This window comes from Oreochromis aureus, linkage group 7 (assembly GCF_013358895.1).
Source record: "Oreochromis aureus strain Israel breed Guangdong linkage group 7, ZZ_aureus, whole genome shotgun sequence".
NCBI lineage: Eukaryota > Metazoa > Chordata > Actinopteri > Cichliformes > Cichlidae > Oreochromis > Oreochromis aureus.
In genome coordinates this window covers 60,119,888-60,248,962 of record NC_052948.1, presented here as the reverse complement: position 1 = coordinate 60,248,962, position 129,075 = coordinate 60,119,888, and the positions used below count along the sequence as shown (strand labels likewise).

General features: G+C 39.0%; 3 protein-coding genes across 5 annotated transcripts; 1 reads left to right on the top strand and 2 right to left on the bottom strand.

The window, feature by feature from the left end:
• The first annotated feature begins 916 nt into the window (after positions 1-916).
• rassf10a (Ras association domain family member 10a) lies at positions 917-5,356 on the top strand. Of its 3 annotated transcripts, none has more exons than XM_039615807.1 (2): positions 917-1,098; positions 1,360-5,356. In XM_039615807.1, the coding sequence occupies exons 1-2, from the start codon at positions 1,060-1,062 to the stop codon at positions 2,806-2,808; spliced, it is 1,488 nt and encodes a 495-aa protein (XP_039471741.1). In that variant the 5' UTR covers positions 917-1,059; the 3' UTR covers positions 2,809-5,356. The 3 variants fall into 3 exon arrangements, with proteins under 3 accessions (XP_039471741.1, XP_031594202.1, XP_031594203.1); XM_031738342.2 differs by having other exon boundaries at positions 918-1,098; positions 1,297-5,356; XM_031738343.2 differs by having other exon boundaries at positions 918-1,098; positions 1,291-5,356.
• Positions 5,357-29,538: 24,182 nt separating this feature from the next.
• On the bottom strand, positions 29,539-91,072 carry si:ch211-266k8.4 (TBC1 domain family member 10B). The gene is made up of 15 exons (XM_031738373.2): positions 90,796-91,072; positions 90,053-90,140; positions 89,837-89,944; positions 83,934-84,126; positions 83,473-83,598; positions 82,156-82,279; positions 81,824-81,893; positions 77,042-77,156; positions 76,763-76,880; positions 69,239-69,351; positions 53,413-53,514; positions 51,458-51,648; positions 49,030-49,142; positions 44,522-44,794; positions 29,539-31,150 (listed from the first exon to the last, which is right to left on the bottom strand). The coding sequence occupies exons 1-15, from the start codon at positions 90,936-90,938 to the stop codon at positions 31,084-31,086; spliced, it is 1,944 nt and encodes a 647-aa protein (XP_031594233.1). The 5' UTR covers positions 90,939-91,072; the 3' UTR covers positions 29,539-31,083.
• Positions 91,073-92,675: 1,603 nt separating this feature from the next.
• Positions 92,676-101,236, bottom strand: olfml1 (olfactomedin-like 1). The gene is made up of 8 exons (XM_031738365.2): positions 100,734-101,236; positions 98,777-98,880; positions 98,452-98,642; positions 98,247-98,350; positions 96,781-96,969; positions 95,026-95,206; positions 93,769-93,928; positions 92,676-93,663 (listed from the first exon to the last, which is right to left on the bottom strand). Exons 1-8 carry the CDS (start codon positions 100,857-100,859, stop codon positions 93,507-93,509), a joined length of 1,212 nt encoding a protein of 403 aa, XP_031594225.1. The 5' UTR covers positions 100,860-101,236; the 3' UTR covers positions 92,676-93,506.
• Between the last annotated feature and the right edge of the window lie 27,839 nt (positions 101,237-129,075).

Here is a 129,075-nt window from a genome sequence, read left to right as displayed (position 1 = left end):
GATAATCTCCTGAGCTCAACCTGCACAGGTGTGCTGCATGGCTGAGCAGGTCAGCTCCACCCACCCACCACGAAGAAAGAGAAGACAAGAGGCCCACTCTGTGCTGCCCTCCCACTCCTGAGACATAAATAGAGCACATCAGTCTATTTACATTGTGAAAAAACAGGACAATATGGAATTATGTTAAAATATTTTGCATGTGCCTGACCTGACACCCCCTTCCAAACACTCCAGCGTCTGTGAACAGATTCACAGTGAAAAGTGAAGAGGGCTGCATAATCTGACGTGTTTCTCGTCAGTTGTTGTTAAGACTTTGAAATATTATAGCGCATTTTGGCAACTACACCCCTTTCACCGCCTTTTGCTGACCTGAGAGATGTTTTACGCACTAAAGTGAAAAAAATAAATCTGTGCCTTATTACGTATGACAGAGTCCAACATGACGGCTCTATTTCCAACCGAACTTAATAACTGTTGATTATTTGACATCCCAGATATCAAGTTTGACTCCACTGCAGTTCTCATGTAGACCAGACTGAGCTCAAGAATAAAACCCGTGACATTAATAAAAAATACTACAGAGCTCTAAGCAAACGTGGATAACAGCGGTGACTTTTAACCTTGTAAACACACCGGCCCATAGGTTATTAAGTCACGCACGGAATTAGTTTGATAAGTGTGTTTCAGACAGTTATCAGGAGGGAACTTTGTCTTAACCCTCAGTACCGACTTTCTACTTTACAAAGGCTGGCATATCAGTCCAGATTACCTTTGTTATCAAGAGTTAGAAAGAGTGTGTGTGTGTGTGTGTGTGTGTGTGTGTGTGTGTGTGTGTGTGTGTGTGTGTGTGTGTGTGTGTGTGTGAATGTGTGTGTGTGTAAGTGAGAGAGAGGGGGCAAGAGAGAGAGAGAGAGGAGGCAGGAGGCGTGTCCCAGCGTTACAGCACCCTCCTGTTTTGTCCTACACACCAGAGCAGCTTGCCCCGACGCAAGGACGCACTCCTCATCTCCTCTCCGGAGCAGCGTGCAGGGCTCAGATCGATATGCCGGGGAGAGAGCCATGAGGTCCCAGCAGACTGCCCCAAAACAGACCACGGAGGTAAATAAATATATGTCATTTTTTTTCTTTTTAGAAATAAGGGAGATATTTTTAAGCGTAATGAGGTTACATGTCCGGACTTCTGAGCGCATTTCAAGTGAGAGCTGATTAACACAGACGAGTGCGCAGAGAATTCCTGATGAATGTTTTGCATCATTAATAAAAATATTTTTGTCTCCTTTATTTTTTGAGTTGCAGCAGACAAAGGCAACAGAGAGGATTCAGTGAGGGAACTTTTTTTCTTTCTTTCTTGGAGTTCAGCCGGAGATGGAGCCGGAGGAGGGAAAGATCTCGGTATGGGTCTGCCGAGAGGAGAAGCTGGTCTCTGGGCTGACGAAGCGAACCACCTGCGCCGACGTGGTCAAAGTACTGCTGGAAGATCAGAACCTGCAGCAGGGCGCCTCGGCAGCGATGCTGTCCGGCTCTCCTCAGTCCTACTGCGTGGTGGAGAAATGGAGAGGCTTCGAGAGGATTTTACCCAACAAGACCAAAATCCTCCGGCTGTGGAGCGCCTGGGGAGACGAGCAAGAGAATGTTCGCTTTGTCCTGGTGAAAAACGAGGCTTCGCTCCCCAATAACGGGCCCCGCAGCGCCGAGGCCCGGGTCGTCCAGAGCCGGGAGAGTGGTGGTCCGGGCGGCTTGCTCAAGGGTACCGCCCGGACCTGCTGGACCGCCGCGGCCGCTGCGGCCAACCTGTCCCAGGAGAAACAGCGGCGCATCGTCAGGAAGGCCTTCAGAAAGTTGGACAAAATGAACAAAAAGAAGGAGCAGACTGTTTCTAAAGATAAAAGCTCGGTGGAAAAGATGGAGACGCTGGTCCACTTGGTGATTTCTCAGGACCACACCATCCGCCAGCAGATCCAGAGGATCAAGGACCTGGACCGGGAGATCGAGCGCTACGAGGCCAAAGTGCACTTCGACCGCATTAAGAGACACGGGGTGAACTACGTGCAGGACACTTACCTCGTAGATTCCACCTCAGGGGCTCCTGCTCTTTCTGATTGTAAGCGCAAAGCGGAGCATCAGGACGCGCGGTGCACGTCGGAGACGCTTGCGCAGTTTGAGGAATACGCGCGCCGGTGCGAGGAGGTGGTGAGGCTGCAAGAGGAGCTGACGGAACGCGAGGCGCTCATGGAGAGCATCACCGGGGAGATCCAGGAGGAGCTGAATCGGCGGTGGATGAAGCGTCGGCGGGAGGAGAGAGGCGCAGAAGCAGCACAGGACGCTGACAGTGTTTCGGAGGAGATGTGTCTCACTGTGTCCGCTCCTCCAGCTGTGGAACCAGATGTTGAGAGTTTGTCTGAAAATGAGCTCGCACTGGAAGAGGAAAGGATCAAAACGCAGCTGGACACCAGCCTTTACATCGGCCTGAGACTGAAGACAGATCTGGACGCCATCAGGGGGGACTTGGACCTGAGTCTGGCACTCTGGGAAACCAAGGAGAGTGAACTGCTGGACCTGCTGGCCAAAGTGGAAACCATGGAGATAGAGCAAGCGAACAACACACTGACCGATGATGGAAAGGGGGAGCTGGGCGCAGTGAGCGCTGATGCAGAGCCAGCATCAGGGGAGAAGAGCGGCGGCTGGGTGGAACAGGCCCGAGGTCTGTCCAAAGCCTGCAACACAAACGATGAGGACTCGGACACGGGGCTGAGCTCCATGCACAGCCAGGACTCTGACAACACACCTGTGTGCGAGTCACTCGTATAGACTCACTTTGCTTGGAAGCACGTTGGACTTTTTTTATGCAATGCCATAAACTCAGGGGCAGAGAAATCAGTGTTGGCAATACTGGGAGATGTTCTCCCCTACCCAAAATGCACCTCTGTATGGATGATGTAGTTCTATAGCAATAATTCTGACATGTAGTCATGCACAATAAGCTAGAAAGGACAGCATGCTTATAGAGAGAGATGCCATGCTGCTCTATAGCTGACCTTTGACCTGTAAGAGGAAGGTCAACAAAGCACCACTTGTTAGGAGAAATAACCTAGAAGAGTATTATAACAAGCCTCTTAAAATCTGTAGTCCTCAAATTAACTTTAAGGCGTCATTGATGGAAGGATGGCTCAGAGGTAACAGCTCGCTTTTGTCAGGGAGTCCGATAACTCGCTGAAGCGACTGAAAGACACGACTAAGTGTTGTTATGCTGAAAGTGGGTCTAATGGCCATGCAAAGTTTCCTTTAAAAGGCCAACGTGAAATGTATCTTAATGCACAGTAAAGACTAGTCAGCTATCCACTACTATACAGATAGATGAGTCAGCTAAGAACATGTTAAAGCTCTTTCAGTCCCCAACAAAGTAATTGTGGGATCAGTTCATTGCTTCCTTTTCAAAATAAGACTGGAAACTATAAGCGCTGACTATTATTACCCAGAACTGCCTAATATTCTGAATGATATCAGGGTTTGGACCAATAATACCGTAGAGTTTATGAACTTATACTGATCCCTGATCCAGTCGGCTAAGCAGAGCTGATAGATCGCTCGATATTGTCCTGTCATACAGTATAGCGTGTCTCTTAAGCACAAGAAGTCATATGTATTTAACCATACTGCTGAACTCTCACATTCTAGATTTAAAAAGAAAAAATGAACTATTTGATTCTTGTGGTTTTTGATTGCTGTGAGCTTGTGACCCTTTAAACCGATACAAAGTCAACATCATGCATTATATATTTCCATGAGCTCTTAGCGTTTCAAGTAAGCAAAGCCAGAGAAGGCCAAGTGTTATGTCATGAAGAGCCCTGAACAAGCACCAGGTTTCCAAACCTATTTTTTTTTTAAGTTGATTTATCTATTTGATTATTAGGTTGGGTTAACAGCAAGAAAAAAGTGCCATCTTTCTAACGAAACAGCTATGGAAAAAAGGGGAACTCCAGCAATGTAGTAATAGATTAGGGGAATCACAGGAAATGGATTGGAAAACAAACAGAAACAGCAGAGGCTCCTGTTTCTCAAACAGATCCCAAACCTCTGAATCTTCTGGATTTCCTAAAATGCAACTGGATATGATCTCTAATTAGACCCTCCTGCCCCCTCAATGCCCACAGCTTTTAAATCACAGACCAGACCATATGTTAGATAAACATGAGATAAGCTAGGTGTTGTCATGAGGAGTGACAGAAACAGAAAACATCAGCAATTTATTTACATCAGCTGGGGATTGCGTCTCCTGATGAGTACTTTGAATTTGGTTAGCGAAATTGACGGAGTGCCCCTTAAATCTGAGTCTGGATTATTGTAGTGGAACATTGGTTTGCTGCTCTGAGCAGTGTTGTTAGCATGAAAAGCTTCTTACTGAAGCATAATCAATGTGAACAGACAAGAAAAGCCAGATGTTTATATCAAAGTTTAAGTCGAGGAATTACTTTCTCTATCAGACGCCACACGCATTTGTGTAACAAACTGAAACAGCAGGTTTACATGTGTGAACGTGCACGTTAGTTATTTACATTATGGTAGATATGTTTTTTGCCCAATCAGCAAAATAAATCCCAACACAAGGGACCCCCCCACGCCCCCCACAAAAAAACCCACAAGGGAAATATAGGCCACAATCCACACATTTCCATAAGTGAGATTTAATCTTGAACTTGTTTTTATTTCCAGTTTAAATAGGTACAACAACATCACTGAAAATAGATACATGAAAACCACGTAAGATTTTGACATCCATAATAATCTGTTTAAAGCTGGAATAAATAACAAGTTAATGTTTTAAGTTATTTTGGGGTTGTCTTCCTCTCACTTGTGCTCATGTTTATTAGAATTATTACCAACATAGGACAGTCTTGCCAGGGGTGCCACTGTGGAGGCCCCCTTGGTGGCGCCCCTGCTGCAAGGGGAGGGGTCAGAAGCAGAAGCTAATATATATATATCATTATTTTAAGATCGTCCTTCAAATAAATCATTTACCCTGTGTTATGTCAGCATTGTGTGATTTCAGATCGTGACTCTGTCTACCTGTAAATGGTGAGAAGTAACACTTTATGACACATAGCTGATAATACTGTGTCTGTGGAGTTCACTGTGATGTCTCCTCGCACCAAAATGACCTGCGTGTAGCTCATTTATGTCGCTTGATCAGGAACAGTTTGGGTATCTTAGTTTGGGACATTCAGCCCGCTTTTTCTAGATAGATGGCTCTAGATTAGCAACTGTGAGGCTACAGCAACAGAAGTCACGCCATGACGCCAGTCAGCACAATATTACAGACGACTGTTAGTGATGAAATAAATGGGGGAAAAAACCTGAATCAGTGTGTGGCTTTATTCGGTATGACTGACAGGGCTGAATGTATTTTGATCTCAAGCACATCAGTGTTTTCACACCTCGATTAAAAGATGACTTCCTCCCTCTGCTAAACACCTTTTCCACACACAAGTTTGGGTTTAGCCTGCATGTAGGGGTTAGGGATAGGAAGATACTTTGCATACCTCTAGGCCACAGAGCTTGACAGCGAAAGATGTGTGTGTGTGTTGGTAGATTGTGGACTACCTCTCCTGTTATCCTTTCGTACTCGTCATGCATAGTTGTGTTTAATCGCTGCCTCTTGATCACTCTTGCATGAACTCCTGCATTAATTATGACAGGATGAAACGGAGATCTGAACATACAGAGCACAGCTGTACAGCTCAGGTTACTGGTTAGTAACACTTCCCTTCACATGGTCCTCAGGGGGTGTCTTAAAGGGTCAATTCACCACTTTATTAAAAACATACATTCTCACTTAGTCCTATCATCTTACTCCGTATCATCTCACTTTTTGTGGCACTCACACTGATGATAAATAGCTTTTTAAAAATATTCATAAGTACAATGCTATTTTAGAAACACTGTCCTGCGTATCTGGATCATCCACAGACTTTAGTGTGGATAGTTTTGGATAGAATAATTTTCTTAGATGAAACAGGAGTGCTCTATTCACGTCTTCTGTGCTGGTTCTACAAATCCAAGAACAAGGCAAACTTAATTCAGTCAAAAGCTTCAAAAACTTTAGAGTGATACTATTTTTCCAACTCCTGTTTCCAAAGTCAAGAATGAGTTTTCAGAACCGAGCAGAGAAAATGATTCATATCTAAGGGTAGACTAGCTGTAGTCTAAATATCTTATAGTGTGTACTTTTCCTTAACGCATTAACTCGCGCTCCTTTCTTCAGGCCTCGCAGACAAGTCAGCGCTACTGTCAGCTTAACCAAAAGAATTCGAGATATTTCCTTGAACATAGGTTGTAATTTGGTACAAGTTTTCCTTGTTTGGCGATGTGTCGCTCTGATCAGTTTTCCCCTCCCTGCCGTTGGCATGATTAGTATTATCTGGAGAGCCCGTGTCTACAGAATAAGCCTTGTTTCTACAACCTAACCTTCAACGGGGGAAATGGTCTTAAGTGTAGAGAGAAAACGTGTTTACCAAACAGGCACAGAGTATTAGCATCTTTGTGGGAATTCCAGAAAAGTGTGTGAGTAGGAAAACGCAGACAATTGTTCCCCAGAGAGATGTGGAAAGAACCAGGAACTACAAATTTATGCTTACTTCTACTGATCATTTGATCTGGAGGCACTGAAAGAAGCTGAGGCTAAAACTGGGTGATAACACTAAGTTTAAATTTTATAGAAATTTAGCCTTGAGTGAAGCTTTCAGTAGAACCATTCAGCTGAAGTCAATGAGCATAAAAGAGTGATTTTGATTTACAGAAGCATCGTTAAAGTTAAGTCCTGAGAGAAAGAATGTCATTGAAAGTATACAAATTAAAAGATTACATCAGAAATCAGTAAAAACACACAGTGTATGAAGAGAGGAGTGGGAGTGGTGCTGAAGACCTTAACCAATGAAAGCAGCTGAACTGGTAGCCATTGAAGCAAATTTAAATGTGTTGAACTGACGTTAAAATAATACAGTTTTTCAATGAAATACCAGGTGAAATAATAGACTGTATATAAGTGATGGACACTGCAATTTGAAGCCTTAATGTGAGATTTGGCTGCCATATCAGCCAAACAGTTATCTTGTTTACCATCAGCTGTAAGCGTGCAACGCAAATGAACAGCAGACTTCTGGGAGACACTCTGTATGTCACAATACTTCCAACGTCAAATATTAAATAAAATCCTCTAAAATGCACCAACAGCACAAACATGGAGGAGTGGTCTAGTTTAGTGACTCCAACTGTAACCGAAGACACTGATTGGCTACAGCGACCTTCACTAGGACACCTGTCAATCAAAACAGCCGCTCCCCCAGAATCCAGAAAGAGCTCACTTCCTGTGGTGGCTTTTCTGCTCTCTGTGACAGTAAACATGCTTTTTAATGCTGCAAAGTTGAACATTTTATCACAGGAGTCAGGGAAGGACTCACTTTTGGAGTCACCCTCAAGCAGCCATAAGAGGAAGTCAAGTTTTTGGTATTTCCTCGTGTCCTTCATTCTTCATCACCAAGGTTACAAGTGATAAATCAGGTTTCCTTGGAAGAAGTTAATGGTAATGAAACTTTACAACTGGGGTCTAAACTGGGGGGACGTTAGCCTCACGGTGCATGCACGAGGCGAGGGCATGCTACACCTACACTTTAGAATTGGTAACCCTTAAGGATGAAACAGATTTGACAGTTTCTGCATGTGTATTAATTCTGTGACAGCGTGATTCTCTTTGAATGTCTGCATCAGCATCGCTGCGAACGCCACAGAGTCTACGTGCTGCGAAACATATTTCAAACTTCAGTACTGTCATGTGTAGATAAGACATTTTCCCAGAGGGGTCGTCTCACATCAGTCACATCAGCCAACTGTGAGCCTGCTGATCTGGGTCTCATCTAAACGTGTCACTCAGGATGCCTGCAGTCATCTGATACCATCTGTTTTATTCCTGCTCTGACGGGTTAAATCCATCTGGGTTCTCATTCACTGCTTAAATCCACCAGTGGTGGTGGAGTCCATCCATGCTGGATTGACGTAAGACGCTGGAGTGATCCAAGCTGGCAAACGACACCCACTTTCTCCTGTGTCTTCAGGAACAGAGTTTCAGTTACACCAGCAGCTCTTCTTTTTCCTCTTTACTTTCTTTCCTTCTGCTTTCTTTGACACTCTTTTCCCATTATTGTTCGTTTAAGGTTATTTTTTGCCCCTTAATATGATAACAGATAAATATTTTTTACACATGAATGTCTGCATAAAAGGAGCATCTTGCTGCTTTTTTTTTTTTTTTTTTAAAAAGAGAGAATATGATTTGCTTACCTGTGCATAAATTCAGAGACAGTATAACTATACTATATATGAAGTAATTTATGAAATGATTCCTTAATGGCAAAGATGACAGCTGTCCTACAACACCCCACAAAACAGCCTTGAAATAGCTCATCTAGGAAACATATGAGCGACTCATATTGTTGCACTGACACAAGCTCAGTTGAGTTTTACGGCAGCTTCCCTGTGGTTGGAGGCATATCGACTGGCTGTCGTAATAGAGATGTATGAGGTCTAAATAAAAAGTTCTAAGAACAGGTCCACGAGACTCAAAACCCTTACCCCATTTAAAAGCGGCTGATCTCACATTCAGAGTATTCTTCGCGTTCACCTCTGGATCATTTTCAGCATTTAAAGTCTTTCTGTGTTTTGTTTTGTGATCTTAATCCGATTTGAGGTTCACTGGTGATTTTATACATGCAGTTTATATTCCAGTGATGACTGAAATCAAACTAATGGATCTCCTTGCATTCACTTATTTAGTTTCTTAAAATAATTGCCTGGTGGTGTTAGCAAAATTACCGAAAAGTAGTAAAAATTGCTTCTAAAAGGGCTTTGCTAAAGTCTTATTCTATTCAACGTTTATGGCTCAGCTCAAAAAGTGAGACAGAGCGAAATCAACTTTTCGTTTTTTTTTTTTTTTTTTTTTTAATCTTTCAGAAAGATGAATTTTATTTAAATGACTATATCAAAAATGCTGATCGACGGCCAACAGAGCACGATGAGGTCCAGTAAAAAGTGGCAGGCCTGCTGAGCCTCCTATGTACTTTTATACACACTTCATAAGCAATTAAGCCAAATCTCCACCCATCTCATGTTTTATTCTAGAGTGAGACTTTTTTTGGGAATGCAGAAGGATTGTCTGTTTTCTCTTTCCAGCAATGACAGCTGCACAGAACGCGTCAATTTTAATAAACATGCACAATTTTAAGAAAACTTACATTTTCTGTAAAACAAAAAGTACTGAAATATATTGAAAACTGATACTGTGAATTGTTATAACTCTGCTACATCAAAACAAAGACTTACTGATTGCATCAAAAAACAAAAGCTGAAAAATCAGAAAACCATGTAACTCCATGTAAAACCAGATCTGTCGTCCAACTGTTTGGTTTAGAATTGGTTTAAAGAAATTAAATACACTGAGTGAGAGTTCAGTTTTCGAGAGATTGGGAGGTGTATTAGTTAACTTTAGACGTAACAAGGCCAGCTGTTCACCTGCACTTCTAGTCTTTATGTGAAAAACTAGGGTAATCCCATTTGGACTGTGGCTCCACACTGACTCCACAATCTGCCTTCCCACTCGAGGATTGGCCAGGTTTGCAAACAGGAAATAAGTTAGGGCTTTAATTTTTACCCATAGTGCGAAGCAGTTATCAAACATTTTAACAGACACCATTACAAACTACAGTTTTTGGTGTAAATGTTGTGTATTTGTATGTCCACCAACCCCAGCATCTTCCTCTTAGTCTGATGCAGTTCATAAATGTAAGGCTTTATTACCAAAATGACACCAAACAAACAAAACTCACACTGTGAACATCATCCAGAAACCAAATCTTAATCCTTCAGGAGTTGATAGTGTGCTGACTTGTAACGAGGTCTGAGCCACTCTTTTTTCCCACTGAAGTGTGTCTAAACACACAGCTTGCGGTTCGGTTTGCACGAACGTGCTTTTTTCCACTGTAAACACTGGTCACTGTAAGAATTCGTAGCGCTCAACGTGTATCCAAGTGAACCACAGAATAAACTGCACACTGTTGTGCAATCAGACAAACAAAACATGCAGTAATAGGAAGGCTGTAATTACTCTTAAACAGCCACTAACTACATGGGTTTTGTGTGTGTGTGTGTTTCTGACCTCCTGGTGCCATGCTTGGCATACTCACTGCAAAACCATTCAATTTACTCAAAAGACTGGAAATTATGTAACTTGGCATTTAGGCTGCTGGGGATACATTCAGTGTGTGTGTGTGTCACTGAGATAAATAGAGACAAGCAGTGATGAGAAGACAAGAGGAGAGGGTGATACAGTTAGATTATGCAATTTTGTTAGAGTGTTTTGTGTGTGTGCAACTGTGTGTGTGTGTTTGACCCCCTGGTGCTGTGTTTGGCACAGACAGTGTGGGGTGGTATAAGGCCCAGTTAGCAGCAGCTGCTCACATCTTTAAACCAAAAACACCACGGTTTATGTAACCAGACCTGGAAAAACGTGCAAGGACAACATGCATAATGTACGCACAATGGCTGAGTGTAAATACGACTTAACTAGCAGTTTATCGACATGGAGTTACTATAATTATATATAAACTCACCTGCAGGGACCAGATGTAATACTGAAGTGGGGTGAGAGCGTGGGGCATGAGAATGAGAAAAAAAGACGTATGTAGTGAATGAGTGTATGGGTTGTGGTTCTGTTGCTGACATTCAGGTAAATTATCTCAAAGAGATGCAACATGCAAGCACTGATGTGCTTTTTGAACCTCTCAATGATGGAAACGCTTTGAATTTTTGAAGGCAAACTTAATTTTGCAGCCGGTGAAAGTCTTCACCAGCTGTCAAGCTCTTTCGCTGCTTTTCCCACTGATAAATTATTTCTTCCTTCTTTTAAACTATAGAAAATCTACGTGTGATTTTTGGATTCACCCTATTGGCCATCTGCCTCTGCGGCCTTTAAAAACCTGAGTTCATATGCATACATACAGGCGGGCGGGGATTTATGGACAGCACGCGTGACAACAATGATGTAACGTTGTTACGTAGAATGAACTGAAAACCTCATAATAAAAAACAAAAGAAAAACAGACAAAAGCTTACAACCACACAGCAAACTGAATAAATGAGTTTCTCCGAGTCCTTCAGGCCGAGGACGCGGATACACAAACAGCTGTCCAGCCTGGACAAAAGAGGATAGTGTTTGAAAGACTGTGTGTGTGTGCACGTGCAGTTGTGTGTTAAGTTAATCCCCGATGACAGCTTGCAGACAGACATACAGACAGAGCTGTGTGTGTGTGTTTAGCATTTGTGGAGTAAGATGGTCACCCTGTGTCTTCCAAATCATTTCATGTCACAACAGATCTGATGGACATTTCAGCGGAGACACATTCAAACACTATCTGGGCACCGGATCCTCGCCAGGAAATGTGAGACTGAAAGGTAAAATAGATGGAGAGCGTCTGTTAAAGCAATGCATTCATTTGCCCTTTAAAGCTGTGAGTGTGTCGGGCACCCGTGGGTCACACAGCTGGTGACAGATGCAGCTTAATTTCTAGTGCAGCATTTTAAAAACACCTCGTTAGCAGCTCACCATGTCAAAATCTAATCCTCACTGAAAGGCTTTAACAGAATTTAATTTGGAGTGTGAGAAAGGGGCGGAGGTATTCTTAGGATGTGTTTATTCTCTGTGGCCTGATTGATATTGTGCATTTCAGCTGATTCTATCTGGCAGCGATCAGCCACTGCGATAAGACTGAAAGCCACAGCTCGTCTTTCTGCTGTGTCCTTAACTGGCCTCTCGCTTTTCAGAAGCCAGCTTGTTGGGAATTATCTGCAAAGTGATGAGACATCAACTTATGTTTACTGAATAAGAGTAAAAATGAAAGCTATACCTGCAGGACTTTTCTTTATGGGGCTACACGTGTTTTACACAGACCCCGCCCACCACCACCACCACTAACAATAACACTTTACTTTTTTTTTTTTTGCATAACTTGATTAATATTTTCACTGCCTGTTATACAATAATTCTTTTGCCTCAATTACTATACTATACTACTATTTATACTTATATCACACAAGCATGTATTTATTCTATTTTTTTAATTATTTTATTCATCTATTTTTTAGCTATTTTATTTTATTTATCTATATATTAATTAATTTAATTTTTGGCATTTAAATTGGTGGTCATTCATAGTCAAAATTAAGTGTAGACAGCAGTTTAAATATTTATTTTAACAGATGTAGGATTCTTACAGAATCCACTGTCAAATGTGCTATGTCTAAAATCAGATAGACAGTGTAGCACTAGCAAAAAGCTGCTATATACCATCAACTTAAGTTAAATATATACAGTCGAGGGTTGAAGTTGCAAAGCAATACGACATCCCACAGCCCACTTACAAGCTCACCACATCTCTTTTTTCCTCCCATCATAGTGATGCATTCATGGTGCAGATGCAAATGAAGTTGTGGTTGTGGTACTACCTAGCTAGCATCTAGCATATAAAGAGTAGTGATTTCAAGAAGCTCAGCAAATGTGATGAATGTGTTCAGATTTGTACTTTCAGCTAGCAGACACACCCTCTGGAAAAGAGTCTCTGTGCAGTTTGCCACAGAATTAATCTGCTATCTAAATATACAGTTTTTTATTAATGTGCAACACAGAGATAGAGAAAGAGAAGACAGGAGAGGAGAATGAGAGATTATGTTTAAAAGTATAAACTGCTAAGCAAGTCAAAAGTGGCAATTTAAGTCTTAAATATCATGTCCTAATTAATTTTAGAGCTTTTAAATGAGATATTAGATCTAACTAACCCTAGCTAAGTTGGTTAGCAAACAGAGTCATAAGACTAGCCCCAGTAAAACTGATCGTGTTGAGAATATGAATGTTCATACTGGATTGGAAAAAAGTCCATCAAGTGGGTAACTACAAGAACACCTCCCATCAGACACCGCAGTAGGATTGTGCAGTCACTCTGGCACATTAGAGTTTCCTCCATCATTAACCTTTTATCATAGCCTACACAGAGGCCTGACTCCGTGCAACAAGTCACTTAGCTCATGATTTATAATGCTTGTCAGTGATATTATTTATTTAAACACATTTTTACCCCAGGGTAGAATGTGTCTAAATACACATCCTCTATGAAATCCACAAAGGCCGACAACTGAGTAAGAGAGTCAGACCATAAATAATGAAGCAGAAACAGCTTGTAGGGCCAGAGCTGCTGTTCTGCCATGTCAGCCTGTATTAAGACAGGGACTGATGAGGACAGCAAGGGTGGAACATAATCATACGTTTTACTTAGAGAATCACAATCTGGTGGCAACACTAATGAGCATGTCAACATGCATTAGCAGGCTTGTACTTTAAGAGACCAGCAGGCAAAAAGAGACCAGGGAGGAGTTTTCAATAGCAGGAATTTGAGCTGTGTGGTTTACAACTTTCAACGTGAAGATACTGGTTAAAACTCAGTAAAGAGCAAGCGTCCCTGACGCCGAGAGGGAAACTTAATCCTCTGCAGCATCGGGGATTTACAGATGTGTTAGCACTTTGTGATCGTTTGTCCTCAAATAATAAAAGCAGCTGGCAGCAGCGCATTGGTTAATGCAGGTGCGAGAGCAATGACAGGAACAAGATACTCCAGTCATGAAATAAGCTTGCTTCAGTTTTCTGGCAGGAAATCTGACTCAACACAAACTACTTCTGTTTTATTTTGACTGCATTTGTCTGCCTGCTGCAGCAGTGCTGTCTGACATGGTCGAATCCTTCAATCCTTCTTATCCACAGTCGTGTCACAGACAGTGTCTGGAGGCCAAAATACATCAGAACAGTTGATTGTTTAGCACGGCTGATATTTAACACCACGTTCATCCTTTGGCTACACATCATGCCGGTTTATTGAAGCAACTGCAAATATACAAACAAATTCCTGCTCGGCTCCGTGTCTCTTTGACGCTTTCTGTTCTTAAGCTCTGTCGCAGCATTTCTGGAAGAGAAAGAAAACAGGCAGGGAAATGTTTTCATGCTTTTGTATTAAAAACACATCCCCAGGTCTTTAGGAGGAAAAAAAGACGATTAAATTTTTACCAGCTGCAGTTAAGGAGAAACATTTATTGAGCACACCTTAATGTTTTCCAGAAGACAGATTTATCCCTCACAGTTTTCTAGCTTAGTGGTATTAAGGAGTTACATGCTCTTACTATCTCAGTGTACAAAGTTCATCTCCAGCTTCTCCAGCTAGTGAGGCTTGTTAGATTTGGTCAGAGACAAGAATCACTGCTACTGGTGAAATGTTACTTACAAATGTTAGATACAGAAACAAAAGCACATGTATAAATAGTGACACCTGTGAGAGAAGTCATGATAAACACACTGGAACAGAATAAAGGGTAGAGTGATTATCAGCCTGGCTGATTATTGTATATATCTAATGATCCATATGCTTATTTAATACAAGTATTGATATAATCAATTCATTTTCACAGAGAACCACTGCTTTGGTTCTCTGTGACCAATACTGTTTATTTATTAATTAAAGCTTTATTGCTCTTTAAATTAGACAAAAATAAAACCAACATTTATGCTAAATAAGAAATGATTATGTTTTGTGCATCAGGACATAGAGGTTAGGCTCTGGAGCAAGGATTAGCAAATGCATCAGCATCGGTCTTAGTCTAGGAAGAGTTATTAGTCCATCATTCTACAGAGAGATTATTCACAAATATAAAACACTCGGGATCGCTGCCAACCTTCTCAGAAGTGGACGTCCCAGAAAGATCTGCTCAGAGAAACTGCAAATAAACTCAAGAGCTACATCTGAGATTCTGTAGGCCTCAGTTATTGTGTTAAATCTTAAAGTTCATGACAGTAAGACTGAACAAGTATGACTCGTTTGGACGGGTTGCCAGGAGAAAGACTCCTCTCTGTAAAAAGAACTCATATAACCTGTGAAGTGGATAAAACCCTGCTCTGTTAACTGTAACTCAGATTTGTAAAATCTTTTACATGACCCCTGTGCTGAGGACAACTTTAAATTTGGAATCCCATCCATATACAACATAATCCAACACAATTGTGTTTGCATTGGATTGTTCTGGCACTCCTTCCTGAAAGTGTCCTGCCACATTTAGTCACTTATTACAGAAGAAAAAAAAAAGCTGGATGGAAAAAGAACAAGATGGAGAGAGAGAGGAGCCGTGAAAGGGGAGTGCAGGAGCAGATGATAAACAAGAGGAATGAGACACTGTGATTTATACGGCGAGGAGGGAGCTGGGCTTTGACGTTTATGAACTTGATGAGCCGGTTCTTTCTTTTCCTCTTCTTTCGCTTTCATTCAGACTCTTCAATCATTTCTGCAGCTCTGTTCCTGCCAGTCAATTAAGGCAGACGCCAGCAAGGAGGGCGGAGAGATGATCAATATTTCACGAAAGCAGCTCAGCGAGACAGAGCGAGTGCCGGTGGTGACGCCAGAGACACAAAGACACAAACAAACAAAAAAAAGCTCCAGAGTCCAAAAACTAAAGTCAGTCCCATATACGAGTTCCATCAGTTGGTGTGAACAGAACAGAGAGGTGTGGGTTTGATCAGCGGAGGCATAAGATTTATTAGACTTCAGCTGCCGATGTCCTCTGTAATCGCAAAAGTTGCATGAAAGTTGTTGAGGCAGTAGTTATGACTTGACTGCTGTTACTCTGCTTCAGTGCCAGAGGAAAGCTGATGCTGCACTCCTTAACTTTTTCATTAGCTCTTCCTGCGCCAGTGTTTTGTGACCTCAGAGGAAAATGACTCAGTTTGATAATAACTTAGTAGTGTGCAGCAAAGCGCGATGAGATAATTGAAGAACGTATCGCTCAAACATCAGGTGCCTTTCTATTTTTAAGTCACGGTGCACAAATTCTTATGATAGAAAATCCAAAGAGCGTGGGCTCTTTTTGTGCTGATGAGATCGTTTTCCAAGTCTGTGCACTTACTTTCTAATCAAATGTTTAATCAAAATCATGCAAATTCTGATTAGAAGAGAAGTTTGAACTTTTGAGTGATTTCCTCTTTTGATAAACATGTATAGTCAGTACTTTTGGGGCGGGATGGTTAGCAGCACTTTCAAGCTTTCCTACATACTCATATTGACTAAAGTGCAACTTTAGATTTCTCACGAGGTCCCTTACACTTTGCATTGAGTTTTTCCTTTGCAGTCACCTTTCTCACTCACTATGTGTTACAGTTTTTCTCGAATGCTAAAACACATTTCACAAACGTTCCCACCATGTTCCCTAATGTCTAAACACAACACCCTTTTCTAAAGCTACATAAACACAACCACACCTTCCCACTGCAAAACTCAAACTTTCACACCAAAAGAGCAGCTCGGAGCTTTCAAAAATGTAAACACTATACACATCATTACACACTACAGCAAAACAATTGAAAACACAATGCTCAATTTGTGAGAAGGTTCTTTGTTTCATAACTGCCAATGCATATTTTTAGAAACTATACAGTAACGGATCGTCGTAGATCTCTGCAGAGGATTAGTCATTTAGATTTGTGAGTTTCATATGAAGAGTATAAATCTATAGAAAATCCTGCATGTACGTACACTACTGTAACACAACTCAATGCAAAAACTGAATCTATTGCACACAACAGTACTCTTGAAAACATGATCAGGGTGTGAAGTTTTTTTATTTACTTTATTCACACCACACACACACCAAATCACTGTGCAGCATCGTGTCGCTGAGCTGCATCGGGCCACATCACCTCATCCACATTGCAGGCTATGTTGTCTCTCGCCAGGCACCGCGGGAAAAACGCCCTGGAATGGCGAATCCATCCTTGGAAGGCCTCTGCTGGGATGTCAACACAGGCCAGCTCCATTGCCCTTAGGAGGTTCTCTCTTGTGTATGGTTGTCTGTCATAAACCTTCCATCTTCACGATGACAAGAACTCCTCTATAGGGTTCAGGAAAGGGGAGTAGGGTGGCAGACAGACGTTTAAAAAGTGGTCACTGTTGGTGGTGAACCACTCTCTGATTTGGTTTGTTCTGTGGAAGCGGACATTATCTCAAATGATCACATAAATGTGATGTGCGGGCCCAGGATGGTGTTGTTGGCGGTCCAGGAGGATGTCTTTTAGCTCCTCTAGGAAGGTGAGGAGACGTTGGGTGTTGTAAGACCCAAGGACAGCATGCCAGTGGACAAGCCCCTCCGACCCCATGGCCGCACAAAGGGTGATATTACCCCCCCGTTGGCCAGGGACCTCAGTGATGGCTCTTTGGCCAATGATGTTATGGCCTCTTTGCCTTCGTTTCTGCAGGTTGAAGCCTCATCCAGGAAGAGGTACTCATGAGGTCTGGCCATCGCGTCCAACTGTAACATCCTCTGTGGCAATGTGAAAGTGCACAGGTGTTCAGAACAACAGTCAATCAGGTAGCACAGTATTGTCCAGAAGTAATGTAGGCCACTGAGCAACACAGTATGTCCACTAACTGTACTGTGAACATGGATGTATACTTACTTGCACATACTCGTAACGTAGGTCTTTGTGTCGTGCAGAGTTGCGATCAAAGGGATCGCTGTTTCATCTGCGTCTTTTGGCGCCGGAGAACTCGGTCTATTGTGGCCAAGCTGACATTGTCAATGCTCTCAAAGTTGACATTATCGGCAATGACTTTGTCTCTGATGTCCCGGAGTCTGATGAGGTTGTTCCCACGAACCATATCCACAATGAGGGCTTCTTGTGCCACTGTAAATATGGCAACCATCCCACCTCTATGTGGCATTCTTTCAACTCTAAAGAAAGAAACGTGTTGTCAATTGACATGTGTTACAATACAGTCACAACTGATTTGAACTCCTCTTCCTCGTTGGCCTGCTTCTCTTCTTCCAGGGCCAGCTCTTCTCCCTCCTCTGCATCGAATTCCTCTTCCCCTGACTCAGCCTTCATCCATTGTGTTTGTTTGGAATCTGCACTCTGAACTTGCTTTTATACATGTGTTCACAGCATTAGCAAAAAGTGTCTTCAATTTTGAGTCGTTGTGTGTAATGAATGACGCCAGGTGTGTTCATTGTGTTCAAATATTGCTGACTGTGGCAAGCATTTTGCATCACATGAGCTTTCATTTGAGAATATGAGCAGAGTTCTTTTGCAACTTGTGTTTTAGCAAGGAAAGATGTGGTTAGATTTGTGACAACGGAGGATTGTGTTCTGTGAATTGTGTCTTCATGTCACATGTGTTTATGATAGTGGTAAATGATGGCTAGATTTAGTAAATGTGTTTAGACAACTGGTCATTTGGTTTAGAGGATTGGCTTTTGTGTTTTAGCATTTGAGAAAAACTGTAATAGACCTCTCTGCATTGAATCATATCTGTTATTAATCTCTGTCTCTCTTTCACAGCATGTCTTTATCCTGTCTTCCTTCTCTCACCCCAACCAGTCGCAGCAGATGGCCCCGCCCCTCCCTGAGCCTGGTTCTGCTGGAGGTTTCTTCCTGTTAAAAGGGAGTTTTTCCTTCCCACTGTCGCCAAAGTGCTTGCTCATAGGGGGTCATATGATTGTTGGGTTTTTCTCTGTATCTATTATTGTATGATCTACTGTGCAATATAAAGCGCCTTGAGGCAACTGTTGTTGTGATTTGGCACTATATAAATAAAATTGAATTGAATTGAAATTGAATTGAATATGGGAATTTTCCATGTTAATGAATATTTTGCACATCAAAATAAAAACCTTGTTAAAAGTTGGTGAATTTGCCCTTTAAGACATACAGCTGGGATAGGTTCCAGATGGAAGAGATGCAGTATTGTGCAAAGGTTTTAGCCATTTAAAATAAAGTGAAGAGGCTTTCAAAAATAGTGCCATCCATAGTTTTTATTCATAAGCTGACTTCATGTGAAGTGTACCTTCTAAAGTGGCTGCAACCTTGTCTCAGTATTGTGGCTCTGGATACACACAGAGTACATTAGTTGGATCAATTCATTATTGATTTTGGTCTTTTAATGGAATTTGTTGAGTGTAAGAAAAATGGAGAATATAGCAGGAAGAAAATGTTTTGCACCCCATCTTCTTTCCAGCATGGCAAGATTGTGAAAATCCTCTGGCTCCGTCTGAGCGCCACACCAAAATAGCAAAGACAGAAAAAGATTTGTAGTCTGGATGACAATGTCAGCTGAGGACGCACAAGGCAAGTCAGAGGGAACGCAATGAAATGTAGAGTGCCTCATCTGTTGGAGAAACTGGAGATAAAAGACAGAACAGCTAAAAAATGGCATCGCACACGAGAGCAGTCCTGACATCATTCGTGGATCACAGGAAGGAAAGGCACTCGTCTATTTTAGTCATCGTTGTTCCAGATGGGCAGGGCCGGGTCAAACAGAGCGGAACAGTACGATTCTCCATCACGCTGATAGAAAGAAATCAATTTGTGATGAAAGGTGAAAAATACTAAGGAGCCAATCAAATTAACCTCTCAGTTCTGAAGGCTCACATATACAGAGAGCTTTAGTTTTGTATGCAGAGGTTTTGCAACATCTGCTTTACATGTTTAACAGAAAATGCTGTAAGTTTTAACAACCCAGAGCTACATCAATGGGTCGTCAAGACACCCCCTACTTACTGCGATGATATTAAATCCAAAACTATCTGCCTGGCTGGACACCACTGCTTAAGACAGAAAATACAGCTCTGAAGTTTAGTGATGGTAAGCAGGTGGATTTAGGGAGTTATCTGACATCAGTCCCAGATTCAGACTACATGATATCTGTATGAAAGTAATCTGACCATAAAACAAAGTGCATAAAAGATTCAGCTTTCTGGTCTGAGAAGTAAAGCTAGTGTGGAGGTGCTTTAAACCTGCATTCTTTTTAATTGTCAGCAGGGGGCGACTGATCTGGTTTCAAAATGAAGTATCACCGTGTAGAAGTCTATAAGGAAATAAGAATACTTCTCACTTGGATTATTATCTCGATAAACAGTTTCCAGTCTCAGTTGCTACTTTTAGGCTTTCTGCAACACAGGATGATTTTCATTTAGACAATTATTCTTTCATTTGAAGTCAGATTTGTGATAAAGGTGGCATCTGATTTAGAGGATTTGTGAATGAGTCGAATTTAGCCCCTCAGTGCTCAGTGACATGACATTATCTGTTTTCTGTAGCACACTTTTATAGCATTAATCACCAATAGCCCAATCAGCTTGTTCATGCTCAGTGTAGCAAATGAATGTTGCTACACGCTGCTTTGAATCGTAAGACCCATTTAATTGTAGGTCCTGTTTTTCTTTCATGTGTTTCTTGTAGCTGATGATGCCTGAATGTTTGTGAAAGTCTGGAAGATATGACTGGCCTGTCAGTCTGTCATGCGTCAAACATTTAGGACTATAATCATTTTACGCAGTGACTATCTTATCAGACACAAATATTGTGCAGGCTGAACCTAGCACCAGGCAGCAACTGCTACTGGGCAACATAAGTACCAAGGAAAGTCTCAAAGAGGCACCGCCTTAAGGACAAACCAAAGAATAAATGTCAAAATGTTCTTCCATGACTCACCGGCTCCGTACGTCATAACCTGACTATTACTCTGAGGCAGAATTACTTCTGACTGTGCTACTCAGAAATAATAAAACAAAGGATTAATAATAAAATAATAAAGGCAGAATGCAATGACTTGCAAATGTGATAAACCAATATTTTATCTGCAGTAGAACACAGAAAATTTCAAATGTTGAAGCCGAGAAAATTGGAATGTGATTGCAGCAGCACATCTCATGTCAATAGAAATAGCTGATTATTTATCTCTCTATCGTTATGCATGTATGTGAACAGCACTCCACCCGGTTAAACATCAGCCTGGAGTCAACACACACTGCCTGAAGCTGCCTTAACCTCACATTCCTCAAAAAGTGTCAAAAGCACAAACACCAGCCGGTGTTAGGGTTTAAAGGAAATTATTATTTTAAAACACTAAATAATATATTTAGCAACTCTCCTTCTGTGGGTTAGTGAAAGACAGGATCTCTTAGGAAAAAGGCAGAATCTTTTTTTCCTCCACACTTTCACATTTTCTCCGAAGGAAAATAGTCGATGGGCTGCGGTGGTGTGTGAATGTGTGCGAGCTCCTAGTTCCCACAGGTGGGTGGTATCAGAGCTGAGCACCAACAACTTATCAATCATCCCACAGTGGAATTAGAGACAACACACATGCACCCCTCCCCCCACAACAAAAGGGTTTCTTTTTCACTGTTTAGTGGTGGAAAAGTTTTTTTGTTGCCCACCAAAATCACCATTTTTTTTTTAATCAATTTAATATTTAAATCAAGTAAATTTTAAGGAGAAAAAAAACCCATGACCAGTTAAAACCACAGGCACACTTAAGTCTGTGAGTCAGCACTTGTTGTTTACACTGTTGTCATCATGTCACAGTGTAACCTGAGATAAATGAGGAAGGGGCTTAGAAGGCAAAGCTGACTGAGGGGTATCAATCAAAGCCTTACGAGATTGTTGAAAGGTATGTACATTTAGAGATGGAGCTACCTTTAGCTGGTGACTATTGAGGCCAGGTGTTATTAACAGGCTGCCCTGGACTACAAAGAAACCTACCCATTCATTACCATTGCTGGCACGATAGGTACTTATTATGTATTAGTATAAAGGATGGATGTGATTTGGAAGCTTATTACATAATGACACCATTTATTATATCTAGAAAACCAATATAAAGGCTGTTATGGGGGCTTTACTGCCACATTACTGACAGAAGCTCCATCTCACATATACAAGAAAATCTATATAATGACAATAGGTGTAATATATATATGGAAATACTCTCTCTCCTCCTTAACGGGTGAGTCCGTCTGAATGAAACTTGCACAAATATCATCATACATACAATAATTAGAAACACTACGTTTTATGGTAAAGCTGAAGAGGTGTTTCACGACTTTTGATACCCCATGATCCCCAAAGAATTTTGCAAAATTTTACGGCAAATTTTATTTTCACGTTTTTCAATTAAAACCATCAATGACTCTTCTGGTAAAGAAGAAGATAGTTAGGACACCAACGTTGCTCTTCAGTTGAGATGATCAACAGAGTATTGCAATAATCAGAGCCAGAAAAGACAAAGCATGCCCTCATGAAACAGAGATCGGTATCAAAAACAGCTCAGTTTTAGTCAGCATTTTTGGTAAATGAACCAAACTCGGTATAAGTCAAGGTGGCTGAATCTTTCCTTCATTCTGATTTAATGTCACTAAATTTTCGAAAGCTTTGTGCTGAGGTTGTTGGATTGCAGCGGGATCTATGTAACAGTTACAAGCCACTCACAGGATTGATCTTATTGAGATGGGATGCATGCTGAGTATTGAAAATAACTGTGCTGAGAACGGAGCCTTGAGGGATGCCGCGATTAAGTTTCGGCAACTCAGGACCTTGCATTAGTAATGGCCAGAGAAAATGTTCTGTTTGAGACATAAGAAAATAAAAGATCCTTGAAAACTAACCCAGATGTTGTGCAGGACAGTAGAATGATTGACGCTACAAAGACTGAGTTTGAGCAGAGCCAAGTTGGTGCTAGCACCTACAGATCTGGCACAACCAAGTGTGTAGTAACACCCCCATGAGGGACTTTACGAATGATGCAAACTGGAAAAATGGAAAAGCTGCAAATCTGGATGGGCATGCTGAGTATGGAAGAGGCAGGCAGGATGTTCCCTAGGTCTCCAGCCTCGCCATCATCCTAACCAAAAGATGAATAGAGGGAAACAGATGCTGCCTTTTGCTTTCCTGTCTGTCGCTTCCCATTACCTCTGCAGTGTGTGCACACTTACATAAGAGGTGTGTGTGTGTGTGCTGTCATCAGCACAGCTACAAATGGGGGTTGGTCTGTGAAAGAGCACGACAGCCCCTAAACCCTTAACTCCTACTTCCTTTTTCTCAATACGCAGGGCACCAAATACCAGGTATTCCTCATTCATTCTAAACCGCATAAATATTGTTTACACTTCCCGCTCACCTTAATATTAATATTAATTAATTGATATTAATCAGAAAAGTTCTGTCATACAATATTTAAAGATGTTTAAATATAAAAATTATGACAAGTCTGCACCTCTGAGGTTTCTCTAGTGGGCAAACATCATCTGTATGAACTGAAATGAAAGATTATTGTTTATTTTTTTATATATATTTTAATTCTTCCACTGACAAAACATTTTTAATGATTGTCTAATTTCCCCTTCTAATTAGGGGACAATAAGGTTTTTGCACTGAATAAATTTGGTTTATCACCTACCCTTGACACTGCCTTTCCTACTTTTATTTTATATTATTGTAGATATATTTTCTCTAAAGCACTTTATGGTTCCTGTCTGTTAAAAGCACTGGATAAATATTGGTTGCTTTTATGTGATGCTCTTCTGCAAAAACAACACACAAATCTATCCAAATAACGTCATGTCACTCTTCATATTTTTTGTTTATATAAAAGTCAGGTAAATAAGTTAACTTTTACTGTATGTCATGTTAGAGCAATGACAACGACTCTGTTTCTAGAGCAGATTATTACCACATACAGCGACATCACTGATTGATTAACCTGATTTTTCAACATGCTTTTGATTCATTAATCAAAATGTTCATATTTTAATCGTACCTGACATGAGCCAGGCTCAGCTTAATTTAGTGAGAAGTAAACATTACATCAGATTAAAAGAAGGATTATATATTGTGATACATCAAATTAAACATGTCGGTAAAGTGGAACAACCTGAGCTGATGCTCAGATATCAAAAACCAGAATCAGGTGTCGGTGATTGGTGGAGATCTATTCAGTCTAGTTCTAAGTTGTTCTCTGTTTACTTTGCAAAGTAACAGCTGTAGTACACTCGATGCTGTCAGGAGGAACCTATGAGCAAACCAACAGCTTTTCCATGTGGAAACTGAGGTTAAAGGAGTGGACATGAAGAGCTTTGGCTTCTCTCCTTGCTTCACTCCTTCATGTACGTATTTAATTTAAAAGTTAGAATGATGGCAGTCTGGTTTATTACATGTTGAGAAGCTGTGAACTTGATTAATATTATTTTACTTCTTCTCTAATGAGTCTAACTTGATAATGAGACGAGATTAGTGCTAATAAACTTGAAGAATAAATACAAATTCGGGAAATTTATGTTTTTTGATGTTTTTTAAGTCCCTTTCTCAGAGCAGCGGACATTTTATTAATATAACACATGTATTAGATTAGTTTACTGTTTCTATGAGGTAAATGAAGCCAGACTGAGATTATGCATCCCTAATCTGATAGATACTGGAAGCCCTCAAATGTTGGCCATTTCTCCCATTGACTTAGTCGTAAGTTGATAGCTTCTTAGGTTATGAAAACAGTAATAAGCAACTAGCAGAAAAGGACGTCTTGATACATGCTCAATCATCCAGGTAAGTAAATCCCAAAAGGTTGATTCTGTTCATCTGGATGAAGCGTTTTCAGTGGGAGAAACGTTTCGTCACTCATCTAAGTCACTTCTTCAGACTTCTTTAGCAGAACAGGAGGAAAATGAAGGATGCGCAAGCAGTTTACATCCAGTAGGCCGGAGTATCTGGAAACTACAGGTGATCGATAAGTATTGATACTACTAAGTAGTTTGGGTTTGTCCATAAATATTATGATGTATAGCATACTTTTGCAGATCAGTACTCTTCTTAGAGTGACCGTATCTACATCTTCACATCTTTATCTACATTTTTACTACTTTAAAATTCTTAACCCAGACTTTAAACCCTCAGTATTTCCAAATATCACAGTTTCTACAGAACTGGACTGTTTGTTTTTTCTGCAAATTAAGATTTCTTTTGGTTAATGGTTAAGTCAGATGCTACATAACCATCTACTGTTTGAATTACTAGGTTATTCATATCAAGTTCAGACTTGCGCGCACTGACTCAGATCCAAATGATGTGAAAGAAAGTCTTCAGAATCATCCAGTACAGTCATATAACTTGAATTTCGTAGCTGTTTACACGTATTGCGTACATTTCCATGCTGTACACTGTGCTAACCTCTTGTATAACCGCATTTCTGGGTCTTGTCATGCCAGCACTTGAACTAATTATGTATACAGACTTGACATGATTATTTATGGTTTTATGATTAGTTAAGACGCTGCAGTTCTTGCCTGGGTTGAAACTGACACTCCCACGGTTAGTTCGCTCATTCAACGTGGTGCAGGGATATTTGGTTCAGAGGGACTCTCCTCCACTTTACCCTGGAATGAAAGAATGCCATTGTAGATTATCTGAGAGGGGAAGTTAAGAAACAGGTGGCAATCATTAACCTCCGGTTCCTATCCAACAAACTATGAATTCTCACATAAATGCCCCTGCTCCATATGCAAGAGTGACAGTATTTATGGCATTTTCATACTAATTTGTTTGTACAATGCATTTGTAACAGTCAGAGAAACTGTAACGAAACAATTAGTCCAACCTTTAAGAATTTGGTGAAAAAATATATTGAGAGTCATCAGTCTTGCCAAAAGTAATTTTAAACCTGCTGTTAGTTGAAAGCTGAAACTAAAATAGCTTTGTTCACATTCTCAGCCACAACAGATCGTGCTACAATATACTATTGTAAATATTGAAGGAAACCATGGGAAAAATGTTTGCTGAAGGCATTGATTTAAAAACAAACACACACACACACACACACACACACACACACACACACACACACACACACACACACACATGGGTATTAAGGCAGCAGCGACCAAGACGGTGCACTACAATGTAATGTAGTATGAAGCAGTGTTACCTATAATGATAACTGTACATTTGTGGGGTGTGTTTGCTTTAGTCTATGTCCCATCACGGTAGTATGTTACAAAGAGCTTTACAGGCCAATGTCTACATACTGTTACTGCAAACTGTCACTTCAATGTCAAAAATATATAGAATAAGTTCTACAGGAAACCTTCATTTGTGTTGCTGGTCCTTTAGCTCGCTGAGAAGCCAAAACTTAAACACAAAACAAAATGTCTTTAGTAAATAGATTATTAAAAAAAACAAACAAACATGGACATTGCTGTGTTCAGAATTGGTGTTGGACTTTGCATTTTGAAGCCTCAGTGTCAGCACTTTGGCCACCACAATGTTTGTCTTTACTTTAGCAAGAAGTTACTACATCAGGACCAATGACTGTCATTGATCAGGACCATAGGGCTCAGTGCATACTTGCTCAAAAGGGTGCAAAAGAACAAACATGATGGAGAGATTCAGTTCAATGACTGGTAAAAGTGGAGTCCAGCAGACAGCTACAGGTTAAGGCCCTTTCATATAGGATGTGGCAAACACTCTGAAACCCATTCTTTTCTATTGCTTGTGCAAGGCTCGGTTGCCCGTGAACGAGCCGGTGAGGAGTAGTCATGCATGCTGTAAAAGGGCCTTTAGGTGACAAAACTATCAATCTACACAATCTAATTTAATCCCCAACAGTATCCGGATGGATAACTAATGAGCGGCTATGAAAGGTAAAATTATATTAATTATAATCCACAGAGGCCAAAGGTGGTTTTTGTACCAGGCTTTAAACAAACGTTTTAATGCTGTTAAGTTCGGCATTTTAAAGGATGCCTCAAGTGGCCATTAGACGAACTGCACTTTTTGTTGGCTTCACTTTTTAGCACTGGGGGTTTCTTTTTCTGTTTAAGACTTTTCAACAAATCTATATTTGACCCACAGATAGGTAACCAGCACTGTTGGTTGGACTGCATTCAAGTGCAGCTCCAGAGCCTCTGCATTGGTTGAACTACAGTCAACAATGGATTAACCATGGATGCCGATAGGAGTTGTAAAAAAATATTTTCTCCTTCGTGATATTTGTGAATCCCAGTTCTGGTATTTAAAAAAAAATGAAAGTGCTTCCTAATGGGCATCTAATTACCTTTTAGCTGATATTATCTATAATCTTTTAGCACTTCCTTAAACATCAAGCATACACTTATACAGGCAGGATGGGGAACAAAACCTCCATGGTGGAGGTAATAATATGTTAGGTGCCTTACATATAATTATCCCAAACAGCAATTTTCTGTATTAAACTTAAATCCAGAAATGTAATGTTTTACACTGAAAATATAGCCATTATGATACGCATGCCTTAGTAAAATGTTCCAAAAAGGAAGGTCTGCTTAATGGGTTTGGTGTTCTTTTGTTGTTTTAAGACTTCCTACAATAAATACAAATCCTAAATCTGCAGCATGACAATATTTTAGGGGCTTCGGGGAAATGTGTAAAAACATCAGTGTTAATGTTTGACCAAAATGTGATCCGTTTCGTTTTACCTCAGCTTAGAAACAGACTTAGTATCCCGTGAATCCAGGAACAAAATACCTGCTGTACCCAGTTTAAAAGTCTAAGCACAGGCTTAATGTTTCTCATACAGAGAGTTGATTTCATAATGACGTACTGAAACTGTGCAGGCCAAGTGAACACAGGTATGCGACCTGCTCTGTGCACCCCCGCCTTTTTGGGCAGGTTGTGCAGTTTGTCTTTGATCCTGAACTACCGGGTTAACTAATTTCAAGGTCAGAGGGTCCACAGTGTACATTCCACAGCTTTTAATAGGTCACTGCTACAACACTTTGCACTGGAAAGAATGACAGAGCATGTACAAAATTATTAATTAGACGAGGAGCAAACATGTAGAGAGGAGGTGAAGGATACAAAAATGTTCCCACAGTCTATCTTCTTTCACCTGCTCCCCCGTTTAACAGCCTCCGCCATTAGTGAGCCAAGTATCAGGAACAATGTCTGCTTGTCTCAGACTATGCCCTTCGCCCATCCTCTGAAAATGCAGTTTGCTGCGACATGATAGATTAATGCCAGCACTAAATCAAGCTCTTCTGTTGTGACACTGCAACCTGGTGTTAATAAACAGGGAGACCCTGGGCTTTCCAGGTAAACAAGGAAACAAAGGAGGAGTTAGAGTATGTTAGAACATAATCTAGTGTTTATCTGGTACATAATAATAATTAATTTTACAGCACTTTATTTTATTACATGTAAATTAAGCTTCGTTACCGTCATTCCAGTCAGCTGAGCAAATCAGCTGCTGATTGTGGTTTCATATGTTTGACACAGATGCATTACAGAGGCAAAGCTTGCCTTGAGAGTGTTGGTGGAGAAGTATACAGATGATCAGAAGTTGCACATCTTTGTGCCAAGAGAGGAACTATAGTACTGCATGAGGAGTCGGGAGTGGCAGAGAAGTACAGTATGTGAGGGTGGTGCAGGACACGTAACATGACAGTGGTGAAGCATGCAGCAGGAGTGACAGATGGGATGGGGTGGGAGTACATCAGGGATCGGCTGTGAGCCCATTCTTGTTTGCAGTGATGATGGACAGGCTGACAAATGAGGTCAGGCAGGAGTCTCCATGGACCATGATGTTTGCAGATGATACTGATCTGTAGTAAGAGTAACAGGCAGGCGGAAGATAGACTGGAGGGGGGGAGGTATGCACTGGAGACAAGAGGAATGAAAGTCAGTGGAAGCAATACAAAATACATTAGTGTGACTGAGAGGGAGACAGATGGAATGATGAGTATAAAAGGAGTAGAAGTGGTGAAGATTATTAAGTTTAAATAACTAACAAAAAACACAGGGGGGTGGAAATGGAGGTGGCAGAGGTGAAGATGTTTACATTTTTGTTGCGTGTGGCCAGGATTACAAATAGGTATATGAGAGGGACAGCTGGAGAAAGAGTAGAAAGGCTGAGATGGTTTGGACATGTGCAGAAGAGGGAGAGTGGATAAACTGGAAAAGGGAAATTGGATTTTTCCAAGCAGAAAGAAACAAGACAGACCAGAGAGAAGAAGAACTTCTACTCCTGCACAATCGAGAGCGTCCTGATGGGAAACATCTGCACCTGGTTTGGGAACAGCACCAAGCAGGACAGACAAGATCTGCGGAGTGTTGCACTCGGCCGACCGCATCACTCGATCAGAGCTTCCTGACCTGCTGTCCATCTACACCAAGCGGTGCAAGACTAAAGCCAGGAAGATTATGATAGACCTCTCCCATCCCAACAATGGACTCTTCTCACTGCTGAGGTCTGGGGAAGCACTTCCGCTCCCTTAAGGCCAAAACAGAGAGAATGAGGCGGAGCTTCTTCCCCCAGGCTATTCGGGCCCTAAACCAGGTGTAGGACTGGACTCTCTCACACACATCACATCACCGCACGCACTCTGTTTAGTTGCACACTTCTTATAATTTATTTTTTCTTTCTTTCATAATTTTCTTCGTAAATCGTTACTTGCACAAGTTAAAACCTGTAAATTTTGTAGTAATCTGTAAATCTTACTGTCATTTAATGGTCGGGCATTGCACAGCAATAAACATTTCACCACATGTTGTACTGTGTATGGTTGTGTATGTGACAAATAAAATTTGAATGTGAATGAAAAGGCAGAGTTTAGAAGTAAACATAGATCAGTGTAAAACTTTAATCTTTGCAGTCATGTTAGTTTTTCCATTTAGCTTCCAAAACCAGTCACATCATTTAATTACTTCAAATGTGAGTTAACTACAGTATCTTAAATTAAAACAGTTGCATGACCTGAAATAGATGTGAAAATGTGTAAAGTTACTTATTAGGAAACCCTTTTAAAAGACATTTTCAAAAATATCAACTATTCCAGACACATCTGTGACATTTAACAAGCTGACTTCCATCTGCTTTTGTAACCCACATAAACCTGCATTATTCTACTTTGAACTGTGGGAGGTGAGATATCAGATTATATACACATACTGGCCTGAAATGTTGCCAAGTTTCAAATGTTAAGATCATGCTACCTAACAATGCAGCCAGAAGCCGCCAGCTTAGCTTTAGTACAACCAGCTGCTAACCGAGGGTAGATCATCCCCAAAACTCTATTTCAGTCATTCCATGTCAGTCAAATGTTCTTCTACTAGAAGGTGACGTAAACCATTAACGGTGTTAAACCATAAGCAGATTTACGGGGTCAGATTTACACACAAGCTTCCTGGTTAAAACTAACATCACATGAGGGACTCACAATCATTGAAATCCAAACCAAAGCTCTTGTGTTTTCTTGCTTTCCACAGTTCTGTACTTTAAGGTCTGATTAAATGATGCTAATATTGAGCTTTGTCATATTGAATGTAAACCACAGTCTCCAGTATCGAAAGCACACACTGCACACCCTGAACTTATTGATATTTATTGCAGTGCTACAAAAACATTCTGCTCTTTCTGTCCCTGCTATTTTTGAGTCTGGGGGAGGAATGACAGTTTATGTTTACAAGACAGTCCTCGTCCGTAGAATGTGGTCATTTTCAGCATTTTAACCAGAAGCCACCGCTTTTATCCTGGAGCACAACTGCACCAATAACCAATCAAACTGACCCAATTTCCAAAGCTTTTTCCACTCAATTTAAATGCAGTGAACACAAACATCAAAGACTGAGCACTGGTGATACTTTCTGGGTGTGACTGATAAGAGTTCCAATGCTGGTTCAAAATAATTACATAGTAAGACGGTGGTTTTGATAGTCTGATGAAAAACTGGCACGACCAAAGCAGAGTGCAGTTTGGGCATGCTCCTAAATAAATAACGTGTCACTTTTAAAAACAATATCATAATTTATTAGTGTCAGCTGCTAAAGAGAATAAAATGTCAATGTTAAGCATTTATGATTCTAGAAGAAATAAACTGCACCAGTAGAGAGAAAATAAGCACACAATAAAATTCAGGTTACACAATCAAACTACATAAAACAGTTAGCAGGTTTCACACTGCGGCTGATCTGAGATTGGCTATACAGCTCAGCACAAACTATAAAATCAGATTGACCTCAGATGATCTGGGTGTGTTTGAGGTGCAACTTTCTAATCACACATCCTTTACCAACTATTCTAGATCCCAAACCAAACTACATAGTATGGTTTAAGCATTGTATTCTTCCCTCGTTCCATCACATCTTTTCTTCTTCCTTCAGTGTCAGATCAGCTTCGACTCTTTGGCCTTCCTGAACGGGAAGCTGTTCTGCTGTCTGGATGACAACTCCCTGAAAGAAGACCGAAATAAATGTGAATAAATATTCAACTTTAGGGGAAAATAAACAAAAGTGGAGATAACATTAAATTACAAATCCTAGCAAGTTAACTGAACAAAAAGAAAGAAAGAAAGCAAACAGCTCCAAGGGCTTGATGGCACTGTGATACAGAAGTGCTGCAGTTTTTGACCCAGACATCTCTCTACTAACATTTAAATCATACACATTTAAATGTCAAGTATGTTCAATGTGTAAAGATACTGAATTTGTCACGCTGCAATAAATTCTAGGGACCAGCCAAACACTGGCATCATAGAATACTGGTAAATAAGATAATGTTTACCCGACATTCATCTAATGTGTCCAATCATTTCTGTGCTAAATGTTCAAAGAGAACATAATAAAGATGTGACACAGCGGTGAGCTGTGTTTCCAGAGGTGAGCAACCAATAATGACAATGAAAATGGGATGTCTACTTTTTAATACACAAGAAGAAATGTTTGCTTTGTTACATTATTCTTATATCATAACTTGGGTTGGTTCTCTAGCTTTAGCATTAGTTAGCATCATGAGAATACAAACACACAGCCAGAAGACTTCATAAGCTTATTTTGGCAGAATGCCTACATGTTGCTTCATCACATGCGTGTCTACAAAACCTACACACTGCAAGAGATCTTAAGCTTTATCATATAAGCAGAATCCAATAACGTGATTTTCAATCAAAGCAGTTTTCCATTTTAAACATTTACTGTAGGACAGGTTTCATCTCCTGGGAACAGCTTTTTAATACCTAAGCTTCCAGACAAATAAGTGACATGCCAGCAGACACAAACAACACTGGTGAGTTATAATTATGTTCTGGGATCTGACTGCTACACCCACATGCAGCAGTTTGTTTAACCCGATCGACTTCACACATTTAGTTTGGTTCATTTAGTGAACTAACATAAGCAAAACGACTTCATTTTATTTGCTGGATATCAAAACCAATTCTGTGGGTTTATTCAGTTATTAATTATGGTTTCCTGCATTTATTTGAAATGATCCCATCCCATCTATACCACAGCTCCTCTTAAATTGCACCACAGAAGATCACTCTCTGGAGCTCAAATGACATTTAGCTCATCTGCCAAAGCCAACAGACGTAGAAAATGTTCTTGGGTCCAAATAAACCACAAACAATTTTGTCCCCACCCAGCAGCTTATCTAAGAATCCATCAGGCGAAAACCAGCATCGTGGAATCAAATATTGTACAAACATCCTGAAAGAGGTTATGCATACAAAGCATGTTTGGATCAAAACAGAACAGCGCTCTGAATATTTCAGATACCATCTGTCCTTCCTTTATTTTTTTATTGTTTCTGTTTCTAAGGACTTTAAATATTTGACACAAAAACACTTCATACACACAGCCTTTGAACAAAATAAAAAAAAAGACGTACTGCCTGTGACACAAAGTATTATCTAAAATTCTAGCTATGGTTCACTGTGCACAGTGAGACCCCGTCTTTACCGTCAAGGCCGTTTTACTCTCCTTTGCCAACCAATAATAACCCAGCCTGCATCAACTCCACATGAAATAAACAGCAATTGAGTTTCTTGGATTAAAATGTCTGACTGTGCTGTGATGATGTGAAGGAGGACTTGTGACTGGAAGAGATATGCAAGTTTGTCTGTGTGAATATGCCTTTTCTCAACTCTGTGTTTGATTGACTCAGTGCTGTTTGGCTTGATTGTGTGTTTCTGTCAGTGTGTGAGAAGTGATTAGACTGAGCAGGTTAGCTATGGTGGCTTTAGCTGCATGTGGTTGGAGACAGATCCAACCTGATGCAAAACAGCCATTCACTGTGACCAGCCCTCAGTCTGGCCGTCTTACTATACAAGCCTGTGGAGGTCATTCAGTGAAAGAATTGACACTATGGTAATGGTGCTCCTTGACCTGGTCCCATACTATACAAGCATATGGCCAAGGTGGTCTTTATAACCATTTAAATGTTTCACTAAGCAGCACAACCCCATGGAGCAACCAGCAAGGTGGGCCCCACAGCATTCAGTGCTCAGCCTTTAAATGAACTCAAATAATCACTTTATATAGGCAAAGAAAGCCTATGGGGAAACTAAGGTGCCTCCAGGATTAACAGATACTCCCCCCCTCCAGAGACAACTGAATGGCACAAGAAATGAAAACATATGGCTCAAACAAAAACAAGAAATGACCATTTGGAGAATAATGCACCCCCTGCCACCCACGCACAAACACTATTAAACAAGAAAAACACTGTTGAACAATTGCTGGATCTGGACTTGCATGGCTAATGACTTTTTTGTGGTGTGTGCAGCTGGACAGTATACATGCCTGTGCATATGGGTGTGCTCTCTTCATTCAAGGTGGAAACCTAGACTTGTGAAAACCCTTTCTCCATGCAACAACCCACATTCAGTCACCATTCAGTTTGCGCGTTCCTGCCATTGCATTGACCACACTCAAGTTAACCCCAGACCACTTAAATGTAAAAAAACAAACAAAACAAACAACAACCCCAAATTGCCTGTAATCTGACATTGTTGCATTCATGGTTCAATTCACAAGGTACATAGAGAATATTTAAGTAAGTAAAATAGTATAAAAATAGTATAAAAAGTATAGAGAACGTTTTCTTGCCTAAAAGCACAGCCACAGTAAAAAGAAAGTACACCCTCACTCAACTCTAATGTGTGACATAAAAATGATCAAATCCTTAAAAAGTCTTAAAATGGTTAAAACAACCTTGGATGAACAACAACAACACATTACAACATTAACACGTATTATACAGGGTTTAACAAAAAATAAGCTAAAATGTATGAGCAATGTGTGAAACAAACATAAGTATACCATATGACTGAGTAGCCCATAAAACCCCTTTTAGCACAAAAAAGTTAGCCTTTTCTCGATGCTCTTATCAGTCTCTTGCATCGGTTGTGGAGGAATTTTGGCCCACTTTTTACAACACTGCTTCGGCTCACTGAGATTTGTAGGCAAATCATTTATGCACAGCTTTCATAGGGGCCCGTCACAGGGTTTTCATTTGAGCTGTATTGTTCTGACCCCTAAATCAATACACAAGGGACACATTGATTCGTTCTGTTAAAGGAACGAGAGGTTAAAGCATCAGCTCTATCAGGAATACATTTATCCAAACATATCTAACAAAAAGTGAGCACAATGAGCTCTCTTGACATGTTACAGTCTGACAGTCTGTAACTGTCAGACTGTTTGTCACTGACATATTTTAACATATTTCACTGTCGTGTCAAACAAAAACTGCTGCGTTAATGTAGTTTGCACTCATGAGGAGCTTCAATGGCACTACTAAAACATTTAGAGTGGGTATCAGGTTGGGACCACACTACAGAGAGATGGAATTTTTTTTAAAAAATACACTAAGATGGTTGTGACATACTCATGTCAAGCTCTGTCTCACACAGACACTCATACAATAAATCATGTAAAGCCTATTGTGTGTGTGGCACAGTAATGGGGAATAATGAGCTGGGTAACATCAGTCAGCTAAACTGAGCTCAGGTTGCTTCTAGTTCTTAGAGGCTGTGTGCACAAATGTAATCGGGGGAAAGTTACAAAATAAACATTATTGATGAATATATAGTAATGTATACAAGCACAGATATGGACGGCACATACAGGCATGAAAAGAAAAGTCATTTTTACTCTGTTGCTATTCTCACTCTCCTCTAGCAGACATACACCATGCATAATTTAAATTCAATTACACTGTAAGGAGACATAAAGGAAACAGGAGGGAGAGAGAGAGAGAGAGAGAGAGAGAGAGAGAGAGAGAGAGACACACACACACACACACACACACACACACACACACACACACACACACACACACACACACACACACACACACACACACACACACACACACACACACACACTATGGTACAGTGCTGCACCAGTAAAAATCTTTCCTTTGCTGTGACTCAGCAAGACCCACAAGCTGGGCTCAGGTACTCTTTGCTTTCTGCTTTACCTAACTTCTTAGTACATGATGCATCCATGACAAGTGACACCAGTTGGAGAACCACTGTGGAAATACAGCTGGGCACTGTTGCACTTACGAGTCTCCAGGTACAAGCACATTAAATTTAAGTTGAGTTAATATTACTGTTCCTAGACTGTTTGTCTTTAACCTGCACACACGCAACATTGTACTAGTTTGTTGACTGTGGCTAACAGTAGTAGTGCTAGAACAGCAGCCTTCAGATGCCTGTGCAGAATGTGGTTATGCATTACATCGACCAAATGATTATATGCCAACTTTACACTGACACAGTCCACATACAACAGCTCATTTTCTACATTAAAGTGTTGCAGAACCATGTTGGATTTGCACAGATGCCATTTATCTTAATCTTCACCTTAAAAAAATAAAACCCCCAAACTTCCTATTACATAGAAAAATCAATCAGGTGGCATTATAACATATCTGAACTAACAGGTAACTGCTGTTCTATATTAGTAGAATAAAGTTGTTTAACTTTATTCAAATAGTATTTTTGGCACCGACTAGCAAGAGCAGAAACGTTTAAACAGGTCTACAATTTATTTATTTATTTTTTTTTTTTACAGATGGCGCACTGGGTCTGCGCATCTACACTCACTAAACATCAACTGCAAAATTCTGATATTTAACGGGTAGTATTCATGGTTTGAAGTGGCATGTTAGCATGACAACATTTTCGCACAGCACAGAGAAAGCTGGTGGTTTAAAAATTATTTTTAAAGAGAAATTCCTCACATCTTCACCATCTGAAGGAAAAAAATAGTGCAAGGACGGGACTGAAATCACACACCTGTGATAAATGCAAGCAAGGGGATAAAGAGGAGCAGGGCAGTTGTACTGGGGGGGGGGTTTACAAACAGAATATCTGACTCTTACTTGACAATGCTCAAGTCTCAAGAAAACTCACTATGGCTGTATCTTTGTGATGTTTTGTCAGAGATTTCCTGTGTGGCCTCTCTTCTTTATTAACCAACATACAGTACTCCATTTTAACACGTCAGTGGCAAGTTCTGCATTTGACAAGCAGAAACAAAGACCTCAGTCATACATCAACAACCTTTACAGCCCCGTCTCCCTCATCCTGTCCTCAGCAGGTGTTTATACTCAAGATAGCAGACATCAGATACAATCTAGGCTACGGGTAATAGGAAGCTCTGGGAAGTTACTAAAGAACTCGAGCATGACAGTTTATTTAAAACAAGTAAGATGCCGATCAGGGTAAGCATAGACCACCTCATTTTCCCCAAACACTATTTTTTTTAAATATTAGTTTTATTTCACTTTAAAATGAAAAAAAAAAAAAAGTATTGAGAAATATCATCAAGTGATAAACTAATCCAGATATCCTTTAATTCTTACGCTTGGACTGATTTTATACATAGTGGGAGGAATTTTCAGGAATATTACTGCAGTTACACATTATGCTCATTTTTCCAGCTTCAAACTGTGTACCACAAATATCTTTAAACACATAAAACTTAAACAAGTATCAGATATATATGCCTGTTGATTATATCATGTTGCCCATTGTTCTTTTCCCAGGAAATTATCAGATAAATGAAGGTCTTTGCTAGGTCACCAGGTTCTTAAATCTGGTGATTCGATCAGAAAGTCTCTGACATAAAGCCTTCTAAAATCTTGAATTAATATCTTTGCACAAAATACCCCCATTGGCTGTGTACCAGAGGAATTACAGATTGCACAGCTTTTATCCAGGCTCTGTTTTCTTTTACTGGCAATCACAAAGGTCCTAGTGTGACAGTCAGCGACTTTAACCTGTTCCATTCATTGCTGTAACTATCATTCAAATCAAAGCCTTTCATTACGCTTACAGATAAACAACAACCTGACATGTTTCTGGTTGAAATCTCAACATTGCTGCCTTTTCCATTTTTCAGTAACAAAATGACAGTTTTCTTTGTTAAACCAGACGACAAGTGCGTACCTAACGGAGAAATTTACGCTCAATCCAATTTATTACTTCCATTTGGGGGAGGGGGGTATCCTTTTCATTCAACCCTTACAAAAACAGTGAGGTGTGGTCCATTCATGGTTCACTCACTTTTACATTTGTACCTGTTAGCTTTTGTTTGCTTTTCTAGATATATAGCAAGGTGTGGGCCAGTGGTGCCATTTAGTTACAGTAAGCTGTCCTGCTGCCTTGAGGCTGACCCCCGACAGTGCAAAGGTTAGCCCTTAAAATACTGTCAACATGGAAAATTGACTCTAATGAAATCAGAAATAGAAGTGGTAATAGTAGAAGTAACAGTACGCCCACATTCGTCAGTTCCAAAATAGCCAAAAATCACCTTTTACTTTGTTGTTGAAGCCTCCCAGGCTTCAGGGATGACGTGCCAAGTAGAGTGGGTGTTATAGAAGGTATGTATGATCAAGCCATAATCACTGCGTGGGATATCAGTGCAACTCCTGCTGTTTTTTTCTTTCTTTTGCTATGTTTTTATGCATGTGTGACCTTAAAATTCACACGGGTACAGTCAGGTGCATAAGCTCATATCTTTGCAGTAGTTGAGGCCAGTTTAAACACACAAAACGACAGCCGGGCATCGCTGGGAAATCTGGAATGATGTCATGAATGATTAAGACTATAGTGGTGTACTGTATCAAGGGAACAGCACTTAGGTGAAAACTGAATGAATGAATGAATAAATAAAAACATGGAAAACAGCAGTAATGATGACACAGTATAGCCTGTCATGATCAATTGAACCTGTCATGTTCAACAACAGCTGAGCATGAGAGGATTAGCAACATGTCACAGGAGCGACCGGCAAGTTGAGACCAGACTTGAAACTTTTTAGAGGCACATTGCTTTTGGCTGTCACATCACATAACTGGGTTTAGGAACAGCATGTACTAAATTCTACAGTCTTTTAATATTTTTAAACTGCCAGAGGCAGTGAGAGAGATATAATTATATACAAATGAAAATACAAAAATATGCTACAAGGAAAGGATAACAGACAAAAAGGAAAGATGCTGATATTATACTGTAATAGTGGTTTTTACTATAAATTTTTTTTTATTTTTTATTTTTTATCAAATTCAGGTCTTGTTTGTTGTGAATTTCTATTTCTTTATCTATTATTAAAAACAAAAACACAAAAACAAACTAGTGAGTGGTGATGGTTATTACTGAAGAAAAAAAAAAAAAAAAAAAGGTTAGCCAACTGTTAGCTTGTTTCACTGGCAGTTTTTTAGTAGTAAACTGAATGACAAAGCAGCACATAGGTAAGTAAAATTAAAAGTAAAACTGCAGCTTAGCTGAAAAGCTTTAGCAGACTTCCACTGCTTACATTAGCACACATTTTCAGTGCTGTAGCTGGTATGGCTGTGCATTGTCTTTATAGTGTGAACATATTAATTTAGTATAAACTTTAATATTCTTGCTAACAGAAGGAGCTTTTATATAAGACTCAGTCAAACAGTATGTCATGAGCACCGAGAACAATCGGCACTAAACATAAAAAGCTAACCATAAGTACCGTAAATCCCGGACTACAGAGCGCACCTGATTAAAAGCCGCATGCTCTAATTGTAGAAAAAATCAATTTTGTACTTGTACAGGCTGCACTGGATTTTAAGCCGTATGCGTTCCACTTGTAATATGAGATATTTACACAGAAATATTACACGTGAGGATTTTTAACGTTTAATTTAATCCGTAAGGTAACATAAATGTTATGGTAACATACAAAAATACATACTGCAAATGCTTTTTTTCCTCGAACAGCGCCTGTAACACGGCTACCTCTAAGTATACGTACGTATCGGTAACACACAAATTACGTTGCTTATGGTTTTTTTACGGAACAGTGCACAAACAACATTACAACGTCTCTTAACAACCGATAAAAATATACACCATATATACTACTTATCATTTTGATTGGTCTACTGTTACCAGGCAAAATGTTTTGGCCGCATGAAAAAAAAAAAAAAATGCATTAGCCGCACATCAGTATAAGCCGCAGTGTTCACAGTGTGGGGAAAAAAGTAGCGGCTTATGACCCGAAAACTACGGTACACTTCACACTAGATCTTATATGAACTTTAGTTAATGTACTGTCATCAATTTATCATTTCTGGGATTTTTGTTGTTACATGTTTTAAGATTGTGACTACACAGAGTAAAAAAGGCTTTAACATATAATAAAAAGCCTAAATGTGCTCAATACGTTATCCTATAAAGTAATAAACTATCCAGTGACTGAATCCATACTTTACTGGTAGTGTTCAGGGGATGAAGGTCTCACGTGATTGGCCAAAGTCCCACACACTGCAGTAATGCTCCCACTGTCCCTTTCTTTCTTGTGTTTGACCACTCATTCATCCTGTATCCTGACTATGCTGCTACATAACACTGCTACACCTGCATCTTAACAATGGTAAAGGTGGTGTGCGTGTAAATCTAGTACATCCATGCAAGCGCTCCACTTTTTCATGCACATAAAGGTTTTTGTTTTCCTTTTACAGCGCATTTCATTATATGTAGCATAAACGACTCAAAGGCACACATGCATTAGAGTACACATATATGTAAAACGTGTATATAACACATTTTACTACTACGCTGCTGCACATACATCCTAGATGAGGATCAGATGACAAACTTCAACCCCCTCACACACACACACACACACACACACACACACACTCTAATTGTTGGCTTGTACACTTCTGCCACGCTGCAGAGTCACATATGTTCTGCTGCAATAATGTGTGTGAACTTTTATTACTGCCTTCAACACATGAGGACCGCTTTACTGTGTGACTCTGTATTGTTGCCTACAGAGATACACACTTCAGTAGATTTATAAGACATCTGTAGCCTTGATATAAAGCCAGCACTTCTTAGTAAACTATTCAGTGAAGCTGAAATCAAAATACATGCCATTATTTGTCATGAATACAACGATATCTGTGTTATTATAATGCAATAGAAAAGAGATTAAAAAGAAATCCTTTACCAGACTTTGAAAAGTGAACCTGGCTGCAGTTAGATTTAATTAAAGAAACGAACACACCCAGTTTCTGTAAAGAGATGGCCGAGGGACACAATGTGTGTTTCTTAGTAAATGTCAGCTCACATATGTTTGTTCTAAGGAAAAAAACAAAACTAAAAAACTACCTTGAAAATTTACAATAAAAACAATATTCATAATAAACAATATACACTATAGAACACACTGTACCTAATTGCAAATGTGTGCTTCAAGCACAAAGAAGAGTGTTTGTGTGTCTGTCGCTACTGCAGACAAAATACTGGTTGAACTAGTTACTTGGCACCGTGTCAGTAATAATTGGTTTTATGACACTTGAGAGAAAAACATGTTTTCTTGTCTCCTAGCTTGTCTATCTTGTGTTTCTCACATGATCACATGACAGAAAAGAGAAGATGGATGGAGAGACAGGAGGATGCACAGGAGGATGGGAAGTTCTGTGAGCAGGCCAAGATCCAGTGGTTTTCAGAAGAGTGTTAAGTACAGACCAAAGCTGAATTCAAAGCAATTTCTAAAACAGAAAATATCTGTGTCCTGGCAAGGCATCGCGTAAACAAATTTAACTTAACCCTCTCCAAAAACCCCCAAAAGGAATTCCAGTCCTTTTTCTTCAGCTTCAAGTTTTGAGCTCTAGCAATTGTGTCGCTGTGATTAAAGCTTCCTAACATTAACAAATACTGCTGGGACAAAGAAAAAAGGCAACTGTTTAAAAGAAGGTACAATCAGTAGACAACTAATGACTAATGACCAATACTGTAAACAATCATCCTATCAGCAAACAGATTATAAACACTGAGAACATGTGTTTTATGTGTACACTCATTTTGCAGCCATGACATCAGGGTAAATTTGTATGCAGTCATCAAAATTTCGAGGACCCCTGATTTAAAGGACTAGCATGCTATCATTTGCTAACTATGGTCAATTTATCAATTAGTGTCATAACTGTAATTTTCAATTTTGTGCTGATGATGGTGTGAAGAGTCAAGAGATCACCACAAAAAAATTACAAAGTCATTCTGAATGAAACATTCATCAAATTTCATGACAATCCATTACCATCATGGCTCTTATTATGGTTCAAGCTTATTATGGTTCTGGTGACTATGAATGGAACAAAATGTTATAAAGCCTTTTCTTTTTTAAAGAAAATAACTGCAAAAATGATATTTCTAAGGCAATACAGCTAGCAAAGCACAACCCCCCCCCGATCAAAGCAAATTATTTATACTTTTTATAGGTTACAGTGTGCGGTATTTAACGTTGTATTTCACAATATGGCATCAAAATAGATAATATAGTCCCTTCTTTTATCTAATGTTTTTCAAAGTCTGAAATGATTGTTATTTATCTTAGAGGGGCTTTTAAGTCATCCTTGGTTTTAGCCCCCTTCACATACCTTTTAAACCTATTTTCTTCTTCTTTGATGAGGGTCAGCCAATTAGATTTAATCAGAAGGTGGGCGGGGCTTCTTTGTTTTTGTGTGCCTGCCTGCTTTTACCAACATACAGAAGCTGTCTAGGGCAGTCTGAAGCTTCAGCTTTTGATTCTCAGAAATTCTGGCCAAGTTTAATATGAGCTTCACATCTTTGGTTTGGTTATATCTTAAAAAAAGAAAAAAGAAATCATTCCCTGATGTGAGCTGCATGATGGAAGTTATGAAAAGGGGGAAAGTAATTTCAGGCTGAGAGTGTCAGGGCCTCTGGCAGGCAGATAGTGTCCATCACTGATGCAATGAATACAGGACAGCTTAGCTCATCTTCCTGCACATACCAATCCTATTGCCTTGTTTCCCACACTTTCAACTGCTCATTCCCTGATTTGTCACTAAGCGGTCACTTAATATAAAATTCCTAATGGTAATTAACTTGTTAAAGAAAAGTCATTTAACTTTGTGGATTCCTTTAATTAGATTATTGGGAGGGACACTATGTACAAAACGCGCATTGTGTGTAACCAACTCAACAGGAAAGTACTGTTCTATTTTAGTGCTGTGTGTCCCCACCCTGATAGTAAAACACTATGGAAAACAATGCATCACAACGAGGGAAGGAGGGGCTCATCACTTTCTCGTAGTCTGTCACTCACATACACACATCTTATAAAACCATTAGACCCACCATAAACACATTGGTGTTTACAGCAGGAAACAGTACATACTAATAAGGATCACTGGGAAATCCAGCTTTAGGTTTGTGGAACATGGCAGCCAGGAGTTTGTGTGTTTCTGTGGCTAAAATATGACATTTTATAGTATTAAACATTCATGACAGTAAAAATATTTTGACAAGCAAAGAAACATCAGTGGTGTACTATTAACCACTCCTGTCCCATAAATATTAATAGGATGAAAGATTAAAAAGTTGCACTTCAACCGAGCAAATGAATAATGAATGTTTTTGTATGGTGAGTAAGTCTGGTGCCATTTCCACATACCACCTGTTTCTAGAAAAGTACACACAGTGAAAGGTTAATGGATTTCATATATCATTGAAAAAGTCTGTGTTAAACAAATTCGTGGGGTCCACTCGATACTGTGTAAAGCCAAAAGTATAAATACAATATTCACTGCAACAATATAATATTATAAAGTATAAACACGCTAACAATCATAAGGCAGATGTGGATACAGGGTCTTAGAAGTGCTGCACAGCTTTTCCATATGTGTGTTAGATTGTGTCATCCAGTAACAGCTGTAGCTGAGTGAGTTACAGCTTCAATAAATGCTAATATCATGATATTCAAGGCCACTGTGCTCTCAGATATAGTGTTAATATAATCTTTACATCTTAGTGTTGTCAGTGTAATGGTGGGCAACAGGAGTGAGCCAATATTCTCTTTCACTTTCTTGTAACTCATAGCAGTATTACATTTACTTGTGGCACTTGTGTCTGAATTTCTCCTTGAAGTACCTCAAAATTGTATATTATTAAAATTCATAAATATTTAAGTGGCTGCTCTACATTGATTATCATAATTTGTATCACAAGTTGAAATTGTATCTGAATGGCAGGTATAGAAATAGGAAGAAAAATGGCTTTGTACTTCTTCAAACCTTTGACTCTTGATATTGATTATATAGCTGGGTTTGGGAGACATTACTTCATAAACATTCAGTGTAAGAGCCAGTCAGACTAATTATTTATGAAAGATAGTTAAATTATACTATATAGTAAATTAAGAAGTGTAGATCTGTATGCTGTAAGCTGGGATCTAATATTTTGTTACTGTTTAGATTCATTCAATGTGTCTTGGCTTTGTTTTTGGAATCTTGGAGGGTGTGGAGGATGGCAGTGTATGGAAATTAACATTAATCTGGCTTCCAGTCAACTTTGGAATTTTCTGTTTAACAAAAGCTGAAAAAGAAATTGGTTTCTGTGGCAGCTGTGACTGCCTGTAAAATAAGTACGCTTCCTTCAACCACATTATTACAGAATTACAAGCAGCTCATTTGATACTGTGAAACCTGATATGTTATGTGATGTGGTATGCTCTGCTTACCAAACTAATTTTAAGCTCGTCTCCAGCCGTATTCCATATCCGTTATCAGCCCATAAAAGAGTTTATTGGGCAGGTTACAGCCTGTTAATTAGCAGTAAGGTTGTCCCAACTTACTCATTAGAGTTACAATCTAGCAAATCCACAGTAAGTGAAACCATTTATGGAACATTTTGTCAAATTTTAAATGTAGTACATTTTTAGCTATTTTGTATCTTTTTGAATACATTCATACGACTGAAAACAACGAAGCCTGGCCGTTTCAGTTTACCTTTAAAAATTCACGTCTGTCTAGAACCTGTACTAACATTTTTTTCCCCAAATTAAGTTGTTAGTGTTAAGATTATTCAGTGTGGATTAATCAAAATAATAACTGTAAAAGTTGTTTCAAACCGGGCTAAGCCACTTTTAACTAAGGAAAACATAGGTGTTTATACAAAAGTCACGAGGATATGATATAAACCTCACAGTGTTTTCAGCTTTTCATATCTGTGTAATGTGGGACTCATTCAGAGAACACATTAGCATGCAGCACATTTATTTGAGGTCATTGGAGGATAAATAATTCAATCTGGGTGGAAGGAGATTTAATGACAATGTCAAATTAGTCTTTTAATGAAATTAATTTTATGCTCTCAGGCTGTGTACAACTAAACACCCACAACAATTAACTCTTTCAAGAATCTAATATTCTGTGACTCTGAGGAATAAAGTTCTTAATTATTCACTGCAGGAGGTATGGCAAGTCTGATGGCATTTGAAGGTGAAAAATGAATTTGTGGATCTTACTTGATGAGAGCTGTCCTGGGCGAGTCGTTCTGCTCCCCACTTTTAGGAACACTGGAGAGCTGAAGACTAGAAGGTGGACTACGGATAGATGGAAGAGTGGAGGAACAGACGGATGAAGCAGGAACAGAGGAGGAAGAGGAGGGAGGGGCCTGCTTAACTGGGCTCTTGACACTTGGAAGAAGACGGAAGGACTTGACTCTGCTGTGATTGCTCCGACCATGAGCCACCTTGCCAACAGGTCCTGTACCTGACCTCTTTAAGGTTTGCTCTGACCTGAAATACAATCGTACATGGCTGTAGTTAATTTGAATCACTTCACTAAGGGATATTTCTAAAATTAAATCTGAAATGTAAAAATTCATACAATGCAGTTAAAGTGATCAGAAGTTACTTGTACATGGGAATGAATACATAAAAACAACAGTAGCAAGGGGTGAGAGAAATGTAATGCTCACTGAACACATGGAAAATCTATAAGAATAAGAAGCAGGAAGATGCAATGTAATGTTTTGGGAGAATAAGGGAAGAAGCTAGACCTTGTGGAGTGCCTCATTAGGCTCACCTCAACCACATTATGATTTGGCACGATTCCATCTACATTTACACATGTATGTAACCTCACAACATGATCATTATGTAGGCCACGAACACACTTCATAACAAGTATGAATGAAAAATACTGAAAACCCCCCGAAATAACTGATGTGGGCAAGTACTTCAAACCTTTAGGCTACTTTAGGATGTTAAATTATGATTTTGGATTTCAGTGATTATGACAAGATAATCACGATAAAATTATGGCTTTTTTTGAGCATGAAGCTTGGTCTTATGCTTTAAATCAGGTCTGTCCCAATCATGTGTATTTCACCTTTCCTTAAAACTCCCATCTCAGAGACAAGATGACAAAGATCTACATAAAATGAACAAAAGTTAAAAGGTCCAAAGTAAAAGGCTTTGACAAGTAAATCTGTGGCTCATTCACAGATGCACCACCATGCCCACCATGTTCACCTCTCTCTCTTTTTTTCACCTGATTATTTGAATTTTAAGAAAATCCCCTCTTTAAAAAAAACAAAAACATTTTCTTCTCATCTTGCAGTTTTTGCAGTTATTGAGCAAACTCAGCTAGGGGCAAGTATAGCTTCTTGTTCCATCTCATGACAAACATCCATGTACTGTAATGGAAAATACAATGCAACTCAATATCTGGGATGGAATTACATAAAAATGATGCTAATGTCAAGACTTCAAAAGCTATTCCATACCATAAAGAACTTTCCCAAATAGATTTTGGATTCAGATTTGAAGATTATCAAATCTGTTGAATGTATGTAAGCCAGGTAGGGAGGCCAGGGGGAATTCTGAGGGACAAATGCCACAAAGGAACGCAGAGCATTCCTACGGTTGTCTGATGGACTCCTGTACGTCGCTTCATGTTTTGTCTACTGGTTTCTTAACAAATTCAACATGTCTGACAATATACCTCTGAGACAAAGGCTGAGCAAAAATACTCAAACACTGCACAGGGACAGGTATGTCACGCAGTCTTGGTATAATGTCAAGTGACTGTGGTATTCAAGTAGTGTGACCTCTTAGTGTAACAGGGGTCACACACTACCACCAATCCCTGAACTTTGACCCCGCTGAAGCTGGACCTACTTAGCCAAGTCTGATAGGATCCGACTTCTACGCAAGACGTTTTTCTTTGATGTTTGCTGTGAGCACTAAAAACTCTCAAGTCCTGGTTCAACATATCAGTTGTTTGTGAACAGATTATACAGAAAAAAAATCCTGATGCAAACTGAGTATTTTTGTTTGCCCTCAAGAGAAGAGAACAGAGCTCACCCTCTCAGTGACTTAATGATGAAATTAAGAACATCTTAGAAACCCTTTGCAGTAAGCAATGTTAAAAATGTATTTTTACTGAATCCTTGAAGCCCTGCTGAGAAACATAGCAAAAAGAAAAGAACAAAGCTAACAAACTGGATTAGATTTAAATTATGCAAAACTCGGCATAAGTGAGATGTGCAAAGGATTTTTTCTCATCATCTTTGTTCCTAATTTCACACTTGGGTGGTGTGAACTGCTTCATTCTCACTGACCTGCCATGACGAGAAATCATCTAATGTTTAAAACGTGTGTTCTTAATGTGACAACAATCTTACAGGCTAATATCAGGTTTAATTAATTTATATAATAACTTATAACAGATGTATTACCATCTCAGATAATGGAAAATAATTACCAATGCTATGATCCTAAACCTGCATTAGTGTTTGACTCTGAAAAAGGTATATCATCTAGTTATTATCATTATTTTTAAATACCAAAATATTTCTCCTTCTGTAAAAAACGCATCTGGAACGTAACTCATGTTGAAGGGGATTCAGTTTGGTTTTATTCTTGTTAAGACAGTAGACATTTTCACCACCTGGCCCTAACCGTCATCCACTAATTTGCCACCCTATTACAATAATCCCAGTGGTGACCCCTGGTGACCCACAGCCTGGTTACAACAACCTAAACCACTTGACACAAAGACAAAAGCTGCGAGGAATGACAAGTATGCTTGAAACATGAGCACAAACACATACACATGCGTGAGGACACACACATACACACACACAGGCACACACCACTAACATGAGTGTGACAGCCTATGAGAGGGGGAAAAAAACATTACAATGGGAGGATTAGAAGACTTTTGTGAAATTCTAAAAGCTGCTGAAAACCGAGTTGGTGAGTTTAAGTGACTGAAATTGTAGAAGTTTAAAAAAAATAATTAAATGACTGCATGCTATCATGCAGCAAGCACAATTTGTAACTGTTTGAGTTCTTATGTAAGGATTAGGGTTTCATTACATGGTGTTTGACAAAACCAGTGGCCTGATAGGCAGGTAAAAAAAAAAAGTATCCCAGGTAACAAAAACAGCAGGAAGGGTGTGCAAAATGGGACAGCGTAAGCGATTCACCTGCATTTGTGACTAAAAATGGAAACATCCAGACTGTTAAATGTATTTAGGAGTATGTGCACGAACAAAAACAAATGAGTATCAGCCCAAGCAGCCTCTATTATTAAAAATATTATTATTATGGTGGTAGTTCATTGTGGTGCTGCCAACTCTCCTCTTTGACACACACATACACACTTTTCACTTACTTCCATCCACTGCTGGTTTGTTTTACACAGTGAAAAAGCTGTTTAAAAACGAGGTAAGACAAAAGCTGCCCGTGTGTGTCTGCTTATGCAAATAAACTGCAAATCTGGCAGATTTCATGTAAACTTTGCTGCAGGATGACATCAACCATCCGTCTCTATGTCAGTGTGGTACCTGCAGCATGCAGGTGTGAGTGCAAGAGCATGGGACACAGTGTTTACTCCAACACATATATTGTTAAGATTTTAACACAACTGAAGGTTTTGACTGTTAAAAATCTTAGTGCTTTACAATAAATATTTAAGGTTAAGCTACCAAACCATATTTAAATGTAATTAAAATCAGTTAAATGTTTAATGGGCCAGTGAAACATAAATGAGACCAATAAAACGTGAAAATGTAACATTGACATTAAATGACCCCTTTCTGTAGTTTCCCTTTATATTTACTGTAAATAAAGGAATGAAAAGAAAAAAAAATACATTAGCCCAATCCTGTAGTTTAGGACATGTAGTTTTAAATACGGGTTTTTGCGTCCGTTTGTGTTGTTCCTCATGCTTTTAATTGTTAACTGTATTATGTATGTGTGGGCTAATTTGCATATGTGCATAACCACTTTTAAATATGCATGGGCGGTGGAGGTCACAAATCAATTTACTTCCAGCGCCTGTCCCAAGCCTGGATAAACACGTGTGGCATTAAGGGCATCTGGAGTAAATATGCACATGAATCCGCAGAGCAACCAAAAGTATCTACCTACTCTTCTTTTAAGTATGCATGGGAAAACCTCTCATACAGCAAAGTCCCTACGAGATAAAAGAAGAGTTTCTTGAATAAGCCCTACAAAACGTTTCATGCTCTGACAAAGGGACTGATGATGAGCAGCCCTCAGGACAAAATTATAATCTCACATTCCAATTTGTTAATGACTCATGCACAAGAGGTTTCTCACAGCCCAAACAGCTGCAGGGAAAATTTTAAGGGATTGAGGGAATCAAAGAGCCCACCACTTAAATGAGCATAAAAGAAAAGGTGTTGATGAAAGGAGAGGGTGTCATGAATTTGTTTAATGTACATAAACAAAGGGAGTCTGAAATGGAGAGAAGAGTAACGATGATATCAGAAGGTGTTAATGTGTATAAGCTTCAAAAAGATTTATTGTGGATTGTACATATTTCGTTGGAAAATCCTGGACAGACTCTGCGTCCGTTTGTGCTGTTCCTTTCAAACAAACAAACAAAAAAAAGAATCATCCACTGTGGAGCAGTGGACACTGTTCTAAACCACAGTCAAGCATAAAATTTAAAAAACATGGGTGAGCACAGAGATCTCATAATTAAACTTCCTTACCCTTCAGTTTTTTCGCAATCTTCTGCATCTCCCACAGTGACATCGTCACTGCTCTCCTGCACTACTGGCTGATTCGTGACGCCTCTCTGCTGGGTCCGCCTCCTGGATCGAATCTGAAAGAAGAAACGAGGAGCTGGTAAAGGAGCTGAAACCAGATGATTTGGGGCTGAATCATAGCGATGAGATGTATCCCATTCTGTCTCATCAGCTACAGTGACATGACTTTCACAATGTTATTAATTATGAATGATCATCAAGACGGTACTGTGTCATACCGACTGTGCGCATTTTCTATAAATTAAAAACAAACAAACAAACACACACACAAAATTAAATGCTACACAATTCGAGTCTTTACCATAAAGTGCTGTTGTTGATGTTGATTGTGCCAAAACTGAACTTCAACACTTTTATAGACAATGAACAGGGATTGTGTTTGGCAGACAGAAAACAAGCCAATAAAATCTTCTAAGAGTTATTCAACAGAATTAATTTAAGCTTCTTTGCACTGTATTTTCAATCTCAATTTTTTGTTTTCAAACTTTGTCTGCTTGCGGCACACTAGCTCAATTGGACAACTCCAATTCTTTTTTGCTGCTCTTTTTTCTATTATTTTTCACTTTCAGTTTTGAATCGATCGTCTTTATGTTTTTTTTAAAGTTTCTTCTGATTTGTTTCCAGGTTGCATGCCCAAAGTCTCTCACAAAACCCTAAGAAATCCTGTTATTCTGTCACTTGCTAGTGATTCATGGACAATCAGAGCTAGTTTGTTTGTGACAAAAAGGTCACTTTAAACAAAAAAATTCTGTTTATACAGAAAATCCTTTGTGTGCCAAGCTGTGGTGTCAAAGTGCAGTTCCAAACGAATGAACGGAGCTGAATGTCAAAACACAACCACCTCCAGAGATTTAGTGACCTGTGTGGTTTCATAACCCAACATGAAACGCTCCATCGATTTTATGCTCATAGCACTGTCGAACTGAGCTGTGCTGCTGAACATGACCAGTTTATTTATTCAGTCATCAGGCTAATAATGAAGAATTACACTAAGTAGACCCAGCTTGAAATAATAAGCATTTGTTTCCAGATATAGGAATGTGCCCTGACAAATAATCCTCTTTTTCCAAACTTACTGTAGCTGCTTCTGTGCTGGCACGTAAGGACAAACACTTGTGGTTAAAAGTTCAGAAAATCCTTGTTACTAAACATTATGTAAAGTCAGCATGGGGAGTACAGAGATAAGCCCTGCTGTGTCACAAGTGATTTACATGAGATGCCAACTTGGTGATCCTTGCTGCCCAGATTGGCTTTAGCTAAAGGATTTTGGATTGTGAATGGAGCTGTTGAAACTCTTGTAGTCAGACACTTGGTCTTTTGTTAAAGGCTTTCATAGATGCTGGTACTCAGTGAATGTTGGTTAAATTAAAAACAAAAGAAAACTCAATTTAGGTGAGAAAAATCAGAGTCTCCAAATGGGAGGAAATCTTGCAGAGAATTGAAGTTAAGGGGAATGAGCACTCAAAGAACAGATTGGAAGAATAACTTAATGTTGTACATATATTGCTTAAGTTTGAATCATAATGAACTGTGAATAAGAACATTATTATTACTTTATTATTAGTAAGCCAAACAAAGCAAAAACCAGAGTGACGTACAACGGCAGTGATCGGGTTTCCAAACACACCTTCTATTTTTGTTCTGTGGTGGGTTAAATGGAAAATAATTAGGATGTGGTTATTAATCATTATCTCCTCAGTCATCAAACACTTGTGTCAGTCACAATGGAAAAGAAAGAAAAAGATATTGAACTAGTGACTTTTCATAATAAATGTATACTTTTGCATGTGTAGTAAAGTAAGGCTTTGGCATTTAGAAATATATGACAGATGTGAAGATCAGGTCCTCTCTGATATCTGTCCAGTAAAAACAAGACCACGGCAAGCAGCCATTGAGCTCAGGGCAACAACCTGAGACAGGAAAGCAGCCAGGCAAGCCTGTCCAATAGTAATAAAACCTCCCTACCAGCAACTCTAAATCTTATCTCTAGACATGTTCATACACAAGGTCTGTAAAACTCAGGTGTGACTATGATACATGGGCAGTTTTATCAAAGGTTTTATGCTGGAATGGAGTCAAATGGTGAATCAAAGAAACCCTCAAAAAAAGAAAAAGGTCCAGGACCTGTCTTACGGAAACTTAAAGGACTTGTAATTTACACTCTATAGCTTTTTGCATAACATGCAGGTATGAGTAATAATAATCATCTTATCTAAATCTCTGGGTAGGAGACACAACAATTCTCAATACAAAAGGCTTGTGCTGTGAGTTACACACTTTAAAACCTATTGTTACAGTCATGGTTTAGCTGTATTTCAAAGCAAGACAATTAAAAAAGAAAGAGAAAAATCTCACAAATCTTCAGTTTTACCTGTGCTTGTGTTAATGAAGCTGAGGTCCGACTCCTGCAGAAGCGTCCAGTTGCAGGACTCTGCTGTCTGGGCGCTGCCTGTGTTTGTGAACTCTTTTTTTCGACCCGTTGTCGCCCCATTGGGTCCAAAAGGTGCCGTTGAGCCAGGCGCATCACCCGTGTCAGTATATTTACAGCCCCTGGAAGCGTGACTGGAGGCAAAAAACACAACGCAAGAATCTCTCATTCTGCTTGGAAGAAATTCCTAGATCTTTCATTCTCCAAGAAGAACTACTGCCTTTTGTTTCCTGGCTCTGCAAAACAGGGAATGTCATTTAAGATGGTGTAAATCTGCTGTAATACATTTTATTCAACTCCCATATTGAACACATATGTGGCACTTGAGTACTACTCCACTAACAAACTCTCGGGTACGGCACAGTACTGATAGTGCAGGCAAAGCATGCTGGAGTAACAAAATAAGTTATCATTCCATGACAGAGCTGCCCCTACTAAAATGCCCGTGTGTGTACTGTGTGTGTATGTGTCCTTGCTATACACAAATGAATGTTATCAGTAGCTTCCCATATTTACACAGGGGGCAGAATCTGCCTGCTTAGGCAAGCTGTGAACACAAAGACTCACTTATAAAGTGTACTGTCCATGTTTGTGTGCAGGCACACTGATGCATACAATCACAGTCAAAGACTCTGTAGATGTATCTCATGTTTATGCAAGTGATTAAAGCACTGTGATAATTTTTACAATGTACTGAAAGGAGACCCTGATATACTATACCATTTCAACAGGACATCAGAAAGTGAGCATTAATTTAGCAATTTGAAATCTTTCTGTCATCAAGCTGTGCTAGAAGAAAACCTGTGAAAACCTTAACATCCTAATATTCTTGTAATATTTTTGACTTTAAAATCCAGAAGCAAGATTTTGAAAAAAGCATCCATCACATTTTAACAATGTACCAGCTATTGTTTATGAACCTTAGCATACTAGTAAGGTTCTACTATGAAGATGGACTTACAGCTGTGTGATTTCCTTCATCTTGTAAAACTTGTTAACTTGAATTACTCAGAAGACCTGGGGCTCAAATACCTGGGGCAGGAACGTTTTGTTGTTACAGGCCAGTGACCGTTCCAATAAAATATTTCTCAATGAACTAAAGTTTAACATGATCAGCAGCCCAGAGTAAAATAAATAAATACATAAATAAATCAGCTTGCTGTCTCGCAAGCTGATTGGCCAGCTGCTGGGTCGTTGGGGCCAGTGATTATGTCACCACCAACCACTGTAGTGACTTGATCTGTGAAACAAACACGCTGAAGTGACCTTCGCTGACCACTAATTTTGTTTCTTGCCACCAGCAGCCAATTTTCACATTATAGGAAGCCTGCGAGGTTACTGTGTTAAGGAGGCTGTTATTAGTGAAAACTCAGCAGGAATGCTGGCTGTGCTCGACAACACGAGCAGTTCACTTGCATTTCTGACTAAAATAGATGTATGCTGACAGTAAAATATGTAGGAGCATGTGTGTGAAGTATTACAAAATTTAGCCCAAGCAGCCTCAGTGTTTCGACAAAAAAAAAAAAGCGGCTAACCCAGCTGCAGTGAAGATGATGTTTACCGTAGTTCACTCCTCTACAATTGAGGCCTTAATTCCTTAAGCAAACTGATGACAAGCAGTTTAGCTAAAATATTAGAGAGGATTATCTTGCAACAGTGCTATGGCTTAATGGAACTATTAGGCAAGTTTCTACTTGTCATACGTTTTGCATGGCTCTACCCTACGTTGAACCAGCTCAACTAAATTTGTACCACAGACTTCTTTTTCTTGTTTTAGCATGGCCCTTTCAGCACTTCCGCTCAATACATGGATGTGAGGGTTTCAAAACATTATGTAGACCAGTGATGTATGAACACATGAACATTTGTGCACATAAGGGCAAACGACAGAAACTCACCCTTCTCAGTGGTCTTTTCTCCCACAGATGCTGGTGATACATTTTCTTTCTCTTTTCCTTCTGTGACTTCGCCAGACAGTGTGCCGTGACTTTCACTCTGTTCTAAAAACAGCACATCACATTTTAGACACAATAGTTTAGTTTACACCATTAGAGGCAAACAGCAGGAAAGTTTTTCCAAGTCTTTTTTTTACAGTTTATCTTAGTCACTGGTTTTGTCGACACATGAAACATACACACAAAATCTACCAAAACTACCAGAATTTTCAGCATTCATTACTCGCCATAAAATTGTCTGATTTGCAGCCAAGTCAAAGTTATATACAACCCAATCTATGTGTTTATTAGTTTATCCCAGTAGTTGGATTATTGTGTCTTTACTGAATACATTGTATAATCAATCACACTTGCAAGCTGGGAAAGTAAGTGAATCTCTGTAGTTATGACTCTTCCAGACGGTACTTGGAGTAAAGTGTTCCAATTAAGGGGATGAGGCTGAAAGTGTGGGTTATAAAAAGGTGCCCCTCTCTGCGTATAAAAGCATACAAAGTCTGGTTACTTAATGTCTAAGCAGTAAAATACTAAATAAGAATGGTGTTAAGCACTCCAAAAAAAAAAAAAAAAAAAAAAATACTGCCATGTCTTACGTTTATGAAAAAAAAAATACCTAGAAACACTTGAAGATGCTTGAAACAATGTTCTCTGGACAGATTAAAATGTTTTTTATATTGTACTTTTTGGTGTAAAGCATATGATTAGGCTTGGAGGAAAAAGGAAGTGAACCCAAACAGTCAAGCATGGTGTTTTTGCTACTACAAAACCTGGACACCAAGAGAACAATAAATTCAAAATTGCATCATGAAATGTTACATTTTAACCATTAATTCCAAATGAGATGCTGTATAATGATATGGTAATAAGCCTTGTTCTCATGTTCATTTTGGTAACTAGCCAGATAAAGCTGTGGTATGGTTGCAGTAACTGGGTTTAACCTGTAGCATGTGGCAAGAATCTGCAGAATGAGCACTTCTAAAATATCAACTTGGTCTGAGATGCTGAACTTATTTCAGGTTTGTGCCATGTGGGAGGGAATGGTGGTTTAGACTTCTAATTTATAAGGATAAGGCTTCTGGCAAACAGGAAGAGTCAACGGTACAGCGCAGTGTGTCCCAGTCATATGCAAGGTCTTTTCTGGGTCCTGAGTACAGTTATCTTTGATGTTAAAACAAGTCCATTTCCCAGACACACCCTCCTCCCCCCTTTTATTGCCCATGGCTCTCTCCCATAGCCTCATGTCTCTCTTTGCTTCCTTCCCTCCCTGCGATCCATCTCAATCACTGTCAGACATCAGTTAAGGAGAGGTTACCTTCTATAGACAAATGCCAACTTCAAAACACTGACATGTTAGAGCATGTCTCCCGTTAGCCACCCAAAGACTAACAGGATGAGAACATGTGGCATTAGCTCATTGCCTCTTTAAAATAAATTACAACGTGAAAGTATGTTCACTGCTGTTGTGTCGTGTGTGTATGGCTACAAATTAGGAATGACTTAATAGCAAATACAAATATTTGTCTCTGACATATACTTTATCTGTGACATCATAGAGCTGAAACAGTCAAACATGCGTATATAAAAACTAACCATGGATGCAGGAACACCTGTGACCTCAACTCAAAGTTTCTGTATGACTCAGTGTTATAATTAGAAGTTGCAAATGGTTGTGTGTGTTTGACTTATTGCTGAAACTCACCCTAGAAGCATGTCTACCCTCACTTGAGCTGCCACCTAACAGTCTTCATTTTCACAGAACCTCAGTGATTTAAACAATACACGTAGGCATTACAGAACAAAAGCTACACTGTCCAGTATCAGACCAAACCTTACAATATACAGTTCAATGTATCAACACTATCAATTATTCCCTTAAACTGAGAAGAGTCAGAAGAGTGTGCAGTGTATCTTGGCACATGTTTTGGAAAAGGTGGGTTACAGGCTGGAAAAGCCCAGAGTCTATCACAGGGCTGACACAGGCTCAAATTGCAAGAGATTAATGGAGCTGCCTCTCCAGAGGGTTAGGGAAAAGTTCATGTCCTAGCACTTGGTCTAATCTAATCTAATAAGATCTGGTGTAATGTAAATGAGTGGTGTTGAGTGGCTCTACAAAAAGGGATAAATTAATTAGCTATAAGGAGAAAAAAAACTGATATATATGAGAAAACTTGTTATGTTGTGGTTACGTTGTGATCTGCAATATCTTAGTTATTCCTAATATATGTCCAAGCTTACAAAGAGAGCATTAATGCCTGATACCTCTGAACCTTTAGTAAAAACTTCATCTCACATTCACCATAAACAAGTGTGTCGTTTCTTTTTTGGTCTGACTGATCAAAATTTGGGAGTAAAACTTCTGAGACAACCACCGTCCAAAATCTGATCTTGTTTTGAAACTCACAAGCTGAGTCCATATCATTAGTTAACATGATGCTCTGATCTTGAAAACTGAAGAGTTTGGAAAGAACAGAGTTGGTCTCGCCCTGCTTGACCTAAAAGAATATTATGTTATGTATGGTATACTGGGGTACCAAGCCAAATGGAAATCCATTTAATTAAAACTAGCTAAGATTTAACCTCAAGCTAAGCTCTGACATAAAACAGCTCAAGAGGAGGCAGATTCCATTTCAGGCATCACTATGAAAATATTCTGAGATTATCAAGAAATTCCAACTGGAAGGTGACAAACTTAATAAGGCATTCACATTCGACTGAAAAACTCACTTGGATGAATGACAAAAACGCTATGTCCAGATGAAGAGAAGGCATTCACAGTTTCCCACGTTTGACTCAGCAAAGACAGCTAACACATTTTTAAAGTGAAGTGGGAAGGAGAAAACAGCTTTTTGTAACCTTGTTGAGAAGAAAACGCCTTCAGATCACCTTCACATTTACAGGACAATAGATATACAATTGTGGAGAGTTTCAAAACATGACCTGAATTCACTATAGACTACCAATATACAATGTAACCAGGTTTAGAACATCTCTTTACAATGTATAGCTAAGTGTATAGAGGAGTGTTCCCTTCATCACCTTGGAGGAACAATGATCCCCCACCGGAACCTCCGCCACCAATCCCCACATGCCCCACAGCCCACTGCATTCCCCAAGGTCTGTTTTTAGACACACCTACGTGCATATCTATGTATATACACAAACAGAAAGACAAATACACAAAACCAACACAAACATAGTGATGTGGTTACTTGCAGCTATTACTACATATGGTCAGAATCCCAACTCCCACACAACCAGTTGGTAATGTGAGTGTAGGTAAGCTCAGCTCCGGGCTTTCTCTATGACTCAGGGATATAATGAGAAGGTATGAATGACAGTGTGTTTTTCTGCCCACACTCTCTCTGCTTCTCTCTCACTCTCTCAATGTCAGTTTCAGATGACAGAGCACTCTGCTGATTCCTCAGTGTTCAGGAATTACTGCTGATGACACGCAGCCTTTTGAAGGTTGTGTTTTGGTGTGTTTGAAGCGTCTCTTGTCCCCTGGGAACAGGCAGCGCAGCACACCTGTAGCTGGGATTGAATAAGCTTTAATGTAAGCCTGGGCTCAGCAGATCCTGCAGCCTGGGAGCTTACTGACACTGCTCAATGGAGGCTTTGAAGTGCTGATCATTTACAAAAAGGAGGGGTGGTAATGGACACACAAAATGTCTTAAGGGAAGAAACACAGAAGAGGACGAAAAACATGAAGACAAATAGTCAGAAACATGTTTGACGTTTACCGTGTTCCATTTTTTCTTTAATCTGTGCATTAAGTTTGGAAATGACATGCGACACCTGGGAGTCAGCGCAGAAAACACAAGGTTTTACTATGAGTAGTAAGCAGAAAAGCTGTTACCCAGCATTTTTGAAAATTGGAAATTCTAGTGTGACATAATGACCCGAGGGTAAATGACAGGACTTCTGTCTACTAAGCAATCTTTTCATATGTTTGGTGATGTAATAAACATACAGACTGCTGACCTTAGGTTGCACACTGCAGAATCTAATTTATTTTGCAAAAGAAAAAAAATCCTGCAGGACAAACAAGACATGATGAAAAATATCATTTCTTATTTAAATCAGCATTGTGAGTAATTAACTGATCAGTCACATCATTCACAATAATTTATTTGTAAGCTAAAGGTACAGTCAGTCGTTTCAGTTTATTTATTAGAAAAAGAAAGAATGCGGTTGTTCATGCGTCATGTAGACACATTATTCATATGTGCACCAAGAAATGACCGATGATAGCTATGTTTTATAGGTGAACAAGGGCCAGAATTATGGCCCAAGCTCTCACTGTGGTTGTAGATATCGAATGGCTCGAAGAATCTGGGTGGAACCAAATAACTGATTGTTGATTTTCACAGTCAAATGATTGAGTTTAAATAATTTTTTTATGTTTATATGTTAACAGCACTGACACTGTGCTCTTGAAGTGAAAAACAACTCTAGCATTCAGAGCTGGCATTACAGTTAACTAAGTGTAAAACAAAAAACACCTAACTGTGAATTAACCTGTTCGAGTGGAAACATGTCTGTGGATATTCTTCAGCTAAAGCATGTTATACTCATTAAACCAGGGGCATAATCTCTTATGAGATAGAAGGCCGAACAAAGTTCTTGTTATTTTAGCCTACTAGACACGACTAATCAATCTTAAGTCTGCAGACTAATAAGTCAGACAACAAGGACACAAATGGGAATTTTTTTACTCTCTAAATATTGGCTTTGGCAAAGACACCAAAATTCTAGTATGCTACTGGTTGGCAACAAATGGACATGTAGTCATTTTATTTCTCTGGCTGATTCCTAAAATGAATTCAATTCAGTTTTATTTACACAGCACCAAAACACAACAACAGTCGCCTAAAGGCATTTTATACTGTAAGGTAGCCCCTACAAAAATACATACAGAGAAAAACCCAACAATCATATGATTCCCCTATGAGCAAGCACTTTGGCGACAGTGGGAAGGAAAAACTCCCTTCTAACAGGAAGAAATCAATATTTTAAAGCCTTTATTTAGAAGCATTCTTCTAAATGCCCTAAACTTTGAGGGAAGTCTCCAGAAGAAGAAGAAGAAAAAAAAAGAAGAGGCTAGCTGAAGTAACAAAAACAAACAAACAAAAAAAGCTGTTTCCCTCAATTCTGAAGGTGGTTAAATAAAAGGCTCCAAGAACAACTTATTGATTTTAGCGGTCTCTTTCTTCAATATTTTACATTTTAGTTTAGAAATGTGATCAATAGGCTCTATTTAAATAGGCTGACTAGAGCAATAGCAAGCAGAAAAAAAAATAACCTACACAGCTAGTACTAATAAAGAAAAAAAGGGAGACAAAAAGGTAAACACAAGAACAAAAACAGTAGGAAAGACAAAGAAATGAACACTAAGATAATCTCTGAAGTCTGTGGTTATGAGAGAAAGAAAGGGGATTTCCACAAAGAGGCCACGGTCCACTTAAAGAAACACAGACCCTCCCCTTTACTACTCACAAAAGACTTTTCTGGACATGCTCTTAAAAGCCATCACTATAAACCAGAATGTGTTCTTAGTTATTAGCAATTTTAAATCTAGTTTAAATACAATACTGATTTTACAGTTTACATGACCGTTAAGGTCTTGAAAGTACTGAAATAACTGACTGTTTCCTATGAACTGCTGTGCCATGTTATTCACTGGGTTTGTGTGCCTGCATGTATCTTAGGGTACAGTAGGAAAGAATTATCATTTGGACACACAAAGGCAAGAGGACGACAGAAGGAGGAAATTAGATAAAGGGGTTAAAGAAACAGCATATTCAGGAAAATGCAACCAAAACACACACTTCAACTTCAACCCGACGAGCAGTTTGTGTAGAAACTAAAACATTTAGTTTCTACACATTTAAATAATCATAATTTAACTCAGTTAAGATGAGACCTTTTGTTTCCTGCTGAAGACTTTGTGTGTTAATATGTTAGATTTTGAAACAATACTCAAACAATACTCAAACAATATAATAACAATAATTATTTTAGGCCTGTGATAGATTGGCTGTCTTTACCATTCCTTTCATCCAATGGCAGTCACCCTTTCTCCCTGATGCATATTCAAACATGTCGTGATCTCAGAGTTCTGACCTTTTCTGTTAGTTGAGGACTTAGAACCCCATTTCATTTTCATTATAGTAATTTAGAGAATTAGTTCTTATTTATTCTTAGTTATCAATTTGAGCTGCGCCCCGTTTCTACAGAGTTTTGGGTTTAACTTCTAATTCTTGGGTTCTTATAAGCTTCGGTTCCTACACTTGAATTTATTTTGTGTGTTTTCTTCCCTTTGCTCTCGTCTGCTCCTTTTATCTGACAACTTGTGTTTGATAGTGCCAAGTGTTAGTCTTGGCACTATCAAATGATGTATAGTAAATAAACATCCAGCATCATAGGCACCTGATATCCTTCTGCAATTTACCTTAAACAGGGAAGTCATTAAGTCAAAACATGGTTCAACTTGTTTAAATCCTGAATGTGTTTACAATATCTAATCTTAACCTCTTAACTATTACGCCTCAAAAGGACTCAATCATCAAGCATCAGGCTCCATGAGAGCAAACAAACACATACACCTACACTTCAATTTGTCACAACAGTCTGGGCTTACAATAACACTTAAATAGCCAAGGAGATCATCTCCTCTCAGACAGTATGTTGTCATTTTTCAAAAAGGAGACGGCAACTAAATGATTCTTGCGGTTTGTTTTTGAATGTTTGTCGCTTCGCGTGCATGAAACCGACAGACAGGAGAAGCTCCATTGTTATTGGCATTAATCGGTGGTTAGAACTGCAAACAGAGTCAGTAACTGATGACAGGGGAGGGGAGTAAAAAACAAAAACAAAACAAGGTCTTCGCATGCGCTGATTCAGTCACTAATGTGGACAAAGAAATGAAAAGTCCCTTTAGTGTATTGGTACATCAATGGCTTAAGAGTATAGAGGCCATGACAGGGCAGGAGTAAGAGAATAGATGTTGCAGGGTATGAAGAAGGCAGGAGGGAAAATAACAGCAAAGAAAAGGCTAAGGCTGAGGAGGATGGAGGCAAAATGAGAAAGAGAGGGAAAAAGCTGAATAGAGTAGGAAAGAGTTTCACAGCAGAGGATAAGTTAGAAATAAAATTGTAACTGTTCTGTTTAACCATTAACTAAGTTTGAGCTAATCATAAACTACATTTAAGGTAAAGCTTATGTAAGAACCAGAATACCGGAGGAAAATAAAAAAAAAACCCCAAAAACCCAGAACAAGAGACAGTGGACCCCACAAGTCTGGGGATGACAACTTGTAGGAATAAGTTATTATCTTCTGATAATAACTTCAGGGAATAAGTTAATTGTCTTGTGCAAACAAGAAACTAACTTTTTAACTGCTCCTATGATTTAATTACCCTACTTTGTACACAACATTAGTAAGTAAACATAATAATCGCATCTCATGGACAAAGTAAAAACTTCATCTGATGAAACTTGGACAAAGAGGATTGGGAGAGAAAACAGGACATAATGGATGGGAGTGGGCCTGTTTGGCCCTGATCCCCTTTGACCCATGGGTATTGACCTCTACCACACCCTGTCATTCAAAGTGTGCCTCTTAGCTGTAGCTCAGGAGGTAGAGCAGGTCACCTACTGATCGGAAGGTCGGTGGTTCGATCCCTGGCTCCTCCAGTCTGCATGTCAAGTATCCTTGGGCAAGATACTAACCAACTTGCTCTCCGATGCATCCATCGGAGTATGAATGTGTATGAATGTTGTTAGAAAGCACTAGATAAAGTAGATAAAGTGCTTGTGAGAATGGGTGTGATTGGGTGAATGAGGCATGTTGTATAGAGCGGTTTGAGTACTCCGTGAGAGTAGAAAAGCGCTATATAAGAATCAGTCCATTTAATATGGCTTAAGCCTTACTGCAAGGTCAAAGTTCATTCCCAAAGGGCTAAAGTTCAAACAAGAACTCCAGAGGCTGAGATGCATGAGTAATAAGTAACACGTAAAAGGCAGGATATGATAAATGTTAGCTTTGACACTGTTAATGTTCTTAATACTGAGAGAGTGACTGAGAGAAAAAAGGGGGGATGTGGTCATTGAAAAAATAAACAAGAGGAAGTGCATGAAAAGAATCAAAGCAGTCATTTATCTATTTTCTAACATGTAATTACAGCTGTCAAACTACACAGATGAAAGAATCGAAACAGAATGTGATGCCGCTAATTTAAACCCCAAAACATGAATGCCATGCCATTGTGACATGATGATAGCTTGGTCTAACACAACATCTTCATCCAACAGTTAGATAAAGGTAAGTTTGTTGCCTCTATTATCACCAATCAGTCAGGTCTACCCTGCAGTTTCTTTGTGGGTCAGTATGAATGCGTATTTTACATCCTTTGTTTGTTTTACTGTTTTTTTTGTCTTGTTTTTTAAAGCATTTTCTATTTAAAAAAAGCGCAGCAGAGAAAACTATTTTACCCTTTTTGGGAAGAAAAGAGATGACCCAAATGTATGTGTATGCAAAACATGAATAACCTCTTTAACAAATTATGCCCTAGATTTTAACGGAAGTAAACATAATTAAGACAATCCATTAATTATTAACATGGCACATTCTCTGCTCGAGTCTGAAAGCCAAGTTCCAGCACACAATGTAAACAAAGGTGCTTTATTCACATGCATGAGCACAAAACAGTGCTTCTTTCCTGCTCTTATTTGATCACACATAAGCACGCTTCTCCTTTTACCTCAATTATATAGCAATACACACACTCCAGGATAGCCAGAGGGACTCCACAGGGTGTAACAGCAGAATAGGTCAATGTTGTGTTGGAGTATGTGAACACACACACACACATACTTAGAGAAAAGGAAAGCAACCAGGCAGGAAAACCTTCAGGGTCTAACCCTGGAGGAAAGTATCTGGGGCTCAGTATGATCTGAGCCAGCAGTGCTTTCCTTTCTTTCCTTTAAAAAGATAAGCTTTTGTCTTCGCACAGTCTTATCTCGTCTCCCACCTTCAGCCTCTAATCCCATTATCCAACACATTTATACACAAATCACAAATAATTAATAAGGCTCATAATTTCATCTAATTAAGGACCGTGTGCAAACAAGTGCAGAATTTCAAACCAGCCGCCTGCATCTCATTTAATGAGGAGAGATGAGGACACGGAAACTGTTGTCAAAGTCTCTTGCTTTGTGTTTTTTCTGTGACAGCTCCTAACTTATGAAAACATATTTAGATGCACTATCAATATAACTATTCTTTAACTTAAAACAAACTATGCACATGATGAAACAGATTAGTTGGATAGCCCATAAACTGATTAACAGAACAGATCAGTGATCCAACAACTATGTCAGTGATATTTTAAACAGAAATGCCAGTCATTTTCCATTTCTGTAATTCTGTCATATGTTGATTTGCTGTGCTTTTAATTTCAGTCTCATGTCACATACCATTGGTAGAATGAAATGATTCTTCAAGGGGTTTTCTAGGAGCGATCACATTGACATAACGGGACATAGATTTAGCCATTATAAATGAGGTCATATGTAATAGTAAAGATGTTGTAGTGCAAGATTTAACATCAGAGAGGCCAAGGACCTGTAGTCCACTCCAGTGACAAACCATTTTGTACCTTAGAAAATATGGAAGCTACTACTTCCTTGATTGGTTAATTTGCGCTATTGTGAGACTTTGTATTTTACTGTGTTAGTTTTGAGTACTATGTTAAACTGCAAATGTTACACTGCTTTCTTGAGGTGTGTTTTTTTCTATGTAAAGACAAGAAGCGGTGAAAATGGAGGCAAAAGAATTTATATGATTTCAAAACATTTTTAAAATTGGCAAAGAATACTGGGTGAGATTCACTGATGGGCAGGGGATTCCAATGATGCCAATGACAATCAAGCAAAGGAAGAGGAGAGGAATGGAAGTAGACTAAGTGAAATAAAGATTTCCTAGTAAAGACAGGTGTACTTTGAAAGGACTACCCAAAACAACTACCCTGACCAACTTCTTCTGCCTTACAACACAAATCAAGCTAATACAGAATTACATCATGGACTGATTGAGTAGGTGTCATTCCAAGTGAACTACCAAAGACCAACTAAGAGGAAGGACAATTACAACAAAGCCTTAGGAGAAAAGCTTACTAGAAAGCATTCTCAACTGAAAGGTCATAGGTGGGCTAATGGAGGTTAGAAAGCTGACATACTTGGGGTACTAATCAATGAAATTCAGCCCAAAAAATTTAGACTACCAAAAACCAACAAAAGATCCCCCAGATAAATTCTCACACTCACACTCACGATGAATTTGGCTGTAACACAAACATCCGGCCATCCTCTTCCACTTATACTTATCACTTTCGAGGGAGGACTGGAGCCTATCCCAACTATCACAGAATGAGGCGGGGTGCTCTCAGAACAGGTCGCCAGTCTGTCACAGGGCTTCAAACATCTCTATACAATATTTTACTTTAGCAACTCGATTGCTGTTGAGAAAGGCAATAAATATGTTAATCTCAGCCTGACCTTTTTGCTAGCAAGATTTAAATTTTTTTTGAAAATTAATAAATAAATAACAAAGGTGAAAGAATGAGATCACAGATACAAGCGGTGGAAATTAGCTTTCTCCAAAGGACTGATGGGCTTTTCCCTTTGCGACAGAGTGAGGAGTTCAGTCATTCAGGAGGGGTTCAGAGTATAGCTGCTACTCCTCCACATTGAAAGGAGCCAGTTGAGGTGGTCACCTCCTGGGTTCATGTTCTGGTGTGCCAAAAAGTGATCGCTGACCAAAAAGTGAATGTCTTGTTGGCCTAAAATCTATGAAATATTTGTCACACATATCTCTTGTGAATGCTATCTAGCCATTTTAAGCCAGAAAGAACATTTCTGTAATGAGGCAGAAGCTGCAATCAGTTTTTGACAACAAGACTTTTATATATTCTTTAATTACAAAAGTAGAATTCTGACATTAAAAATGTCTTTTTCAAGAGAGATCAAGCCAAGAGAGTAGAAAAAATTGCAACCAGTGTAAAATAAGTTGATAATGATGTGGAAAACAGTATGTACAATAACGCAGAGTCATAAAGACATTTGCAAAACAGGTCACTTCTTTATTTTTACGTATAACCCCTTCGTAAATCCTGTTGACTTTAGACTATTTATCAATATACGCAAACACACAAACACTGGAAAACATGTTTTGACACTGGCCGAGCATGTCCTACCGGGTGGACGCACCGTACTAGCCCCAGGATACAGTGGAGAGATTTTAGCTATTGGCTGATCCTTAACTATTTTTCAAGTGGTTGTCATGAACTGTAGAACAATGTGCATCAATCATAATGCACAACACAAAGCAACTTTTCAAACAGCTTCTCATCTGGACACCTGCAGTAGTTGTGCAAGACTAATTTTTTATTTTTATATATAAATAGGTCACAAACTTTGTGCGGTCATTCCAGTTCTGAGGCCTGAGGCCATTTATTTTTATGCTAGCTTGTTCCAACACAGACTATTTTCAACTATTTAAATAGACTAATTTTAAACCCCTCTAACCTAAGAGAATGTTCTGTTAAGGTCTATGAGCTGTGAAAGAAGCATACTTGGTTTTATATTATCTTACTCCATTGTTACGCTGTCTGAAGCAGAAATGAAAGCAAAAGCATAAAAAATGTAATACACTAAGTTGCAAAGGTAGTATTGTGTGCCTGAATCATTTATCATAAACCAAGGAAGCAAAGAGAGGGAGGAAATGGTGCAGTTACTGTTTTCACTAAATGATCCCAAATAGATTCTGACGCAGTCTAGCCACACACGCACACACACACACTAATATACATAAACTACTGCAGTGTGTCCGCAGGAGCCAAATAACAGATGGACAAAGTCAAGGTCAAAAACGGTGTGAAAAGGGGATAAAACAGATTTAGAGAACAGATGGACACAAAATTCACCAAATAAAATGATAACAATATGATTGCCTTAAAAAAAGAAAAAGAAAAAAAGAAACTTTCATCTGGGTTAAAAAAGTGAAACTGTTTGTAGTGCTGGATGTTATAAATGATCAATATGAATAGAAAAGAAATTAACTAATACCAAAGAGATCTGTAAAACAATGGCTAATACACCTTTGACCTAAAAAGGTAAAATTTGTGCAATTATAGAATTTGAACTCAAAGGTTTGATATTAACAAAACTTTCCTAGAAACTGCTGGATGAGCCAGTAGACAATGTTATGAAATACTGGTTTGCAGCAAACCTCTGCTAATCACAACTAATAACATTCCTTACCCTCTCCTAGTCATTGGTGCGGTAATTTTAGTGGTCGTTAATAATTGAATTATTCAGAGTTCCAAAATGGGTATTACATTATATGAGAGTATTTAAATTCAAATGTATGCAGGCTACACAGCACTGGTTGGAGGAAACAGTTTGGGGGCACTGAATAAAATGAATGCTGAGTCACTGCACTGAGGCTCAAGAAGCAGGCGGACAGGAAGAAAACAGCGTAGGTATCATGGGAGCCTGCTGAGGAGAACAGGACACTGGCATCTGCTACTACACCAGGGGAGCTGTGGGAAAAAGAAAAAAAAAGAAAAAGGAAAGAGACATATGAGGGCAAGAGAGGAAATGGAAGTACAGCACAAAGAGGAAAGGAGAAATGATGAAGTGCAGCAGAGAACTGAAGGGTGAAAAGAGGGCAACAGAGAACCTAATAAAAAAGGAGAATAATAGAAGAGCAGAGAAGGACAGGAAGAGGACAGAAGGCAGAAAGGTCTAAGAGGGGCCAGGATAGGGACAGAACAACATCTACGTGTTCTCAATGCTTCTCAGCTTGACTCAGCATAACCTGAAGTCACTCAATTCTCCCTTTATTGCTGACTCAGCCTGCTTTTGGACGTGGCCCCAAGGCCCCTATGGTCACAGGATATATACATTTTTTCCATGAAAAATGCTCCTTAATATGATATGCAGTTATAACTGTAAATAACAGAGGTTGTAATTAAAGATTTTATACATACAGTACATTACCACTTTTAAAAACAATGAACTTTAAGTGGCTTCAAAAAAAAAAAAAAAAAAAAAAAAGAGCATTTGCGATATGACATGAACTTGAGAAATGGCACAGATCATAGTTGATGATTAATGGAATTATTTTTGTTAATCATTAATCGCTTGGTTTTTAATGAAATGTCATAAAAGCTGTACAAAGGTCCATCTCACTAACAATCCTGCGCTCTAATGCAACAGTATTTTGCTAGTCAAGAATCTTTAGCATCAGCATTTGGGGCTTTAATTACAGTAAAACCTACCTTTATTAAAAAACAAAACAAAAAAACTAAGAAAAGAACTTCCTTCTTGAATTAATCTGGACCATGAATATCCAGATTAGTTCAAGAAGGAATTTCTTTTCTTAGTTTTTTTGTTTTACATACTTCATGTGGAAGCTGACAAATTTTTTTTTACAAAAATTGCAATTACAAACTGTGTAAACCATCTTGGTATAAAAATAAAGCTGACACTTCAGATCATAACAGCACATGCCACTGTGTCAATGTAACTCAGGATAAAACACAGAAAAATATGAAGGAGATTTTCCTGGCCTGGTCTTTTATAGCATATAACCCCATTGAAAATATGCTGCAGTAGATCAAAAAAAATGAAGAAAACCACGAATCAACCACAATTTAACATGTGGATTTTGGTCTTGACGTACACTGAGAGAGCTTTGAAGGAAGATTTTATCGTGGTGGTAGCAAGACAGAATTCACATCGATGTTTTCCAAACGTAAAGCGTAGTTTTGGTCTTTTGCTGCTGGTTCAGCGAACTTTGATCGAAGAGAGATGAAACCTGCAGTTTCAGAATCGGCTTTCAGCACCACTTGGCGTGTCCGTGTATATGCCCTCAAGTATGTGCTTACCTGTGCTTTAATCATTTGGTGTTTTATCGGTTTAGTTTGCTGAAATGGTCTTTTGAGCTTTTAGCTGAGATCGTGACCTTTCTTGCAAAATACATTTATATTAAAAAAAAAAATTGATTTCAGGAGTTTTTGAATGGATATTGGATTTTTCAAATTAAAGTCCATTTGAATTGAGAAACTGATTTTTTTAAACCCACCACTGAACAAATGTTAACTTATCTGGTGCACATGTTAACATTAGCCATTAAAAATTTGGCATTTACTCAATAGGCACTTTCAGTTTTCTTTTTATAATAATTTATTAAAAGGTGTTTCATCTTTTGTTGTAGCCAGCTGCGAAGTTTTAAAATCAGACAGTTACTTGCTAAATCTTTCTTAATTAGTATTTTGTAACTTCACCATTTTAGCATATCACTTTAGCCAAAGTTCATTTTAAATTTTTTAATCAATGTTCTCCTATCACAGTTTTGGGTATGTGGCAGGTAGATTATGGAAAACTTGCCACAATTCTTTTGTGGGTTTAATATGTCTTATTGTCTTTGGCCTTTTAATGTAATGCCAGTATGACTTCTTGATGCTAAGATTAGTGCTCTGTGGGGATGTACTAGTTGATGGAGGATAATTTGATCTCCTTGGGCTGAAGGAAGTTTTTTGTGACTGTGGCAGACTGTTCTGGGAAGTTCAGGTTGACTGTAAGTCATGTCCAAGTCTTGCTTCATGAACAGATCTATTTTCCAAAATGAACAATGTTCTAAAGTTACCAAGCAGAGGCACTGTGTTTCAAGATTCAAGCGGCTGAAATGCTAATGAGAGCGTGGACCACACATCAACAAATGTGTAATGACATTCTGATTATTCTTAAGCGTCACTAGCAGACAGAGTGAGTGAAAATGTAAAAGAAACGGACTGTTGGATTCTGTCAGAGGCAGTAAATGAATCAGCTCATTTCCCCCCCCCTGTTGTCTTCAGGGCTAGACAGCCAGACAGGCTGGCAAATAAGGATGACTCATCCTGACTCTCTCTCACACACACACACACACACACACGCGCACACACTTGCCCTTCTTTCTGCTTTCCCCACTACACTGACAAACAGCCCTGCAGCCACCAACATGTGACTCATCTCTTAGCCTTTCTGGGTCTGTCAGGATGCACCCCAAATACATACACACACACATACACACACTTAACTGTGTTTTGTGAAGATGAGACTCCAGTGGTGAGGGGTTTCCATGTCTTGTGGAGGTGATACCTGAACAACCTTCAAAAGAGATAAGCTTCTTTGATATGTTCAGTTATACCAGGGACAGCTGAACTGACACACGCGAGCACACACGAGAAGCCCGTTTTTTTCTAAACCAGTCTTTGGGAGATGTCAACTGACACCATAGTCAGAGTCAGAGTGTGCCTTACCAGCATTAATATTTACTTTAATTTGAACATTTCCATAAAAGCAAAATATTTTGATTTGTTTGTGGAAAGCAGCAAAACAACAGACATTCAAAAGCCCTTCAGTAGGAGACAAAAACCTAACAAGCAGTTTAACATTTATAAAGCGGTAAACTGTAGGAAAAACAGGGACTGAGGTGAACAAGGGGCAACTGTTTTCACCCTGTTGTAGCAGAGTTCTCACGAACAGGTTTGTGAATAAAGTGTGTGTGTGTGTGTAAGTAACAGGATCAGCATGTGTGCCACTAAAGGTTAAGTGATGAATGAGTTACCAGAGTTTGAACGGCTATTTGCGGACTGCCCCAAAGTGTCCCTCTGCTTTGTAAGTTTCTGCTCAACAAAACATGTTCTGGTTGTGAGTGCATCAGTACCTGCTTTTGGTTCATTGTGGCTTTCATCCAGTTCCAGGCTGTTCATGCATTTAAGCTCCCAGTCTTGGACCTCTGTATTCCACAGGGCAGGAACCAACACAGTATACTGGGCCCTTTGATTAAGAGACAGTACAGGACACATTACTATGAAAATAAAGTGTACATATGATAATGCAACTTCTGATGTAGTATTCAATCTGCTTAAAATCAGCATCCAAACTTATTCAAATGGATTCGATATGGTACGGTTTCTATAATTTAATTTGGGTTTATTGCTTCCAGCTTTTAAAGAAACTGAAATTAACAGCAACTGAGAAGATGATTGATAGGTGAGAAAGAAAATGTCAGTCTAGCTCCAGAGTTGACTGCAAAGGGCATCTGTGTTAGAGAGGCAGATTATCTGTAACATACAGATTTGTAAAGTAAAAAACTCAATCATGGATAAATAATAACTTATCTGTATGAATGATTTATGCATCAGGGTAATCGACTTTAAGAACATCTAGCATAAATAAACCCGACTTCAATATGTACTTCACACAGAGTCCTGACACACATATTGATCTTCAGTTCACTCTAAAAGCAGACAAGAAATTTTAGTTAAAAACCATTTTTAACTAGAATTGGGATAGATCACAAGGTTCAGCCATGTCCCAGCATAGAATGACAGATGGCTGCACATAACAGCCAGAGCACTTTCTGGAACATGGAAATTGAGTGAACTTGTGGGAAGAAGATAGATGAATGAGGCAGAATTTTGATGGATCTGGGTTTTTGTCAGCTCATGAAAAGATCAAGCAAATGTTTCAGAGCCGGTGATGGGCTGCTGATGTATGGTAAGCAGAAATCCGTCCTCACCAAACAAACTGATGCCATAAACATACACGACACACAAAAAGGTTTCAGTTTGTGAAGAACAGGCAAGAGATGCACAACAGTTCTTTCAATTTTCACAAAACTTTACTTACAAAACTAAATAAACCATAATCCTCCTGAAGCTTGCACCACTAAATAAACAAACAGAGCAGACCAGTATTGCTTTTACTGAAACTTTGCTCAACTCAAGTTTGTAAGTTAGATAAAAGTTCTTTAGTTGGACAAAGAATAACTATAGTGGTATAATTTGAAATGATCTGAAGTTGTATCCACTTCACTTACAAACCCTCAAAGCCAAAGATCATCGCTCAACTTCAGTGTTTAAGAGGAACACAGTGAACGTGAAAGACATAAAACATGGCTTTCGAAATAACATGTGATCTGCATCAAACTAACTTCAATGGTCTGTTGTGAAGGTGTGGTTAAGACAGTGGTTCCCAAACTTTTTTTTGCCAGGCCCCCCTTTGTTTTACAAGAAAAATGTTCGCCCCCCCAACACACACACACACACACACACACACACACACACACACACACACACACACACACACACCCTCCAAACACACACCCATATTTTGCTTCATTGCGGTTTATTTCACACCTCAAACATTTAGTAAACAATTAAGCAAATACAAGTAAACGGCAATAAATTACAGGTAGTAATAAAATATACTACTAATTCTTTTACGCTACGTCCACACCTACGCGGGTATTTTTGAAAACGCAGCTGTTTCTATGCGTTTGGGCTTTTCGTCCACACGTAAACGGCGTTGCGATTCACCGAAAACGGAGATTATTTAAAACTCCTTTTTTGCGTTTACGTGTGGACGAGGATTACAGAGTTCGTCACGCAACGTCAAAGGTATGTGCCTCTTTTCACGTCACGCTGTGCGCCACGTTATTGTTTACATGAGATGAATTGCAGAATGGCAGATAGAGACAAAATACTGTTAATCTGACTATCTGCAGGTTTTACACGCTTACATACACACGCAGTTACTGTCCCTGCATTTAGAAAGGCAGAGGCGTCACGGTCTAATTATTTTACGTGTAGTTGTTGTTTTCCTGTGTAATAATATTCAACATTGCTATCAATACATTTTTCAAAAAAATGCCTCTCTGTGCAAAATGGGTTTAAACACATAAACAGCTGTGGGATACTGTTTGTCTGTGATTTGAACCGGGGGAACAAATTACGGCAGGATCAGCCTGATATTATTTGTATCCCACTGTAACTTTACCGCATAAAGAGCTAACATGTCCAAAATGTCAGGAGTACTTAGTTATTACAAGAAGTGTTTGTGAACTAAAAATCAAGAATGTGGGATACTGTTTGTCCGTGATTTGGAGAGCCCAGCGCTGCTCCCGACGCAGGGAAACTAATTTAGCAGGGGAGACCTACCTTGGCACTTCTGCAGGTGAAGCCAAAGGGGAGATATGCTTCACCATATTTTCTAGTCTTTGGCTTGGAAGGAAGTTGGTTTGGAAACATATTTGGCGATGCTTCATCTCCTGCTTTGCGTTTGTGTGGGAGCCCCGTCAAAAACCTGTCCATTATGCTAGCAGTGTCCAAGCTTTTTCTTTCTTTCTTTCTTTCTTTTTTTTTTTCCTTTTCATACCGCGCCCCCCCTGCAATGGCTCTGCGCCCCCCCTAGGGGGCAGGCCCCACACTTTGGGAACCTCTGGGTTAAGAGGAGGTCACCTAGGTACCTAATAACTCTTTACAATACAACACATCGGCACAGCAGAGGGATTTTTAATTCATTTTACTTATTGAATAGAGTGAAAATCTGTTTTTCTTATCATAATAAACACATAATATTTCAAATATCACACATTATCAACATGGTAGAAATATAAGTTTGTAAGTAAGGTATGGTAAGTAATATAAGTTGGGTTTTTTTTTTTGTTTTTTTTTAAGGAAGGAATTAACATACTTTTAAAGTAGTTCAAAGTATATACCAGATGCAAACACATGCTCTATACGACACAGCACAAGGTTGATCAATCCCAGACATTTTTTTGTATCAGGTTTCTAGGAAAGTATTTTAAAAAGCTAAAGTAGTTATGTGTTTTGTTTCACTAAGACAGAGCAACTGAGCAACCCTCAGTGTGAGTGCACCAGAGACTTTTTTGTAAGGCACCCATGTCACTGTGAAATAAACAAATGATGTGTCAACCCCTCCAGCTGAACTAGAGTGGCAGTGTGGATAAATGAATGAATGAATGAAAGGGCGCATAGGAGAGGAAAGGGGGATGCAGAAAAGAAAATGAGAACACAGGGGAGGAGGGATAACCCACACTGTTTTATGGGAATTGGCTATTGCGAAGGAGGGGGTAAACAAAAAAGAAAGAGATCGGACTGGTGGCTAAGAATGCTGTGTATGGGAAGTGAGTGGGAGGGGGTGCAGAGGGGGAAGCACAGAGACAGGACTCTGCACAGGAGATACTGAAGACGGCACAATGAAAAGTAGCTACTGAAAGAAAGCGGTAAATGAGTTGGAGGGGTAGTGAACGTTTCAAGGTGATTTGAAACAAAATTTAAAACAAAAAAAATAAATAAATTCAAGCCAATTTTATTTGAAAATGAAGACTATAAACCTAAAAATAAGTAACTTTTAACTTTAAGAATTATACGTTTTACTGTGTCTCTACATGCTGTGCTCTCCAAATGCACCTAAAAGCAACATACTGAATAAGCAGAAGTATGCCAGCAGCCTCTGGGAAAAACTAAAAGCAATGCAGTGTATCTGACTGCTTTATCAGAGGTTCTGTAATGTCATCTATAGTGCAGCCTCCTCGAGTCAGCCTCCAGCTAAATATGAGGCTGACTCGACCTCAAGTCAAGATAACAACACTCATAAAAATAATTAACAAAATAGGTCTGTAGTTTGTAGCAGTAACAGCTTAGGTAACAGCTTGTTAGTGGGCAGACATAAAGATCAATCCCCGCCCCTCAAAATAAAGGAAAAACAAACCAAAAAAAAAAAAAAGATTACAGTGAAAATATTTCAGAGCTGGACAGTACACAGCAGGCTTCTCTCTGGCTGACACACACACCCACACGACAAAGAAATGACATAGTGGAAACAACCAAGGTGGAGTGACAGATAATGTCCTTTTAAATATAAGAACTCTTCTGTTTTGAAAGTTCAATTAAAACCTTTGGAGGTTAAAAAGCCCCAAATTTGTATCAAACACACACGAGTAGAAAATGAATCTTTTCAGCTGCTCCATCCAGAACACGCGTTTTACTCAACCACAGCAGGTAGTTAAACAGCAACCTCCTGGCTAATTTGTTTTTCTAAATTCATGTAAAACCTTTCTTTGAAACACGCATTTGAAAAACTAGCATGTGAATTCAGATGGAAAAGTGTGAATTTTAGGCAGCACTCCATTTTTCTTCACCTCATCAACACATTACATCACACAAGGAAGTCTCTGTGCAATCTGCCTTGGTGTTCTGTGCAGTAGAGGGTGGCAGTGACTCCAAGTGGTAGGAATTGTGTGAGCTGGGTGTGTGGGGGTTGCACAAACTTGAACCCTACAGGACACGATTCCAGAGTTTTCATGACATGAAGAGCAATGGAGCTCATTTTAGTATTGCAAATAGTTCACATGGAAGATGCCAACTTGTTTGCAAACACTCGCAAACATCTTACCAAGTAGTACTGAAACTGAAAATACACAATGCAAATCGAAAACAGGCCATTGAAATAAGTCTGTTGCAGTGGAATGGCACAGCTTTTAACTTGAAGGTGAACATTCTCCATTTCCAGTTTGGGTTGTACTTTAAGCAGCAGTGAAACTTCAAACGAGCAAGTGGTGAGTGTTCGTAAACAAGTTAGCATCTTCCAGGCAAACAAAGGGTAGCCAGGGCAGTCTTCTGGCGACCAATCACAAGGAGGTTTTTGGTGCAGTGCATTCTGACCAATTTCACTCATCAAAAGCCAAGCTTTTGTAGGGGGGGATAAACTCCACTGCAAAAACAGCTTTGAATTTTAGTGAATATGTAGACATTTTTTTTTCCACCTGAAAAATCTAGTTATTGCTTTTTTAATTTATTCGCTGAAGTTGAAGTTTTTAAGGTGTCGGCTTTATGCTGACAGACTGCTATAGCCTGTATACATTTAACAGGTCTTCATAAACAAAGGTACATATATATCCTCAACAGAAAAAAAAAAAAAAAAAAAAAAAAATCACTGAGTTTATAAATTTTTTTTAAAGAGCCATCATCACCATCATGTTGTTTTGTTTATACCAGCAATATGCACTACTTACAATATTAATGAGAATATTGATCATTATCAATAAAATCCTAGCGATAAGCACAATCATAACAAATACTGTGTTCAAGACAGGTGGCAGCTAACAGCTAACAATAAGGAAGAATGTCATTAAACCCAGCCTCAGGGGGTCACAAGCTAGTGTATTCCTAGTGCTGGTCCCAAGCCTAAAAATAGGGAGGGTTGTGTCAGGAAAAGCATCTGGTGGAAAATCTGTGCCAAATCAAAACATGTGTATCCAGCCGCTGTGCCAACCACTTGGAACTAAAGGGGCAGCCAAAAGTACATATTAGGGTTTAAAAAAATCCTAATCAATTTTCAGTTGATGAAGATAATAAATTTTTATAATATCAAAGAAAAAGTACGCTAATGGAGCTCAGTAATACAATTTTAGGTTAGATGATTGAAAAACAGTTTTTCATAAGCTGCTGACACTAACTTACCAGGCAAATCTTTTTAATCAAGAAAAGTGAGAAAAACATCTATTAAACTCACATACCTGGACTATGCCTGGATCACAGATGCAAACCAAATTATAGAGTTAAGAGCTGAACTAGCTCTTACATGCAGAACAGCTGTGAGTATTTCAAGAATTTTAACAGTTTATAAATATTGGTGCAAAATAATGTGATATCTCATTTTAATCTGTAATCACCTGAGATTTTAAAAAATGTGAATGAAAAGAAAGAACAAAGAGAAGTGATTCTAAGAGTCACTTGGAAAAACAAATAGCAGAAGTTTAAATTAAAGAAAAAAGTATGAAAATAATGTATGAAATACAGAAGCTGCTCCTTTACTGGTGATATTGGCTGTGTTTGGAGTCATTATTATAGACTGTCTGAGATGACAGCTGACTGACAGCCCAGTGTAGACAGACAGTCACATGAGATGGATGAGCCTCTCAACTACTCATTAATCAGAATGGCCGATGCGGCTGCATGACAACACCCATTTATACCATTCACAGAGTAAAAAAGAGCTGAGAGGCTTAAAGAAAATTAAGGAGAGGTTGAAGATCACTGCCCCTCTCCTCCTTCATTTTTCTCCCTCTCTTTTACCCCCCCCCCCCTAAATTTTCTCTCTCTGACCCCCCATTCATCCGTTTTCCTTTCCCCACTTGCCCCCTTTCACTCTTTCTTCAGCAGTATCTTCCCAGTGTAAGGAGATCCTGCCCTGGGAGACAGCCGGACCACTTAGTGTTGACTTCTGACCAAGCTTCTGCAATGATGCCAAGCAGGCAACAAGGACTTCTCAATGTGACGTGATGGCAGGCTGCCCACTGAACGCCAGGGCTAGAACAAAACGGGCCTGTCAGTGCTGCCCTTGATGCATGCTTTTACAAACTGCAGAAGAGGTTCACAGATGGATCGAAATGTTCTGTTTCTTTCATTGTAACATAAAAGAAAACACAACTGATTGCTTTTTTTAAGCGGAATGTAAGTTAGCTATAAATGTTACAAGTACAGCATGATTAAACAGTTATTAAGCTGTTACACTCAATAGTCCCGTATAATTGGTCCTTTCTAATCTACTTTGCAAGTCACTGGTGCGTATCTAGTACATATGCTCCATCTCTGGCTCATGATAAAGTGCTTTATCACTACCTGTGACATAGTTACACTTATAGAAACTACTTGGCTGCGTTGCCTCCATTTGTCCAGGATCTACTTTACAGATCTTTGTCCAAGGTAAACAACCTTGGGTCCACACAGTGTCACCTGTCTACAACGAGAAGCACACATGAGGGTAGAATTTAAGTAGCTGAAGGGAGCTTATCTATTAAAACAAATATGATAAACTGAATTTTAATATTCACTGTGCAGCTGCACGTCTCTCACAGACAGACTGTATACACAAACCCAGTGACCCTGCTGAGTTTCCATAACTACAGCTCCATGTCAACAAAACATGTCCGTCGGCATGTGACGTTTATATTCAGCATAGTGAGAGAGAGACAGAGGGCTTCAACCAAAAGCACCATGGGCTGCTATTGAAGAAACTAATTTAGCAGAAAGGATGTTTAATCCAGACATGGACGAAAACAACCTCGCCAAAACACTAACACTCTATTTTTCCTGGAATGCTTGATGTCAAACATGTCCAGTCTGATGAGCTGATTGATATTCATGAGCTGCCTGGAGTTTTATTTAGTGCCTTAAAACTGAGCCCTTGGCTCTGAGAAATGTGCAGCACATTGTACCCATGCAGCTCAAGCATGAGGGTGGTCTGGGAAAATATTAATGCATGAAAGCTAATGCATGTGACAATAAGAGATGTCAAAAATAGAAGGATAACTGTGCACTAATGCTAGAACAGCAGAGCATTCAGAAAGCTTTACATTCTCAAGTCTCGTTTTACTTACACATCAACAGGTACTCTTAACAGCAGGGGTAATATTGCTCCTTCATCCTTCAGGTCCATTAGTCGGGGCTCCAAGAGCTCAACAATGGTCAGAGCGGTACGGAAGACAGCTGACAAGCCTGTGGGAAGAACAGGAAGTTAAAGCAGTAGTTCAACATTTTAGCAGTTTTTGCTTTTGTGTCCAGAATTAGATTAGAAGATCACTTTTGCTGTCATCTTTACTGAAATCTGCAGGCCAGCAGCCAGTTACTCAAGTGAAGTTCTGTGACTGTGCACCCACCATGTAGAATGAGGAGATCCCAGACAGCCAGGACAGAGTCCCAGCAGGGCAGGGAAGTGAAAAGGGTCAGGAACCATGGCATCACAAAGTGGACTGACAAGATTCCCACTGACTCCTGAAGGGAGGATGGAAAAAAAAAAACAGGAAAGATTGGCAGTCAGTACTAAAGGGTCATGCCAAATCAATTTCCTTACTGAAAAATCCTTCCACTACATAAAATGATAACAGTCATACCAAGCAACCTTGCAAAGGCTTTTTTGGTGTTTTCCTGTAACCATTTGCTTTAGGAAAGAACACACACTCTGGTGTGGCATTCAAGATGCCTCCTGGCTCTGTGTGCTCAGATCTGGTGTGTGCAGCACAGGTGCAAAACTCTGTTTACAGCTGGTTTGCCTCGACTCTGATGAACAGCTCTACTACAAAGGAAATGCTGACCCCTGATCTCTAATAGGCTTCTTCTGTAAGGGGAGGAAAAAACTGCCTACAATAAACCCCTAGCGGTGTGTGTGTGTGTGTTTTGCCTTCAGAGACAATTAATCAGCACAAATGGTATCAGTGAATAAATTTATGGTGGTTCTCAAACTGAGGCTGGCCACACTAATGGACCATAGAGTCATTGCAGGTGGAGTGTGGATGACACAGGAAAATACAGAGCGAGACTAATTTGAATAAGTATACTTTTGTAGGGAAAACAAGACTTTGTTGATGTTATTTGTTGTTCATTATTTAACTAAATAACTAATTCATTTTTTTTTAAATTGGTAAACTCATGTATATTGATTTAAAAAAAAAAAACAAAAAAAAACCCCACAGTGGCATAGGATATGATTTACAGCAACAACAAGAGAACAAGAGCTGTGCATAAGCCTCCGGTGACGACTTAAAGCCCACGCTGCTTCAACAACCTCCAACAAAGCACTGCAGTCTGCAAAATACAACCAGACCACGAAGGCATGTTGCACAGAAAGAGCAAGTGACGAACAGAAATTGATGCAGCTAAAACGGTAGAAAAGCAGAGCATTAAGCAACTAGTTAACAAGCACAAAGCAAACCCTAAGATTAAACATCCTTGGCAGGCAATATCTGTAAGGTTTGTTATATAAGACAACTGAGTGCAGGCTTATGATGTTAAGTTACTTTAATTTAACAATAAATAAAGTATTAAGCAGTTGTGTTACACTTTTATTTAACATTTCTGGGGCAAGCGCTACTACTTTTACGCTTACATTTGACTTGCGCATACAGAGTTTACATGGTTGGAAAAGAAAGATAGAAAACACCCTTCACTTTGTTTGCACTAATAAAAATGCTGCTGCCTTCAAGCTGCAATCACAGATAAAGTAGTTGATTTGCTATATTCTCATAAATATCATTATTGCAAATCTGAGCCTAGATACAGGCAAGTATTTAGTACACAAAATAAACTGACATCTGTAAAGAAAAGCTCAAATGAAAAAAAAAGTACAATCTGTGGTTCACTAAATGAAACAAGTGTTACTCATTCAGTAACAGTAGGCCTGGTGGCAGAAAACTGCACAGCTGTAGGTCTTCACCCCGTTTAAAATCACTCATTTTACAACTTTGACAAGTGACGAACCAATAGACTGAATAGGAAAGGAGGCCCAACTGATGATGGAGACATTACAGGGCCTCAGCTTGCAGATGAATCAGTCATCACATAGCTGTATCTGCCATTTAGATTCCCCAAATAATGCCAGCAGAAACAAAGGCACCCAAATAAGCAAAAAGTTTTCAGTGTTTGCTTATATTAGGGTTCATACGCATTTTTCCAGGTCAAATTCAAGCCCTTTTTAAGCACTTTCAAGGTCATTTTCAAGTTTTTCCAGCACATCACCAAAAACAAGAATGCATGTTTCATTTTGCATCACCTCAGTAAGACCATGTAAAAATTAAAACAAATCATATTTGGTCAACTTAAATGTCCTTTGTTCCCCTTTTGTTAAAACAGAGAAAAACGCACCACACAAAAATACTGAAAGAGGAAACGGTTGCCTTATATGCATATAGTTTACAAACTCAACAGATTTCTCTTAAAAATTAAGATGTGCAAATGTGAACAAATCAACTTGTTAGTGATATTCATCTCCGCTTGGAAAAAACAACCCCACAAAACAAGAAAACCGCACCAAACACCACAATAATACACAACAAGGCCAAATTACTAAGTCATCAGATATTGATGCTTCTTTCCTATGTGACACAAAAATAGGAGACAGATGTTTGTTCTTTTAACTAGTTAAGCACCCACGCCCAGAAAAGTGGGGGCACAAGGGAGGAGATCAAGTTTAATCAGTTATAACACGAGGTCAGAAATATAAGTGCCGACATGAATAGTGTCACAGGTAATATCCATATTTTGATTTATGATTTTCTGGAGTTGTGATGTGAACCAAAGCATATTTTCAAAGTTGTTCTTTGCTATAAAATGCTAAAAACAAAAATTAGGTGAGGGAAATAAAAAAATCCCAATATTCTATATTTGAGACACAGTAACTTTGACAAAGTAACATCTGCAGTAATATTTACACCGCTGATGACATTTCACAAGTGTTAGCTTTATTTCGATACCAAGATTGTTTACATAGTTTGTAATTGCAGAGAAATACTCCATTTATTTTGGTCATTCCATTTTCGAACAGAAAGGTCAGAATACCCCTGGGGGCCTAACAGGTTAAAGTTCATTCCTAATAAAACTTACTGTGAGATGTTTGACAACATTGCTGTTTGTATTATTGTTAAAGTCATAAATGATCACCTTTAAAAGTGTTTGTGCTAATAACACCATGTACAGTAAGACAGGCATGGAGAACAGCACTGACTGGAAGTGCTGAACAGATGACACACTCAGTTCAATTCAACACAGACTTTAAGAATGCACAAGCATCTACCTAAAATCTATTTATTTCGTCTATCATCTGTGATGTAATTATGTAAAATTATAATGTATTTTGTTCATCTCCCTTAAATAAATAAATAGGCAGCCTTAAAGTATTAAATATTCATATATTAAAACACTTAAATTTGTCTCGTGTCTCAGTGGTTGATAGTGCCCCACAGGCCTCAATGTGAGCTTGAAGCCATTTATAATTTTTAAGTTGTTTAATGTGTAGGTGCTTACAATAAACAGATTTTGAATGAAAGCCGGGGAACTTCAATAGCTGACGACTGACGATGCAGAGAACATTTTACTGTGAAATGGAATCTTCATCTGATGGCAAAAAGCACCATGTGTCTCCCGCACAGAATACAAAGTGGTCCATTAATGTGATTCACTTACACGATCATATACCGTACTTGGTGACAAAGGCTACGTTCACACTGCAGGTCTTTATGCTCAATTCCGATTTTTTGATCAAATCCGATTTTTTTGTCTGCTTGTTCACACTACACATAAAATGCGACATCAAACGCGCTCCAGTGTGAACGCTCAAAGCGGCCCGCATGCGCAAAAGAAGATGTCACACACAACTCGCTCTGTTTAGACCCAGAGCAAACAATATTGTTTGACTGATTGCCCTTAATATAAAGACTTCGGACTTTATGTTTCCAGATTTTTGCTTTAAGTTATTTTGTTATTTACATAATAATGTAGATGACCTAATAATGATCCTTTTTGCTGTTTTAGAGGAGCGGTGCTTCAAAGGATAGTTGCAGATTTCTGTCAGAATCTGCAGAAAATACAGTAAAAATAAAATGTTCACATTTCTCCAACGTTGTCTTCCCAACAGTTTCACCGGATGGTAGGAAATCGTCGCGATGTCCTATCGGGCGCTTCGCACTGATAATTGGCGCCTGTCTTGTGTCAGTGACGTAAAGACGGATTTAATGCGACTTGACCGTTCACACAGCAGTCGCTTTCTAAAACATCGGATACGTATCGGATTCAGTACCACATACGAAAGTGACCCAGATCGGATTTGAAAATATCGGATTTGTGCCGTTCACACTGTCATACCAAGATCGGATATGGGTCGCATAGGGGCGAAAAAATCGGATTTGATGCGCTTTCGCCTGCAGTGTGAACGTAGCCATAGTCAGAGCAGCTGTGCATCTCTTCCTGATTCTTATAGATTACAATGTGAAGTAAATGATTTGGCCCACTGTAATTAGGGAACATAGTTGAATGGACATTAGATGGGCAACTAAATTCAAATGTGTTGTCTTCTAATATTTTACTAGTTCTGCTTTGTTTGTAAAAATCCTTCTTTGGTTCTACCAACTCTTTCAGCATGTTTTTACATGTGTAAAAAAATATTAACAATAACCGTATACAGACAGTTAAAGCTTGTGTCTAATACACATTTTAAAAATACAAAATTCTCTAATGTTCAGGCACAGCATCGGGCCAATTTAGGGCTCGAATAATTCATAAACAATCCTGTAGTAATGTTAGCAAAAAGTTCACAACAAAACTCTGCTTTAAGCAGGGTGTTGAATGTTTCATGTTACATTCTGTCATTTTATTTGTTTTGTTTCTTTATCTTGGGATGTGTAAGGATGTTCATGTAGAAACAGATCTACCTATATAACAGTTACATGTCTCTTTGTATTGGTGTGCCCTCTTGTGGGCACAACAGGACACTCAATTGTTTTTTTTTCCCTTTAAAATAATGTGACTTTTGGGCATCCCTAAAATGAAACAAATTACTTCCAGGATTTTTGTAACTCAGATAGTAATTTAACAAAAATTAAACTTTATCATCCAACTTTCATTGTTTGCAGAAACCCAAATAGTGAAAAGCGGAAAAGAAAACGACTCACCATGTGCTTGGAGAGCTGAGGCTTCCTGTGTTTTAAGAACTGGTCAAACACCTTTACCTGGTGCTGCACCCTAATCAAGAAGAAGAGAAAAAGCCAGACAGTTTAGCAGATCACAGACACACAGAGACACCAAAAAAACCCAACAACAAAAGGTTTGTAATTATTGTTTCTGGGAGCACTTCATGATAAGCCAACTATCAGATAAAACAGATGAAAATTTATTTTATTTTCCTTAATTTACATCAGTTCTATCCACACATAAACTACACCCTGGTTGTTTATTTTCTTTGTATTTGTATAAAGGCCAACAATAAGAACTGAAGTTTTCTTACTTGGTGAGACTAAGGTCAAACATTTCACCCAGATATTTGGGTTTATCCAACAAAGCCACCAGAGCCCAAAAGGCCTCCTCCTCCCCCAACTCCATCAGCAGCACTGCTGCTATGTAGGACATCCCTGTAAAATGCACACACATTTTTTCCTGGATGAAGCACAGGGTAACATGTAGAATTAATATGGTTTGTCAAGAAAAATATACACGTGTTTATACGGGTGCTCGAGATCCAGCTAATCACGGGTGTGTGTCACCACATTCTGCACAAGCAAAGAAAGAATGTTGCTGTTTATGATCTCTGCACTGTGCTAAATCATCAGACATCATGCAAATAATGTTATACACAGCACATAACTGAAAATTTTCAGACACACACTGTGTCTATCTGCATTAGACTGTCCTCAGGTTTGACTTGCTTTGACTGGATGATTAGTCTGACATCAGTTAATTGTTTTCTTCCTGCACAATGAGATTGTCAAGCACAGCAACACCGTCAATGAAACCGGCCATAAATTAATTTTTCTCCCACCCATAAATTTTAAAAGACATTCAAAATAAGACTTCTAGAATATATAATGTCATGCCAAAGAAGACCACTAGAAACCATTGTTCACAAAAGGGCCATCAAACAACATTGTGAAACGTTTAATATAAAACAAACAAGATACAAAATGTAATTATAAGTATTGTCTATTTGGTGCAGATAACTGGGATCAGCTTTGGTTATATAAGATTTACAAAATAACAAATGTTCTCTATAGTTTTACACTAAGCAGTATTCTTACAGAGATAAAATATATTAAATATTTAAGAAGAAAATTGGGAAGACCGAGCAAAGGTGATGGTGATGTTTCAGAATTCCAAAACAATAAAGTAGGTATAAAAGCTTATGTAGTTATTTCTGCATATCTTTAGGTTTTGAGACTAAATTATTCTAAAGTGCATCATGACAGAAATGTGTAATTAATACAGGAAAAGATATGATTACTGAGCCATTTTTAAAAAGAACTAAAACAGCATCAATTCTGCTCTGTATTAAAAGGTCATCTACCTCCATCAAGTGGTCACATTATGTACTGCAGTGTCTATAGAATAACTGAAACTGCAACTTTCAAAAAAGTGTGCTGACTGATGAGAGAGCACAATGTTAGGTTTAAATCTCCCACAATATGTAGCATAAGACCAATAACATTTGTTAATATTATTTGCTGTGTAGCGCAGGCAGACAAAAGGAAAGGGTACCACTATAGTACATCCAGTTAAAATGCAGAGAAGTGAAAACATGCACCAACAGTTCAGTCATTCGTCCCATTACCTTGGGTGTATCCAACCTTTGGGTTGTATTTGGCGTAGGCGATCAGGACCCTGAAGAGTTTAGCTTGACCCTCGATGGCCTCGGGACTTTCTCCCATCAAGGACCGATGAGTAGGGAAGGAACGCTCTGTTGATATGGACCATTTCAAATGAAGTGCATTACTTTCATTCGTTTCAGCTACACATGGTGCAACATACAGAAACACTATGTGAAGTGATTAGGGCAAGACAAGTGATCAAGCTTTAATTTTAAATACAAATTTGGAGATGACGATTTCAGTTCGCTTTCCATGTTTGATCTTGTGTTACAAATCAAGCTTTGTCTTTTATTGCATTCCATTTTATTGCAACTATGATATTTAACCCAACTGATCAGCTCTTAATGTGACTGAATAAAAATGGTACATTTAATAACATAGTCTATAAATGTAATAACATTTTTGTTGCCCTGTCTGAACTCACGCAGGTCCAGGGCGATTTGTCTGAAGAGTGTGATGTCATCGACAGAGTAGCGGGGCTTTGAAGGGCTGGTGGGCTGTTGACGGTTTAAGCCCAGGTCGTTCTGAGTGTCGCTCAGTGTAGTGATTGCAGATAAGATGCCGTATTCACTGATTCCCAGGTCGACCAAAGGTCCTCGCACCTCAGACAAACACATCTGTTGAAAAGAATACAACATATACTCTGGCTAGAAATCCATCAATAACATTAATGGTTGACAGAGAAAGGCACTGAATGCATGCAGAGTAACATGGATAAATGAAAACTTCAATGAAACTGTGGCATTTGAATGCATTAAGGCGCTATAGAGCAGCTGGGTTAGGGTATTAAATACAGGGTGTTAGGTAAAGAGCGTATTGGCTCAAACATTTTTTAAAAGTTCAGTTGTTATCTTATGTATATTGTTAATCCATGAAGTTGCATTTCAGTGGATACAGCAGGGTCTTTATGTTCTTCTTTGTTGACTTTAATAAATGAAATTCACATCTAACTACTAAATTTGCACTAAGCAACCTTTCTGTTCTATAGGAATATAATCAGAATACAACCAGCTGGCAGCCAGTTGACTCGAGTCATTCAGACTGATGGCAACATGCTGGCAATCTGTCTGAATATATAAATTAAAGAGCAATTATTTGCAAACCTTTGACAATCTCTCTAATTCTAATTTGCGATTCTAAATTAGCCAATGCTTGTCTGTCCCTCTGTGTTAACCATGCAACAGACTGGCGACCCGTCAAGTGTGCACCCCGACTCTTGCCATACGACAACTGGGGTAGGCTCCAGCAACCCTGAACTGGATAAGTGGAAAGAAATTGATAAAAGTTACAAAAAAAATCACTAGGGAGCCACAGATTTATTTATTTTGTGTAGATGCAAGGAGTTTGCTGACCTATTTTACTTGTTTCACTGAGCTTTTAGCGCTCTCTGACTTAAGCTATATGTCAAACTAAGTATGCTCAGTGTTGGATGCTTTATTTCCCCTCGTTGAATCAATTAAATGCAAGTTTGTGTAACTAATGCCATTTCAGGATGATGGTGCAAGAGATAAGCCCTTTTGTTTGTATTATTCGCAGAGTACTTTAAATTATTTAATAAAAGATTGATATTTGGTATATCTGTATCGATACAATATCACCATGCAAAATATCAAAACTATGTTTTCACCACTAGTGAATCGACGTTTACAGCACATAACTACTTTACCTAACTTGTCATTATTATTCCAACCAGAAGGGTAATTAGCAAATACATTTAATTTCTTATTTGGTATTATTTTCTCTCTCTCCCTCCCTCCCTCCCTCTCAGTTATTTTTGGTTAATAAGTGAGATTCAGCAACTACAGGCTGCAGGTCTCTAGGCCTGTGCTTAGCTAACATTATTGTTAGCAGAGTTATTGTATAATGCAGTCTAGTGCTGGGCGATATGGAAAAAATATTTATCACGATATGAATTATTTTACATCACGATAACGATATACCACCTGACCTGTGGTCATCTGGAAAACATGCAGTCTGTAAACAGCGAGTGGAGAGGGTGCAGTCTTTGTTTTGAGTTACCGTTAAAGCAAGTGCCATTTGTGGGAGCATTTCAAGTTGCTATACATCAATACAACCGTTATAGCCCAAATTTTATTAATATGTATGCATTAAGTTCATAGTAACTACATAAATTGCAAAAAAGTGCAATAAACTACAAAAAAATTGAAAATCGTTTTTTAGTTTTTTACATATATTTCTAGTTAGAGAAATTTAAGAGGCTTATCCCTCAAAACTGTAAATACAAAAAAGTTGCACAAAATAGTTTCCAACCACGAGAAATTTATTTTGAGTGTCTTCATAGTTTTATTTTTGAGATACACTAATTTTTATATACTACAATGAAAATAAATAAATGCAAATTTGCAAAAACACAGCATGTGCATCAAAATAAACTATTTCCAACAGTGTAATTTGACTTCTAAGCATCCCAGAAACGATACAGAAAAGCATAAAGTCAAACATGACTTTTAAAAACACCAATATAGGCTTTGAAGCTAGAAAACTACATTTTCCGCGAAAATGACGTCACTTCCGGTTACGGACAGGTAATGGCGGACATGCCATAGTTCGCGCTGACTTATATTCCAACGTAGGAAGTGTTATGAACAGCTGATCGGATCGGCAAAGCCTGTTTCTGGAATATTATGGTTTTGTTGCTGCAAGTCTGGAATATTATGTTTTTGTTGCTGGAAGTGCTTTTTATGCAATTTTTGCAAAGCTATATGTGGAAGAAAACCGTGACCTAGGGCAAGCTAATGGAATAAGATGTAAGTACAACTCCTATTGTTTCATATACAAAAAAAAAGTATTGCTACCTTATGTGGTTCCAGTTCTACAGGGATTTAAAAATAGTTAGGCAAAACGCAATGTGCCTGCTCCGACCGGTTGTAAAGGGTTAATGATATATTTTATGTAATAATTTATAAAATTAGGGTTAGAAACGATAGAAACGATAGAAGACAAATGGCACGATAGACACTTTTCTATCGTCCACACGATATATATCGTCATATCGCCCAGCACTAATGCAGTCCTACTGCTTAGTGTTACAGGAAATAACACAGCTACAAATGTTGGCTAGTTAACATTACTTAATTGCCAAATTGGGTTTGATTCAGCAGATGTAGAACTTACCCCCTTCTTTGCAACTTCATCTCACCAGCTGTTCACACATTTTTGTTTCACTTGAACTCATACAGTGAAGTTGCAAAATTATTCTTTCTTGTGCGCTTCTAGGCTGTCACTGTTTGACATAAAATGTTTTTCAAACAGTAGCTACTGTGTGGAAAACTTGGAGCTGCTCCCGCAGTGACACATTGCAGTATCAGTGCAATCTGAATCTGACATATCATTGGAAAAGCACATAGGTTTCAAACCTCTAGTCTGAATGTGACACTGGACGTAATGTGAAGGCACACAAGAATTTGTCATTCATGTCCAGTTGGGCAGAAACATTTCTCATCCATCTTCCAAGCTTGCAGAAATGTCAAAAATGACTAAAAACGAAATAAGTGCCCAGATCTCATGGGAGTATTTGTAATTTATTTTCAAATGAACACATCTAAAAAGTTGAAATGAGGGGATTTTTGTTGTCGTTTTTGTTGTTTTCTTGAGGAAACTGCCAGCATTTTTTTCCAAGGAAGACTAGTCTGTCAGTTAAATGGCTCAATGACACAACTAAAGTAAAGTTAAATGTTAAAGTCAACATTTTTACTTTGCAGCAAATAAAGAAATCAAAAATATGTCTCAAAACTATTTCTGCTTAAGAGCTGAACATTCTGGGTTCACGAAACATACCTAAACCATATTGAATTAACTTGTTTTAATTGATAGCATGTTTTGTCCTTCTCTACATCAAGTAGATGAAAAAGAAAATTATGGAATTACATTGCAAATAATACTTGCAGAAATCTAAATATGCAAACTAGTCTGTAGTAGAGATGGACCGATCCGATATTACGTATCGTATCGGTCCGATACTGACCTAAATTACTGGATCGGATATCGGTGAGAAATTAAAAATGTAATCCGATCCATTAAATATTAAAAAAAAACAAAAAAACACCTCACAAAACACGGCGTAACTCGGCTCATAACCGTAGCACGTCGGAGCAGTGTGCTCACGTGATAGAGCGGCTGTGTGTATTTGTAGCCTCGCTACTAAACCAGCATTTCATCTCCGAGGAAGTTATCCCAGAGAGAAGTAAAGCAAGTGTGTAAGTTCATCTCTGAATGTTTGTAAAGCGTTCCCATGTTAAGCTTAACAACCGATATATGGAGCGACTGCCTCTCTCTCTCTCTCTCCCTCACCTTCCTGCCGCTACTTCAATCGTGAAACTGCTTAATGATCAGCTGATCGGCTTTTCTGTTGCGAGTCCGTCTCTCTTCTTTGTTTTTGGCCCACTTTGCACCAGAAAGAGGAAACCAGCGGCTGAACAACAGCAGCACCTTTAAGCTTGATAAGCTGTTGTTAGAATTTATTTAATATTACTTTCTACACCAGGATCCTTTTCTATGTAGCTGACGGCTGGTAACTGTGCAGGGGCGGATCTAGCAAAGTTTAGCCAGGGGGGCCGATAGGGCATGAACAGGGAAAAGGGGGCACAAAGACATACTTTTCTTTCTTATTCTCATTTAAAATGTCTAGCTTTTAATAAATAATTATCTGAATCTTACACCCAAAGTTTTAATCTGATGTAAAATGTATAGAAGTCCATTACTGTATATAGTAACTATGAAGTCTAATATACCCTAGTAAGCTATAGTACTTTTTCCTTTGGGAAGATGCCATCTGTGCAGTCTGCAATTCTGTTGAAGAAAGATGTTGAATCTATTTAATTATTCTTGAAAAATAATTTAATTCTGTGCATTTTTTTTTTCACCCTGTATCAAATTAAAGTTGATTACATTGATTAAGCATCATGAGGTGGAGGGTGGGGGGTGGTTCCCTATTTTCTTTAGCTGGGAGTTTGCAACCCTATTAGTTAGGTTGCTTAATATTTCTGCTAAGTACTCTTTAAAATACCAGAATAGGGAGGATGGAGTAGGTTTAAGTTTATTAGATTGATCAGTGTTGCTGAACTATAAAATATTTTGGGTGCAGCGTATTTTTTTTTTTTTTTTTTTTTTTTTTTTTTTTTATACATACAGGTATAACAGAATAGCTTTAGTGTTATTGTTTATTTAAACTTGAGTATGAACTTATACAAAATGCAGCAAGATATTAAAAAAAACAGTTTTATTGATTAAAAAACACACTATATCGGATTCATATCGGTATCGGCAGATATCCAAATTTATGATATCGGTATCGGTATCGGACATAAAAAAGTGGTATCGTGCCATCTCTAATCTGTAGTTTGCACGCGATTTAAAGGAAGCTCTCAGCTGAAACAAAGCAAAGAATTATAAAACTCCTTCAAAAGAAAATCTTATGTGGTGACTGGGAAAAACCAGAGCAAAAAAAAGTTGAAAGGTTAAAAATGAAGGAAAACATATGAGTAGACTGAAGACAGAGTATCAGGACTGAAAACTCTAAGCAGTACGCACTGAAATGAAAACCAGCACAACAAAACAAATGGAAAAAAAAAATGGGCAGAAACAGGAGTCAGTATTTGAGATAGAACTGTAAGAAAGTGGCTGAATGAAACTGAAACGAAAACCAGCACTCACATGTACCTAGAAGAAAATAAGCTTACAGTGAGCTAAAGAGAAACAATCCTGGGCTGCAGATGAAAGTGATGCTCACTGATGAATCATCAATCTATATTGGCCAAGAGATGATGCTCATACTTTTGTCTGGTACTTTTGCACCAATTGTGAGAAGGAAAAAAGGGACTTTCCTCCACTCATGTGATAAGGGGTTGATGCCAGATAAAGAGCCAGAGGAGATGGCAAGCATGACATCAACACTAAATTCAAAGCTCATAATTTGGATACCTTTTTCCTTTCCTTGTTGTAAAATATATTTGGCGAAGATGAAGTTACTTTTTTAGGGTGATAATGCACCTTTCCACAGAGTAAAGTGTTAACTCAGTGACATGGCCAGCAGTCCTGATGTCAGTCTGACAAATATTTTCCTCCCTCAATATTGCGCAATTCCATCTTTTTGCTCTATGTATAAAAATATGCCATATAAATTAAATTTGTTTAAGACATGTTCCATGAAACCAGAATGTTCCACTAGTAAATAAAAATACTTGTATGTTATATTTATAATATTTTTAACAGCGGTTGTACACCGTTGTGCAACTTTATGACAACCTGTCAGTATTAAAGTGTGCAGCTTTGCAATGTCATTCTTTTGGATGTCACATGGTATATTACCTGGTAGTTGAAGTCACTGGCATCTCTCAAAATATCAGTTGTGAGCAGGCACTTCCATACTCTGCCTCGCAGGCTTGGAGGGATACCCATTCTGATAAATCGCTCAATCTGAAAACACAGCAAGAGTGCGAAGAAAACAAGCATGTTCGAAATGTTGCCAAATGTGCAAAACACAAGATTTTCATCAGTGCTTTTTGTAGTTTATACAAGTCTTACTTGGCTCTTGCAGATAAAGCTGGCTCCATTCCAGTAGCTGAGCAGCTCACACAGCTCTTTCACCCTCACTGAGCTCAGCTGGGGGTAGCTGATAGACAACACAACATGGTGAGCTTGGGCTGATTCATCAGCTTTTTCAATCAGACAGATACTGTCATTTTCAGTAATGCTAAACTCTGGGCTTTAAGTGCTCAGTGTCTGACAAACCATGACTGCAGCTAGTCAGAATGTAATACAATACTCACTGGAGGATGTATTCAGGTAGAGATTTTTGCGTTTTCATTATCATTTCATGTGTATGACGTGTGGACATAAAAGCCTGCAAGGTACACCTGAAATAATTTTTGGCAGAGTAGCTTTGTCTAACATAAATAATCAGCTTAACTCAGCTTTTCTTGTTTGTTTCAGCAACTTGTTGAACTTAAATTCAGTTTAATAAATGGATCAATACAGTTGGCGATAAATAATTTAAAAGACTTTAACCTTATTAATAGAACGAGGTTTTCACTTCTAAGAACAAGATAGTTAGAAACTCTTAAACTCTAATGTTACCACGACTATAACTTACTGAAGTGATTAATTTACATTAACAACAAGATTGAAATCAGACAGTTAAAGAACACAGTTGAGACAGTGAATACTGAAATAACTAGCGTTCAGGAGCAAATGACTCGGGTGCGGAGCATAATAAGCCAGGCTAGTCGCTTACACGGGAGCTAATGTAGCGTGAACTTGTTCCGCACCTGTAATCGTGACACCGGTGATGAAGTTTCTGGTCCTTTTTCTTAGTGAGAGCAAAGCCGAATTCATCAAAACGCAAATTCTCACTGCGCCTTTTAATTGTTGAACTCCTCCTGGTGGCGTTGATACTGCTTCTCCGCTTCATGGTGATGAGAAAGTCCTTCGAACACTACTTCATCCGTTCCCAAAAAAGAAAAATGAAATTCACTTTCCAACTGATTTCTTGCCGCTTCTGTCTATTCGGTCGCTCTTGGACCGCCCCCCTTTCCTACGTCATCTCCAACCGAAAATGGGCGGGTTAAATCAGAGACTTTGAAACAAGAGTGACGCGAAAATGCCATGAATCTATATTACTAAACATAAAACAACAATATCATTCTTTTAAGATAAAGAAGCGCAAGACCTGATATATATATAGTGAAATGTGACTTAACAATATTAATGTAAACTGAAGCAACGCAGTCTTTGAATGTATCTGGTCAGCATGGAGCTGATTTTCACAGTTTTCCACCCTGGGGTCAGGCGCTTGAAGGGTCACCAAGTACATCTGTTAGACTATGTGATAATTAATGTGGAAAGCAAAAAAGAAAGAGCAAAGTTCTTGAAACTTTAAATGAGAATTTATTCTGGGATTTTTTTCTTGCTTTTAGTTATGTGTAATTTTATAGTTTATTTGAAATGGAGATATATGACAAATGTAGAGGCGTAGCTGCTCGCTTTTGTGGAACAAGTTTTATTTTATACAAACCTTTAATATTAAAAATGTAGTTTTATCATCAGTACTGGAGAAAAAAATGTAGTTTATTGTCAGTGTTTTTACTTTGACTTTTTGCAGATAAATGAAATATATTTATTCTATCACAGTTAATTATTACTATCTTTTACATCACCATTTTCTATCAAGTTTAAAACAAGGGAAATGAAGTAATCCACTCTGATACTTAGCGAGTTTTACTGCAAAGGGGACAGAATCAAGGTAAACATGTAACCAGTCATAACCAACAGGGGGCAATGTCGCACTATTTACATCTGATTCACATCCATTTCCAACCATCTCAGCGCACTCACATAATAAAAGTCACAAACAGTTCACAATAGAACCTTCATCTATATCAAACTAAGAAATAACGTTTGTTGCAGATTATGGCAACACATTCACCACCTTTAAAAAGCAGATTCCACAATTTATGTGTCGTATTGAAGTTTTAGTCTCAATGAATAAGTCATTGGTACCAAAATAACAACTTCCTTTGACACTGTATAAACATACAGATATTAAAAGACAGTGGACCCAGAGGTGACGTCTCGTCTTACTGAATGCCTGCTGTACTAGACCGCTACTTTTTTTGAGGAGAACTGGATAATGTGAAAGTAAATCCTCTTAAGATGCTGATTTTAAGAGCATTCTACAAGAAGATGCAAATGTGCAGAGAATGAACGCAGCATGCACTCTGGTTCTGCGTAAACTGAGATCATTATGCTTTGATGTCTCAGTGCATGCTCAACCATAAATGTAAGGAAATCACAAAAAGCTGATTCTGTTCAGCTGGACGATGCGTTTTCAGCATACGTTTCACTCATCTCAACATTCAGATGAACTGAATCTGCTTTCTGGCATAGTGTTTGATGTTGATGAGAATGTGTAGTTGAAAGGAAATGAGAGATTCCAGCACTATTTTGCTACTGTCTGTAGAATATACAATGTTGACATTTGGTTGTCCTTTCCTTGCTCTACCTCCGCGAATCTTCACTCCTCATTGTCTTCATAAGCAAGCCGTTTGGGAGAACTCAACTATTCAGCTGACAGAGACATATTCTACGTTACATATTTCAAACAGTTTTTAAGATGGAATTCATCATTCTGAAAAACATACTGAAAACCGTGACATGTAAATGCTCTTTATTGTGTTGCTACAAAGTATAAAGTACAATGCTTAAAAAGGCTTCAGTTAGACATGGAACTTATGTCTATAACCCTTCACAGTGATAAAGGCAGCATCCATTGCCAGCAAAGGAGCACTAAACAACAGCAGATTATAAAATACCCTATGACTAGCTTTCCTAGATGTACGCTTTTATTAGTGATTTGTTTTATTGCATGATTTTCAAGTGATAATAGAGATTTTAATACAGGACACAGAATTAACCTACACATTCTCACACCCGACTCGTCACACACTGAAACTTGTTCTGGAACTGCTTCTTGTCATATTTTAACACTGGGGTGCCTAGTTGATATCAGCGTATCCGTATAGTGTCAGCACTTCACATAAAAATAGCATGCATTATATATGTTGGTACAGTTAATGGCCGTTTTGAGTTTAAATGCAAACTTTCTATTTGAATTTCTGCTTTTATGGCTCATAAAACCTTTCTCTAAATACAGTGATAATATTGTTATCGTGAGGGTTTTTTGATCACAAAAATCATAAAGTGTAAATCTTATATTGTGGTAGACCAAGACAGAAAACAATCATGTTTTAGGTTAAGATACACCCTTTCATGAACTACACATTAAAATTAAACTTTTTAAAACATTTTAAAACATTTCTTTGGTTACCACATCTTTAAACAGCAACAACACCAGTAGAGCAATTTTTCTCATGATTTCATTGGGAATGTTGAATAATTACACTTAAGGGGTACCCAGTACATTACAATGCGAAGCAACTATGTCCTGAACAAACATCAGTATATGAACACTGTCGTAATATTAGTCTGCAATGACTTGGTCATCCTTGCGTGTCTCCACTTTGTATATTGTCTGGTAGCCATCATCCCAGGCATACAGCTGCTTGTCTCCGGGGTGATAGTGGATGCTGCTATGGCTGGTGTAACGTTTCGGGAAGAACATCACAGGACTCTCATTGCTGCATATGGATGGCACAGGGAAAAGAAAGTGGTTTGTCATGTAGATACTGTATGCATGTATGGAGGTGTATACTGCGCATGCAAGTGCGTGTGTACAAGCCAACCTGTGAATGGTGTCATGGATGTCATAGAGACACTGTATGGTGGAACGTCCTCCATAGCGTGTGTTGTAGACCACATAAAGGGTGCCACATATTAGGAAAGCTCCTTCAGCATCATGGCTTCTACACTGTGTGTCCCACACAGACTCTACTGCCAAGGTTCCTAACATATAAAGAAACAAAGGTGAACTGAATGGATATATGTTCTTGCTTTATGTAACTGGTTCCATGGCGAGATCAAACCATAGAGGGTATAAAAGATGGATGTAAGGCTCTGGGCAAAAGTTTTGAGTCACCCGTAATTTGCAAAAAAACATGCAGAATAGGTGCATTTATTGAAATTATATAGTATATAAGCAAAAATAGAGTTTATACAGTTCTTATAGTTTTAAAGCAAATAATTGGTGTGACCACAACACAGCCTTAGGGAACCCTTCTTGCTATTTTTTTAAGTAGTCTAGGGGAATAGTTCTCCAGGCATCTTGGAGGACATTTGATGTTGGCTGCTTTTTGTTATGTTCTCTCTCCCATACTGCTTAAATAATGTTTCTGGGCTCTGGGAAGGGCAATCCCTGACTGATAGTGTTGCATTGTGTGTTTTTCTATCCAGGTATGCTTTTATTACATTAGCAGTATGTTTGGGATCACTGTCATGCTGAAAAATGAAGCCAGTTCCTTTCAGATGCTTTCCAGATATTATTGCATGGGGAATCAAAATCGTGCTACTTTTATGCTTTGATGAGACCATTTATGGTAACGATAAACTGCACAGTAAATGGGTCAGTTGCAGGGCCAAATGCATTTGTCAGGTCCTGTGTCAGGTCTTTAGCAGAATTCTTTCCAATTTTTTTTAGTAATCACTTGCAATAGCTGTTGTTTTTTAGCCTTGTGTGTTCTTTTGACCTCCACTTGTCCAAATAAATAAATAAAGCACTCCTTTGAAAACTGTTAGGAGCAAGAACTAGAATGAGTGAACAAGCAGCCCATGTACAAAGAAAAACTTTGAAAGACCTTTAGATCTGTATAGTCCTCCTTTCTGACTTGTTGAACTGAGAGCATAAACTCATCATTAAGTGTTTAAAGTGCAAATAAGGTGATGCCTGTTTTCCCATACATTTCGCCTCCTGTTGCCCAGTAAAAAAATTTTTTTTAATACAGTCTATGCATCAGAAACCACTCTGATGCTTGTTTTATTATATATATATAGACTCAAAACCTTTTTCACAGAACTGTGTATGTATAGCAGGAGTAGTACTTTACCTATTTCCAGTTTGGTGATGACCAGGTTTCCTCCATACTCAGCATCTGCATGGATGACCCAGAGACCAAGTTCATCAACAGCCATGTCCAGGTAAGTGTTCGGGTTCAGACTGTAGACAGGCATACGGCCAGCTCCCGGAAGAAGAGTGCTGTCCACCACTGTGCCATTCAGCAGGTCTACCTTTAGGATTTTAATTGATATGAACGGACATCGTTATAGCATAGAGGGCCTTTTATTTAAGTCACTTTATCTAACCACAAAATTAGATTGAGTAACTACTGAAAGTATGTGAACAGTGGTGTGCTATTTTAGTCACTTTATTAGCACAGAGTTGGAGGGCACTGCATGTTGAAACTGGACTAAGATAAAAGTTAATGCTAGCATGCTAACAAACTTACGAAAGATCCATTTCAGACTAGCATTTTTGGCTTGGAGTAGCGTATACTGTAGGTATAATTAATAATATTGTGGTTTCGAGGGTGTTAAAAAGTACAAAGGTAGACAGAGCCTTCAGGATTCAGGCCCCCTTTCTGTGCAACCAGATCTTAGTTTGGATTCAGGAGACAGACAGCCCTCTCTACTTTTAAGATTAAACCTTTCCTTTTTGATAAAGCTTATAGTTAGGCCTCGATCAGGTGACCCTGAATCCCTTCTTAGTTACGCTGGAATAGGTCTAGGCTGCTGGGGGCTTCTCATTATAAACTGAATGTTTCTTTTTCACTCACCTCTTTTCTCTTACTATGTATTTATATACCACTCTGCAATTAATTATTAGTTCTCCTGGCTCCTTTCCACAGCATTTCTTTGTCCTGTCTTCCTCACATACCCCACAACTCGTGGCAGATGGTGCTCCTCCCTGAGTCTGGTTCTGCTGGAGGTTTCTTCCTGTTAAAAGGGAGTTTTTCCTTCCCACTGTCACCAAACTGCTTGCTCATAGGGGGTCATAAGATTGTTGGGGTTTTCTCTGTACTATTGTAGGGTCTTTACCTTACAATATAAAGTGCCTTGAGGCAACTGTTGTTGTGATTTGGTGCTGTATAAATAATAATAAAATGAACTAAATATTAATGTAGACTCTATTTAATTTTGGTGACTAGTAAGACCCAACTTGGCTTGTACAAACCAAAGGCTTTAAAAATCCCAGGCAAGCCACCATCTATCAAAATGTGGTTACTTTATGTACTACTTAAAGAAGGCTTCTGTAAAAAGAAAAAGAAAGAAAACCAGTGGACACATGAGCGACCTTACACAAATTAGCTGTGTTAGCAATGCTCCCATATCAGCTAGAGTAGGTCAGAATCACTTGCATGGCAATGAGAGGGACACCACATTACTTACTATTTAATATCAAGATAGTGATATTAAGTACAACTGAGGCAAATATGACATTCCTCACAGACATCTATTATATTTGTGATTAAAAGAATAAAATACTGTAAATTCTTTAAACCCCCCCAAAGTATCCTGACAAAAGTCTTTAGCTCTACTGGAACAAAACTGTTTTCTCTGCTCACTGACCTCAGCTGACACAGAAGTGAAGGAAAGAAAACAAGAACGACTCCTCAGTGACTAAGCTCCCTGTTATGAAGTCTCAAACTGGTAAACTGCAATTGTATCCAGCAACTGTTGCCAAGCGACATGAACTACTTTAATCAACCCCTTTTGTACACAGAGTGCAAATCAACACAAGAATGCCTTGATGTGAAGTACACATGAACAACATCACATTCATGTTTGACAAATCACTTACAAACCTTCACTATTTGGTTTGTTGTATCTGCTTTGTGGTAGTAGAGGAATCCATTGTAGACCACATGACCCGATCCTTGCCAGTGGAAAGGCAGCTGCACCACCTTTGCTGGAGATGAAGTCCTCTCTGTGAAGCTTTGCAGGGAAACATACTCCAGCACGGTGTCGTTACGAATTCCGCTGAGCAGATAAATCTGAAAGATTGGGACAAGCTGATAAGAGATTTTGCAGCTCAGCTTTATATTCTATTCTTTATGAAAAACTGCATAAAAAGGCTGTTTTAAAAAGCTTTGAGCATTTTGGTTGGCATCATCTTAAGTGTTTTGAGCCAGAAAAACAATTTTTGCACATAGTGGTGGTTAGTAATGTACATCTGTAGGGTACATGTGTGAACAGCTGCAGACACCATTTTATTCTAACTAACATTTAAATAAAATAATAGAATTTTACTCACTTATAAAGCTTGAAAAGACTTCTTGGACAGTCAGTTAACACACCTAATCATGCAGCTGTAAACATGTTCATTTAAAGCACTAAATTTTGCCACTTTAACACAGCAGTCCATGGGAATTGTCTCACTTTTGGAACAAGCCTCAACTGGCCAAACAAAAAACTGCAGTCTGGACTCAGCTTTTAAGTTCAGCTCCAGAATATTGGGAAGGTGGTTTTATTCTTTTGGCCAATCTTATATAACTACAATACACCCAGCCATTTACATCTGGGTAGAATTGTTAATTATTAGGAGCACCATAGTATATAGTTTACACATTTGCCTAACAAGCCAAAGATTCCTGGTTCAGTCCCAGGAGGAGTTCCTAAAGCACTGGCTAAATGTAGCTTTGTAATTATTAAAGCTGTGAGCTATTGTTTATTCACTTGCTCACTCATTACAAGCAAAGAAAACAGTACATATTTAACAGACATACAGAAAAATTAGCATCTTTGGGAGCTGTTTTTCTGGATCCCTGAAAAACACAGGTCAATTTTCTTACCCTCTGCTGAACCATATTTTTTGTCACTAGCTCCTATCAGGAAATATCTGGCTCTTTAGATACAAAGTGACAAATGTTACAACAGCTAGTGTCAAACTTGAAAGGAAAGTGAGAGTCAAGGGAGTAAAATTATACATTATAAAACCAAATGATCTGAAGCTGAGCTCAAAGATGTTAAAATGTTTTGCAGAATCCAGGGAAGCTGCTCAGTTGGTAATAATTGTATGTGGTTTTATCACCTTAAGCCAGCCATTTCCATCACAGGCGGTCATCTGATAACAGCTGATGCAATCATATAGGACAAAATAGTCCAAAAAGCATGACTCATTTTGATTATTCTGAGAACAGATCAGTGATTGTCCATTAACAGAGCCACAGTGAGAGAAAGATAAACAGAAGAGTGCAGCTCAGAAGGAAAAACAGCTCTCCCTCTGCTGCAAACAACCAGTTATTTCATCATCTATAAAAAAAGAAGAGACCTTGGCTGATCCTTCCGAGGGGTCCTTGAACCAGGAACCATAGGTGTCTCCTGCCTTCTTTACAATCTTGAGAGACTTGATTTGACTCAGACCGGTGCTGCAGTCTGGAAAAATCACAGAAGCAGGAATGAACATTTTGTTGTTTGTTTCTATTTTCCAAACTTATGTTATGTGGACCTTTAAATATCTCGTCTTATTTAAGCACCATTTTGCACTTTGATCTTGGCTTTCCTTTTCAGCAGGTCGAGTTCTGCCGCTTTTATCTGCTGTTCCAGCAGTGCCTCCTCCATCTCAATTTCAGACTGACTGGGAATTTTGTTTTCCAAATATTCCAGCTCTCTTTCCATCCGGTCTACACGTACAGACATGCCATCCATCTGGCTCTTCACCTCTGATCTACATAGCAAAACAGTGCTTATTTCATGTATTTCATTCAGTCCCTAGAAATTTGTCATCACTTTATTCATTTTTTCACTTAAATAGTGTGTACTGAGAGAAACTTTGTAAAGGAGATCTTTCACACATGTTACCTGAGAACACTGAGTGTAGACAGATAACCTCTGATTTCACTGGAGAGGTCAAAGGTTCTTTGGGTGACGCTTGTGGTGCTCTGCTCACACTGATTCAGGCGCTCCTGGTTTCATGAGAAAAGGAGTTAAAATTTGAATATTTAGTTTGAGAACTGATGGAACTAATATCAAATTTTTTCTCTAACAACAAAAAGGTTCACGTAAATTTTACTTGGTCATGTATGAAGAATACCTCACACAAAGCCTTGCTCCGCTCATTCTGTACATTAATAGCACTTGATGCTACAGCCTCACTTGGTATGGTTTGACCACCGGCTTCTGGTGGCTAATGCTAAGATGTTTTGGGTTGATAAATTAAAAGAAATACTGGCGACCACCAGTGATACGCCTCAGCATCCTAATACATGCATCCATGGTGTGAATTTTAAATTCCTGCATTGCTTTGTTTTTAAGTTATCGCATTCACAAGAAAAGTTGACCTCTCATGTCGCCCACCCACCCAGCCGTCTGCCAGGCGGGGTGACAAAACCCCATCAGCCCTTTTACGGCTCAGAGGTAAAAACTGAACTGTAGCCTCCCACTGTGATGGGATCAAGTTTGATGATCACTTGTTCCCTTAATGGAAGGTGTCACTGTGAGGGAATACAAAGTTTTTCTTAGCATTCACCTCTATTAAGATGAAACATTTCTGTCCTGATCATAGTGGTCTGTTTCAGCATGACAGTGACCTCAGCCACAGGGCATGGAGGTTTACTGAAGGGTGAACTGTTTTAAGTCATGATCAGGGCATTCCTGTTTATTTTTGTTTTGTGTGGAAATTGTTTTTTTTTTTTTTTTTGGGAAGGGTCTGGGAGTTGGATGGTTTCCCTCACACCTGATCTGCAGCTCTTCGTGGAGTGGGCAGTATTTAAGAGCGCTGTGTGCAGCTGATCATCGCCAGATTGTCTTCACCTCTTTGGTGCCCACCAGCCGTCAGCTGAACTCAACTCAACTGGTCCCTGATCTCCAACCTTCTTTCGTGGAGATTTCCGAATGCTTCTCAGAACCAGTAAATCGTGCCCTCCTAACCGCTACCACCTGCCCACTCTCTGCCAAACTCCCCAGTGCTCTGGATTGTAGTATGGACTCCTCCTTCCTGATTATGGAAACATCACAGCAAAAGTAAGGCTGAAGACTTTGACGGCCTGCTTCGGGATTCATTCACTACCGCTCGCTTACACTCTCTCTCTATTAGTAGTTTTCAGTTGCCTTTAATGTTGCCTGTGTTTATGTCTTGGTTCTCCTGTGCTCACTTGTCTGACATTTTGTTAAGTGTTAGTGTTCATGTCTGGGGCTTACATCATATGTTGATTTAGTTGTGTTTCTGTTTTGCCCCCCTACTTTTTTCTTTCTTTCTTCTTCTCTTTCTTTTACTTGTACAGGGGATTCTCTCCCCCTCGCTCTATGACAGCTGGGACTGGCTCCAGCTGTTCTGTAATCCCACGCTGCATAAACAGTAAGAATGATGGAACTGGCATAATTTGTATCTTGACAGCCTTCAGCCAAACACTCTTTAACTGCACAGGTTCACTGATCAGTCTTTTCTCTATTTGCTCCAGTTCTGCAAAGCTTCTGGATTTTGATAACAGACTAAGCTAGTACCTGAAAGTCCTTCAAAATGTAGTAAACCCACCATAATGAGACATGGTGTATTTCTATAGATAGGAAAAACATACTGACTGATATTTTTTGTTGCCTCATTTAGATTTCCACAACTCTAGATGATCAGATAATGCAGTACAGATGAAATTTTCTGAACTGAACTGCAGCATTCAGCAAAATGTAAAAGCAAAGTGAGTAACACTACAAACAGCAGTTAACAGGTGGGGGCTGAGTCTATGCTCTTTGTGTCTCTGACCTCGTGCCAGATGCACATACATGTAGTTGACGTGAAACAGAAGAACCAACATCAGCTTACCTCCATCTGAGCCAGTCTCCTCTCCAGGTACTGGATTATAAAGGCATCCTGAGAGGAGCTTTGGCTCTGGACTGAGCCAACGATCAGACACAAAGATACGAGAAAGAGAGGAAGTATGCCCGACATGACTAAAACTCAATAAGTCTGCCCAGAGTAGTCAGCCCAAGTTTCACTGCAGCTGTAGAGGCAGTGAAACTAGCCTCTTTTTGTTTCTGAAAAACTTGTCAGTATTAATGAGACCACTTCCTGTATTTCCGCAGCACTCCTGCAGCACAGAGCTCAGTAAAAGTTCTCCAAAGTGAGAGCGTACAACAGTTTTGCTGTTATAAAAGCAATCCCAGATTCCTTAAGTGACTGAATTCTTCTCCTTCTGCTTTATTCAGGAAAAGTTGCAGCTCCAGAACTTTCTGCCTTGTTTCTCTAATAAGTTGTTGCTTCACTGGGTTTTGGATCCAAGTGAACCTCACCCACGGTCCCTCCCAGTCTCTCTCTCTCCTAGTCGCTCTGTCTGCCTCTCTCGCCCACCCTTCTATGCTCTGTTTTTTTGTGCATTTGAGGTATGAGAGAACTATCCAACAGAGGAGGGGGAGAAAGAGAGACAGTGAGAGCTAGAAATAACCCCGACAGTTTATACCCCATTGGTCAATCCAACATTTTTTCCATTGTAATATTCTCCAGATGGCCCACTGACACGTCCTCAGTTCTCCCACAGAGCGAACCCTGACCCAATAAAGTTACCAGTTGGATATATTAACCAAATCAGTGCTCTATAACCTGTCTAGAAATGTTTTTCAAGTATGAGGAAAAAGCCCATTTATACTAAACCCATTCACAAACAAACAAATTGTATTTTACAGGCAGGATTTACAGGGTTTATTTTAATATACTGATACAAAACAATAATTACAAAGTTGTCTTTTAATTTCCATCTACTTATCGTTGTCGGGGGGGCTGGAGATAATCCCAGCTACCATAAGAGGAGAGGCAGGTACACCCCGGACAGGTCGCCAGTCTAACACATAGAGACAAACGACCATTCACACCTATGGAAAATTTAGATTTACCAATTAACTGCATGTCTTTGGACTGTGGGAGGAAGTCGGAGTACCTGAAGAGGACCAACACAAACATGAGGAGAACATCCCAACTCCACACAGAAAGTAACCGGCCAGGTGCTGGAATCAAACTCAGGATCTTCTTGCTGGTAGGCAACAACTGTGCTGCCCGTCTTTTAACATTGGTAACATTTTTAGCTCTCAAACAAAGATATGTGAAAATATGTCAAAATAACAAATGTGTTTTGTATTACAGGGACATCTTGTGGTGATAAAACACAAGCCAATTAGCACCATCACCTCCAGTCTCATAGAACTGCTTTGATTTAGCATAGCATGAACCCCTGACCCTGTGCCATGCTTGCTTGCACACTGCACATGACATACCTTTTACAATCTGCCGACGACTGGAGATCTGGTCGCTACAGGGGTCCAGAATTACAAGGCTTATCCATTGTCATGCAAAGCCAGCCACTGAGGGGCCACATTCCCGTGTACTCCTCATACTTTCCCCAGCCTCGGATAAATGGGGAAGTTTGCTGCAGAAAGGGGATCGGGTGTAAAATCTTTGTCAAATCAAATATGCAAATCATAAATAAATAAATAAATAAAGCATAAAGATGCAGCTGAAAGATGAAGAACGAGAAAAAGATACAGCTGTCACATAGGCCATCCACCCATCCATCTATCCTCTTAACCGCTTGTCCATTTTATAGTCACAGGGAAGCTGGAATGTTTCCCAGGTGCCGCTGAGCAAAAGGCGAGGTACACCCCACACAGGCTGTTAGTCTATCATCAGGCATCATGTAGGTCATGCTTTGGATCATTTCTAGGCTGCAGTCTCTTGGTGATGACAAACATAAAGACAAGCTCCTTGCCCACATTCTGAAGAAATGAAGAAAAGTTAGGTTAAAAACAAAACTTTTAACTCTTTCACAAATGACAACTTAAAAAAAAAAATCGGGGTCACCGGTTGTCAGATAACTCCATAAAAAATGTTGCAAAACTCTGCACCACAAACAATTTTGAGATTAGAAAATGTGAGGCACACAGTTAGGTCTCTGTGTTGACATCTACCTAAACAGGTGAGTTATTTAAAATAATAATTTAAAAATAATCACTCCAGTACAGATAATATGAAGGGTGGAAATTAGCTATAAGCTAATTAGCTGTAAATAGGGAGTATTGGGGATTAACTCACTTTTGTAGCCAGCCTCACTTCTGTATTGGATTCAATTTTTTTTAGCCCCAATTGGTAAAATTACACTATAATTTTATGTCATTAACATTTCCTGATGTAACTGCTGCTCTGAAAAACTTTAAATCAATGCCACTTATCATGCAGACATATTAATGATAAGCTTTTAAGACCGATATCTTACTGTGTGGTTCCAAGTTTAACCTATTTCAGCTGTGAGGTTTCTGCCCTTGCTCCCATCCCTGTTGATCCATGTGATATTCTGACTGATTTAGGTCCAAATGTTATCGCTGCCAGATAATTTTTGCTTAGCTGCTGTTTTTTCACAAGTCTCCATTGGCTGCTTCTCAGAGGCACGTGGAACTGTTTTCTTGGCTTTTGTGGTGACAGACAACATCTGGCTATCAGCTTTCTCAAACACCCGATCTGGGCTAGAACGGTTAGAGCATCAACTACATGCGAGCAATAAAAGATGATAGAGGAGGGCTTTCTAACACGTTAAGAAAGAAACATTTTTTTCTACCCAACCTATTTGTGAAAAGACACCAACACTAAATCCTGCTGTCATCATTACAGGTTTTAACCATGAGATGGCGCCACATCATAAAAAGAATACACTCAATACTACAGCACAGTACAACCCGACAGTAGGCACTGCCCTTAACATCACACCCCCACGGCAACCACCCACTCTCCCCACCACTTTACCTGTGGTCTGTAATTACAGCCTGCTGCTAAATCCTCTGTGTGGTGCAGTGGTAATAATGAGGACCCTATTCATGACCGCTACTGCATTGCTGTGGTTACCGCGGTTTTTTGGGGCTTGCATGCCATAAAAAATAAAACATTGCCCATTAGTGACTGAAAATCATGGTTTATTGTTGCATGTCTATAGGTCACAAGCACTTTAACAGCTTTTTCTTTCTTGGATGGTTCCATCTGGACTATCTTAAGAGGCATACTCTCCGTTATCTCATAAGAGCGAAGTTATGATGAAAATATAAAAATGTACACATAATCAACTCAAGCTCATATTGTAAGAACTTTTTACTATTTAATTCCTTCCTATTAATGTTTTTTTTTCTACCGTTAATGCCGCATGAACGATTTGACAAATTACCTATTGTTCACTGTTTCATCACCTGTGAGTAATTTATTACAGCAAAGAAAAACACTGTCATTCACTTTATTGGAGTGTAACACAGTGAAGCTCTTAATTATCTGAAAGGATTATGTATTGCTTTCAAATTCTTCCTGCCCTTTGCATGCACATCTACTGATTTATTCTTTTATTCTTGTTCTTTATTCTTCTCTTTTTATTTCTGCACAGCACTTTGGCCAGCTGTTCTGTTGTTTTAAAGTGCTTTAGAAATAAAGTAAAAGTGAAATAATTATTCAGGACCTAATATTACCCCTGCTGGACCCACATTATAGGTAGATATGAAGATTTTTTTATAAAATTTTTAAATCATAATCAGCTTTTTTGACTTTTTGTACACATATAAGATATTGGGGTCCAGCTGTTTATTTGCTCTCATTGTACATAACAATGCAGAAAAAACTGACAACATGACACAGAAAATAACAACAGACATAGCATATTTAGTTCAATGTTGGAATTAATTTTCTTTTTTTAATTAGCTTTGTGAGGTAAAGTAAGGTAATGGTTCTTGCCCTGTGTAAGTGGATCAGATTTCTCTTAACCACGACTTTATAATCTTTGTCAGGAATAGAAATATTGTCCTGCTATTAGTTGCTGCTATTTTTATAATCATCATTAACATTTCAGTATTAATAGTGAGGTTGCATTTAGATGCATTCAGATGTTCAGATATATGGTTATAGCCTTTATTACAGGTCCAAAGAAGAACCATTTTAAATGGTTCTGTTGAATCTATAATTTAAATGTTATTAATGCTTTTATGATCTCTGTGTAGAGGGCAGAGACAGGAAACAAAACGCGTCTGCAGAGCATGTTTTGCAGAAGTGAAACTGAAGCCAGAAGTTTAAGTGCAAGGGTGTTTAGTATGCATTTATTGCGGATTAAGCCTTAAGCAGTTGTGGTAGATTGAAACAGTTGTTTATATATTTCACATATAAGTCAAGATCATTACACACAGGATGGCCTTAGCCTGGTTGGTTGCTTAAGTTGAGGTCAACTAAGGTTCAGAAAGCAGATGCAAACTCTGCACGTACACACAGACAAATAGTGAGAGGTCATGACACGTGCGTAGCATACACTGCAGACACATACACACAGAAATGCAGAAGTGTGCCGACGTACTTAGAGGAAGTGCACCAGACGAGCGACAGCGAAGAGGGGAAGCACCGACCCGAAGACAATGTTTTTTAGAGCAATGTTAAAGGTCAGGGAACATTTTGTGGTTTGGATTGACGTAAGCTGTACTATTGTCTATTTTTGTAAAAGAGGGGGGCTTTGTTATTGTACCCATATAGAACCTTGTCTCATGATTGTAAGTTCAGTTCAACACTGATTGGGTTGTTGAACTCACACATGTGTTCATTAAAATGCCGTCTAAATTGCACATGCCTGGATCTGTGGTTTTTATGGATTCTTCTCTCAACATTGAACCCTAACATTTGGGGGCTCGTTCCGGTGAGAGAGAGGAATGTTGGGGTTTTGGTGAGATCCGGGGTCCGTGGTAATTGGACGGGCAGACGGTAATCAGTGGTGAAAGTGAGCAGGCATTCCCCGGGGCATTTAAAGGTAAGACACTGCCTGTTGAAATATATTTCCAAAAGGTGTCACATTGGGCATGTCAAATTAAAGTCTACTCACTGAAAATTACTGGTAAATGTCTGTTTTTAATTTTGGTGAAGTTTTCATGAAGTTTACCGTTGAAGTAATGATAATGAAATGGAAGTTTATAAGTGACAGTACTGAGTAATGAGAATAAAGGAATGAAAAGAGAATTAAAGCAGTTGGACTGCGAAGTGAACTTAGAAGGATAGGGAATTTGGTCATTGTGTGGGGTGAAGCCCGTTGGTCATTGATCTACGTGTGATGGTCAGTTTGTGGGTTAGAGTCCCCTATGTCCACAACGGAGATCTGCCTCAATCTTAATCCTGTTCCGGATGTAGATTGTTGTTTCAAATTATTCTAAATTTTTCTAGGACGACAGCGGCGCGTCTGTTAAGAAGCGCATTTTCTCCTTGGTAACGCTTGCACCTGGGCAGGACGCTGACCCTTGGCCTACCCTGAAGAGTAGGGATAGTACCGTCGACAGCGGGAGAGAACTTGGGAACCTCTGAAATTGCTAGGAGTTAGAGTCTCCTATTTTTGCGCTTATTGGGTATGCTGGCAAATTAAGTTAGGTTTAGAGATCTGGACAGGACAGTCTGGGACCGCCCTGGTGAATTGAGCACAAAAGTCTGGGACTGATCGGTTGGAGCCGTTATGTTCTATTATCGAAATTACATAGGAGTTGAAAAGGCCTAAAAAAAAAATCTGTGCAGTTGTAATTTAAGACGTCTGTAATATAAAATATGAGATCTATGAGTAGGATCAGTCTCTGTGTCAGTCATGCACAGCCGGAAGTGCACTGATTGTGTGTGTAAATGCAAATGAGCAGCAGTGACGCGCAGAGAGGGTGGTTTCAATTTTGAGAGGACTGAGAGCTTTTTGCTAAATGCCTGTATATAAGAGCTTATTATGAGAGTGTAAATACAGTGTGAATATATTAGTGTGGATGTATAGTAAATGACTGAATTTTGATAGATGTACATTTCGTGAGCCATAAATGTTGGTGTGTTTTATTTTTCAGTTATGTGTGTGTGGGGGAGAAGCTGCGAGGATGATGAGAGGTTTCAGTTTTCTTTTTCTTTTCTTTTGACTTGCTCTTTCTGATCATGGAAGGCATGTCCAAAATACTCGTATGAAAGCGTATTTTGTGTGATTTTAACTGTGTGAATGCTGTCAGTATTTGATTTGAGTGACTCTGCATGATTTGTCTGAGTGAGTGGAAAATGGCAGTTTGAGAGAGAAAAGGCAGTGTGTGAGACGATTACTGAATGACTAAAGAGGTTAGAACCTTTAAAAGTGTGTATGAAAGAAAGGAGTGTGAAATATATTTCTTGGGTGATGAAAAAGTAGGATGTGCTAAAGTTTGAAAGTGTTTTTAATTCAAGAAAACAAAAAACAAAGGAGTTAGATTAGTTTGAGGAACAGGAAATATTGCTCTGTGTATCGGGGCTGCAGCAACAGGAAATAGTGAACAGGAACTGTGCATGCCCATATATGGGAACTGAGTGTGTGCAGAAAGAACACAGAGAGACAGACGAGGAAATGGGAGCAAATGAAGCCTTTAAGAAAAAATGAATATAATACTAATTATATGGTCAATACAGGTGGGCGTCTTTCAACTTTGCAACCTTGAGTTCAGCAGCAGAAAAGTAGATTAAAAGAATTGGGAGAATAAGCCAGTTTTTGGCTCGAAATTGGGCGGCTGGATCTCTCACTTTGTCCCTGAAGCAGAGAAGAAGTTCAAAGGACAGTCAATCGCCTGATGAAGACCGATAGAACATTGTGGACTTGAATACAGCAGGCAAACGGCAGTGCCACTGATCCATTAACCCTGATGACGACTGACGACCAGCAGCAGCATGTAAGAGTAATGTAACATGTACTGTGAAAATACAGGCTGGGCAGTTGAACAGTGGGATAAAGAATTGTGGAAGAGCACTGGACATTGAGTGATATTTTGCCATGCTGGGACTTAATCTGAAAGAAAGACTGTAAAGAAACAGAGAAGAAGACAACAGCTGAGTTGAGACTGTGTTTGCTGGAGCTTTGAAGCCCGAACAGGACATTGTGCAGAGAGGACCAGTGAGAGATGAAGCTGGACGAGTTTGACTGCGAGAATATAGGATATAATTGGATTGAAAATTGAAACCTGAACTCATGAATTGTTTAGGGATGTCCACCATAGCATAACAAAGAGGTAAACATTAGAAAAGGTAGGAATAATGAACGAAAATAATTGTCATTACCTTAATGAATAGAAAACACACATACAAATTGTTACATGTGAGATTATTTTTGAAATGAATCAGAAGTGAGATAGTTTGAATCTAAAGCTCAGTGGTGAAATGCATAAATTAAATATGAATATATAGGATGCAATGAAGAAACAGCTTACACGTAGTGTACATTAACATGAATACATCACAAGGCAACGAAGAACTCAATGAATTAATTTAATGAAGAAGCAGTTTACACCCAATTAACATAAAATGCAGGGAAGAACACGCTTACATGCATGGCATAATTGGTGTTTCTGATCAGAGATAGAGAAATGGGTTATTTAACCACTGGTGATAATAATGAAAATGTCTTAGTTTGTTATTTTCAGGGTAAAGCAGACCCAGGCCAATTCTCCAGATGCAGGAGTCTGAAGAAATTACAGGTTAACATGAATGGATATGTTAAGGCAAGTTTCTGGTTGAATTGTTCACAGCATGATGTGTCCAGGAACCTGAAAAGCAAGCCCCAGCTCCTGGCTGAAGACCAGGAGGGCGGTAATTTAAGGTGGGAAATCAAAATGTGGGTTAGTAACTCGGGAAAAAAGAAAACTGACTGCTTCACTGGAGAGTTGGGAAGAAGTCTGGGAGACTGTGAAGTCATAGATGCAAAATAACATATACCCATACACACACAAACAGAAAATGCATTAACCTTATAAAGACAAGCTCCTGAAGCTTAATGAACAGATATTGATTAAAAACCTGGCTAAGAACATAAGCATATGCAATGAAGATCTGCTTGCTGCTTGTATGAGTGAGAGAATGGTGTGAATGGTTAATACAATTGATGGAAAGATTTAAAATAGATGGAAAAAACAAAAGAAAAGTGTCTATAAGAGTGACTCAGGAGTGCTCTTGCACTGATTTATCAAAGTAAGTGATTAGTATAGAAAGAAAATGAAAATAATTCAATAACGTGATAAAGTTTAAACATGTATTCCTCTTGGTAAGTTGGCTGTTGAGCTGTGGGTTTATGCAAATTAGCTGGAGTGAGTGAGTGACAAAGACACTTCCTGTGTGCGTGTGTGTCGGAGGCTTTCGGTTCAGTTCAAGAGAGAGCAGTGGCTGTTGAAGAGTATTGGGAGAAATATATAATGGTAAAGTATCAGGATATTTGATTACGGTGGTCAGGTCTGTTCAGAGGGGCAGATTTGGACAGGAAATTTATAATTTAAGGATGATATGTGGTTGAAATTGGTTTTTATCTTGTGCTGAATGAAAACGGTCTTTGATCTTTTGACGAGGTTTTCGTGTGTTGAACGGGTGAAATTTAAGATTGTTGAAGATTTTTGAGGTTGTTGTTTTATTTTTAATAGAGGGAGTTTTGATAAACATGGACATGTCTAAAAGGGCCCATAGTTTTTATAACAGTGCACTTAGAAAAAACCTGTCAGGTGATTTTGTTTTGTACTTTGAGGAGCTAATAATCAGCTCTCTTTTTTCATTTTGTTCTAAGCAGGCCTGGAAGAGAGTGAACGGACGGCGCTGACAAAATTACCAAGTACGAAAATCAGGTGGGCTTTACAGAATTATAATTGATTACAATCAGAGACTGATTGGCGGCAAGTCTCTGTCTAAAAATGGATTGTATCGATTCAATCCAGTCAAAAGTATAGAGAACTATTTTCCTAAACAGGAAAACGAAATAAAACGAATGATAGAGCTCATTTTGCTGATGTGGAGCATCTGATGACGTGCGCGGGAGGCTGCAGATCAGCAAAAATATCATGTGTGAATGCATGTGAGTGAATGTGAGTGACTGGACTAAGGTGGGAATGAATAAATGTGGACAGATTTATCATGTGAGGAAAAGAAAGGGGATGCTTTGTTTTGCTTTTGCCATAGGCAGGACAAGTGGGAGACTTAAATCTGGGAGGCTGATTTTGGGATGCTGATGTTTGCTTTGAGAAAATTTCTTTTTACGGGGGTTAGATTATGGGATTACATTATATTGTTGGGAGAATGCTAAATGCTAAAAGGGAAACATTGTTTGATGAGATTCAAGTTACCATTAACTGAGGTAACTCAGGATTAATAACTGTTCTGTTCAAGTTTATTTTTTGTTATGACATAGACGGGATCATAAAGGGAGAGTTGAGTATGAAATGTAAACTACAGGTTTTGTTTTCAGGAAATTCCAAGGATCCAGACCTTGCATGGAGCAACGAGTGGAAGGAGATTTGACATGATGATTAAATTGATTTTGTTCCTTAAACACAGGTTTTCAGGGCTGGAGCAAAATACCGGAGAGGAGGATGCCTGAGCTGTTCTGAGAAATGAAATGACTAGCCTTTTTTCCTTTTGATTTGTTAAGCTTGGGTGGAGCATGTTGAGTTTTTTGCCACATGAGATGTGTCAAAAAAGAGAGGGGTTTAAGATTTAATTTGTTTAATGTGAAAGGGGTTTTACTAGGATTTTATAACGATTGGGGTTGTTTGATAATTTAGATATGGTAAAACTGAGGCAGAGATTGTTAATTCTAAAGAAAGGAGTAAAATGAACTGAATTCTGTTTAGAAGATAAATTGCTGGGGTTAAAAAGAAGTTGTACACCAAATTAAAGGGGAAATTGTGGGAATAAAGGATATGCTTTGGGGAAAATAGTGAACATTTTATGAGTAGAAAATGTGGGATTTTTCTTTTGATTTTTAGGATAAGTGGTAACAGTGACATAATGTTAGAATGTTGTTATTTTTAGGGTAGTGGAGAGCTTTTTATGAGGATGTTAAAAGTCTCGCTGACTCAAATGAATAATATTGGAGATTATATATGTAGAAATGATTTTTCATACACATTGCATTTTGGGGCCTTTAACGGAGTTGTGGCTCAGAGAGTCGTCTCTTGAGGGTCATAAACTTTTGGTTAACGTTATGATTAGCCAATCTACTGTGAGAATGACCTGAGTTTTGAAGGATTGCACACGCTTACAGACATACAGAGTTCATCAACACACAGGACAGTATTGATTTGAGGCCTAGGGCCTGAAATTCCTTTAGCTTTTAACTGAATTTGAGTTGGCCCAATAACAAATGACAGAAAGAGGAACTGAATAGGAGTTTTGCTTGTAACTAAACTGAGTGACATATAAAATATTGAGATAACAGATGCAGCTCTAACTTAGTCCTCTTATATAAAAAGCAGTTACAGAATACAGAAATACAGAAAACAGAGAAGCAAAGGAGAAAGCTTATATATGTTGGTTAAGTCTGATAAAGTTTAAGTTAGAGGAGGCATTACATTAAAAGCAGCAAAATGAAATAAAATGATAGATTCAAACAGGTTATTACCCAGAAAATGGGAGTTCAAAATACTGTTAGAGTTCAGTTTTTAGCTATGATGAAGTTTATCTAGGAGCAATTAACTATGTGCTTACACTTAGTGATTAAAGTGGTCGTTTTTCTTTGATCCTTTTAGTAGAATAAGCCCTTATAATGATTTTATGATGATTTTGCTGGTGAGAGGTGACTTTAGATGAGAGGCACTTGCAGCAGCAGGGACAGTTTTGTGCACAGGATGTTGATGATCAGATAAGGAAAAACAGGAAACGTATGACAGCAGTGCTGTAAGACTGTTAGAAAGCTGTAGATTGAGATGAGTGATGTTTAAGATTATATAGGAATAAAAGTCAAAACCAAATACGAAATTAGGTTCATGTTTTGAGAACAATCGAGGAACAGAGTAACTTAGAGCATAGTAGGGAGAAAGTGTTTTGTTTCCTTTGCAGGTGGCCAGATTTCCACTAGAGTGGGACCCAGAAGAGGAGCAGAGACCACTTAAGCATGAAGTGTTCTCAAGTGGGAGCGGGCATTTTATAACTAAGACCACCTAGATGACATGAGGTTGTCTGATTTGTTAAGTCACAGGATGCCAAGAGAGGGTCAGAGCTAAGAACAGTGATCCTAAATGTCCATGATGTCTGGGATGGACAGGGGAGCAGCTGAATGGGCCAAGGAGTGACCCAACACACAGTATGGTGACCTCTTGTGGTCAAGAGGTCAAGAGTGGGAGTGTCAGGAATAGAAATATTGTCCTGCTATTAGTTGCTGCTATTTTTATAATCATCATTAACATTTCAGTATTAATAGTGAGGTTGCATTTAGATGCATTCAGATGTTCAGATATATGGTTATAGCCTTTATTACAGGTCCAAAGAAGAACCATTTTAAACGGTTCTGTTGAATCTATAATTTAAATGTTATTAATGCTTTTATGATCTCTGTGTAGAGGGCAGAGACAGGAAACAAAACGCGTCTGCAGAGCATGTTTTGCAGAAGTGAAACTGAAGCCAGAAGTTTAAGTGCAAGGGTGTTTAGTATGCATTTATTGCGGATTAAGCCTTAAGCAGTTGTGGTAGATTGAAACAGTTGTTTATATATTTCACATATAAGTCAAGATCATTACACACACAGGATGGCCTTAGCCTGGTTGGTTGCTTAAGTTGAGGTCAACTAAGGTTCAGAAAGCAGATGCAAACTCTGCACGTACACACAGACAAATAGTGAGAGGTCATGACACGTACGTAGCATACACTGCAGACACATACACACAGAAATGCAGAAGTGTGCCGACGTACTTAGAGGAAGTGCACCAGACGAGCGACAGCGAAGAGGGAAGCACCGACCGAAGACAATGTTTTTAGAGCAATGTTAAAGGTCAGGGAACATTTTGTGGTTTGGATTGACGTAAGCTGTACTATTGTCTATTTTTGTAAAAGAGGGGGGCTTTGTTATTGTACCCATATAGAACCTTGTCTCATGATTGTAAGTTCAGTTCAACACTGATTGGGTTGTTGAACTCACACATGTGTTCATTAAAATGCCGTCTAAATTGCACATGCCTGGATCTGTGGTTTTTATGGATTCTTCTCTCAACATTGAACCCTAACATCTTCTGGTTGTGCACGACACATTCATGTGGGCCCACACAGCCCAACCACACATAAACACACAATGCGATGTAACCTCATGAAAGATTCATTACAATTTGCGCAGGAGTCCTATAAAATATCCATAGAGTCACAGCAAGACATCTGACTGAGTTTGCATTCAGGGCTGCCAGAAGTAATCCCTCGAGCTTTGTGTGTGTGTGTGTGTGTGTGTGTGTGTGCATGTTTCTCTGTATGAGTCTGTATTTATGTAAGAAAGGAGCATGTTTGCAGTATGTTTGCTCATTTATACTGTATGGGTTTATATTTTTCTATACGTGCGTGCATATGAAGGATGCATTCGTTTACATCGTTTGACTTTAATAGTGTCTTTAAATACATGTACGCACCATACCAAAAGCTGGGTATGTTTGTGTGCATGCACATATGCAACATCTATGTGTATTCGGCCATGTATGTTACTTCTAGTGTGCACTAGTCTATGTTCTTGAATGTGTGTATATGTGTGTCTGAGTGATTGATTGAGTGATGCCAGCTTCCCACCACCCTCTGTCTCTTGACCTTTCCTACCAGTCTTTGTGTTTAGCAGATGATGAGATTTTAATGCCAGCCAGTGCAGACAGGTTCCATCAGGATACAGCTTACACTGAGCGGTACGGGAGGCAGACGGCGGGAAAGAAATGTCCATCATGTCATTGGTAGTCCTTAAAATTGAGTTTTCATTGACATTTCGACATTCTCATTGCTAAAGTAAACATCCAGTAGATTTTTCTTTTAGTTAAAAAAGAAGCTAATTTAATTTCTCCAAAGTTCATTGTGAATGTACAATAGTCTTTTTATAAGATTTCAATTGAGTCATGTAAATGAATGGACAATTATAAAACAATAGACTCAGAAAATGCAAACAGACTATGGTTCAAGTCTGAGCTTGAGTATCTAAAATACAACATGCTACTCTGATGAGGAAAACAGACCAACGATCATCATTACATACTTTTAAAACAGAATAATAGGAATTAAGAAGGGTGGCAACAAAAACGCCCTCATAATCAAGATATGTGTGTTTGTCTGGAAAACAACACTACAAATACCCTCGTGGGCCGTACCTAATCAAGATGAGTGTTGAACTTTTTTAATTCTTCTTTAAACCTTTAAGTAACAGTAACAGTGATTTGACCTTTTTTGAAAAAATGTACACAAACTGTGTATAAAGGTACCTATCCAATTCTTTCATACTTTTTTGTCATTATTCATTGATATATTGCTACCGCTATAAAAAGTCCATGTGATATCTGAATGCACTGATTTGCAGCAATGTGATTCACAGCTTGCAAGTGGTTTTTCTGTGTCCTGCCTCCTACCTCTTGCAACATTGTACGAAGGCACTGTCTAATTTAAGCAGAGTATTTTGATAATATTTTGATATTTTAATGTGTTGTGTGTTATGTAGAAAATGGTATAACCTGACCTGTTTTTCACAACACAGAGTATATGTATGAAATCAGCTCGAAATGGAAATCAGAGGCCGCTGTGGTTCAGGTGGCAGACCAGGTTGTCTACCTATCAAAAGGTCAGTGAATTGATCCCTGACTCCTCCGGTCTGCATACTGAAATATCCTTGGGCGAGGTAGTGCACCTTTAGTTGCCCTTGATGCATCATGTGAAGTGTGAGTGTGTGTGTGATTAGGTGAATGAGAATTATAGTAGTGCAAAATAAATACCAGTCCTTTTATTTCATCAATGATGAACGAGCTGTAATCTGGCCTCCCTTTTGGCCAATTTTCTCTTAAATGAGAGATTTCTATTTAAATGGGATTTTTCACTAAAGCAACAAATAAATAAATAAATATAAGAGCAAAATAAATAGAAATCGGAGGAGAGGATGCAAATACTAATAGGCCAGGATGAAGGGTTCGACCAGCATGCTTGAGATACAAAGAGCAGTTTAATTAACCCCTTAATGTCAAGTGTATCACATTCCCACATAGAAAAATTGGCATGGCCCAGATCTGGCCCACACAATGTGCTTACACATGGCCCACATACCGAAAAGAACGACGGCCCTTTGGTGGCCCAGATCTGGTTTGCCAGAGGTGGCCCACACATGGGCCAGCACAAGGCCAGTTGCAGACACACTGCTGGCCCTGTGCTGGCCCAGAACAGTTTCAGCTCTGGCCCCAGATGTCAGCCTAATTTGTACCTTAATTAAGCCATGTAATAACAACATGTGCCAGAACATAATAGTGCAAAAGTGAATGGACTGATTTTTATATAGTGCCTTTCTACTCCTGTGGATTACTCAAAGTGCTCTATACAACATGCCACATCCACCCAATTTCTCTAAACTGAGTGCTTCCTAACTACATTCATACACATTCACACTCTTGACATACAGACTGGAGGAGCCAGGAACCACTAACCTTCCGATCAGTAGGTGACCTGCTTTACCTCTTGAGCTACAGCCACCCAGTGGTAAACATGAATAAACTGTCACTAAGTTTTGGATAAAGTGTACACTCACAAACCTGTCAAACCTGCATTTGAAACGTTGGCTACCATAGCAGTATAGTATTACAACATGGCATTTGGGTCTTCTAACTAAAATAGGAAAATAGGAACAAAACAGTGCCATCATTGCCAGACCTGGCCCACATCTGGTTGACATACACCCTGCAATAACACCAGTTAGTCAGAAGTGCCAGCTTGATGCCGGATCCGGGCCAGGCCTGTTTTCTATGAGCCTGGGCCACATAATCCAAATCACAATCGGGCCAGATGTGGCATGCCATCACATAAACAGTGCCATCTAGGCCAGCCCTGGCCCACATCTGGATGACATACCACTTACCATGCCAGAAGTCAGCCAGCAGTGCCAGCTTGACACCAGATCCGAGCCAGACCTGTCTGCTATGTGGGTTCGATACAGTTTTTTTAGTTTGTAAGAGTTTTTGAAATGTCTACATCATCAGTGTTACGACTTGGTTGGCTGTTCAGTTTTATCTTTGGTAAAAGTGCCAAAAAATATATTTTATTTTACAATTTATTTGATTTGAATTAGTGCTGTCAGCGTTAATCTCGTTAAAATGACGTTAACGTCATAACCGCGTTAACGCGGCAAATCTAGGTTACCGAGTTAACGCATTCATCCCGTGCTTAGGGCTGCACGGCGTCAACGCGTTAGCGCGGGTAGCTCGTTAACGCGGTAACTCGCTAACAAAGATTTGCTGCGTTAATGCAGTAATGGCGTTAACGTCATTTTAACGAGATTAGAATAGAATAGAATAGAATAAAATAAACCTTTATTATCCCACGGATAAGAAATTTCGGTGTTACAGAGCTCTTACAGCAAGGGAAAATAAAATATAGAAGAAAGACACAAGGTGGTCCTATAAACATTAGCGACTGAAGTTTGTATGTACAGGTATATACAGGTAACAATGTACAGAATATGTATAGAAAAATTTAAAAATTGTACGGAGATATGTATAAAATGTAGAGTAAACAAACAAGCTGGTGGACTTCAGCGGACAGTCCAGGACAGAGCTGGCCCTCCTGACCAGTTTGTTGAGTTTCCCCCTGTCCCTCTCTGCCATTCCACCACTCCAGCAGACCACAGCATAGCAGACGCCACCACAGTGTCATAAAATGTCCTTAGGAGTGTCCTGTTCACCCTAAAGGATCTCAGCCGCAGTAGCAGGTGGAGATGACTTAGACCCTTTTTGTAAAGTGCATTTGTCTTTGTTGACCAGTCCAGTTTGTTATTGAGGTGAACACCCAGGTACTCGTACTCCTCCACCATTTCAATGTCCAAACCCTGGATGTTCACTGGTGTAATAGGGGGTGGCTTCTTGCTGAAGTCAATCACCAGCTCTTTCGTCTTGCTGACACTGATGCGAAGATGGTTCTGTTCAGACCAGCTGACGAAGTCATTGATGACCCCCCTGTATTCCAGTTTGTTTCCCTCCGACACCTGACCCACAATCGTGGCGTCATCTAAGAACTTCTGGAGATGGCAAGTGTCCGTGTTATAACTAGTGTCCGTGTACAGGGTGAAGAGGAAAGGGGAGAGTATTGTTCCTTGTGGGGCTCCCATGCTACAGATTACCACCTCAATCACACAGTCCCGCAGCCTCACATACTGGGGTCTCCTGGTGAGGTAGTCAATAATCCATGAGGACAGCTGATGGTCCACTCCTGCTCCCTGCATCTTCTCCCTTAGCACTGAGGTTTGGATTGTGTTGAAGGCACTGGAGAAATCAAAAAACATGAGTCTCACAGTGTACCTGGCGCTTTCCAGATGAGAGAAGGTCCGATGCAGCAGGTAGGTGACAGCGTCATCCACCCCGATGTCTGGCTGATAGGCAAACTGCAGCGGGTCTAGATCTCTCCCGAACTAGTGGGCGAAGATGGTGTAGTATGATCCTCTCCGTGGTCTTCATCAGGTGTGAAGTCAGGGCAATGGGTCTGAAGTGGTTTGGCTCGTTGGGGTGTGTTGTCTTTGGGACTGGCACCAAGCAGGAGGTCTTCCACAGAATGGGGACCCTCTCCAGGCTGAGACTGAGGTTAAACATGTATGTGATAAGCGCACAGAGTTGATCTGCACAGTCCCTCAAAAGTCTGGAGCTGATTCCATCCAGACCCGTGGCCTTCCTGTTTTCATCCTCCTTAGCTGACTTCGCACCTGGTCAGTTGTGATGGAGAGGCTACAGTGTAGGGTGTGGGTGGGTGGCTCCTGATGACTGGCGTGGGAGGAGGCGGCAGTAGAATCGCTGAAGGAAAAGGGGGCAGGTGAGGTGCATTTGATGTCCCCGTTGCTATGGGGGGTTGCAGAGAGGTGTGACGAGCTCTGGTGGATGGGGGAGGGAAGGGCTACTGAATCAAACCTGTTAAAAAACTGGTTCAATCTGTTAGCCCAAACCTGGTCTCCAGACTCTGGACCCCCTCCGCTCACAGTGCTCTGTCTAGTGATGGTGTTCAGTCCTCTCCACACACCTCTGGTTTTGCTCTGCTGACAGCACTAATTTAAATATATTTTACATCATCTGATGTTCATCTGGTGTTCTCAGGATCTATGAGATTCACCTGACATTAATCAGACTGAATCAATGTCCAAAACACAGACAATGCCAAGGTAGCAGACGCAGTTTGTATTCAGTTGTAAGATCTGAGGAGATCAAGCATGAGAAAATGGTACAGACTGAGCAACAGAATGAGAGCAACACAGCATTGAGGAGAGCGTGTATTGATTACATTTCCATTTAAAGGGTGGGCAGACAATAACTGGGTTGTAAAGTAGAAGAAGAAAACGAATAAGCCTGCTGTTTAAACTACAGTAGTGTGTAGAACTATAGATGACATAGAAAGGATATTCCTTCTAATATATCACAGAAGCAGTGTTTTTTAAATGCTATTTTCAGATGGTTATGTTATCTTGTATATTTGGCTTTGAAATTGCTCATCTATGGATAGTCACAATTTGTCATTTAGTAGTAATTCATATGCACAGAATAGCACTATTTATTCTTGCCAAGTTCATGAGAGGATTAATGCCACGTTAATGACTGTATGGTAAAGAATAGCCTTTGAACTGCGTGCACAGACTGATATAAATATGAAACATGAAACATGCCAGGCTAGCACAGAAGGTACCCAAGTCAGTATTTCTAAGGCTTTATACTTGCTTGCAGTTGCACACAGAGTTGCAGTTTTTCCTATTTCCTACTTTTAAAGCACACATTTAAAGAACACATTCCCGGCTGATGCCCTTTTACTGTAGCAGTTGTTTAGACAGGCCAGGGCAGTCACAACAAATTGGTGCATCTGTTGACAAGACTTCAGGAAATTACTGCTTCCTGTAACGAAACACTTAAATACATACAGGGAGAGAGAGAGAGAATAGTGATTTAGTTTTTCTGCATATAATGTGTGTTTGTTGTGTACTGTGATTTTCAGATTGTGCGACAAATATTCAAGAGTATCTGAATAAATGCTTTAACCTTTCACCTGCTCCACCATTACGGTGATATTTTTGGTTTTTCATACTGTGTCTTGATACCTGATAGTTTGTATGAGGTAAAAAAAATAAAATAAAATAAATAAATCTGGCTTTTTATTGTGTTTACTATCAATATAATGGTGAGTATCATATGCATACATCTGCATAACATCAGCATTGGCAGTTGTGGAAATGCTCAGTTCAGGCTCAGTTTACTGCAGAACAGCTAGCATTGCAGTAGATCCTAGTGTCCTTTGCATTTATTTCTTCCTCACTGTATGACTCGCCATCATTCAGAATGCAAAAGAAATAATCTGCTGCGTGCCAAAGCTCCCTTTGGTCCTAACATTATTTCACTATTGGTCCCTGACCTTTGTTTTATCGCACTCTTTCACCTCATCTGTTTCTCTCTCACTCTGCGGGTCATCTGACTTCCCATGGCTCCCCTTCTAAAAATTTCATCACCAGGATGGTACCTGCTGCCACGAGTCAAAGTGAATGTTGTGTCAACCTCAGGCTAAGATATTAATTACAAGTTATTGTGGCAACAATGGAAATAGGAGGTTTCTTTTTCTTTTTCTTTTGTTTTCTTTTCTCACACTCACTGGCAACTTCATTACCAATTTAATGTCTTGTTAATGCAAATATCTAATCAGTCAATCACAGGGTAACAACTTAATGCATTTAGACATGTACACATGGTCAGCATGACCCGCTGAAGTTCAAAGTGAGCATCAGAATGTCGAAGAAAGTTGATTAATGGGACTGTGAGTGTGGCACGGTTGTTGGTGCAAAATCGGCTGGTCCCTGGGTCCTAGACTCAGGATTTTGTGTTCTGTTTCTGTTTTGTAGCATCACTTGTGTTTTAGTTTGACTCTTTTGTATGTTTGTATGGGTGATAGTTTTCTCTCAAACTTTTTATACCCTGTTCTTAGGTGTATATTCTCGTTCATCTTCTTGGCTATGTAATATTTAGTAATCAGCTTTTGTGATCTTTTTCTGTTCTCCAGTTGTGTTCCCGTGTCTGGATTGTCTCACTGTGTTCTGCCTCCCCGATTGTCTGCTTTTGCCTTTGGTATCTCCATTCTTTTCCCTGTGTGTGTGTGTGTGTGTGTGTGTGTGTGTGTGTGTTTTAGTTCCTTTTTTATTCTGATAGTCTCATGTCTTGTGTGTTTTACACTGAGTTTGACTTCCTCTGTCTTGTTTATCCTGATTTGTTGCAGCTGTCTTCCCTGGTGTTTCCCATCTCCCTAATTACCTGGTATGTATATGATGTCTCAATTGTCCCTTGCGCTTTGTTCAATTCAATTCATATAATGCCAAATCACAACAGATACTGCGAGGTGCTTAACACTGTAAGGTTAAAACCCTTAAAATTAGACAGAGAAACCCCAACAATCATATGATCCCCTTGAGCAAGCACTTTGGCGACAGTGGGAAGGAAAAACTCCTTTTGAACGGGAAGGAACCTCAGGCAGAACCAGGCTCAGGGAGGGGCAGTGAGTATATCTGCCAAGACAAAATAAATCCCAGAATAATGTGGAGATGCTTTCACTTTTTTGTTCCACTGCAGTGAGTCAGCTCTAATCAGCCTCATAGCTCTTTGTTTCCTGGATGATAAACTGAGAGATAGTTTGAAGTTTGACATCTTGCAAGATTTATATAAAGTATAAAATTCCATTTGCTGTGTAGGTAATTTAACTTTAAATACTTACACTGGCACATATATAAGCACATACAATAATATTTCAATAATACTGGTAGACTGAAGTATGAAATGAATTCACTGTTTTGCTTTCAACCTTGTAAATGAACCGTGTACGCTCTGTCTTGAAGTTCTTGCCTTGTTCCCAGCATCATCAGGCAGCTGTTTTCTGTAAATAAAGCTTTGATGAAATATTTGCATACTGTTATGTTACTCTTTAAATCTTAAATTACAGTGTTTCTGCCATTACAAAGTACTCTGTTATGTCACAGTATGACCTACTGGTTTAATATGAGTTTGTTAACAAAAATTAGTGTGCAGATGGTGGTTGTATGATCATCAATAACAGTATGAGCTTGTATGTACTGAATTTCACTCACTGCATAGAGAATTGTACCGTTTTCTCAACCACATAACCAGCAACAAGTTAATTTCCACCAGATTGATGGCTTTCAGTAGCTTCCAAAAAATTGAACGTTGTCCTCTCTCTGTCCTCTCACACTAGCTGACCCTAGCATGCTCCTGGATACAGCTATTGCAGCTGTGAACCAAATAGTTGGAGGCAAACACATTTCAAATGTGTCAGACTTTTTTTCCACATTTATATTGCAAACAAAAATGTTTTTATCAGTGTTTATTGGAAAGTGTAAATAAAAAACTGACTAAAGTAAAAGTATAGCATTAAGATGAATAGAAAGTAATCTGACTACTGATTAATCTGACTACAATAAGGCTCTAATTTATAATGTGTTACACCTTGTTACCCCTTTTGTCCAATACCACAAGACAGACAAAGTTGGGCAACTGTGTCCATAAAGAGAAAAGCAGGACTTAAATTCATAAGGTGGAAAGAATGAATCATTCCATACAAATGCTAATCATTCCTTTAATGGCCACTTAAGGCTTCTTCCAAAAGTGAGCGCACAGACTCCATAGACTCCCATTTTAAAATACACAGTTTACTGCATTTAAAAGCATGTTTACCGTCTGGTATACAAACTGTTTTGGCCTTCACTGACAGTTTGCTCTTTCATAACATGGATGCTGGAATTAGAGGCACAGAGCTCTTCTGTGTCTGCTTACTGGCGTCACTGAACTGAACCTCTCATTTACGTTTGTGTCTTTTTTAATGGAATTTGCTGACAAATAATATAATCGGTTGTGTGGGGGACTGTTCCAGAAGTTTGTTCCAGTTTCTTGGCACTTAGGTGCTACTTTGTACTTATTAGCATATATGTGTGTTGGAGTGTTGTACCTGTATGTTAGCTGATATCTGCCAATATGGTCACATTAAAGTATACTGTCACCCCCAGAGCTGTCCGTAGTGCTGAAACTAAAAAGTTTACATTGTATACTCAAAAGTCAATAAACTCAACACTACCAACCTGATATTTTCACATGAATCCCGCTTTGCAAGAACTGTGCCTTTTTCCACTTTAGTAAAGCATCTGCACATGCTCACAACTGTTACTAACTGGACGTATTTAGCTTACGGCACCATTTTTGGAAACTCTTCACACTGCTAAAATCACAGGAAATTCAGGGGCATTACAAATAGAGTGATGCTTAAGACACATTTCATGTCCATTTCAGTGCTTAGTCATGCCTTTTTAACACTCCTTTTTTCTACAGCCTAGCTTGTTTAAATGGAAAGCTATGCTTTGGATTAGTTTTGCAAACAAGGGGATTCCCACCATGTCTCCGTCTGTGAGTAGTTTCTTTTTACAGTACCCCGTTGTAAGAGATGTTACAACGCTTTATTCTCTCTCACCTCAATTTGTGGCTCTATGGATAACAGGCTCTAAAAGCACAGGAGACATCAGACATGCATTAGGAGTGGACAGGATCATGTCATTAGGCTATTAATATGAGAAAACTTCAACACAGTGCAGCGCACAAAGAACTAGTAGTGCTGAAGGAAGTTTTGCCTAATCACCAAGTGGAATGTGAAAGAGAGGTAGACTTCTGAAAAAAAGATGGAGTCCACTGTCTCCGTTCAAGACATTAGTTACCATAGAGACTAGTAAGGTGTATAGGTGTATGGCTGAAGGAATGTAATGGTATGGTTGCAACACACCTCTCCAAACACACACAAACAGCCATGGGTATGAACAGCAACACATAATCTGAAGATTTATTGTGCGACCTTTTCAGGATTTTCGTAAGCCACAAATCACATTGGGAAAGACAAACTACCTTCTTTTGCAAAGGAAAAAAGGTTGCTTTCATGGTGCGGCATCTAACTGGGAACACACAGGGTCACCCCCCAAGACACACACATTCTTTCATAATACTGATTTGCATTCATTGGAATTATTTTGTTGTGTAACTAGAATAATGGATCCTTAAGGAAGGTGTAAAAGATTTTTTTTAAACTACAGGATGATAAAATTGCCTGCAACAAGTGAGAGATGACAACTGAGCACAAGAGCGATCTGGGTGGGGGGGACTTCAAAAAGGAAAGGTATGGAGGAAAGTGGAAATGGGATGGAACCTAGACACAGGTGTAAACAATATTATTATAATAAAAACTAAAAGAGTGGGTGAACTTTACAGACAGAAAACACCAGCTGATAAATGAAAGCTAGTAATCTCAGCAAATGAAGAAAAACCTAACAAATACATGAACATGAGACTCAAAGAACAAAGTGTAAGGAAACCAGAGAACCTACAAAGACCAAAAGGAAAAAATCTACTTAAAAAAACAAAATTATAAAAACAAACTCTTCGTTTTCACACAAGAGTTGGAAAAAAAAACTTGTATGAAAACACAGACATGTATATTAATTTATCATTGTTCTTTTTAAATTCTTATATATATTCTTTATATTACTGTATTAGTGAAATAATAATAATAATAATAATGATGCATTGGATTTATATAGCGCTTTTCAAGGCACCCAAAGCGCTTTACAATGACATTATTCATTCACGCTCACATTCACACACTGGTGGAGGCAAGCTACGGTTGTAGCCACAGCTGCCCTGGGGCAGACTGACAGAAGCGAGGCTGCCATATCGCGCCATCGGCCCCTCTGGCCAACACCAGTAGGCGGTAGGGTAAAGTGTCTTGCCCAAGGACACAACGACCAGGACAGAGAGGCCGGGGATCAAACCGGCAACCTTCCGGTTACAGGTGCCCTTCCCAACCCCCTGAGCCACGGCCGCCCCCGTATATATATATAAATATGTATATAAATAACAAAAACTCCTGTTCATAACCAAACAAATCAATAATAAATGCATATATTTATTGCTCTTCTTTATTGCAAGCTACGGGTTCATCGTATAATACAAAGTAATCAATTACAGGCACCAACACCGACACATAATTCCAAGAATCCTACATGCAGGGTATATGTAATCATGCCATTCATTGTGAGAGCAGTACTATACATAATATATTTTGTAAGGATTTGGGCGTTATAAACATAATTCCCAAAAGCTGTTTAGGTATTGATAATCCTGGTGACCTAGGCAGTTTATTCAATTCAGTTTTATCCAGATTGATTAATGTTTCTGGGAAACAAACACATATACACATGCATATCATATCATTAAGAACCAGTAAGTTTTATCAGGCACTGAAAACTACATTTTAAGTTCAAAAAGATTACATGGAAAATTTTAACACCTAAAAAACACGTTCCCACACATTTTGAATGGACATGTCTGTAGGATGATATACAGTATAAAGGTTTCTGCACATTAAGTGTGATACAATCAGTGGACATGAGGGGCAACTGTGCATTCCCCCACTGTTTGGTGAGCGGTTTCCGTCAGTAGGTAAACTGTTCATAAGAAAACCACTGCACGAAAAAACAAAACAAAAAAATCACATTGTCTTGTGCATGCTAAATCATCCAGTTGAAGAATCTTACAATATTGTGATTGCATATTAATGATCAAGAAACTGACCCTACAGCCCACTGTCAGTCAGTGGTGCTAGTTTCAGTCATTATGTAAATGCACTGTTTAAAATTTTGGGGAAACTAGCAGTCAGCTGAGACTGAAGAAGACACTTGGATGAGTGATGAAATGTTTCTCCCACTGAAAACGCTTCGTCCAGATGAACAGAATCAACTTTTTGTGATTTCTTTGGTCACTAGTAGATCATTACGATTGCCTGTCATTTGCATGAATGACACCAACTTGTCTGCCAAGACTCACTTGAAAAACATTGAAAAAGGTGTGGTGCAAACTGTAAATGCACAATGATCACCTTTAAAGTAAATGTTTTACCTCAGCATTGCATTCAGCATGCAACATACAGTTTCCATTGTTTTACTTCTTCTCTTACAGCAGCTGGTAGGTGTGTACCATGTAAACTTTGGGCAGCTGTTGTAGCAACCAAAGAAGATTAGTGCAAACCAGCCATATTTTTATTAATTGTATTCTACATGTGACCATGATTATCACATAGTTATAATGACAGACAAGTTACGAAGATATGATTAGTGTCTACAAATCCTGAGTAGGGAGGATTCACATCAATTGCTTCAGTGCTTGATGGTGGGCATGCAAATGAACAACAGAAAAAACAGACATAACGATTGTGATCTTACCCATTTTGATGCTTCAGTGTCAGTATCAGTGATTTTTTTCCCTTTTTTTGACCCTGAAGTTACAATATTTGGATGAAATGATAGAGATAGCTATCATTAACTAGCTGCATATATAAATTATATGGGGAAAATGCAGATACCTGCTACTTTGTGCCAAGTCTAAAGAGCTTGGAAAGAAAAGCATCTCAACTTGTTTAAGTTGCTTGAAGACTTTGTGCCAAGTAACAGATTAATAAAAGACTAGAACTTCATAAGCACAAACATATTGGATGGTCTGTACCAAACACCAAGCCATATTATTGTTACATAATTCCAGTTTAGTGACTCCAGTTAGCAGAGGTAGGGCCTTGCAGATGTGGATTGGCTCTAATGGGCTATATGGGGATACCTTCCAAACAAAGCAGCCCCTAACTCCAGTATCCAGAGAGATGAGTTATATAAAAAATCACTCCACTCAGAGCTATGATGCAGGATACTATCCACAGAGATAAAAAAAAAAATATGTTGTAGTCTTTTTGTAATGCTCGAAAAATGGAGTCTGTGGGGATTGATTTGCTTTTGGAGAAACTGCAGTGTAGGCACAGAGGGCTCAGTTAACAGAGCTTCCATTAGCAACTGGCACAAACTAAGTTTCTCGTTTTGCTGATTGTACTAGTTAAAAACATTTTGAAAGGTTACAAAACAGAGTGATCACTCCCCACGATGATGAATCTTGATTACTGGCAAACAACAAGCCCACTTTATGTAGTATAATTCTGGTTACAGAATGTCCGAGTGTGTGTATATATTGTGCTTTATCTTCTTTGTAGCCAAATGCTAAACTAATTAAAGCAAAAGTCAATAAGGATAACAAGATAATTTCATAATGTACATTGTCATAATTGCATTAAATGCTTCTGCAGAGATTCACTGAACCTGCTCCTGTACTTGCTGCCACTTGATTTAAGAGCCAGTGCATGATGCTTAAGAACACATAATCAGCTTATACACTTACTTTACTGGTTATACTTTCCAGTGCCTTATACTGAGGAGAAATCCTTGGGTGATTTTTTTTTTTTTTAGCTTACTTGGCTGGACATCGTATAAACAGAAACACCAAGCAAACGGAGTCATCCCCTTACACTGAGATTTTTTTCAACAGAGGTCCACAAAGGGTTAGATTCTGCATCTAATCCATCACAGCACTCCCAGCAAAGTGCTAGGAGTTCATTTCCACCGTAGCTGCGCAGGAAACCACACCCTGCTAATAAGCAAATGCTCTTACTCGTTCAGGGACAAACAAACTTACAATCAGCTGGGAATGCAGCTCACTGAAGTGTGCTGTGCATTCAGGTAGAGCCACTGATCCCTGTTGAGTGGGAGGGAATCACATGACAGATGTTCTGTTTATTGTATTTATAACCAAGAAATAAAAAATAAGACTTAAATATGTTTTTATATTTTTTTCAGTGATATGCTCATGCACCTGCAGTAAGTTATTATGAATGACTATAGTGGCACATCCTCTTTGGAAACAAAACATGCAAACAATGAATTCTTTAAAGGTTTAGCTCCTCCTTATTCTTTAGTAAAGTCTGAAACAGAAAGCTAAAACGTGGTCATTCATTTCCTTTACATTCTGATTAAGTCTCATCATGTCTTTTAGTTTACATTTATGCAACACCCCCTTTAACCTCTTCAGTATTAGTATTGGATCTCACGATATATTTATAATAGTGAAATGACAGGCTTTTATCTTCCATTTAATTACACCTCCTGCATAAATCAGATGGTAGCATACCTACAGGGACCAGGAAGCCAAAGCTTTGGCAGATAAAAAGGTCCTCTATAGTGTTTGACTGAAATTAAATATTTAAACTCCAGGTATTGCCTTTCATAATTTTGCACATAATAAAATAAGAGAGTAACTTCAATCAAAGACTCTTTTGGACTACTGAATAGTTTATGTCAGTGTAAAACCCCCCCAAAACTAAGCCAAAACTAACAAACAAAAAAACTGGGCATTTTGTAAGCCTAGTACTCCACCCCCCACATTGACTCCTCACTTCTGTGCCGATCGTTGGGGGCCTGACACACACAGTTTTCACTTAAGTTAACACTTTTTCTTGGCTGTGTAAATGCTTTTTTAAAATCTCACACAGCTTGGGGTGTGTAGGTTGCCAACTTTCCCACAACCAGAGGTGGGTAGGGTAGCCAAAAATTGTACTCAAGTAATAGTAGCACTACCTCAACATAGTTTTACTCAAGTAAAAGTAAAAAGTATCCATCCAAGAAATTAAGAGTAAAAGTAAGAGTAAAAAAAGTATTTAGTAAAAAAGGCTACTTGAGTACTGAGTAACTGATCATAACATCTGATTTAATGTTTGAAAATGAGATAATCAGACAGACAAAAATATAAAGTTGAGTGCAAATTATATAGGAACAGGGTAAAGTACTACCAGTGAAAATATATGGCACAACAACAAACCTTATGTACAAACAAGAAGTCTCACTTTGACATAAACTGTAGGTTTGTGACTGTGTCTCATGCATTTTTGGTTAAAACGTTTTTATTATTCATTCAGTGAAGTTACTGACACTGAGAAAAGTAGTAGTTCTTAATAATATTACTCAAGTAAAATTAAAAAGCAAGGTGTAGTAAAGCTACTCCTAAAAGTATTTTATTTTTCAAAAAAGTTACTCAGGTGTATTTAAATGAGTAAATCTAATTAGTTACTACCCACCTCTGCCCACAACTTACATTATTGTGTCCAGGGTGTGTGGTTGGAATTTTCCATCAGACTCCTGAGCCTACCTGGGATCTGCCCCTGGGCAGGGCCACCTCCTCCTCCAGTTCCTCACACCTGGAGCTGATTGCAGGCAATCAAGCCAGAGTGATTTAAGCCTCAAGCTGACGTTCATTCGCTGCCAGTTTGTCATCAACCTATGCTGGTAGCCGGCGCTCATGTTTCAAGCGGTCTTTGCGATTTACCTTGTTAACCATACTTTCTTCTGCTACAGTTCCTGGATTCACCTTGTCTCAAACCTCTGGCTCACACTCCACTCTTGGATTCAGGATACCAAGCCACCATTTTGGAAATCACTCTGTTGTGCCACCTGATCGCCCTCCTGCCACCCCCCCCCCCCCAAAAAAAAACCCCCCAAAAGATTTGATTGTATGTGGAAAAAGAGACTACCTGCTTCCTTTCTCTATGACCTCGATGCCCATTACCCGATTTAACAATGGGGGACCTTATCCTTGGAGCCACTAGAAGGTTTGTTGTTTACAGTATCAACACAATGTCAGGTTAAATTATTAAGTAAACTCAACATTGTTTCAGTCTGAACTTTACGATATCTGTCTACTACAAACAAAACATTGCACACACTCCTGCACCTGCATGAGGAGCCACGTTTGCTGTTAATGAGGCAGAAACCACGTCAAAACCAAAGTCTGTTTAATGCAAAAATACTATTACCATAAAAATATTTTAATCATGCAACTTGTTGCTCAGAGTAGACCCTGTGTTCTTGGTGAAATGCATAAACGCTCATAAGTTGCCACAATGCTCCCTGGCTAAGTGTTAACAGGTGAATATGCCCAGTTAATCTTCATCAAGGTGCAGTTTGGCAATGTTGAAGCTGCAATTCAAGTAATTTATGTATTGTATTATATAGTATTTTTTTTTTTTTTTTTTTTTTTAATTGAGCATCAACAATGTAGTACAAAGACATACATATAGCAAGGCCACAATGCTCCTTTTTACATATTTACCCCACCCCAAGAACATATTGGACAGCGATCTAGAGGGGAAAAAGTAAATAAATCAATAAAATTAATTAAAGAAGTACAAGGAAATTCACCGTATTTGAAGATGTGCACTTAAAGGGGAATAGTTTGCACAAAATTAATCCCAG

Coding starts and splice junctions, on each gene's coding strand:
- rassf10a (XM_039615807.1), top strand. CDS start 1,060: ATGAGGTCCCAGCAGACTGCCCCAAAACAGACCACGGAG. Junction 1,099..1,359: donor CCCCAAAACAGACCACGGAG/GTAAATAAATAT, acceptor CTTGGAGTTCAG/CCGGAGATGGAGCCGGAGGA.
- olfml1 (XM_031738365.2), bottom strand. CDS start 100,859: ATGTCGGGCATACTTCCTCTCTTTCTCGTATCTTTGTGTCTGATCGTT. Junction 95,207..96,780: donor CAACAAACCAAATAGTGAAG/GTTTGTAAGTGA, acceptor AAAATCCTAAAG/GTAGACCTGCTGAATGGCAC. Junction 93,664..93,768: donor ATCCATGACACCATTCACAG/GTTGGCTTGTAC, acceptor ATCCATATGCAG/CAATGAGAGTCCTGTGATGT.
- si:ch211-266k8.4 (XM_031738373.2), bottom strand. CDS start 90,938: ATGAAGCGGAGAAGCAGTATCAACGCCACCAGGAGGAGTTCAACAATT. Junction 89,945..90,052: donor GCTTTATCTGCAAGAGCCAA/GTAAGACTTGTA, acceptor CTGTGTTTTCAG/ATTGAGCGATTTATCAGAAT. Junction 31,151..44,521: donor CCCAGGACAGCTCTCATCAA/GTAAGATCCACA, acceptor GTCTTCTTTCAG/GGAGTTGTCATCCAGACAGC.